This window comes from Sphaerodactylus townsendi, linkage group LG02 (genome assembly GCF_021028975.2).
Source record: "Sphaerodactylus townsendi isolate TG3544 linkage group LG02, MPM_Stown_v2.3, whole genome shotgun sequence".
In the NCBI taxonomy this organism is placed as follows: domain Eukaryota; kingdom Metazoa; phylum Chordata; class Lepidosauria; order Squamata; family Sphaerodactylidae; genus Sphaerodactylus; species Sphaerodactylus townsendi.
Window position 1 is genome coordinate 38,273,950 of NC_059426.1, and position 143,817 is coordinate 38,417,766.

Here is a 143,817-nt window from a genome sequence, read left to right on the forward strand (position 1 = left end):
AGTCTCCACCCCTTACTGGGTCAACCCATTCTGGGCCAACCCATTCTGGGCATGGAAATTACATAGCTCCAAGGGGGCGGGGGTGGGTTGGGTGCGCGATGCATCGGGCGCACCCCATGAGGGTTTGGTGGGGCGTTCCTGGGCGGGATGAGGGTGGAGGATGCCCCGGGCGCTTTCCGCCCTTGCTACGCCTCTGCTAACACATATTATTATTAATTACTGAACAGCAACAATTTGAATTCCACAGGTTATGCTACAGTAAGTGGTCTTCAAAGTATCCTAAAGCCCCCATTATAGTAGACTGTTAACTAGAGATTAGATGTTCAGAGGCTTTTGTCTATCTGACTCCCAAAACGAAATGTCAACCACCTTCATGCCCTATTTGTGAATGTTCAGTTCAGTCCTGAAAACTGGATCCTGAATTGCAAGGATCCTTGATCTAGTAGGACTTTTCTTATTCAAGCGGCAACTGCTGGTTTATCTTCAATTCCAGTCACAAAGGAAACTATGCTGGTGTGGAACCATGTGCACAGTTAAAGAAAAAATGGATTTACAGGTAGTGATGAAATATTATTACAATAGCAGAGGTAAAAAACAGAGCTGCACATACAACACGGAGTGAAGAAATATAAGATAAGAGGACTTAAATAACTGACTGTAAATAGTTTTTATGTGGATTCGGCATGAGATCTTTTCGGTGTGTTGTGGGGCTGTGCCAGAGTACTGTGTCTCTTCCCTTAATCCATATGAGTTCCATGAGAATAAAGACTGTCAAAATTATATTCCATAACTATTATCTGTTCTGCAAATTTAAATTTACTACTTGAAGATTACAAATGTTAAATTTAACATCTATTGACATTTATTCAAGTGAGATCCACAATATTGATTCTTTTCTTTCTAAAATTATGTGGTTCCAAAATATCCTGAAGAGAACTCCAGCCAGTATTCATATCTGAAAGATTCTTTAAATAATAGGCTATAGACCCAAAGTGTCCCCTAGTTTATGAAATGAAGCACGCAAAAAACTTGTTAGATTCAAAAACTCCCTTTTAAAAAAAGGATATATATTTTGAAATATCATTACTGAAAAGCTGAAACTAACAAAAAAGTAATTCAGTTCTGAGTCTGTTCGAATGCAGAATATTTTAGTGGCAAGACTTATCTAAAACAGACCCTCTGATCCTGTGCAGAGTGCATTCTTCTATACCTAAAACCGAGCTTCTGATCATGTGCAGAGTACATTATTCTACTAGACTGGCATAATTGCTTGAGGGGAGACCCATGTAGAGTGCTCTACGCTCTTTGCAGAAAGGTCAGGATAGCAGCGTAATAGAAATATTTCTCTTTTCAGAAACAGGGAGTAGACGTCTGTAACGGCAGAGACTAGTGCTATGATGGCTGTATATGTGATAGAGAAGATATTAACGTGTTCAGACATGGGACGTTTTTCCTGCAATTCATTCAAAAGGCGATGCAAAGCAGAGCCCGTGGCTGATTGTAAGGCGAGTTTTAGGGGGCGGGGAGCTGGTTCATGGTTTTAACTGAACGAGGTTGCTCCGATAATTGATCACTAACGGCTCTATGCATTGTAGTCTGTGCCAACTGGAAAAGCAATGTATACATAACATATCTCAAGCAAAACAAAAACCGCACGCATGAAAGACGAGGTCAGGAAAGCCAAGCTGGAGTGACAAGAGGGCGTTCGTCTGGGCAACCAGACTGCCGTTTAATAATGATGCCAGCAGCTGTGTTGCCCTAAGGGACTTGCACGCATGAGATAAGGGAGAGGGGAAAAAGAGCAATCAGGCAGGTCTGACGATACAAGCTGAGCAGCTCCCAGACAGGTGTGCGGCCCCTGCGTGTGTGTGTGTTGTGTGTGTGCAACCTGCAATGTGTACTTCACATTTGTACCTTCGCTGGGACGAGGTGCGGGTCTCCTTTCGGCCTGCAAGGGGCGCCCGTGAGTTCGCGCCGGGAGGAAATGATGTGCCCGCCGCCTGCTTAGTCGCAGCGCCAGACGCCCATTGGCAGAGCAGGGCGCAGCCATTTCCTCCTTTTGCTGCAGTCGCAGCCCCGGCTGGCTGGTCCCACCTCCCTGGGCTGCAGCCGGCCTTGCACCGCCTCGGCTCGCCCGCTTGCAACTTGGCCGGCCCCGGTGCCAACTGGACGGAGAGTTGCTCTCCTGGCTCCCAGGGGCGCCGCCGGGAGGAGGCCGAGCGCGGGGATGCTGCGGCAGGGAGCGGCGCCGTGATTCGAGCTGTCGGCTGTGGCTGCGCTTCCGCGGGCGCCTCTTTCCCCTTTCCAGCCGCTGCAGCGACTCCATGGCTGGGAAGCGCCTGGCGCTCCTCCTCTAGCTGCGCCTGGGGATCCCGCACCGCCTCCCCCCTGCCTTCTTTGTCTGCGGTGCTATGAGGAGGTGAGTGGGACTGGGCTGCAGTTTGGGAAGCTGGGGTGGGGGCGGAGGGGGTGGGTCGGGAACCGCGACGTGCCCCTGTCCTGTGGGTCCAACACGCATCCGTCCCCCCACCCCTAAAAACATTTTTAAAAATCCTTTCCCTCCCTTTCGCTTCTGGGGATCCGATGTCTGCAGGGGTGATTCCAAAGACCCGTTGGGGATCCTCGGAAGGAAAGCCACGCAATATTCCCTCGCTGCCCTTCGATTCTGGGATGCGGCTTTTGGAAACTTGGGGTGGGTGCGGGGAGGGGGCTGGCTTGGCTCTTCCAGGCAGGAAGGGAGGTGGCGGAGGCAGCAGCAGCAGGGAGGAAAGAGAATCTGAAAACTTTCCTTCGCTGGCACGCTGCCTCCCTCCCCTTTTCCTGGCTGCAGCTTTCAATAGCATCAAAGGCAAGAATGTGGGATTCATCTTCTGCAGATGCCCACGGGGGGACTGTGGTTACAGATGTTACTCATTACTTGGCCAAGTACAAGCCCTTCTCTCTGTGCTGTAATGCTGAGGGAGGGGGAGGGAAGAGTTTGGGGAAGCCAGAAATAAAAATTGGGCGGAGGGAGACGAGAAGGTGAAGGATAATTTTGGCTGGAAATGAGAGAGCCGTTTGATAGACATGTTGTGTGGCTTAAGTTTTGTCTATGTTCTTGAGACTTAGAGACTTCCAGGCAGGGTTTACTCTGGGTATGACTTGCACAGCAGTTGGGCTTCCAGTGTGCTGAGGAATGTTTGAAAGAGCTTTTTTTAAGGGGTGGGGGAAGAAATGTTAGCCTTTTGTGGATGTCCTTGAAAAAACTTGAGTTCTGGACTGATTTTGTTTTTAAAATACATTTAAAGAACAACACATGTACGACTTGTGGCACGTTGGGTCTCTGCCTTGTTCTCGTATCCATATTGCCTTGGTTTGCTTAACGAGAGGCATGAAATGGTTTACTCCAGAAGGGGGCCTGTAGTTTGGGTCTGTTCCAGTAGAGTAGTTCGCATTAGTCTGCACAACATAATGAGCCGTTGTGTGGATCTTCTGAAACTGATTTCATGCCTTTGGAGAAGTTCATTTTATGGTGGTTTGTATGCATCTGTTTTTTGTTTGTTGTTCCGCTGAGCTGATTTGCAACATCGTCCAGCCGCTGCTGAACCTCATTCACAGAAAAACATATGACTGTGTGTTATGCAGTTGAATTTACATCTTGTGTATTCCTGGACTTTATATATGCTGTTCTTCATGGGCGTTGAAACCTACGTTTGCAGCTGACCAACTGGTCTGTTGTGTTGTGAGCTTGGAGAGGCAAAACCCTGCTTCATCAGATGTGTGTCAAGCCAGCTTACTAGGCTACGAAAGCACCTCAGTACTTGCCTCTCGACTTTTGATCTTAATTACTAGTAATCTGCATCTTGTTACATGTCTCCGCACTTAAGGGACATTGTAATGAAGCATGATTTGAAGTAGCCTGCGCTGTATGTATGCCTCTTAACCGGAGTTTGAAAATACAGGGTTAACATGCGCTGCTATTGAGTAATCTCATTAACTTAGATGAGTACCGATAACACAGGCGGGAGAATCTTGTCTAGTCAAGACTGATGATAGTTTCCTCCCCCCCACTTTTTTTGTGTGTGTTATTTATTCCCTGTCCCGTGAAAGTGTAATTTTGTAATTGTCTCCAGTGCAGTGCCTATAAGTGCCATGGTACCTAGTGTGTTTTCTGGCATCTACTTCCTTCTTCCCCCAAAGCAAAGAACCAGTCCAGGCTTTGCTTCAACTTACTGAAGGGGGAGGTGCTTCAGTAGAGCCCAGGAGGCAACGTGTATTTCTGGGAGGAGGATCACATTTGTTCATTGTCATGTTTTCAGTACAATCCTGCATGGAAACTGCGTAGGCCATGAAGATGTGACCAGAAGCCTTCTAGAAGCATCTGAGTGCTTTTTGTTTTGACAATGGCTTTATTTAAAGAGGATGCAGAATGCAGCAGTAAAATGGCCCCGAATCATGATCATGACGACTGTCTTTTCTGTCTGAGTGAGCCCCACGTTTCCAGGACACTTCCATCTTGTCTCTTCACTCTGAAGGCCAGACACAACTGGGCTTTGAGGCTGAAGACCGCTCTCTGGGAGAAGTCTTTCACTTCCGTGGATACCTTCTACTAAGTCATTGAAGAGGAGAATCCTGTGGCCTCTTTGGTTCCTGTAGTGCTGTCTGTGTGGGCCACTTTCTGATTCGGTTTTACAAAATTTATGGGCTACTTAGTACCGCTACCCCCTATTTGGTACCGTTACCCCCTATGAAGAAGAACAAACAGAAGGTTAAAAGTACCTCTCAGGCCAAGCCACTTTCTCCTCAGCTTTTGGGTGCATCACTGACCCATCCTCAGTCATGTTCCCTGGTTTGTCTACCAGAGGGAGCTTCTTGCCATTGATCATGGCAATCTCCTTGACATCTGGACTCATTGCTAGCCCTTCAGTCAAATCCCCCTCAAAGTCAATCCCATCATTCTATCAGCACCAAGATACCCTTGTCCCCATTATACATCCCCTTGACATTGACAGTAGAAGTCACTTTCCTGTCAAAGTCCCAGCCTTAGTCATGGTTGTAGTCCGGGTGCTTTGTGTCAAGCTTCCCATTTTCTGCATGGTCCATTGTCATTGTCTCCAGTCATCGATTTTGGTGTCCCTCTCATTCCTTGATTCTGTCGTCTGAGGAAATCCACTCCTGTGTTCAGTGGACAATCATCTCTCCCTGCTTGGGAGAAGCTGTGTTCAAGGTCCCTCTACTGCCCTTAAATTGAGGGAAGGACTGAAGGTGAGAGCATGTCTGTCTACTCAGCTGCATGGCTTTCATTGACTTTGCCAGTCAACTTGGCCATGTCTGAGATTTCATCCGCCATTGTGTGTCCATTGGGATATGCCATCTCCATGTCATGTCTTCCTGTTGTCCGAAATCCTCTGACTATGAGTAATTGACATTAATGCATAATATTTTGCTCCCATTACCATATCCCTGTCAGGACCCTGTTCACAGTCATGCCTCTAAATCCAGTCTTGAGTCCAAGGATACTTCCATGCTTTCACCTGATTTTGGTGTTGGAGATCCATGTCCAGTTTCTCCGACAGAGGGCCTGAAGCTGAATTCTGAGCAACTGAATCTAATGGCCTCATCCATTATATACCCATATATACTCATGTATAAGTCGGATTCCGCATATAGAAGTCAATGAAGGCACCCTGAATTTGCTTTACCACAAAAAAACTGTGGGAAAACTTTCTTTTGACTTCAGCGTACTCACAGAGTCAAAGGGATGGGAAATGCAGCGAAAGCTACTAAAGTAAATTTCAAAAAATAAAAAAATAGACACCAATAGGCAAGCTATAATTAATTGTGAGGCATCAGTAGGTGGGAAATGTTTTGAATATTTATTTATTTCAAAGAAAAACAGCTAAACTAGCTCTGTAAACTACCTGATTCTCCAGCTTTAAATCCACTCAGAATGGGGAATGGGGGGTGATTTAAAGGGAGAATCTGGGGAAAATTGAGGGTGCCTGTCAGGGGAGGAATGTTTATGTTAGCAGTACCAACATTTCAGAGTATCTTTAGGAGACCCTCCTGATGATCCCACCCATATTTGGTGAAGTTTGGTTCAGGGGGTCCAAAGTTATGGACCCTCAAAAGGGTAGCCCCATCTACTATTAGCTTCCATTGGAAACAGTGGGGGATGGGGGCACCCCCTGAACCAAACTTCACCAAACCTGGCTGGTATCATCAGGAATTTTGGTGCCGCTAGCCTAAAAACTGCACCCCCTGGCGGCCAACAAAGTAAAAACCCTACAATATTTTTAAAAATACATCTCACTTGCGTATAAGTCGAGGGGGGCTTTTTCAGCACAAAAAATGTGCTGAAAAATTCGACTTATATGCGAGTATATACGGTATGTTTAATTGGATCTGAGGGCTTCCAGTCTGATTATGAGTCCTGTATGTTGCTGACATGGGACCGATAGCTAAGGGCATTCATAAAACTGCTGACAGTGTATCAGCTGAGCCTACATCTAGTTGAGCCTCCACAAAGAAGGTGTTGAATTTGTACAGAATTGTGCAACAGGGTTCTGAGGTTTTGTTTCAGCACTTTACACCTAATCCTTTTGTTATAGATGTTCTCCTTTCCCATTACAGGTCGGGTTGTCATTCCTCATCCATACATAAATAGGGGAGGAAATTAGACACTCTGATTCTGTAGGTGTATTTGTCAAGTGCATTAGGTAATTGGGTCTCTAACTTTGCTGTGGATGTGGGTCACTACCAGATGTTCTTTTGGGAATACATGTCGCAGGTCACTGGTTCCTAACCAGAGGAGAAGGTAACTCTGGGCAAGGTTTTGTTTGCCGAGAGCTCCAGATTGGGCAAGGAGGAGTTGAATACTGCATGATATGTCGCTGACAGTGCTAGCTGGGCTATAGCATCTGCAGTCATACTGAGGAGACATGCTTGGTTTTGGGGACCTTGTTTGCCTCCTGATACTAGGGTTAGAGTTGAGGACCTTCCATTTAAAGGGAAGATCCTTTTTATTGAGGAGACAGGCATTCTCATTGACAGGATCAGGAAAAGTTGTCTCACTTTCAAGTCGTTGAGTACTACTTCCCAGACAACATCAACCTTTAAACAAAGGTATTTTCTGTGTCATTCCAGTCAATTTTTGTATGGTAAACCATATCAGTACCAAGATTCTTGTTATAGATCCCTCTCCATTCCTAGACAACAAAAGAAATGTTCACAACAGAAACAGAAGGGAAGACAATTCTCCTAGAAGACTTTTGTCTAAAGGAAAAACAAGTTGTAAATCTACAAGTCTTAACATTTCCATTCCTTGTCTTCTGGTGTTTGATCCCACCCAGGATCACTGTGTCCTGTCCAAAATAAAGTCTGGTTATCTGTTGTTTCAGTGCTGTCACTCCTTGTCTCCTTCCACCATCTTCTTCAGGCCATTCGTAACCTTTACTGGCAGCTGAAATAACTGTTCTGCTCCAAAAAGGTGCAACCAGTCACCTTGCTTCTCCTTTTCCTAAGAAAGGGTTCTGTTCCAGATATTTCCTTGCTCATAAGAAAAGTGGATGAAAGAGGCCAATGGTAAACCTCAGATGTTGTAACAAATTCCTTCAAATTCCCAAGTTCATAGTGCTTTCCCTGTCTGATGTACTTCATCATTTGTCAGGTAATCAGTCTTTGATCTTAAGGATACCTATTTTCATATAGCCATCCATGCATCTTGTTGGAAGTTTTTGAGATTTCAGTGCAGTGGTTCTGTCTGTCAGTACAATGTATTGCCTTTTAGTTTAGCTACGACTCCACACACTTTCACAGAGTGCATGTCAGCTGTGGTGGCCTTTTTGACTTCCAAAAGTTCTGCTGTATATCCATAACTAGATGACTGGTTGTTTGTCACTCCTTCCTATCATTCCTTGGAGTGTGATGTAGCTCTATTCACCCAAATGTTACCTAGCCTGAGTTTGCTAATTAATACTGAAAAGTCCCATCTACAACCCACACAGAAAATTGATTGGGGCTGTGCTGGACTGTTTCTGACAAGGCTTATCTCCCACAGGTGTGTGTTAAATCCATTCAGTCCCTAGTCACTGTCTTTTCTAGAAACAGGTTTCAAAGGACCATCTGCATTCAGAATCTTCTGGGCTACATGGAGCAGCAGTGGCGTAGGAGGTTAAGAGCTCGTGTATCTAATCTGGAGGAACCGGGTTTGATTCCAGGCTCCTCCGCCTGAGCTGTGGAGGCTTATCTGGGGGATTCAGATTAGCTTGTGCACTCCCACACACACCAGCTGGGTGACCTTGGGCTAGTCACAGCTTTTCAGAGCTCTCTCAGTCCCACCCACCTCACAGGGTGTTTGTTGAGGGGGGAAGGGCAAGGAGATTGTAAGCCCCTTTGAGTCTCCTACAGGAGAGAAAGGGGGGGATATAAATCCAAACTCTTCTTCTTCTCTCCTGCCTGTTGTTCTACATGCTAGATTAAATATGAGATGCTTATAAAGTTGGATCCTAAAGTCATTTAGACTTAACATTCCTCAGAATGTCTTAGAGGATTTTTTCTTCTAGTGGAGCATGACTGTTCATGATTGGGACTGCTCTCTGTCACAACATCCCATCCTATAGCTATGTATAGCTCTTCCGTCACTGTGTGTGTGTGTGTGTAAAAAACTAAAATGGATGCCAATGTTAGGCGAGTATGGCAGTTTCATAGTTGAAATCAATACTTTTCCTATGATTATCTGTAGGGATTGCATAATAGAATAAATATGTTTTGTTAACTTCATTAAGCTGAGCGTAAGGGGCTAAAACCACGACTACCTATTTATTTATTTATTTACACAGTTTACACCCCATCTTTCTACCCTCATCAGGACAACTGAGGTGGCTAACAGATAAAATGTTAGCTATAGCATACCTACAAAAACCCACATAATATGACGGAAAGTAAGAATTGCTGAGGGGATGCCAGATGAAACAAAAAAAAGTCTGTCTGCTGGCAAAAGAGGGCGACAGAAGGGGAGCAGAGAGGGAATCCCGCCCAGGAAGAGTGCTGGAGTTTTGTGCCATGATTAAGAAGGGCCTCTCCTGGGTTTCCACCTGCCTAATCTCAAAAAGTGAAGGGCTTTAAAACAGAGCCTAGGTCCTAAAAAGATGACCTTAGCAGGTGCAGCACCTTCTTAAGGGAGTAGGCAACCCTTCATATAGCTGATTCGAAGCCATATAGTGCTTTAAAGCCTAATTAAAAACAAAAGACTGTGCACTTCAAATCAAAGCTAAAGTTGAAATTTCTATTTATGTGTCTCTTCTCATGTGGTGGAAAGGGATACTGTAATCCCTTATCTGATGTGAAACTTTCCAGTAATACAAGCGATAAGGTGCTCTGTTGAAAAAAAATGAGTGAACAGCCACATCCGCTGCATATCATGCACAGTTCTGGATGTGCTGAAATCACTGTGCATTTTTATTAAGCCACTATAGTTTTCTACACAAAAATGGATTCTTGTTGGTTATTATAGACTTAATATGTATTCTTCACAACTCAAGAGATCTGCTTTCAGTTTTAGACGATACCAGGTATTTCGAAGCAGTGATCTGTTTTGAAAACCGTTCAGGTTAGGTTTACCAGAGGTGATTGAAGCAGATATTTAGGAAGTTACTGGAAGATGAACTACCTCTTATGCAACAGATTAATCATTAAAATTTGGAGGATTTTATTGCCGTGCTGTATTAGATGGAGAACCTTCACCATCACCACAAAGACACTTAAATTCTTTCAACTAAAACATCATGCACTCTGGATTTTTTTTTTATAGCAAACATGATGCTTTAATAAAACAAGCATATTTTTAGTTTCAAGTTTTACAAATCAGGTTTGCTTTGTTAACATTGCTTAATTGAAACAGCTAAAAATTAAATCGATGTCAACTAGGTAGACATGAAAAACTCTTGCCACTTGACCATCTACCAAAAATCCCTCTGTAATGCCAATTACAATAACCTTTAAAGGTAAAGGTGAACCATTTAAGAACCTTTTGATTCCGTTGATGATGTTTTAAAATAAATTACACCAGCGAAATAGCCCTGACTTGGATAATACAGGCTACCCCAGTCTCATCAGATCTTGGAAACAGGGTTGGCCCTGGCTAGTATTTGGAAGGGAGTCCAAGGTGCTATACAGTTGCAGGCAGTGGCAGGTCACCTCTGAACCTCTTTTGCCTTGAAAACCCTGGGAGAAATCACTTTCACCTTTGGAATCAGAGAATCATACTCTTAAGGATATAGTTACATCTTAGTAGGAATAGATGCTTCTGTCTGTGTAGAAAGAATAGTTTTTACTTTTGGGCTACCTCATTCCACACTGAAACATCATTTGGGACCTGAAAAAGCAGGAGAGCTTGTTTTTCTTTTCCAGGTTGGGCAAAGTGGAAAATGAAGGCTAGGATGACTGAATAATCTGAGAGGCCGGTATATTAAGTTTGACCCCAGTAGCCAATATTGAGAATATTTGCAAGAAAGTAGTCAGTATTGAGAATATTTGCAAGAAAATGAAAGCGCTTTCCCCACTTTACAGAAGCATGGCTGTAATTTAGATCTGTCACCATGTCACCATGTCTTTCTTTATTTCGGATTTCTTGTTTCATCCCGATTTCAAGAGCACAAAACCGTTATTTGTCTGCAGTTTGTTTAAGCCTATAGAAGCAAGCTTCAAGAAACAGTAGACCTCATTATTTGTGGGAAATTCATTCTGGAGATGACCACAAATGGCAAAATCCCCCCATACTGTGCGGCAATCAAACTTCCAGCAAAGTGTAATAACATTTATAGTGATGGTGAATTGAGAGTAAAAACAGACTGGAGATCATGCCTTATGCTTGACTCACAATGAAGTGTAATCATGAATCCCTAAATGGCAAAGGTCAACTGTGTGTTGCATGTGCTCATCTTTCTTAAGCCGAACGTTGAGAGTTTTGGCTGTGATGGTGACATCTATTTTTTCACGCTGTTGTATGAACTGTCATCAGATTAGGTCCGTTGGTGATACTGTGTTCAAAGTAGTCCCCTACGAAGTTTCATCCCTCATCTTAGCTTAGCTTGTGTGTTTTTTTTCACTTGTTTTAGAGCAGTATGGTTGTTGCAGAATACCATATTTTGCTATTTCAACATTATTATTCTTTATTTCTGCAACACTTACATCACTGGCTGTGAGGTGCATTGAATGAACACTGCAGCTGTATGTTATTGGCCTGGTCTTTGTGGTTACATTTGCAGCATTGTGTGTGACTAAACTGCATAGTAGAATTTTGAATTTTTCAGTTTTTTTATTACTCTTACTGATAAACATTCTGCAGTACGTGCCTTTTCTGGTGTAAGACATTACCTTTTGTTGTCATGGAGCGACAGGATCATTATTGATATTGCTCTACCTATCAAGACTTAGATCAATAAAATTACTTTTTAAAATTTCTGCACACAGCACAGTTTTGATACTCATTATCTAGCAATTTGCCTGAAATGTTCTCTGTTGGGTGATCTTAATAACTGAACCATGTTAATGAAGTTTGGGTTCTCTATCATAGGGAAAGAAGAGTTTGTTTCACAAACAATCCAGAAGTTTTTTTCCCCATCAGTTACCCCTTTTTGGTAATTTCACTTTATAACAAACTTATTATCTGGGGTCAGCATTACAGGGGGCAGAATGCTTCTCTCCCTAAAGGGGACACTGTGGCAATTAGAAGAGGGAGTGTGTGAGTAAATGCTCCTCCTCAATAGTCTCTTTAACCATGGTAGGTTCCCTACCACTAAGTGGCACAGAGTTGCCTGCGAGCGCTCACCCTGCTGGCAGCTGTCCACTCTACACAGCACCAAAGTGATATCTGCATGGCTGCGCTGCTTCCAAGGAACATTGTTCCTTCTCTTGGTAAGTAAAACTCTCCCAAGGTCCTACTGGCAGACAAAGGGAGAACTGGAGAGCACCATGACTCTGAACTCTGACCCTGCCATGCAAGATTCAGACACTTATCTGTGCTTGTTTCTGGATGATATGTGTCTTTTTTGTTGTTGCTGCAGGTGAGATGTGTCTGAAACATTCCTTGGCAGATAACTCAGAACAGTTTTTTAAAAACTGTGATCTTGAGGGTGGATAGATCTCAGAAGCTTGTGTATATATATTCATGATGGGTTGACCCCTGACCCCCCATTCAAGGGGGGGTGGACTAAGGTTAGGATTGCGCTGAAAATCTGCGCTCCTACAACTCCCTCCCGTTTCCCGCACTTTGCCGCTCACCTGTTCAAGAGGATCCACCAGCGGTGGTCCGCCCCCGCCTCACGCCATCATCACCGGTATCAGCCAACCAGGCAGCTGGGACAGGGAAGCCAGAAGTGGCTTGGGATAGCCGTCTCGGGCTATGCCTCTCTAGGAACGGGGATTCTTTCCCATTAACCCTTAGGGCAACTCTCTAAAAAAGGCTGAGAGGACCCAAGCCACATGGAGCCGCAGTGCAAGGACGAAAGAGCTGCACACGGCTCCGGAGCCACAAGTTGCAGACCCATGATCTAGCTTATTGTTAGTCGTTGAGTGTTAGTGAATTCAATATTACCTTAAAGGTGAAAATGATAAAAAGATCTGCCTATTTCAAGCTTTTCGTTTTTTTAAATCACAACTGCACCAAAAAAAAGGGGGGAAAAGATATTTTGTTCAAAAGTGAGAATTCAAAAATAGTTCAAAAAGAAGACAGACAGCATTTAACAAGAAGTATAAAATGAAAGGGAGGTGGGAATTACCAACCTAAAGATCCTGCGTGTTCAGACATGTTCCTTTACATCATCTTCAAGGTTTAGTGCAGCTTCTTCCCAAGAAAGAACACTTCCCATGTTTTGTTTTGTTTTTCCATTCTGGCAACTGGGCTTTGTATTTCTTGGCTGAACTGTTTGCATTTTACATGCATGCCTGTCATATCCAGTGATGGAGGAGGTTGATGAAAGTATTCCCAATCTGGGTCTTTTTGATGTCCTGCTTTCATTATTTTTTCCCTTCTAATTGAAGAATGGGATGATACATCTGAAATCAGTGAAGCCCACACTCAAAAACTCCTTGACTTTTGGCATATGTGACAACTCTGCCCCTTGAGTGTCAGTCACAAGACCACGCGATTCAGTTGCAAAAAGGCAAATGGTTGAAAAATCAGTGAAAGTTTATTGCCAGAGCTCTTAACAACTAGGCCTAGTTGGGTCCAGGACGAATTTTGCAAGCGATACATTCATTTTTATAATGATACGTCAACAAGCAGCACTGAATTAATGATTGGCTAATTAGTCTTCCTGTCTATGTCTTGTCTAAATTTGGATGAGTTCCGGTATATGTGGTTGGCGACCAGTTTGTTGGCTCTAGCTATAGTTTGAGATAGATACATGTCACAGATAACCATGAAGCAAAGTTCCCTGGGGAGGGGGTCAGGAGGAGAAGAGAGCAGGTGGCTTTTCTGAGAATCACAAGAACACAACATCAAAGAGTATTTCTAAGAGAAACTCTGGTGGTTTTGACAAGTTTTTCTTGGGTACAGGATATAGCTCTTATCTTGTTTTCTACAAGGTAAGCGGTTTGCGGTTAAGGCTACATACATTTTGGCACATCTGCAAGAACAATGCTTTTCAGAAAAATAAATGTTTTCACTGTTAACTCTGTAGGTTCTGGCTTAGCAGAGAGGCCTCTAAAATCACAATTTTGGGGTTCACCTTACATATGTGGCTCAAAAATGTCACTTCTGTTCTGCTGCTTGGTCCTCCCTTCTCACAATTGTCTTCAGATGTAGTCTCCTTGTCCAGATCTGGTCTGCCAAATGTTAGTGTGTTGGTGATTGTCTGTGTCTGTTTTTTTCTTAAAGTTAAACAATGTAAGGAAAGCATGTTCTGTATTATCTTTAAATTCTTGCAAGCGTTGTAGTAAAACTAATTTCCAGATGAAGCGTTTCATTTGTTTGAATGTAGCATTTAAAATCACACTTGATTTTTCCCCCCCTAATCAGAGCATTTCAGTACTTGTGGCTATTGGGGCATAAAATTGGCATCCTTTAAAAAAATCGTTTCCTAAATATGAGTTTAAAAAATGCTCTCTCAGTTCATGTTGTCTCGGTAGTGTTCCAATTTAGAATTTTCTGGGAAGCCCGCATCAATGCCGGTCTCCGGTGGCACTCAGGTTTCCCTATTGTGCTATAATACTCGATCAGTTTTGCATGGGTGTTAAATCACTTGCAGCAGTGGCCGCCCACCTCCCCCATTTCCCTCAGACCTCCATAAATCAATCTTTCAAGTGCCTCTAAGCACTCCGGCACTATACATGAGACGTCTGCCCACTCGCCACAGATTCAGCTCATTGTAATATGAGGAATCCTCCAAAGCGCACTCTGCTTTTTCACAAGTTCTCTGGGATGTGTGTGGGCAGCACTGATGATAAATTGTGACTCTGATTCTCCACTTTCGATTACTATACAGAACCCACTATTGTCACAGCGGCTTAAAAAGACCCTTCCAGTCATGTGGAAAGACTTTCAGCTGCCATCTCTGTGTAAAAAGAAAAATTTGGTAGTCTACAACACTGATTCCCAGGGATTGTATGTTATCAGAGTGCATAAAGTTGTATTGCAATTGATTCATTTCCCCCCCAAGAAAATCTAAATTTCCCTTCCTTTTTGTGGTATACATTGATGTACTGTTGACTCTCTTCCTAAATTAGTATTTGGGAAATATGTCTTTAGTTAAACCGATAAAAAAAACACTTTAGGTGTCTTCTCTTTTACTTCCATGGCTGCAGTAGGGGCCAGTATCCATCATCACAAAACCAGCAAAATAGTCAAAGCACATATAAATTGCCAAGGGGAGGCCAAATCGAGATCACCACAACAGGAAGCAGCGTGGACTGGACTCCACATAGTCTCGATAAGGGCAGAACACATTCAAGGGTCACTAAACATCTAAGTGTATTGGGGTTTAATAGAAACCAGCCAGATCCAGCAGACTGGGCATTCAACCTAGACCTATTTCAGCAGATAGTGAATCACTTCAGTTGCCCACAAGCAGATCCTCTTACATCAAGCAATCATGCCAAGGTGGCAGAATTTTTCTCCAGAGTCATGTGCCCTCAAGCAAAGTGAGTGGACAGCCTGATAATGCCGTGGCCAACAGGTGTCCTTTATGTCTCCCCTCCAATTCCAGTCATTCCCACAATGCTATGCAAAATCAAAAACGGAAAGAGCAGAAGTCATATGTGTGGATCCCAGGAGGGGAGTCCTGTCCATTCATGCCATGGGAACTATCAGCAGTTTCAAACATGATTATGCAGTCCCTGTCCCACACCCAAATCCTTCATGGTTGCATGTGACTGTCTGGAAATGGAGCAGCAGACATCATTAACTTAAGGTTTTTCTGAGCAGGTTGCTCACACAATATCCAAATTGGCAGCATTGTCTGTCTCCAAGGGAGATCTAAGTGTGTGTGTGTCTATCTATGCATGGAAGGCATATGTGAGATAGTATAGGCAGAAGCAATTCCTAGAGTCAGCAAGTCTTCCTCAGATACTGTGAGTCTCACAAAATGCAGTGTCTCAGATTCTTTGGCTAAATACCGTAGGTAGATAGCTAGCAGCCCTTGGCTTCAGTTGTTACCAATATAGATGGTTTCCCCACTTCTAAGCATCAGTAGTTAAGTGTTTCCTTATCTAATACACTGGTGATTCCAAGGTCCCCAATGTAGTGCTGCAGACTTGGACTAAACCACCATCTGAGCCACTGTGACAGGTGTGTCTCAAGTTCTAGACACTTAAAGTACTGATTTTAGTGGCAATTGCACAAGCAAACAGAATATTCAGATTGGGAGCACTGTCTGTCTCTAAGGACTAGGTGTCTCCCTTAAAAACCCACATCGAGATCCTCCATTTGTCCTTAAAGTGAATTTAGCACAGAGCACGGGATTACCATGCTTCTGTCCTAGCTCATCACATAAAAACAACTCACAAAAACCTCCTCCATTCTTCTGTCCTAGCTCATTGCATAAAAGAAACTGCAAACAGAAACAACTGACATTCATTGGATCTGTGCTGGGACTTGTGCTTATACTTTAGAAGGACTAAACCAACCAGAAAAGTTGGAGATCTTTTTTGTAGCATATCACCTAGTAGTGAAAGACAAAAGGATTTCTGGAACTACTTTTAGCAGGTGACTGAAAGAGTGCGTATCAGCAGGCTGTTTATTGCACGGGATCATGGCTTATTCTACCAGAAATGCATTTATCCTGGCAGCTTTCCATGCAAATGCCTCACTGGAAGATATATGTAAAGCAGCAACTTGAGCATCTAAGGCAATGTTTCTTAGGCATTGCAAAATTGATACCATGGCAGCAGCAGAGGTATCGGCCAAAGGGTACTGCAGTAGGTGGTGTAGATAGCCCTGTGTTTGTGGTTGGTGGTCAGAACCCTTCCATTGGACATGTGACTTTGGAACATCCCAAGCATGTCAGGATGTTTTCCTCGTCACAGACTAAAACAGAAAATTGGACTTACCATGAAGATTCCTTTCGTTTGACAATGAGGAGGACATTTTGGACCCATCCAAGTTTTTTTGGATTTTTTTGCCTCCAGTGGTGGGGGAACCATCTGCCAACAGGGAAGTGGTTTGTGGATATATTACTGTTTTTCTTTTTTGAGCTTTTTGTTTCTTATAGCATTACTTGTTCCTGTTAGGGTTTGAGTTCTGTCCTCCTGACCAAATTGTTTCAGAAGGTAGAAGAAAACTTGAGGCATACCAAATAGTCTCTTTTTGAGCTGCCTCCAAAATGAAGCGGAGGAGGTGGAGGTGGAAAGAGCAGTCTAGCCTGCTACAATGATGGGAAGAGGAATATCCAAATATGCCAAGATGTTCTCCTCATTCTCAAACCAAAGGAACCTTCACAGCAAGGTCAGTGTTCCATTTTTTTATATTGCACCTAAGTATATTTTAGTTCCTTGTTTGTGGTGATGTTCTGGTCCTTGTAAAATCACAAGAACCACTATTTCTTGTTGTGGCCAACTACGTGTCCATAGAAGGTTTTCAAGGAGGTTTTCTACAGTTGCCTCTAACAACTGGTATTTCAAGGCCCATAAGCTTCTAAACTTAGAGGTTGCATTTATCTCATTATGACTACCTAATCTCCATGCACAACTTTGAAAGCCGTCTAAGTCCCTGGCTGTTACTCCATAATGTATTCCTAACTCAGAAGTTAGTTTGCTTTGGGCAAAGCACCACTTTCTTTTGTTCGTTCTGCTAATCAGGCTCATTGGGTAAACCAAAACTTATTATGAGAAAGGACATCTTGTACAGTGGAACCTCAATAATCATTGCCTCCGGTTTTCGCCGGTGTCAATTTTCGCCTGTTGACCTCAGCTGTTTTTTTGCCTCAGTTTTCGCCAGGTACCTCCATTTTCGGCTACGCTGTTTGCGTACATTTACACTTTTTGCGTAAATTTGCCACGCCATTTGCATAGCGCATGTGCAAACAGCGTAGCTTCGGTTTTCGCCTGTTTCGGTTTTTGCCAAGTGTTGCTGGACGGATTACCGGTGAAAACCGAGGTTCCACTGTACATAATTTCATAAACCAATTTCTTCCTCTACCTTTTAAAAAAAACTTTAAGAATAGCCATTCGGAATAGCCTTCTACTATGATAAGCATCTGTTTGCTTTCTTCATGATGGAGTTTGCACCCCTATGCTGTTTTGGGTTGAAACTTGAAGTATCTTTGTATGCCTTTGTATGCATGGGACAGAACAAGCTTTTAGCCACCTTTTTTTTCAGATACATAAAAGTGTTTCTTGTGTGTTGTGTTAACTATTGCTGACAAAACTTGTATTTTCCCTAACCATTTTGTGTATCTTTGGAATTAAGCTCCACTGAACATTGTGTGACTGCTGAGTAAACAAGCGGGCAATTATTTTTGCCAGCTGTCTTCTTCCAGGACTGATTTGTTGATTCCCAGACTTGTAAATTTGGAGCACAGTCTTGCAAGGCTAAGCTCCTAATAGGAAGAACCTATAGTCATGCTGGAGGAACTGTGGAATTAAAAATATGTTGGGGTTGTGCCCCATTTCTGGAATTCAGGATAATTAAAGGTACATGTGCATACACCAGTGAACTCTTTGCTGTTCTTGTTGTAGAGGGGCACACATTCCCTTTGCTGTTTCTTCAGTTCCTAGGCCAAAATGTACTCTGCTGCTATTGCTATTCTTGATGTAATCTTGGGCAGACCTATATTCTAGCTGCTGGCTACCTCTGATTCTGGTTTTTCCATGATAGGCACATTTTTCCATGATAGGCACACAAATGCACATTCGTGGAATTTTTGAGGCAGTAAAAATGAATGAAAGTTTTATATATCTCCCCTTCCCCCTGTGAAACCAGGTGTTGTTTCCATGGGATATGCTCACACACACACAGAGTCCAATTTCCATTGTCACAGTTCACTTCAAAAAGTCGAGCACCAAACATTCCTAAACTCACAGTGGCCAACCCCAGGGTAATCCAGAAGCGCAAGTCCAGAGATTCAGGCCAAGGTCAAGACAGAGCAGACAGTTCAAAACAGGAGCTGCAAGGTCAGCCGCAATTTGATATGTTGCTTCCTTTCCAGCTGTTTCTCCCTGTATCTATTCTACTGCCAGATGTGGACCAAAGGCAGGGCTGCCTGCTGACTCTTCATCGGAGGAGTCTTCAGTCTCTCTTGGACCTGACTTGGTTCACAACAACAGGGTCAGGGTGGCTTTCATCAGAATAGTGCAATAATTCAAAAATACAATTAGACTGTTAGTCTGAGAGAGAGTGACTGGCTCTGGGTCACCCAGCAAGCTGACATGGCAGAGTGGAGATTTGAACCTGGGTGCCCCAGAACCTAGCCCGAAACTCTAGCTGCTACACCACGCTGTCTAACGTATTTTTGGTTGCATTAGTCTATGAGCTTTGTTACAAAAAACTGCAATATCGAAAAAAGCTAGTTATTTCCCCTGAAACTGGAAATCCTAGCTTTGTGTGTGTCAACTTTTACAGAAACACATTTAATAGCTTTTTAGCATCCCTCCTATTACCCAGATGGCTGATAGTTTTTCATGTGCCAAGCATTCAAGCAAGGATGATCAGGTGATGCCAGACTTATCTGTTGCTGACTCAGTTTCTGGGAACTTACAAAAACCTATGGGAACTGTTTTTTGAGGTGTGATGTCTCCAGTGTTCCCGCAACAGTTCTCTAAATTGTTTCAGGGACTTTTGTGGGTTTGTTGCTTCAGTCTTCATCACAAAGCTGTTATGTCAGTTTCTTCCTTGATCTAGGCTAATTTCTAATTCCCAAATCCGTCTGATAGACTAAGTGATCTGGGAAGCTTGTGAAAGACGTTAAGGCCCTGAAAAGTATTGTTGAAGGGTTTCAATGTGTCGAAAAGCACTGAAAAGAAGTTTAGGTATTTGTAGACTGCTCCATGCAGGGGGGCCCTGGGAACACAGGTGTGTGGAGGAAGTAGTGTGTAACCCAACATGTCCATGAATGCAACTGTTGTATCCTGGCAGCATGTCAAGTGTTTGATGTTTTCATGCAAACATCCACTGGGAAGTAACAGCTGGATCCATGGATGTGCCAGATCAGGTTATGCTTTCCCCCACTTCCATACAATCATTCCCCGGGGCTTCTTTGTGTTAAACAGATTACAGACATCTAAATCAACCCTCAGATTTTCATAGTGACGTTTTTGTTGCATGTTGTTTTTCTTTAGATTCTCTGTATGTTTGGGATGGGAATAAAATAAGGCTTATTATTCATCTGCATTTTATCTGTAATTTATTATCCTGATATTGGCCGCCCCAAACCTGGAAGGAGAGGGATGGCCTATTAATTCCAATAAATTCAATTGAAAATATTTTGGCTTCTTGTATTCGACTTAATTTCTCATTTTTGGAAGTTCTGTCTTTCTTTGAAATCGTTATGCATATCTGTGTTATATAATTGAAATTTGAGATCCAGTGTCTTGCTCTCATTTCACTGCTGATGTCAAATTCATCGCCAGCTTGGCCGGTGTATCTCTAATTCCTATGTTTGGCATATGGCAATAGTAGCTTGCCAAGGCTAACCTTGTAGATAGTCCAGTCAGTTCATGGATGGGAATCCTGTTTATGCCACCTGGTATTTCCTAATGGATTAAATATGATAACCAGCTTCTGCATCTGTAAGCTAGTGCCACTTTATTTGTGAACGATGAGTAATTATGAGCCTATGTGGTGTAGTGGTTAGAATGTTGAACTGGGATCTGGAAAATCTGTTTGAATCCCCATTCACCCAAGGAAGTGTGGGTGACACACCCTTAGTCTAACCTACCTCACAGGGTGTATGAGGATAAAAATGGAAGAGAGGAGAACAGCCTCTTTAGGTCTCCCTTGGGGAAAATGTTGTGATATAAATGAAGTAGATAGGTTTTGTAGTGTGGCGGTTTCAGAATACTATATTAGCCCAAGAGCACATTGCTGGTGAGAAACCTGTTCATACTGGCTTTGATAATGCAATCCATCCTCCTTCGTTTTCAGAAAAAAATCAAAGAGGCTGTGTCTTCTATCTCAAGAACCAACAAAAGCCCAACAGTAAATGGGAGCCCATAAAATTGGAGCCCCTGACCAAAACTTGTAGGTTCTTCTAAGGGCAATCACTGAAAATGTGGTGCCTCTACCTTAAAAACAAAACAGCCCTTCTGAGCCCCATAGAGATTTGCTATAATGGAGCCAATCTTTTATATGCTATATGCTATAATGGAGCCATTATTATTATTATTCCTGAAAAAATCCCGTGCTGGTATGAAAATCAGAAATATATGGGAATCATGAAAAATTTCAGCTCCAATATACCTAAATCTAAATTTATCCTTTTTTTCCGCACACTTAGTTAAGAATGTTGAGCAACAGTGTTATAGTGGTTAAGAACAGGTATACTCTAATCTGGAGGAACCAGGTTTGATTCCCCGCTCTGCCGTTTGAGCTGTGGAGGCTTATCTGGGGAATTCAGATTAGCCTGTGCACTCCAACACACACCAGCTGGGTGACCTTAGGTTAGTCACAGTTCTTCGGAGTTCTCTCAGCCCCACCTACCTCACAGGGTGTTTGTTGTGAGCAGGGAAGGGAAAGGAGTCTCCTACAGGAAAGGGAGATATAAATCCAGCTCTTCTCAACCGATGTGCATGTTGTAACAGACTAAAACCAGTGTATTATATTCTTGTAAAATATGAGAAGAGCCCTGCTTGATCAGATCAGTGGTTTGACATTCCATCCCTCACAGTGGTCAACCAGTTACTCTGTAAGGCATACCCCAGGGCATAGAGGTCTAGGCCTTCCCCTGATGATGCCTCCTAGCACTGATAATCAAAGGTTTCTTACTTCTGAACATGGAAGTTTCCTTTAATCACCATAACTAGTAACCACTGATAGATCTATCATTCATGAATCTGTCTAACCCTCTTTTAAAGCTTTCTATGCCTGTGGCCATCACAATTCAGCAAATTCTGGATTTTAATCACTCGCTGTGTAAAGAAGTAGTTCCTTTTGTCTGTCCTGAATCTATTGCCTATGAGCTTTGTTAGATTCCCTCAAGTTCTAGCATTTTGAGAAAGGTAAAAAAGGTTTTCTTTGTCAACGTTCTCTCTCAAAATGTGATCACTGTCATGTTTTGTAGGGTTTTCTGTGCTCTTGCCAGATTTCAGCATATGCATCTTGGGTTATGGATGGCCACAGCACCACTGGATAAAAGGGGGGTCAAGGGGGCAGAAGGGTTGTGTTTGCAGTGAGAGGTATCATCAATAAAACCCAGAGAGCACTAGTGGTAGTGAGCCGAATTGGTATCTATGCTAAATGGAGTTAGTGGAGAGATTTGTCAACTGGAAATGGCATCTTGAGGATTAGTGGGATGTATGTAGATAAAAAGAGCCTGAAGTGGTTACTTTGGCTTGAAGTCTTTAAATGGCAGGTCTGGCCTACATGAGTGTTGATGACTGCCTGTTTTCCCATTATTTCCTGAGCTGCTGCATTTTCTCTCTTCTATCCACAATCTAATTGGTGACTAATAAATAGCTTGTTGGTATCTCCTTCAATGCTTCTCTTACTCCTGTCTTCAGTTAGGCTGAATTCAGGGCCTAGCACAGGGGTAGGGAACCTGCGGCTCTCCAGATGTTCAGGAACTACAATTCCCATCAGCCCCTGCCAGCATGGCCAATTGGCCATGCTGACAGGGGCTGATGGGAATTGTAGTTCCTGAACATCTGGAAAGCCGCAGGTTCCCTACCCCTGGCTAGCATCAAGCAATTCTCTCACACACTGCAGGGCAGTATTTGTGCTAATTTGATCAATAGCTGGGATTGCAAGGAGAGAAGAATAGTGCTTGAGGTATTCTTGACTTGTTTAAAAGATGGTGGAGGGAGTTACAGTAGGAGCTCCGAGTGGTACACTTACACCTTTGATGCTAGGTTAAGAACATAAGAACTAGCCTGCTGGATCAGACCAGAGTCCATCTAGTCCAGCACTCTGCTACTCGCCGTGGCCCTCCAGATACCTTTGGGATCTCACATGCAGGATGTGAAAGCAATGGCCTTCTGCTGCTGCTGCTCCCGAGCACCTGGTCTGCTAAGGCATTTGCAATCTCAGATGAAGGAGGATCAAGATTGGTAGCCATAGATCGATTTCTCCATAAATCTGTCCAAGCCCCTTTTACAGCTATCCAGGTTAGTGGCCATCACCACCTCCTGTGGCAGCATATTCCAAACACCAATAACGTGTTGTGTGAAGAAATATTTCCTTTTATTGGTCCTAATTCTTCTCCCCAGCATTTTCAGTGTATGCCCCCTGGTTCTAGTATTGTGAGAAAGAAAGAACAAAATTATCTGTCGACATTTTCTACCCCATGTACAATTTTATAGACTTCAATCATACCCCCCCTCAGACGTCTCCTCTCCAAACTAAAGAGTCCCAAACGCTGCAGCCTCTCATCATAGGGAAGGTGCTCCAGTCGCTCAATCCTCGTTGTCCTTCTCTGCACTTTTTCTATCTCTTCGATATCCTTTTTGAGATGTGTTGGCCAGAACTGAACACAGTTCTCCAAGTGTGGTCGCACCACTGCTTTATATAAGGGCATGACAATCTTTGCAGTTTTATTATCAACTCCTTTCCTAATTATTCCCAGCAAAGAGTTTGCCTTTTTCACAGCTGCCATGCATTGAGTTGACATTCCCATGGAACTATGAACTAAGACGCCCAAATCCCTTTCCTGGTCTGTGACTGATAGCACTGACCCTTGTAGCATGTATGTGAAGTTTGGATTTTTTGCCCCTCTGTGCATCACTTTACATTTTGCTACACTGAACTTTGTCAAAAGCCTTTTGAAAATCCAAGTAGGCAATGTCCACTGGTTCCCCCTTATCCACATGCCTTTTTACACCCTGAAAGAACTCTAGTAAGTTTGTAAGGCAGGACTTGCCTCTGCAAAAGCCATGCTGACTCTTCCTCAGCAAGTCTTGCTTTTCTACATGTTTTCTGCAGATTCCTTTCATATGTAGAGTTGGAAAGCTGAAAACTTTCCAGATAGAAATTATGAATTCCTTTCCTATGAAACTTTCTTTTTTACAATATTTTATGGCTTTTTTTCTTAGCTACTGGTCAATAAAAATTGTATTTTGCCACCGTTGAATGAGGGGCTGGCTGTGTGTAGACGTGCTAGAAGGGATTGGCAATTGTATGGAGTTTGTGGAAAAACTAATAAATGTGATATATGCTTGGGGAATTAAATGTCAAACACTCAAAAGAGTTACAGTGAGCTGGTGATCTGGGATGGAGTGATGTCCTTTTTATTAAAGTCTGCACTGTTTGTACTGTTAGCTGCTAACCAGCAGCATTAATGGATACATTTATTTTTATTGCATGTATTTTATTGTTAAAAGTCCTGTGGAGGCTCTTATTCATCCTTGAAGCAACCCTGAGGCGCAGTTGTGTGGTTCTCCTGTCTTCTCAACACCATTCTACAGATGACAGACTGGTTGAGTTAAGGTTGGGAAGAGTAACTTGTCCTAAGCCAGTTGGTGAGACTTTGGCTCAGCATACAAATAGACATACCAGCTCCCCTGGATGACTTCTACTGTTGCCTGCTATTACAAACAACTCTGCTAACATATTTTTCTGAAAGGCTATTTTGAGAAGGATCTTCTGACTAGTTCAAAACAAGCCTGCCCTTAGTATATTGATCCTTTGGGAAGGAATGCTGAATTTTTTTTTTTACAAATTATAGTCCTCCAGTTGTCGGTAGAGCGCAGTGTATAAGAAATTCAGTTTTTGGAGTTCGCTGTTTAAAACCTCCAGCCCGTATACCAGTAATTTATGAATTCATAAAATTCAAATAATACATTACGCTAATCCTAAAAAAATTGAGAGGTAGGAGGTCTTCAGAATCTCCCAGAGTGTTCATTTCACACTGGGTAATGGGGGGAAAAACCCACAGGATTGAGTTTTGGGTGTCTGTATTGCTACTAAAGAGGGTACTTCCAACCAGTATTGATCTGTGAAACCTAACTGATATGTGGGTTTCTTTTGTAAGGATGTTTTGAGTCTCATCAGTTCCAAGTTAGATTGTCAAGTTCTGTGATCCTGCCTACTTCTGTATTTTGTCAACCAAGGCACCATGTACAATAAAAGGACAACACCATAAGCAATTAAAAAATAATTACAGTTTTAAAAGAACAATGGTGTGACAATAACAGCCAGAAGTCAAGAAAGGAAACTCCTGGTGCCTGAACAGGCACGAGGAGAGACTGACACTATAACTAAGAATGTTGTATCTTGGAGAGCCACCCACTTCATTTCAGAAAAAGAGTTATGAACAGCAAGGCTTCCATTGAAGGTTTTGGGTGACTTGAGACCAGGCAGTCTTTGAGAATCCACTCTTCAGGGCTAAAACCCCGCTAAAATCAGCACTCTGAAACTTTCAAGCAAACTTTCAAGCAAAAGCTGGTTGTGGTGGGTTTTGCGGGCTGTGTGGCCGTGGTCTGGTAGATCTTGTTCCTAATGTTTCGCCTTCATCTGTGGCGGGCATCTTCAGAGGTGTATCACAGAGAGAAGTCTGTTACACACTGTGTCTAGTGAAAAGGGAATGTCACTAAACATGCAGGTGAAACATTAGGAAAAAGATCTACCAGACCTCAGCCACGCAGCCCACAAAACCCACCACAACCAGTTTAATCCGGCCATGAAAGCCTCCGACAGTAAACCGGAAGCTCTTGGAGATTTTTTTGAAAGTGCAGAGAGGTATGTTACTAGCAACTGGTTCCCATCAGCAGTTTGACTTGTTTAGTGTGTTGTGGACCTGATGAAGTTTCTGTACTGTCTGATGTTTATTGCACAAGGTTTGTGTGTCAGAATGGGTAGCACTGGATTTGCTTTGTGAGCAAAACTCGGTTGCTACTGCTGCGATGCCTAAGCCTTGGCCGTGGTTATAATATGGCAATTTTTTAAAAAACACCCTGAGAAGCCTATCCATTTTGCCGTGGAAGCATTGTTAAAAGCATTTTTGTATATGACATCTATTGGCGTGATTGTTGGCTCCTGTGGACAGTAGGACTTGCAAACAGAGTGTAGGACAATAAGGATGTGATAATTGAATCTACCTGGATATATTGAGTGTTTTGAAAGGGATTTAGGCTCTCTTGTTTTGTGGAGTTGCAAAGGCCTTTGGAGATGTAGAAGTGGAAGGGTGATCTTCACACATTTGCAAATGTGAGTGTTTGTTTTGCAAAGAAGGTTTAACAGGGGACGAATACATCAATGAAAGAGGCAGCTGCCAGGGAAATGTACTCTTTTTGTGTTTGAATCCACACAAGGAATTGGATCATACCCTGGCATGGATACAAGCACTTTATGATAAAACGTTAGCTTTGTGTTTTGGGTGGGATAACGGCTGCGTACCAGTGTTCTGAAAAAGCTCTAATGCAGACTCTGAGCATGCCAAGGCATCCTCCTTACAAACAAAAACATGTTATAACATTGGTATTCTCTAATTGTGCTTGCGTATGGCTGAGCTACTGGTGAGAACAGGCCCTTAGGCCTTGTCTGAGTTACAGCGATAACTGAGTCATGAGATCAGATTGCAACACAGCTGTCTGTCCCTGACCAGGCTTCTCTGTTGTTAAAAAGCGTAGTGCAACAGAGCCTGCAGAAAGGTATGCAAAACTTTTATTTTTTTGGCTTCAGTCGTACTTTCTCCAGTCTGATTACACGAGTCAATAGTATTGTGTCTGGAACTCTTTTTATAGTTTGTGGCATAAACAGAGATAGTGCAAACCCAACATCTAACCTGCACAACAGATAACGCTGAAGATCTATTAACATTTATGGAACTTGGCTATAATGTACTAGTGGAAGTCATTTGAAGGGAACTGATTGAACCTGATGAGAAGGACTGGGAAGGAAGAAATTTTATATAAATAGCGAGCCATTCTGAGCAGGGCTACTTAAAAATAAGTCCTGTGCTTCAAGGCTTTAGGATTAGAATTGCTAATTTACCATCTTTCACAGTTTGCTGTAAATCCCTACTTTGAATGTTGGTTGTTTTGCTGTTTTAATGTTGGTTATTTTTCTGTGTGTGTGTGTTTTCTTTCCCTTGGCAAGCAAAATTGGATAAACAAAATGGTCTAGCAGTCATACAAATGACTTTTGTATCTTAAAAAAAAAGAATATCTATCTACCTGGCTAAAAATGTTCTTGCCCTTTTTGTGCATGGTTCCTTTGTGAATTCTCAAAGTAATGTGTGAGTTTGGCAAAGTTGATACCAGAATCTAGTCATTGTTCAACTCTTAATGACTGAGCTTCAGGCCTTGAAAGCCTTTCCCTGCTGTGTGTTTGTGCCAAGATACATGTCAGCAGTTCATGTGTTAGGAGTGTGTTACTGGCTACATGTTGACATGCCAGGAAAAACTGCCATATAAGAGCAAAGTTTCCCTTTAGCGGTGGCTCCCTTTTTGCTCCTATATGTGCCTCACGACTGTTGGAAAATTGTGGCAACCCCAACTACCTTTCCAATATACGTCAACAATAATTTGATTTTCAACTGAATTTGCAACTTTAAAGAGCAGTATTTAGTTCTATACTGAGCCATATTTGGCTCTGTTCCAACACATGCTTAAATAATTCTTTTTTTCTTGTGTAGTAGAATATTTATAAAGACCTGTATCTTATCACCTTCCTTCAGTTAGGAGCTTGGCTAAGGGTCATTTCACACTGCCTTTGTAAACCATTTTGGCTGCTGGTTGCTAATGGATTTGTGTGTATGCTTGTGCATGCCATTTCAGACGCAACCATTTTGGCTGCCAGCTGCTAACAAAAAATTTTTCTTATCATTTCACACAAAGCCATTTGTGCCCCATTTGCTATGCGGGGTTGAGTCTTTTTAAAATCCCCCTTCTCTTCAAGTGTTCAGTACATTTCTGATTTCCTACAAAGTAGTGTTTGAAACGTTTGTGGAGCTTGTGAAAACACTGGCTTCTTTTTCTGCCTGTTTCCTGAATTTTCTGGAGGTTTTTTTAACGGATTTTTTGATATAGTGCTGTATTGGTCTAGCAGTGTATGGCAGAAGTTAGAACCTTTTATTAATGCTTGGTGCCAGAAACATGGTTTGGTTTGAAAGGGACACAGTGCTTCGTGTGCAGTTCATAAAGTTGTTTGAAACTGCCATCCCCATGTTGCTTTAAATAGAGTTGGATCAGCAACTTATGCAAATTGGGTTGAAGTAAAAAAAATGAAAGGGCTCTAAGAGGCCTCCATTTTTGTCACAGGAAGTTACCTGAGGGTGAAGGAAGGCTTCAAACTTTGCTGAGGGGAGTGTGTGTGTGTATACATATAATACAAGTATATATAAGCTACTGTTGTGTATTATAATATAAACTACTGTTGTGTATCAGCCAGTTCAAATTGTGAGTTTATATTTTCTTTCAAATCAAAGGCCTTTGAATAAGCGCATCTATCTTTCTGTATAATAACCTGTGTCTGAAGACAGTTTCTTTGTTAAAACACTGGTGCTGTTGTAATTTAGACATGCAGCTAATTTGATCATACATTTGTTTATTTTAATTTTATTTATATCTTCAATTTCTATTCCGCCCTTCCTCACCAAGGATCATGGTAATTATTTTGTGCATTTTATTTGTTTACTTTAATTAAGTTTATCTTTCCATCCAATCTGACATTTCAGGTACTTTCAGAATACACAGAAAGCATTATGACAAAATCACTGAATTAACTAATGATTTAAAAAGCAGAAACATTAACTGAAATGGCAACAAACCAAATTAATTAATCTGGAATAGGTAGGTTAATTATTCAGCTGTGTCTTGTTGAAGACTTTCTGTTCCTGGGCGCCATCATCAATCAAAAGAGAGATTGCAGCCAAGAAATCAGGAGATTAGGAGCCCCATCCAAAAGGAGGGCAGGGAATCTGCTTGTAGGAGTGGTGCCGGCTGCACTGGTGGATTTGCCCTCCCCAGAGCACTTGCTCTGGCGAAGGGGTGATTTCACTGGCATGCAACTGCTGCAGCCCCACACAGTGTCCCAGAGCCCCTGCCGCCACTAGCATGGCAGTGTTTGGCCGGGGACGTGGCATGGGGTTGGCTCCATTCCAGACTTTGCCGGCGTTACAGTATCTAGTTACAGTATCTAGTCACACTTCAGACTTAAGCCGTTGAAAAGGTGGCATAAGTCTATTGAGACCCATAGAAACTTCTCTGCAGTGGAGGGGCTTTTTCATTTTGCAAGCCGGCCCATGCCACTGGGGCATTTTCCCCACGGCCAATATATCCTGGCATAAGGAAGTGAACCATCCCGGTTTGGCCATGACTTCTGCATGGCTTCTGGGTCTCACTCGGGCCCGCCCCGTGAGTTTTCCCTTATCCCACAGCTTTCAAAAAACAATAAAATTGGCGGTTCTTTTGAAAAAGCCTGTGCCAATCTGCTCCCATGCAAATACCATAAGAGACGGGCTGGTTTATTTTTCCGGCTTCGCCTCCTGCTCTCCCTGCCCCTTAGCTGCAGCCAATCAGAACATCGGAAATACGGAATCTTTGTAAACATACGCAAACTGCGTAAATGACGTAAACGACGTAAACGTTCATGTGGAAAATGAAAATAAACCAGGGGCTCTTGCATAATTCACTGGAGTTCTTCCTCCTGGCCTGAATGTGCTGACGGGCAGCCGTGCGAAGGGAGAAACCGGGATAAAAACACCCTGGAATATATGATCCTTGGTCTATCCCAGGAAATTTTGTCCATGGGGAAAACGCCCGAGAGGCCTGTATGGGAGTAGTGGGGCGGCACCACAGCCTGCCACCTCCGGTTTGTATGGGACTGCTTGACTAGGAATGACAGCCATGAAGCAGCTAGAAAAAGGGTCTTAACTGTAAGGATATGTCCCTGGCAACCAAGATCAAGTTAATTCATGACATACCATTTCCCTCTTACCTTATATGGGCCTTGAAAGCTGAACAATTAAGAAAACTGACAGAAAGAAAGTGGATTCCTTTGAAATGTGGTGTTGGAAGACAATATTGCAGATACCGTGTGCTGCCAAAAAAATCAAATAAATGGGTACTAGATCAAATCAAGCCTGATAACCATTGTGAGCCCACTGCAGAGCGGAGAGGGGGGCATAAATTAAATAAACAACTGTCCCTAGAATAACTAAAATGACTAAACTGAGAAGGCAAGAGTCGCTGGAAAAGACAATGATGCCAGAAAATGAAGGCTGCAAGAAAAGACTCTATAAAGAAAGCCACGGCCTCCAATTTGCAAAACCCAAGCAAGGCTGTTAATGATAAAGGGACATTGATTCATAGAATCACCGTAGTCGTTTTGATATAGTGGATGAAATGTTAGACAAGGTGATCGGTTTGAATCCCTGCTCAGTCATGAAGATTACCTTTGGGTCTTTCAGGTTGAATCACCTCCCAAATGTGTTGAATAATGTTATATTTGCCACTCAACATTACTATTTGCAACTCTGGAATACATGTGTTTTGTTTGTCTTTGTTATGGTCATAAAGATTTGTTTGCTGTAATTGTTCTGAGGAGGGATTTGAGACTGCATTTGGCAGGGTTTCAACAACAAGGCAGCTTCCTGTGGCCTATGATTTCAAATTGTATAATTTGTCCACGGAGGCCTGGGCAGTAAAGAAATGAAAATTCCTTTTCTTGACGACATTTATTACTTAATGTGGAGCAATTTGGCTGTCAGAAACAGCTGGCACAGTAGGGTGGGACAGCAAGAGAGGGAAAAGGGAGTGTTGATTCCAAACACCTACTGAGAGAATCGGGTTACACATCCTGTCATTAACAACATGACATGATGCTTGAAAACACTATTTTATGTCTGAGCAGAGAGGAGTCTGTGGCTCAAGCCATATGTATGTATTTTACCAAGCAGTGATGGGGGAGGGGAATCTTACATTCTCCAGAGAGGTTTCTCAGCGCTCAACCTTCGACTGTTGTTTTATGTCAGTCTTGTCAGCTGTGTATAGAGATGGGTTGCTTAATACAAATGTTATCCCAAATTTCTTCTCTTTCCCCAATGCATTTGTGAAAAAGCAGCCAACAAAAATGTGTTACAATCTAGTCCGAAACACCTCTGCTTACAAAGAGAAATGTTCCCAGTGACTACCATGGGAGAATGCACTTTGCAGCGCTCCTTGGTTGGAAAGAGGCAGGCAGATTGGAATTTAATCAAGATTCCTAACTGTCTGTGGGTGCAGTATGATTCTCTTTCTGTATTGATTCTTGTGAGGTTTGAGAGTTGATTTAAGAAATGCATACTTAAATGACACTGGAGACAGCTGTCTGTTACAGTGGGACATGTATGCTGGTTACTTCGGCGCCAGACTGCTTTCTCGTTGATGTACACACTAATGTTATGATTTCAGTAAAGGGCTCTTTAATTCCTTTGCATTATTGTATAATATAATTTAGTCTTCACACGGCAGTACCTCCACTTTTGCAAAAATGTATGCAAGCGTTCGTTCTGATGACCAAGGTATTACTTTTCTTCTGTGTCCAGTTTTGCAGTTGGTTTGGGGAAAATTGTGCAACACATGTTAAAATGTTGTCAAAAGGTAGAAGACAAAAGAAATATGAACTTAAAATCACAGTTGACTCACTGGACAAATATTATCTAATCATTGTGTATGTTCAAAAGCATAAACTTTTTGTTCTCTGGGAGCTAATGTGCTTATTTCCCTCCTTCCCAAGATAGTGGCTATAATTCCAGATGTTGTTTGGCTTAAAGATAGTGAGTGGAAAAAAATAAGCTTTTCTGATGATAACAACAGAGTCGGACTGGCTGGTTCCACCCTTTCAGGGAACTGGAGAGATAAAAACTCCATTAATCGTTTGCGCACAGCCTAAGTAGCTAATAAAACAATGCTGTCTTTGCTGGGAGTAAGTACCAGATTGTCACTGCTCATTGCGCAGAGAGACAGCTGCAGAGACTACTAAAAGTAAACTGAGTTTAGGGGACTGTGTGAGAAAGGGTGTCTTAAGGGGGAAACTAATCCCTCTTTCTACACTGCAGTTGATTCTTTCACAGTTTGGTACTTTTTGATTGCTGTATGGAAATAATAGGTTGTGGCCTTTCTTGTTTTGGCCGCCAGAAAGAAAATTCCAGCCAGGGCTTCTCAGCTTTGCCTTCCTCTGTGCCTAAGGTGCTAAAAGAACTTCTGTCTCTGACCCAATTCTTGCCATGACACTATTAGTGTGGCTTATATCGTTGTATTTGTTTAGAATTACTTTTGTTGTAAGCTGCCTTGGGTCCCTCTGTAAAATAAAAAGATACTTCTGTTTTCGTACAGTAGAGCTACATGGAAGGAAGGGGATTACTTCAATTGCTGCTTTGACTTGTTTGGTGGTTGTATTCCAGAGAACAATTCTCAATCCAGTATGAGTTCAGACATGCAAGAGGCACTTTCTATCACTATAAGAAGAAAATGATGTGCAGTGTGGTAGCTCTCAGACCACAAATATGAAGAAATCTGTATTGGACCAAAAGTCTATCTAAGCCAACATCTTGTTCCACAGTGTCCAGCCAGATACTCTCAGAAGCAATCTAAGAAGTAGCCCCTTTCCCCCTCCCCAGTAACAGTCATTCAATTTGTCTCTCTCTGTTGGTGGCTTCCAATGAATTTATCTTCCATGAAGTTATGTTAGTGCTCTTTTAAAGCCACTGGTCTTATGTCTGCCATGAGTTAGGTCAGGCTTCCCTGACCTGTTTTCCAGACAGACATGATGTTGGACAACTAACATTCCCTAGCCAGGACCCAGTTCAGTAAAATGGTATGGATGGGGCTGCAAGTCCTCATCCCCCCCCCCACAATGCCACACTAATGAGCTGAATGTGTACTCAAAACCTTTAGATCCCTGACATCATGTCAGCTTAAATCTAGTTCTAAGCTATCGTGTGTCTCAGAAAAAGATGTTAGTAGGGTTGTATATTCCTCCACCACAGAACTCAACATGCTAGATCCGTGGTGGCGAACCTTTGGCACTCCAGATGTTCATGGACTACAATTCCCAATTGGCCATGCTGGCAGGGGCTGATGGGAATTGTAGTCCATAACATCTGGAGTGCCAAAGGTTCGCCACCACTGTGCTAGACCTTCTTTGTTGTAGAATGCTTCACCTGGGTCTTAGTGCCTACCTAGCCCTGGTCCCCACCATCCATTTAAAAGTAAAAATACAATGAATTATAAATGCTCTTGTATCACAGTATTATGTTCAATAATGCAGAAAATAATGGCTTTGATAAAGGTAGCGTGTAAAAATGAATGATAATTGTCATATTTGTTTGGGATTATATTCTAATGTGGAAGCATAGTCAGTTCAGGCCCTGTCACCATAAAATTGAAATTATACATTTGAACAAAAAATCCAATCACTTTATATTGGCAACCTCGAACTGTATTTTCCATGATGTTGCCACACACCTTTTAGAGCTCATTGCAGACCACTTTGTTGTTTGTCATCCAAGTATTTGGTGTTCTCCACAGATTTGGCCAGTTCATCCCTTCCACAATTTGATGTCACTTATGAACAAGTTAAATAGTAATCCCAGCATCAAACACATCACTCTCTGTACTTCAAGGCCTGTCAGTTTAACGAGAAAGCAAATGGTAGTACTAATGTCATTCGTGGCCTATCCTGCTATCACACCACTGCCAGTTTTACTCAGTAGCCTGCTAAAATAGTTCAAAAGTCCCCTTATGTAATGTCGAGGGCTCCGAGATGGCTAGCCACACCTGAGAGGATTGCGGTCCCAAACCTTATTTATTTATAGTTCTTGAGGTTGTTGACGAGACCCGAGAAACCTCTGAAGCAGTGCAAGCAGAGGGAGAAAAGGCGAGTAATCGCTGCGGTACTCCAGCGCCCCAACTACCTAGAAAGAGCCCGGAGAGGGTTTCTGATGGGGGAGACGGGAGGACGCTGGAGAAAAGCGCCATTTGCAAGGCAAGGGAACGGTGCCGAAAAGAAAGCCGAAGGGAGCCAACGCTCTTTTTTTGAGGGTGGTGATATTGCCGAAAGAGAAACGGAGAAGTAGAATACGAACAGAACTAAACGTTACCTATAGCGAGAGCTAAATACGAAAAAAAGTCCCCTTATGTAATGTCAATCCTTCTTGTCAAGATAGTTGTTGATTACCTCAGAGAATTCCCGTTTTTGTTGAAACAAGAATTGTCTTTTCAGAAACCACCTTGTACATTTTTGTTCTGTCCTTCATAATACTTTGCACCCATTTATCTTGTCTTCATAAATTGCTCCAATCAGCCCATATGGCCACCTGTTTGCCCCACACTGCATTTCATGGGGGGAAGAACATCACAACAGCAGTCACATATCTCTTGGCATCTCACACTGCAGATTTTTTTCTTATTCTAAAGCCATAACGGCATGTATCATTCCCAGAGGCCGGAGGGAAAGGTTTTCTCCACCCATTCTGTTTCACTCCCTTCTTGTTGGCTGTGGGGTGGGGGGGCTTCACCTGGACGCCTGTGCAGCTAGCTCTTCCGCCCTGCCCTTCCTCTCCTGAGAGAACTCCTGTGAGGTTGCAAAGCTCAGATGGAGCGTTCGCTTTGGGCGCAGCTGGATCCCGGGCGAGTCCTGTCTTTGAAGGCTGCTCCCCCTGTCAGGCAGCCCCTGGACCTGCGCTTGCCCCCCCTCTTCATAAATCAGCTTTATCCCACCTTCTGACAAGTGGTCCCCCTCTCCCGACTGAACTGCAGGCTGTTGCTTTTCTGCTCTGTGCAGGGAGATGGGGGGGGGGGGGGCTCTATTCATATTGCTGATATCCCAGAATTGAGTTGAAGGTGAAACGAAGCCCAGACAGGACAGGAGGAGGCGAGGATGCCTTGACTTTACTTTTCCACCTCACTCCTGGAACCTAGTTAGTGCCTTTCTCTGTGCGCACCTCCTCTTCGTTGCCCTCTTGGTTTGGGCTCATGGTCGCCGTGATTCACGAAGGGTACGGTGAGCCCTGGACTCAGGTGTTTATCGACTTCAGTTAGTTGTTTTTTGGCTAGGGGTGGTGGTAGTGCAAAGAAGTGAGTGCCACTGCAGGGTGGGCGGGCAGCATACAGCATAAACAGAGCTCTGCAGCAGGGAACTAGAGGGGTTTGGCCGTGTGGGGGCGATTCCCTCCCATGTGACTAAATGGCCTGTGCCTGGGAACATGTGATCCCACATGTCCATGTGGGCCTTATGCCACTGCATATATGTGCTTTCTTTGATATGGCTCCAGCCTTGTAGAATGGCATGCCTGAGGGGGTTAAGATAGCTCAATCTCTCTTAGTTTTCCACAAACTATGCAAGACTGAACTATTCAAGAGGGCTTTTCTGTGCAGGTCATAGAGTTGTTCTGTGCAGGTCATAGAATTGTTCTGAATGGTTTTACAAACCTATTTAGATAAATGATTAGGGAGTGTGTGGTTTATACTGCTACGCATAGCTTATTGTAGGATCCTATTATGCAATTTCTGTACCACTTAATGTGGCATTAATACTCATGCTGTGCTTCAGTTCTTCCCAGTTGTTTGATACTTCTAAAATCTAATGCATTGGCAATTGAATGTCCCATTTTGTTGATTGTACCGATTCACTGTGTGTAATCTGTCTCAAGTCCCTATGGCCCTTTCCGCATGGGCCAAAAACGACGGCCTGGGGGCGGTAAAAACGCTGCCCCCAGGCCGCCGTTCGCACAGGTGCCGACCTGACTGCGCTCCCCCTCCCCCAGGGCGTCAGGCCGCCCTAAACAACAACCCTTTAAAGGGTTGTTGTTGGGGGGAAAGCGTCTTCCCGGCAGCGCGGTGCGAACCGCACCGCCGGGAACCCGCTGTCTCCCTGCCCCGTCCCCCGTCCCACTCACCTTGTCCCCGTCGTCGCCTGCTGGATGTCGAAGCCCCGCCCACGCTGCCCTCCGACCTCCATCGACGACGGGGACAAGGTGAGTGGGACGGGGCAGGGGGAAGAGGCACCTTCTCCCCGTCTGCCCTCCGACAACGGGGACAAGGTGAGTGGGACGGGGCAGGGGGAAGAGGCGGCTCCGTGCGGAGCCGCCTGCCGTTTGCCGGCCTCTGCTGAGGCCACCCGCATGCGTGCATGCGAACGGCCTTCGCCTCAATGCCGGCGGAATTCTTGCCGGCGTGGAGGCGACAGGGAGGCCGTGCGGAAATGGCCTATGAGAAAAACAGACTGTGAGTAATGTAAATAAATAAGGACTCTTGGATCTCCTTCCAAGCTCTGTGTTGTGGGGAGGGGGTAAGGTCAGGAAGAAATGTGCTGCTTCAGAAAAGATTCTCAGCTTTGCTTCTTAGCCACATACTTTACACTAGAAGCTGTTTCTCCTAGTTTGAAGTTCCTTTTCATTGGAAGTGTATCTCCTGTGGTCTTTTTACAGTAATAGCTTTATACAGCAAAGGCAACAATAATGAAATCCTTTCATTTGGGTTCCCTGAATTATTCTATTAGGAAGTGGGATTTGTTTTCTTAAGGTGGGGGTTGTCAGCATGACTGAACAAAACCTTTCCATAGCTTGTGAAAGAATAAAGCAAGTGTAATTATGAGGAGACTTGGGTAGGTTCACATCAGAGTTGACTAAATTAACAGTTCCAATCCTGGATAGTCTAGAAACTTAAAATGTAAGAACAACACTATAATGGTTCTTGGGAAACAAACTGGTAACCAGCGGTTAAATATTGATATCCTTTGTAAATTTGTTATGAAGCTGTTGGAAGTTGTTGACATTTGTACATGCATAACTAAGAATAGAAAACAGTAATTTAGAGTTCCCTGGTCCTTTAAGTGGTAATCATTTTCAGGGGGGTTTGTAACAAACATATGATTTTCTCTTTGTCACTGTTAGTAATTAATTCTTTCATTTTTGATCATTATTAGACAGTATTTCATTGGTCAAACAACCATTTTCGTTTGATTTTTAAAAGAAAAGAGAAGGAAACATTTTGAAAGATATGTGTGGTGTCATCTCCCTTTTCCTTGTTATCTCCTTTTGTTCTCCAAGCATTTTTATTACTTCTCAATCAAAAGCTGCTGGGTTTTTGTTCAGAATGAAGCAGCTACATGGTCTTAAAAGCTTTTGATGGATTGTGAAAGGTTTCCTTACATTACCGTAAAGGTCAATACTTAAATTACCACTTTAGGTTTTCTGTAATTTTGTCATTGAAAAGGAAAGATGATTGTAATAATGGGCCTCTAAAATGTGAGGTAATATTTTTGAGGACAGTGCTTTTACAATGGACTGACTTTTATATTTATGTGGCCTTGCTCTTAAAAGTCTTTGCTGGAGCTTTTAAAAGTCATCTTTTTGGAGGAGGCATTTTATACTTCAGAATTTTGACTCTGAGCAAAAGGCTTTTAAAGGGAAGTAGTGTGTTTTCTTTTCTGTAAAGGTAACGGCCTCAATTTTTTTATGAAATACCACTGTATTTTGTATTCCTAGAGCTAAAAGTTTTATACTTTTTTGAAAAGTGAAATATGTGATATCCTCAAAAAACAAGCAGGTAAATGGAAACCAAAAATGTACTGGGCTGCAGAGGTGCTATTGAACAGGTTTTCCTTGCACTGTCTGTATGAACATGCCTTTAGTGTAGAATTCTTGGTTAACTTAGTAAACTGAAATTACTACTTGGCTGCTGCTACACTTATCTTATGTTTTCTGATAAGCAGGGGCCCATTAAAAAACTCATGGGAGAAAGCATTGCCCCCACCTTCTTCGACTCTTCTTGAAGTATTCATCGCTTTTTCTTCCCACACATACAACCAATCAGCTGAGGTTGAAGGGAGGATTGAAGTGTATTGTCGAAGACTTTCACTATTGGAATCAACTGGCTGTTGTGGATTTTTCGGGCTATGTGGCCATGGTCTTTATGCATGAAGCATGAAGGGTTTATTTACTTCATATATATCCTAAAATTTTCCCCAGAGGGAATCCAAAGTAATTTATATCATTTTCCTGCCCTCCATGATATCCTCCCAGCATCCCTGTTGATGAGGCTAAGAATGTGTGATTAGGCTAAGGTCACCCAGTGACCTTCCATGTCAGAGTGGTGATTTGAACCCAGATTTCCCAGATCCTAGTCTTGTACTCCAACTATGACATTTCCCGCTTCATACCTTTTAGGGCCATTACTCCTCTGCTGATAGGACAAGCTTTTCTTTCTGTCTTCCACCTCTCTCCAGGCTGGCACTGTGACAGCAAGAGAGAGCACGCATGATGCACACTCTGCTTTAATCCTCCTCCATCTGCGTCCACCAGCTGATTGGGGTGGTTTGCTCCAAGCATTTTTGCTTTTGCCTCTACCCCTTTCCTCCAACTCTCTTACCCTTCTTATCCTCACCTTCCTTCCATTGCTAATCTCAGTTTTAATGCTGATCATAACATTGTATGATATTAGTCAGCATTTTTTTCATTGTGAGACATAAATCTTACTTTTCTTGTTTTAGCAGTGTAAAAAAACCTCATTTTAGATTTTTCTGCAGATTTGGACTACAGGTTGGACTGCAGGCCATTATTCAGTATTAGATGAAGGAAGGACTCCTAAGCAGGTCTACCCAGAAGTCAGTATTATTTTATTCAACAGGGCTTGTTTCTAAGGAAGTGTTCCTAGAATTGCAACTGATATTTATAATCAAAACCATATAAAATTGTCCCTTTCTGCTGTATTAAACTATTGTCAAGGCAGAGTTCTGAAGAGCCTCTAGATTGGTTGTTTGGGAAAGGGTTGTTTTTCAGTAAGCAGGTGAGAAAACTTTTATAGAAGGTGGTTTCTTGCTTTCTTCAGGCATGTAACCAAGGTAGAGGTTTGTGTATGTATGTGTGTGAGAGAGGCTTCTGTGGACTAGTTTGCAAAGCTATATATGATGATTCTATAACATGGATTTCTCTCTCTGTGTGTGTGTGCGTGCATGCATGTGGGGGGACAATTAATATATGTAATAATGTTGTGTAATCCAAAAGAGCTGGGTGTAGCTAAAAATGATCTCTGTCTATTTTCAAGTTACCTTCTGGGTAGAATTAATGAATGTGTGAAGGGAGAGCAAGGTCTTTAGTATATTCTCTGAATAAAATCATTCAGTACACATTTGGGCTTTGCAGTTGTGATCAGCAACCCTGGGAAATGCAGATTCTGAACATGTGTGCATAGAACTTTTCTCCACAAGCACTAGGTAGGTTGACATCAATAGGCGTGATCCTGATTAAGGGTTGGGAAATCACCCATCCAGGCTAATGCCCTCATCGCCCGCCAGGAGAAAGCCCTTTCATGGTAAGTGATCAATGGACCGTTCCCTGGTCTCTTCCTTTACTAGATAACTTGTACTAGTACTACCTGTGTACTAATTCTAGGGAGAATTCTAATCCAGTCTTATGTGTGATAGCCACATAAGAAAATTATTATGCATCAAGGATCTGACATCGGCATTGAGAGAAATTCAGCTGGGGCTTGTACGGAGTTCTAAATCTTAAAACTACCTGCTCATGTCATGAGCTTTTTCCAACTGTTTCCCAATAGAAACTTTGTCAAATAGAATTTTGAAGAAATTCATCTGACAAATCAAATTGGGGCATTCTAAATGCAAAGTTAGTGTCTATACATAGTCGTGAACCGAAATAAATGATGTATGAATTATTATGTAATGCTTAGATCTATTTTAATGGTTAAGTGTGAAGCCTCTGGCTCTAATCTTACTTCACGCATAAAGCTTAAGTTGCTATGTGTTACTTTTTCCTTTCCTGTCATGCTTGTGGTAAAATGTCAAATTAGGACTTTCCCAGATGTGGAGGAGGTCAGCAAAAGGAGTTCAGGATTACTGTTTTAAAGAGAGTACATCGTGATAGCCCTAAACTTAACATGCCAGTACAACTTTAAGATAAAATGTCTCTTTCTTCTCTTTCTGCCGGTTCCCTATAATAAAAATAAACATTTCATTGCAATGAAGCTTTAAAAAAGCAACCTATTTTCAGGTAGGGGTGGAGGCAAGGAACACAAAACCACACTGTAATGTTTAGTTTAGATTTTCTAAATGCATTTTTTTAATTAGACAGTCATGTTTGCATATGGCCCACTCTCTGGGGACACGCTGCAACCTTTTAAAACTGCCCTTTCCCTCCCTCTTCTTGTATAATTAGCTAGCTTGTGGTCTCTGAAGACATCATACTATTCTTCCCTGCTTACGTTTATATTTTGGGTGGACGTATTTAATGAACAGCAGTGCATCTGAGTCATGCAGCGCATTAACCAATTTTTTTTCTTCTCTAGTAATACAGTAGTCAAAAACATTTTTTTTCCAGCTGAACTGTAGGATATTTCGAACCACTGCTTTGTAGAATAGTGGTAAATGATGGGACCCTTGATGTTCAAGGCATTTGGTAGTTTGTAAACTATACTTTCACTTCTCGGTTTACTGTTAGAGGAAAAATGGCAATAAGGGTGTTTACTGACTGACTGAATCCTGTAGGAACAGGTACTTGCTGGCATCAAAGCTTTTTGGGTCGAGAAAAGAATGCTACCTCAGAAGAACACTTCACATCTTGTCTGACATGAACACTTCACATCTTGTCTGACTTTTAAAATCCAACTAACTTTTGAGGGAAAGAGACTGCCTGGTTAAGGCATGTATGAGAGAACAGAACAGGAGCAGCAGTGGCGTAGGAGGTTAAGAGGTTGTGTATCTAATCTGGAGGAACCGGGTTTGATTCCCATCTCTGCCACCTGAGCTGTGGAGGCTTATCTGGGGAATTCAGATTAGTCTGTACGCTCCCACACACGCCAGCTGGGTGACCTAGGGCTAGTCACAGCTTCTCGGAGCTCTCTCAGCCTCACCTACCTCACAGGGTGTTTGTTGTGAGGGGGGAAGGGCAAGGAGATTGTAAGCCCCTTTGAGTCTCCTACAGGAGAGAAAGGGGGGATATAAATCCAAACTCCTCTTCTTCTTCTCTTCTTAACCATTAGTGAAATTTTATATAATCCATACCAACCGAGACCAAAAGGGGAGGATGTTGGATCTAATAATAAATAAAAATTAAATTAAAACCTTTTAGTCAAACGTTTTTTCAAAATGTGACAGAAAATATAGGGCAGGTATATTTTGGACAGGCTGAACTATGCTTCTACTCTGCCTGTTTTAATCGCAGGAGAAGGCCACAGCTGAAGAGGGAACTTTGTTCTGGTTTCCACCTGTGAAAGGGAGATTCATTCCTCTAGGGCAGTGATGGCGAACCTTTTTGAGACTGAATGCCCAAATTGCAACCCAAAACCCACTTATTTATCGCAAAGTGCCAACACAGCAATTTAACCTGAATAGTTAGGTTTTACTTTAGAAAAAATGGTTGGCTCAGAGGCGTGCGTTACTCGGGAGTAAACTTGGTGGTAGTCAGTGGCTTTGCTTTGAAGCAACTGTGCAACCCTTCCAAAGGGTGAATCACAACCCTAGGAGGGTTTACTCAGAAGCAAGCCCCATTGCCAGCAACCGAGCTTACTCCCAGGTAAAGGATCGTGCTTTAATTCTCCACATGGAAATCAGTGGGGTTTAACAGTGCTTAACAGGGTTACCTACACTGCTTTCCCAAAACTTGGTCTTAGGTTTAATTCTAATAATTGAGCCCAGCAGCCCAGGCTAGCCTAGATGTGGGGGGGGGGGGGCACTCTGTTTGCACATGCCCACAGAGAGGGCTCTGAGTGCCACCTCTGGCACCCGTGCCATAGGTTCGCCACCACTGCTCTAGGGTCCGGACACACAACTTAAATGCAAAATGTACCTCTCTTCCTTTAAAAAAAAATCTCTCATCTGTTCAGTGTATTTTCATAAATATTCAAAAACCAGAGATAGCAACTGGTAATGTCTTGGAAAGGGGAGGGGAAAAATTCCATCAGCTGGAAATATTCCTGCTTTCTATTTATGGCAGCAGTTCTTCTGTAAGTGTGAATGCAACACATTGTTAACACATTTTAAGTAACGTGGTGGTTAGAATAGCATGTCCTTCCTACTCCTTCTATTTGCGTTATAGTTGTGTAGCAGATGAAAAGGATGTCAGGGTTTCTGCTTTAAACTGATGACGGACCAGTAATGACAAAGCTGATTTAGAACCAGCCAGTGAATTAGCCATTGGGAGGCTCAGACCTGCTCGTTGAGCTATTGCTTGGGAACTGTTGCTGTGCTGTTATTTCTTGGCCAACACGAAAACATGTGAAGAGCATGTAGAGCAGCAGTTCTCAACCTGGGGGTCGGGACCCCTTTGGGGGTTGAACGACCCTTTCATAGGGGTTGCCTAAGACTCTCTGCATCAGTGTTCTCCATCTGTAAAATGGATAAATGTTAGGGTTGGGGGTCACCACAACATGAGGAACCGTATTAAAGGGTCGTGGCATTAGGAAGGTTGAGAACCACTGATGTAGAGTTCTCCGGGGTTAGGAGAACTTCTTGTGTGTGTCCTGCCAAAAGGGGGGGGGGGGCAGAAAGAAGAAAGGGAAGAAGAGAAGAACACTTACAACAAGCAGAATTCTGTGTGTGATTCATCCTACTTGATCAAGTTGCAGTGGGAAGATATTTGCTTGCTCTAACCTTTCCTTTAACACTGCTCATATCACACCTCTGGTTGCAAATACTAATGCCTGTTCTCCTAAGATACAAAGGTCTCTAGGAGAAACAGTTCAGGTTGTATACAGCCTATTGCACTAAGGAGTGGTGATTGTTCTTAGCAAGGAAGGAATCTGAAAATCAAAGCTGAGGAATTGTGATGTATGGTTAGGATGTAGCTTCTAAAACATTTACTGCAAGATGTGCTTGACAGATCATTTGAACAAGAAATAGTACTGAAATACTACTGAGCTACTCTCACAAGCTTTGTCTTGGATCAGTGCTTCCCTGCTCCCCTTCATTTTTTGGCTTCCCCTGCCTGTTGCAGAAGAAGACTGCTCAATTACAGATGTCCAGAGGCTTGTTTCTCTTCTCCAAACATTCAAAATTCTAATCTCTGGTGGTTTAACAATCCTCCTCCTGAGGGATTCATTTTTATCTAGAATAAATTAAAGGCGCTGATGGGACTCAGATTTTTTTGTCTGAATTCTTGGCGTCTGTTTGTGGGGCTGATGTGTGTTTAAATCAGTGGATTTTATTTCAAGGTTTATTTTTAACTAGCTTGAATTAACAGGCTAACGGGCAGGTCCTGCATTCTCTGAGCAAAATGGCAGCCAGCAAAAGATCTTGACATCCTTTCCCCAAGTTTCTTGGCTGGCTTTCAGCTGTCTAAACAGTATGTTGGCTTGTGTTGGAGAGCTTCATACAGTAACGTCTTTAGTTCTCTTGCTGGCTGAAGTCTGATTTTTAATAAGTATTCCGTTTATTTTGCTTTATCGCAGCGGAAGCAATTCAACCCTTCTTCCCTGCCCCATGAGTATATTATTCATATTTTTTTGTTTTGATTAATGGGGCAACTTCCTGATAAAATGAATAATCTTTTATTCTCTCCCTCCCTCCAATTCTTTGGAACCAAAAATGTAAACTTCAGGCAGTCTGATGTCGCAACCTTCATCAACCTCTTCTTTTCAGGTCAGCATTAACTATGGTGCTGTAACTTGGCACTGAAGGATATTTTTGGCCGCTTGCCAGATGCAGAAAGTCTACAATTAAAATTTATATATTCTGCCCTGGGTTTCTAATTATTATATTCCAGCCTCTCCTTAAAGCAAATCTGTTGATCTTTGTTTTTCCCCTTTTGATTTTTCTTCCAAATGTGTCTTGTCTTTAAAGTTAATTTATATGTTTTGTGTGTCTGGCCTGGCAATTTTAGCCATTTACTTAACTAGCTAGCTGGCCAAAACGCATAGATTGTAAATTTAAGTATTACAGATATTTCCCGGATAAAAAGTTGTCAACTATTTGCATTTAAAGTACTTTACCTACAAAAAGGTATTGTGTGCTTTCTCTGTATTGTTATTTTTAGCTTCTGGCAGAGTCGTAGCGAGGGGGAACTTGCCCAGGGCATGTGTGTGCCCTGCGCCCCTGTCATGCCCCCGCCATGCCCTGCAACACTCCTGCACCGGTGTATGCCCCAGTGCAAGATGCCCCCGCCCCCTGGGCGTTACGCTAATGGCTTCTGGGCGGGTCTACATGGCACACACATAGTCATAACAGTCTTCTGCAGCCCAGGTGGATGAGAGAATTGGCATTTGCTGAGTTCTGGTTCAAGTTTGCCAAGCTGTATGGCTGTTTTCAGATTTCAAGTTTCTATACATTCTGTAGAGTGCTTGCTGACTGTGCTCAATATTTTATGATTAATAGCAACCCTTATTTTTGCAACTTCTAAAAAATGACTCGCATGAAAGCTTTCTATATTAATGGAGTATATGCAATTAGAAAAGTTTTTGGCCGCTTGCCAGATGTATATTGTATATAGAAAAGTATACTTTTGAAATGTTGGTCCTGTGAACTTCAGCATTTCTTTTCATGACCAAGTTTGAGAGCACGAAGAATGAATGATCCGTTTCTTTTTGGAAAAATCTACTGTTTTTCAGTGGTGGGATCCAAAAATTTTAGTAACAGGTTCCCATGGTGGTGGGATTCAAACAGTGGCGTAGCGCCAATGGGGCTGGGCGGGGCACGACGGGGCCATTGCTGGGCATTCTGGGGCGGGGCATTAATAATTTCTCTGTTACTGTAAAAAACTCTTACTGGAAAAAAAGTTCATAATTTCCAGCTGGCATCTTTCTGTCCATAATTTAAACTCATTATAGCAAGCCCTATCGTCTACTGCCAACAGAAACAACTACTTCTCCTCTAATTGACTGCCTGTCAAATACTTAATACTTTCAAATACTTAATTTTGTTTCTAGAAATCAAAAGAAGGATACTTTCCTTAAACCAGGAACTTTACCATATTTCTAAAACATGTTTTTAAAACAGCCAACAGGGAGAATTATCCTGTTTTCTACCTTCGCTAACCAGTCACATAGGAAACAACAGGACTTTATGATTTTTGGACCTAATGGAATTTCTAATGGAAAAGCAGACCCAATTAGTAACCCCCTCTTGTCACACACAAATAATTAGTAACCCACTCTCGGGAACTGGTGAGAACCTGCTGGATCCCACCTCTGCTGTTTTTCATTTTTGTTCTTCAGCCCTCTCAGTTCTTAAATTCGTTTTGAAGGGTGCACATGTATACGATACAGATATTGAGTATCTGCAACAGAAGAAAAAATCCAGAACATTTGGTGTAGCACACTTTCTCGTTTTTGAGGTATAAACATTTGGCGCATTGCTAAAATTTCTGATAGGGAGCAAACGCAGACATAATTCTGCAAAGCTGCCACTTTCAAACCAGTCTCTGGAAAATCTATTCGTCTTTCCTCCATGGGCAGATTTTCTCATTTCATCTTTGTGTTTGTTACCAGGATCAACTGGGAGCAATATGAGGAACCCGGGGTGTCATTTTTTCCAATAAACATCCAAAGACTTAAGAAAAGTTAATTTGTTGTATTCATGATAGTTCATAAAGGCCGTCTGTATTGATGGGCCTAAGACCCAGAAGGCAGGATCTGCATGCAAGCAGATTCGTTTTATGCTTGTATATTTGCATAAGTCCTGCTTCTAGGTTACTCCCGGGCCAGTGCAACTTATGTCAAAGCATGTTTCCTGGTTAAGCCTAAAACATACCTACACATGTGTGATTGGTGTTTGGAATATGCAGCCACAGGAGGTGGTGATGGCCACTAACCTAGATAGCATTAAAAAGGGCTTGGACAGATTTATGGAGGAGAAGTTGATCTATGGCTACCAATCTTGATCCTCCTTGATCTCAGATTGCAAATGCCTTAGCAGACCAGGTGCTCAGGAGCAGCAGCAGCAGCAGGCCATTGCTTTCACATCCTGCACGTGAGCTCCCAAAGGCAGCTGGTGGGCCACTGCGAGTAGCAGAGTGCTGGACTAGATGGACTCTGGTCTGATCCATCAGGCTAGTTCTTATGGTCTTATGTTCTTATGTGGTGTATATTAAGAAGAGGCATCGCTAGAGAAGATAGGTGTGATTTTTACCATTTAAATGAAAGAATTCTTGAACTAACCTGATTATTAGCCTGTAAAGCAGCCAGTGGTTGCTGAATCACAGTACCTGTTATCTAGCAGAAAGGTTGGAAAAGTACTATTTTTGCTGAAGCCTATTTTGTGTTATTGTCTTCAATAAGATGGTTTTCCCCTCCTGCAAAAGGGTGTTAAGCAGTTAGTCTAGCAAACTCAGAAAGGACTGCTTGTGGTGGGTTTTCCAGGCTTTGTGGCCGTGGTCTGGTAGATTTTGTTCCTAACGTTTCGCCTGCATCTGTGGCTGCCATCTTCAGAGATGTATCACAGAGAGAAGTCTGTTACACACTGTGTCTAGTCTAGTAACAGACTTCTCTCTGTGATACACCTCTGAAGATGCCAGCCACAGATGCAGGCAAAACATTAGGAACAAGATCTACCAGACCACGGCCACACAGCCCGGAAAACCCACCACAACCAGTTGAATCTGGCCATGAAAGCCTTTGACAATAGATAGAAAGGACTATTTATTTTTCAAAAGTTTCCAGTCTTCTAATTTGTTAGCTGGCTACTGCCTTCAGAAAGACAAAGGAATCATGGCTCCACAGGTATATTAATACACTTTTCTACAGTAGGCAGATTACAAGTTTACTCACTGTTTTGTAGCAATGGCTATATCATCACTGATCTTTTCTTGTTGAGTTTGAAAGTTAACCAAGAGTTCAGGCACTTTTCAACTGTCAGTGAACTTTGTTTGCTTAAAGTTTATTTCATCTTGGACTTAATTGAAACAATTACAGAAAAGTTAGAATAATTGTGTTTTAATAGAGGTTGAGAGTTGAGATTGGCCTTCTTATCTTGCATAAGATGCAACTCATGCATATGCTGATTGGCATAGTTTCACTTGTGTTGATTATTTCATGGTTAGTTACGAATCAATCAGTTATGTAGATAATAACCACATGATTATGATAGAACAGATTTAGAGAAAGATAAGATTGACATTTTTCTACTGGTATGCACTCTTGTGATGAGCATATCAGATTTCTGTGGATAGAAGTATCGGAAGAGGATTAGGTGAGATAACTTGAGTTTTTAAATAATCCCTAAAAGCAATGAGACCAAAGCAGAAGCCTGATTTGCTTTTACAATTGTTACTTGCTAAAATGATGCTTAAGCAGGAACCTTGAAAAGTTTGGCATTTATCTTCACATTCATTGTAGGGTTGACTTTTTTCGTGCCAATATTTCTTTCTGTCCTGCTCAATAAAAAGAATGTTTTCTTACCTCAGTAAAAGATAAAAGTTTATATAGGTGTTCTATCTGGTTTGCTGGTTAGTAGTCCAAAGAAAACTCATCCCTTACTCTTTTGTATTATCAGAATTAAAGGTTGTTATTCAACTTTAATAAATAAATCCTGGAGAACTCTGCTGCTTAATCATGTTGCACAGGCAAAACCTTTGAAATTGTTTAGTGCAGGTCCTCTAATTGGAAGTGAATTTCTTGTTGCAGTTTAGCATTACATCTGGACCAGTGCTCATTACGGCTACTACTAACCAAGTTCCTTCTTAATTACCGTTTGCAAATCAACTTCAAAGCCTGGGTTCAAACTGACATTTGATTCAGACTGACTGGCTTTACCTATGGAAATTGTGGCTCTAGATATAATGTGAGCTGTGAACAGCACTGTCAGTAGAACATCGGAAAGGAAGAAGTCATGCATGTTCCCACTTTTTGGTTCTTGGTGTGCTGAAACTGATGTCTTCTCTAGACCTTAATAGGAATGGAGGTGTCCTTCAAAATATATTGCAGGAGGGAATGGACAGTGGCATAGCGCCAACGGGGCACCTGTGCGCGGGCGTGGTGTGACAGGGGGGTGCGGGGCACACACATGCCCCGGGCGCAGTTCCCCCTTGCTCTGCCCCTAGGAATGGATGAGGGATAAAATTCTGTTTTGCTAATGGTGGTGGTTACGTAAGAGTATTGTTTCATGTCACGTGCGTTTCACATTCTGGTTTTTGTTTTTATTTCAAGAATTAGCATTTTCTCTGTGTGTTCTGTATTGTCCTCCATGTGCTCCTGAGTAATTCTGTAGTGACCTGTGTAATATGAGTGGGTTTTCTCACTTTATTGTGTTACAGCTGATATTATTTGAATTCTGATGTATACTAAATTGGAGTTATTTAGAGGCTTTTGCAAGAATAATAAGGAAATATGCTGCAGACAGTTTAAATGCCTTTTAAATGTACTTTAAAACATGTGACTTATTTAATAGCTATAGAACCTAGAGCATTTAGCTGTAACATAAATAATTATTTTCACTAAGATTATAAATCCAAAACAGTATTCTTATTCATCAGTAGACATAAATAGTTTATATTTTCTGGGTAAAAATTCAAATGAAACGTGATTCATTCGAAATGGTAGGAAAAAGACAGTTTTTATTAATTAATTAATTAATTAATTACTTAGTTAGTTTTTTTTATACCGCCCTATCCCCAAGGGGCTCTGGGAGGTTTACAACATAAAATCTAATACACTATTAACAAGGAGCAAACAATAAAAACAATTTACACAGGCTCCAACAATTTAAATTACTAAAATAAGTGATAAAATCCCATTTAAAACAGCGGTAATATAGTAAAAGTAAAAGACGCCCAATAAACCTAATATCAAATCCTCTCCTCAGAACAGAAAAAGAGGAGGACGGCGGGTCCCAATGATATAGGGTAACCTGATGTAAAAACAGAGCACAGAAAAAGGGGGGGGCATCATCTCAGCGGCTGGACCCTCCAAAGGCCCGGCGGAACAACTCCGTCTTACAGGCCCTGCGGAATTCTCCAAGATCCCGCAGGGTCCGGACAGCTGGAGGAAGATGGTTGATGATTTTTTTACTAACTTAACATGACTAACAAAACATTTGAATGTCCACTGCAGTCACACAAAGATCAACAAAACAGGACATTTGTGCACACAGGACTTAAGCATGTATGTGTATGTTATCATTAAGCATCAAAATAAATGTGGAAGCCTATAATGTCCCTGGGAATTTGCACTGGGTTGTTGCAACACCCAGATGTATTGTTTCATTTCAACACAACATTCTGTTGTCATTTTCAGGGCAGATCTTGTTGACAAGAAGAGGATTTAATGTTCCCAGACATGTCATCACGTTACCTGTGTAGTGTGTACCTGAAGAATAATGAAGTTGCCACCTTGCACCAGATGTTGGGCTGTTTCTGCTTCTATGTTTTCTTAATCTTGTTGCCCACTGTGATAAAGGCATTTCCTAAATTGTCACATGTTGGCATTCTGCGTTTGTTTACAAATAACTTGTCATCACCGTCCCACGCACATACTCCCTGTCCCAATATTTTTCTCAATGGTGAACAAACTTGCCTTCGGACATAAGTTCAAGGGAAAATCGGAATGTATCATACCACTTCTCAAGCCTGGCTCCATCCTTCCTGCCTTTATCAGTCTAGTTAGGGAGAAACATCAGGAAGGGCCTCTGTGGAGAAGCTACCAGGGGTCTGCAACCTGCGGCTCTCCAGATGTTCATGGACTCCTGCCAGCATGGCCATGAACATCTGGAAAGCTGCAGGTTGCAGACCCCTGAGCTAGACCCTTTTAAATGGTTTAGGGAAAGGCAGTGGATCTAACAGAAAAGTATTGCTGATTCCATACCTCTCTAACCTACACCAAGGTTGCAGCTACTAATGCTTAGTAAATATACTAACATATAATTATATCATTATTTCTGTATCTGAAAACAAAATGTATTTAATATGACATACATAAGGAAGAAATCATGAGCTTTTGTCAGGCCCAAGAAATATTGCATGTGAACAATTTTTACGTAACACTTTAATGCTTCTGTAGTACGAACAAACTCCCAAGTTTTTTTTTCCTTTTCGTTTGTCAAGGATAAAAATACTCTTGAGACTAACATAGCAAGTTGAACCAGTTATAAATATTGTTGGCTCAAGTCAACTGATTTTGTACCTAAAAATGGGAGAATAAGAATATCAGAGTAATAAACCAACCAAGCCTTTTGCATGTTTTCTAGCAGAGGTCTGGAACTGAAGGTTAGAAAAGATTTAAAGAAATTTTTGTATGCCCCATTTCAGGTGGTTTTTGTTGGGTATAAAATGCCCAACGGAAGAATGGTTTTCAGATTATGATATTTTGGAAGAATGTTATCTTTCAACAAGGAAGCAATGTATGATTTCTGTTCTTGCTTATCATCCCTTCATCTTTTCTGGCTTTCATTGCATCTTGATCAACTTCACATGAGGGTGAAAAATTACAGTTGTAATGTTTTCACTTTTTCCTGTGGGACACCTTTATGTGTAACCGAGGTGAAGTGTGTTACACTGTCTTCTTGCTGTCCTTATTTTTGCTGCCTCCAATCTGAAGAACTGGGTTTGATTCCCCATTTCTACACATGAAGCCTGCTGGGTGACCTTGGGCTAGTCACAGATCTTCAGAACTCTCTCAGCCACACCGACCTCACAAGGTGTCTGTTTTGGGTATGGGAAGGGAAAAGAATTTGTAAGCTGCTTTGAGACTTCTTACAGGAGAGAAGGGTGGGGTGGAAATCCAAACTCTTCTTCCTCTTCTTGAGTCTAGTAATATTAAAAGCCTTGTTCTGAGGTGACGTAAGTGCCATTCTTATTTTTGCTGCCATCACAGATTCTAACTTTAGAATTCTTAGTTGGACCCAAAGAACAAGGATGGCTTAGAGCAGTGGTTCCCAACCTTTTTTTCACTTGCGCACCCCTTGGCAATCCATTTCCTTAAAATTGTGTACCCCATATTAGCAAACCTATTATGTAATTTTTTTGCATTTCCCCAAAAGCTCTGGCGCTTAACCCTGTGGGGAACCACTGTCTTAGAGTATGGTGGAATGACTCAAGGGTTAGTATGTGAGGTGGTTCCGTGGTTAATGGGAATCCTTTACAATAAACAGTTGTCTTAAACACAAATAATTTATTTATAAGCTTATAAGCTTAACAGTGTGACACTTCTATATGGCTAACCAGCTTGATGGATTCAGATAGGTACATAAGCGTAATGGTTCCTTAAAGACATCTAGTCACACATTCTTATTTTCTCACTTATTTGCCACCCAGGCTGATTTCTGCACAGAACAGATTTTCCTCATTCTCTGCAACACTTCTGTCACCTCCTTTCTGCAGGGACACACACACACACACACACACACACACACACACACACACACACACACACACACACACACACACACACTCACTCACTCACTCACACACTCACACACTCACTCACTCACTCACTCACACACTCACACACTTTTACACTTAGACAGAGCTCAGCGCGCTCTCACACAAAACTTCTCTCTGAACAAAACTGTTAACTATGCCCCCTAGGGTGCAGTTACCATTCAGTCATAACACATTTCATTCACCTATCCAATCCTCCTTTTCTTATTCTACAGCCCTTACGGTTTACATCTTAGCAACATACATTTTAAAAAACTATATTAAAACACAGAAACACACACACACACACACACACACACACACACACACACACACACACGGTATGTACATGGAAAAATACCACAATGATCTCAGTCATGAATTAGGGGGTTGGTGGAGGTGGTGGGGAGAAATGTTCAGTATGGCTATTTAGCTTGCAGCCTCTAATAGAAATCCCTTTTCAGGGTTGCTTGCCTTGCAGTTTTGTTGTGGCTGTGCAGAGCCCAACATGACTAAATGATCTCGTGAAATGAAGCACCTTCTTCTTCAAAAGAAGCAACAGTATGAATGGCAAGAAGCCAGTTTTGTGTACTGATTAAAGTGCTAGACTAGGATCTTGGAGACTCAGGCTCAGATTCTCACATGTGCCGTGGAAGCTTGCTGGGTGACCCTGGGCTAGTGTCTCTCCCTTCCTCCATAACCTACCTCAAGACATTGTGGAACTGGGGAGAAGGAAGCTGTAAGTTGCTTTCGATTCCCCATTGGGGAGAATAGTAGCACATGAATATCTCCGTGCAGGGAGTAAAAACTGCCACACTGTCACTTAAGAAGCAAAGGGCAAGCGTGTATAGTACCTAGTACATATCTTATGGAGCTGTTGCGCATTTTATTCCTGTTCTGTGTACTCATGGCAAAGTCAACATTCTTCCCTCGTTTCCAAAGTGTAGAAATGTCACATGTGAAAAGGCCCAGAGATAGACCCCTCCTATTTGCAGCCTTCCAGAATAAAACCAGGGTAGTAGTTACTAATGAATTCCCTCCCCCACTCCCCAGGAACTGTCCTCCCCACTCCTTGCAGCTGTATAATATTAACACAGAGATTGCTTGTCATTTGAATAATTTCCTGTCGGCCTAGTGATTTACTGATCTCTATTTCGGGGTGTGTGTTGCTAATATTTCTCAGTGTAATCAAACATTTATTCAATGTATAGTTTCTTTCCGGAAGCTCAGAGCAGTTCATGTGGGACTCTCAAAGTAGTCTTATCTAGGCATATATATCAGGCATGAAAACAACTGTTAATGAAAACATGACCACGTGTCCTACCAGGACATACTTAGTATCCTGCAAATATTAGCATATTATTATAGTGCACTTTTGCATTCGTTTTAATAGTAATTCTTACACATCGTGGGCCATATTTCTTACATTAGCGTTACAGGGTGGCTTGAAAAACAGCTTACCTGATTCTTGAATTATCCATTATAAAGTTGTTATAGCATGGCTGTGATTTCAACCAGCTCTGATTTATATTCTGTTTCTCTTGGGTTTTGAAAGACCTTTCTCTGGCAGAAATGCAAGAAAATCAGCCAGTGCCTTCTGAGAGCTGAGTACATGTGTGGATGAGTAGCAGTTTCCTTTTCACAACTTGCTGTTTTGAGGGGATAGGAAATACTGGAATAGGAAAGCCACGAAAATTAAAGGTGTGTGGCAGAGGGGGAATTCTGTGTGTGTTTTAATTTTGGGTTTTGCATGTGTATCCAGTACCTAGGGATTTTTAGTATCAGGCATGTTCGCTTTAAATGTGTGTGTGGGAATGGGGGCTGTAAGTTGGGATGAGGGGCAGAAGTCAGCTTACTTGCCTTTGAACCATAATCATTTTTTAAATAATTGCTGCAAGTCATTAAGCAGTGATATGGAATGATGGCACTTGTTGGTGGAATGTTTGGAACCACTCTTCTGGGAAATCCAGAAGGAAAGCATGAAATCCAGAAGGAAAGCATGAAAAAAGAATATCCTTGGGATCATGAGACATCTGTGGGCAAAAGTCATATGGGCCAGGGCTTATAAGGAGGAGGAGGAATGGGCAAGAATGAGTGAAAACATTGGGTTGTCTAAGAGAACAAATCTAATTGAAATTAATATATTTCGCCCTTTCTTAATAAACCTGATTCTCTCTCCCCCCTCCCCCCAAGTTATATGGCAATCTAGGCAGGCTAGTAGTCCAAATGCCATGATGCAGATTTAACTGACCCGTTGTCGCTCCATTCCTGTTTGTCCTCGTGGGTTATATTATAAATACATGTCTGTCAAGCTTGTATTTTTGTCTTGCCCTTCTTTGAACAAGCTTATTGTGCTTTATGTGGTTCTCTCATTTTGTCCTCCCAACTCTGTGAGGTAAATTAGGCTATTGTACCCAGCTTGCAAGAAGCCAGTTCTGCCTAACCTGGCTTGTGCCTTTATCCAAAAACAATCCCCCCTCCCGTTTTCCCAAAGAATGTGAGAAAGAGTTACATCGGAGCCTAAGCGATAGACAGAGATAAAGCCACCTGTCCTTCTACCCCCACAGAGCAACGGAAACACCCTTTTCCCATGGGGGTACAGTGTCAGGGAGAAACCTTGTTATCTACCAAGCGTGTGAAACAATAATAGCAAGATCAAGGATTACAGAGGTGGTTACATATAGCAGGCTAAGTACATACCGTGTTTCCCCGAAAATAAGACAGTGTCTTATATTAATTTTTGCTCCCAAAGATACACTGTGTCTTATTTTCAGGGGATGTCTTATTTTTCTGTGTTCTGTTTGTCGGGCATGCTTCCAAACAAAAACTGTGCTACTTCTTACTTTCGGGGGATGCCTTATATTTCGCACTTCAGCAAAACCTCTACTACGTCTTATTTTCAGGGGATGTCTTATATTCGGGGAAACAGGGTATATCTAAAAGCAGTTATCTTGACAGGAATGTATCTCAATCACTCAGATACAGTCACCATCTATATATTATGTAGCATGGAGTTAGCAGTGCATCTCAATCAACTAGGTGTCATCCCTGGCAGCTATGACAGAGTGATCGTCTAAAATGCTTCATGGTTATGTGGGAATTTGAACCAAAGTTTCCCCATTCCTAGCCTGGCACTCTTGTTTCTATGCCACACTGACTTTGGGTATTGTGGAAAGGAGAGTCAAGGGTTTTCAGGTGGAGGACTAGTAAGGAAGGAAGTAATGGAGTCATGAGTGCTTGGGCTCATGGACCAAACTTAGCATTAAGCCACAAGTGGCAATTGACAAACAAGTGGGGGGGGGGGGCTGTTTCTCGTCTAACTCTAGGTACTGTGTTGGTCGAGTAGTGCAGATTGACTTTTAAAGCAAGGATTCTTTCTTTTTCTTTCTCTAGGTCTACAATGATAAATGGACTTATTCTTCCTGTACTAATCATGGTGTTTTTTCCTTCACCCAACATGGGAGGTAAGCAATTTCATTACAGAAAACTTGCCTGTTAAATTTAGTAGTGTCCTTCAAATGGAAGACATTAAATGTTTGTCTGGTGGTGGTGGTACCTTTGCTGGCGTGGAACAGCTTAGGAAGCAGCTGAATGGTTTGGGGAGAGCATGAAGAAGAGTAGAAGGACAGTTTGGAGTTATACCCCACCTTTCTCTCCTATAAGGTGACTCAAAGTGGTTTACAAAGTCCTTTCCCTTCCTCTCTTCACAACAGACTCCTTGTGAGATAGTGGGGCTGAGAGAGTTCTGAAGAATTGTGACTAGCCCAAGGTCACCCAGCAGGAATGTAGGAGTGTGGAAACACATCTGGTTCACCAGATAAGCCTCTGCCACTCAGGTGGAGGAGTGGGGAATCAAACCTGGTTCTCCAGATTAGAATTCACCTGCTCTTAACCACTTCACCAAACAGATAGCAAAGAAAGTAGTAGAACTTGTGTCCACATTGTCTTCCTGAGGTGTAGGGAAGCAGGATAAGATGCTCCTATACATAGGAGTTTGAGAGGACCATTTTGCTCATTTCCATCACCTGGGCTCACATCGGAAGTTAATGGACAGACATTACTTCTGTTTTACTTTTTGCTAATTCAGGTGATCCTCAGCCTGTTCCTCATGCCTTTATCTGTCTTGTTTTGTATGTTTCCTCACATTACAACTTAGCTCGTTCTAATCAAATAGTCACTCTTAACCAGACACAGTTCTCTAGAATAGTTTACAATAAAATATTTTACCATATATACTCACGTATAAGTCGACCCGCGTATAAGTCGAGGCACCTAATTTTGCCTTGAAGAACTGGGAAACCTTATTGACTCGCGTATAAGTTGAGGGTGGGAAAGGTCCATGGGGAGGTGGGGCGCTGAGCAGGCAAAGGAGCCGCAGTTGGTGGAAGGGAGCGCCCCAGAAGCCTTTGGGAGGCTTTTTAAGGAGGCGAGGTGGGTCTGGGGAGAGGGAATAAGCTAGGGGCCATGGAGGATGAACAGGATGAGAGGTGATGGAGGAAAAGGCAGAGGAGAACGAGGCACAGAAGGCTGCTGAAAGGGGGCGGCAGAGAAGAAGGCAGGAGACAGCGAAGCAGAGAAAGTAGTCATTAACTCACCCTTTCTTTCCTCCCTCCCCCCAAGCTATAAGACTTAGTTTCAGAGAAGCTGCCTGTTGGGCAGCCTTTCTCTATGGTTTTCTTAAAAGGGCAATGCTCCAAAGGTTGCTTAAGCAATCTTTGGAGCTTTTTAAGAAAACCATAGAGAAAGGCTGCCCAACAGGCAGCTTCTCTGAAACCAAGCCTGAGTGTGCCGGGAAAGGAAAGGAAGGGTGAGTTAGTGAGGGGGTCTGCCAGCCGGCAGGAGAGAGCAAAGCAGAAAACTAAACACAGAAAGTGTCTGAAAGAGGGGTGGCAGAGAAGAAGGCAGGACAGAGCGAAGACAGGACAGGGGGAACACCACACAAGAATTACCGGTAAGTGGGACCCGCTTGTTATAAACAGTCAAATTTGTTGTAATGTCTGTTTCATGTTTTTTCATAAACTGAAACTGTGATGGCTGTTCTTCACATGACTCAAAGCAGAAGGAAAGGCATCACATGAATCAAAGCATCCTCTGAAGATGCCAGCCTTTGATGCAGGCGAAAGGTCAGGAGAAAATGCTACTAGAACCCGGCCATACAGCCGGGAAACCACACAACACCCCAGTGATTCTGGCCGTGAAAGCCTTCAGCAATACAGAAGTTTTCAAAACTTCACTTCCTTTTCCAATCCCAAACTCCTGTTCCATTTCAAAGCTTTCCCAGAGTTGAATTATTTGGATACAGAGTATATTATTTTATCCTCTTGCCTAACATCAACACTTGGTTTCTAAGTATTCTTTAAATCAAAATGCTTCGGTGTCTGACTTGTTTATCCTAAAGGATAAAGCTGTTTTTGAGTGGGACAAGAGTTTGTGAATATGGAATGGTATTCTACATTCTAACCTGTAAATCTTACAGTATTACCAGAAGCTCCAGCAAATAAATGTAAACCAGCAGCTGGGATTATAAATATAGCCTCTTGTGTGCTGCTGTGGTAACTTCCCTGAAAGAGAATCATTTTGGGGAGAGAGTGAAGTCATCCCTCCCAAATGTGCCTGTTGAGCTATATAAATAGATCACTGACACAAACATCACTTTTTTTGGTAGAAAACTGAGGGAAAATGTGTAGCTGAAAAATGTAAGCATGAGCTCTTTGGTTTGCAGGAAAGTATATGTCTTCTTAGGAGCCCTTGTAGTTTTTGTGAAACGACTTATTCCCCCTCCACCCCACCCCACCCCCCAAAATTAGAAGTTAATAATAAACTTTAAATGCCAGCCTGGTTTATTCAGAAGTGATCATAAGCAAAAATCTTTGATAGCCCCCCCCCCCCCCGCCCCGAGTCCTATTTCTGTTCTGGTAAGCCAGGAGAATGTAGTGGAGCCTATTATACAATCTTCTTGTTACCTATATTGATTCCTGGCACTTGCAATGTGTTACTTGACTTTAGAAAACAATGGCTCTCCTTTGATTATTTAAAAAAAAACTTGGCTCAGCTCTAAGATGGCAATAAGCGACTTTCTTGTAGAGATGGAGAACATGCGGAGGAGAGAAATCAAGAAAATCCACAGTGCATAAAACAGAAAGGCACCTGCAGATTGTGGAATTTAGAGTTTTGGATATGGAGTGCTTCTGCTAATAGAGATGCCACCTCTGTGGTATCTCAGACCCAGAATTTTATATCTTACTTTGGGTGATGAAAGCAAGAGGACCGTCTTTGCCTCTCTTTCAGTATTGTAACAGGTAAGCTTGAAGTCAAACTGTAAGACAGTGGAAGTATCATGATTGCAGTTCTAATATCTTTTTTTCTCTAAGTAACAGCTGTGTAGGGTCCCAATTCACTTGTGTACTGTGAGAAGCATGAATGCTTGATCCTTCACGTTGTTTTACCAGCCTTAAATGTCCCTGTGGAGTTGCTGTGTATTTCAATTGGATAAACACTCTTTAGGTAACCTTATTTCCCTTCCTCCGATGGGGCAAATAAACGCTCTGTAGGTGTTCGGGAAAATAACAAGAGGATGAAAGGTTTATCTGCCTCATGGGTCAGATAGGAACTGAGAACCTGCACAGCTTCTATTTAGAAATGAAAAAAAGCATCATGCGTAGCTTAACTCTCAGGTAGTTGAGAATCTTAGGGTTGGTCCTGATCTTATCCTACGAGTGTCTCACCTGACTGTTTGTGGAAATGCCCCTGTGCCAGCTGCCCTTTTCCTCCCTTACTTTTTCACTGACAGACATAGTTCAATCTGTGACTTCCTTCAGGTGTGCTCTGTGATGATGCATCCCTGTGTTCCTATTCAGCTAGGACCGTGGTGGCGAACCTTTGGCACTCCAGATGTTATGGACTACAATTCCCATCAGCCCCTGCCAATTGACCATGCTGGCAGGGGCTGATGGGAATTGTCGTCCATAACATCTGGAGTGCCAAAGGTTCGCCACCACTGAGCTAGGATGTCTCTGGCTAAACTTCCAGTTGACTTGAAACTGCTGGAGCTGAGAGTTCCATCTTGTTTCATTTTCATGCTTCCTTAAGGCCTTCATAAGGTTTGCCATGTACATACACTGAGGTGCAGCAGGTTTAGGGGTTGGGAAGGTGTAGAGAGGCATTTTCTATGACTGAATGATGCTTCTGTCTGAAACTCTTCCTGAGACGTTGCAAAACCATTCTGTTTTCAGTTGGCTTTAGATGACCAGCAATTAATTTGGTGAGGTTCTTTAAAGACCCATTTTAATTTTCATATTTGTACATGTTAAATTGCAGAGTATCTTGAAGATGGGCCCAAATAGATAATCTACAATTTTACTTGATTTAATAATTGCTGCTTTTGTCATAGAAACATATGCCAGCTTTTAGTCTTTGCTTTTTTTATATTAATTTTTATTAAGATTTTTTAAGATATAATTGACTTCTAACAGATAATACACATTATAAAATTGTAACAGTATAACGCAATAATACTTATACAACAAACTTATTGAGCAAATATAAAACACGCATTCCAGTTTAAACATCTTACATCCTCCTCACAACTCTGTACCTCTATCCATCTAATACTCTATAACTTAAAATATATTGTTTTCTTAATATACTACAGATACATCTTTTACCTTCTCCTTCAAGATAATATACCTTGTCCAAGCCTCCCAATTCTGGTTCTGGTGGGTTTTCCAGGCTGTGTGGCTGTGATCTGGTGGATCTTGTTCCTAATGTTTCACCTGCATCTGTGGTTGGCATCTTCAGAGGTGTATCACAGTGTGTAACAGACTTCCCTCTGTGATACACCTCTGAAGATGCCAGCCACAGATGCAGGCGAAACATTAGGAACAAGATCCACCAGACCACGGCCACACAGCCCGGAAAACCCACCAGAACCAGTTGAATCCGGCCGTGAAAGCCTTCAACAGTGCTCCCAATTCTGTTTGTACATTTCATAAGGCAGATTACGAATTTGATGCGCCAATCTTTTACTTTTAAGTTTCCAAAAAAGTTTCTTTGCTTTTAAGACTTTGTTTCCAGCTTCCCTTTCTTCTCCTGCTCCAAGGCAAAAATTGTTATTGTTCTTTATTTTTTGGAAATCTTTGCTGAAAGGAAGTCTGTCTTTACTCTTTGTCTCCTTATTATTTCTGTAGTAGGGAGCTTTGACTCTCAAAAGTTTATGTACCAAAAATCTTGTTGGTCTGTAAGGCACTACTGGACTCAAACCTAACTATTTCTGCAATATAACAAATAAGGATGTTGCATTTTGGGAAGTCATCAGAGTAGCTCATGGTCAGAGTAGCTCCTCCTACATGCATACATTGGCTTTATTATCTCACAAAATGTTTGCATACATTTTGCTGATAATGTGAACGTATTAGAAATTTTAATGTTCCTCATAACTGGTTGTTTAAAACTTCCATACAATTCTCTCCAACAGCATTGCGTGAGGTGACAGATTAATACAGTAGGTATAAAACAATAAAATGCTACATAATAAATAAAGGAGATTTTTTTGTTCAGTCAGTGCTTCCCCAAATTTTCCATCATAAGTTTCATGCAGGCATTTTGAGTGCAAAAAACCTTTTCCTTAAAAGGCATTTAACTCATTCTAAAAGAAAAATTAATTATAGTGGCATTTTAGTGCTCTCTTAAATTATCCCAAAAAAAATTCCGTCAGAAAAACTGAAAGAATCTGTGGGATCAACCCCCCCCCCCTTTTGCTTTTGTTCCTCCTCCCCAAACTTTACATGCCTGGTCATCACAAACTGAAGTTAGACTGAACAATTCCTAAACAAGGAAATAATGTCTTTGTGTGCAAAGTGAGGAGGGAAGAATATGTGGTATAATAAATAAGGTCCATATTAATCACAGACTAATCCTGACTTTTTTGTGCCATCTAATTGAAGTCTCAGTGAGTTTAGTAGCCAAGTTGAAGCTTAAACCAAGGGCTTCCTGGGTTATAGACAGATGACCCTTAGTCTGTTCAAGTGTTAGTAGTTGTCTTTGATCAGTTACACAAGGTTACTCATGCAAATACAACAAGCAGAACCCGGTGACTAAATGCATGAACTGTGATCCAGTTGGACTCTGGCTTAGGACAGGTATTCTGATTTTTGGCTGGATATGGTAGAAGTCATTCCAGATAGATATTGTTTTTAAATAAATGGTAATAGTGAAGTTGTTCTGCTATAAGTAACCCACTGAAAATGTAGGCTGTGTCTGTAAAAAATAAAACATTTGTCGTTGCAGCAAGCTAGGGTCCATACAGCGAATTATTTTTAGATGCTGCTTTGTACAATTAGCTTTGTTTTGCTCTGTGGCCATATGCTATTTTTTCTCAAGTTATGTCAGTATGGTTATTATTAAAGCTAGTTAAAAAAAACTTTGACATTATGTTGCATTGCTAGCAAGTGGGCTGTAAGACTGTTAGCTTTTTTTTTCTCCTAGAACTTGTTCAACAAATTGCTCTAAATAGCCATTTGTTTCCCTCAGATCTCAGTACTATACATGTAATTCTGTTTAAAATAATTTAAAATGAAAGGTTTATCTCTGTACACATATCTGGATTGGTGGGGCAGCGCTCTTCATGTGGGGTTGAGGAGAGAATATACGGACTTTTTCAAGCTGAGCTTCTTTTCAGTGTTAAATGCTATCCTAAAAACTCTAACCAAATTTCAGTCAGGTAGTTGATACCAGTTCTAATGGTTTTCTATAGAAGAATTTTTAATTTGCAGTAATGTACTTCAGGGCCTCACACACCTGGATGGCCCAGACTAGCTAGATCTTGTCAGATCTTGGAAACCAATGGTCTGGTCGATACTTGGGTGGGAAGGAAGTACAGAGTTGCGTAGAGGCAGGCAATGGCAAATAGTCTCTGTTAATCTTTGCCTTGAAAGCCCTATGGGTGTTGCTGTAACTTGGCTGCAACTAGACAGCGCATTCCACTACCACCTATTTTAGACCATGACATAGCTATTTGTAATAACTGTGACAGAAAGTGGTAGACGTTCTAAAAATCCTTGTGACGTCTGTTCGGCTGCATGAAAGTGACTGGCCCAGGGTCACCAATTGAGTTTAATGGTGATATGAATCTGGGTCTTCTAGGTCCTGACTAACATGGCACACTGGCTGTCCACCAACTGTAGAGTTCAGCAGTGATGAGTTTAAAGGATTCTCCTGTTGCTCTGTAAAGTAGGCTTCATGTGCAAGTCCTCTTAGAAATTTTGACTTTCCCTACAATCACTTGTTTAAATTATAGTAAGTAAACTCGTTTCCTTTCTTCTTGAAGAAGATGGTAAAGAGAGATTTTGGTCTTCCAGTGGAAAGATATTTCTTTTGTATAGAACCTGACAGTCAGTATCTTCATACAGAAATAGGTCCTGTTGCGAAAATTATTACCTTCTAGTCCAGTGGTTCTCAACCTTCCTAATGCCGCGACCCTTTAATACAGTTCCTCATGTTGTGGTGACCCCCAACCATAGAGGAGCGGTGTCTCTGTTCCTAAGACCATCAGAAATATGTGTTTTCCGATGGTCTTAGGCGACCCCTGAAAGGGTCTTTGACCTCCAAAGGGGTCACAACCCACAGGTTGAGAACCAATATTCTAGTCATTCCCATCAAAAGTCTCTGGATAGTATTGTGGTTCTGTTCTCCTGAAAAGAGAGGGTGATCATGTGATAGGCTCTGGAAATACCCTATTTTGAATGAACTCTGGCTTCTGGAAGATGAGTGTGTGAAAGAAGAGAGTCTGATCAGATGTGAGATGGAAGCTCAAGTTGGGCATCATGCCAAACCACAGGCAAGAAAACGTAACAGTATGAGGCCTAAATGATGAAGCATGTGAATTTATTCTAAAGATTAAACCTGATATTATTGGGTCAGCTGATACTCTGTGAAGTAGAGTTTTGGCTGGAAACTTCATCATGCATTTTCAAACATTTTGGGCTTTTAAGGAAATAAAGTAGCTGCACTTCTTTAAATCGGGTTTTCTTGTGGGTTTGTATTTACTATTATTAAACTTCATTAACATTTTAGTGGTAACAAAACACATAGTGCTCTTCCATTTAGAGTTATTCCAGTGAACTTGGACTGAGATCCAGCGCTGCAAATCTTTTTTTACAGATCAAAACTAAACCTCTTGTAGTTTGGTCTCTTTCTTTTGTTCCTCAGATTGGAAAGCCAGGGGTGCGCAGAAAATGTATGTATCAGAGATATTTGGGAAAAGAATACATTTGCGCCCTTGTAACTTGGCTGGAACAATGGTGTTACTCATTTCCTTCTTTTTGGTGCAGATGATGAGCTGAAACTGAACATGGAATATTTTGAATGTGTGTGTGAAGGCATGTCCTGCGGGAACGGCGACCGCTGCAGGGGCCATCGGTGCTTTTCCTCCTTGAGCATCAACAACGGTGCCAAAGTGTATCAGAAGGGTTGCTTCCAAGTCTATGAACAGGGGAAGATGACCTGCAACACACCTCCGTCTCTTGATCAAGCTGTTCAGTGCTGTGAGGGATACCTCTGTAACATAAATATCACAGCACAGCTGCGTGCAAAAGGTGAACGCTTCATTTTTCTTTCTTGTTGTTCTGTTACTCAGGCATTCCTTTGTAAGTACTCAGTTTTAGTGTGAAATCTAGTATTTGGGGGAGTCATACTGAATGCATGGCTTTGGAACATGATGTGGCCTTTACAAGCCTCAGCTGAGAACTCGTGGTATATACGAGTTGTTTAAGCAGGTTGAAAAGTGGTCGTGTGACCAATTGGAACTTTTACCATGCAATCCAAAGGCGGTAGGGGCTGAAATGGCTGTTGGAACTGTTGCCTGAGGCACCAGTGTTATGTAGACTGGCACAGATGGCATTTCTTAGGGACTTAAGCTTGAACCTGGAAGTTGATCCCTGTGGTGGCTGACTGCCACCGCCATTGCCTGCGCTGGTATGGAGGGGGGCGTTCCCGGGATAGATCCGACTTTAGTTGGCTCCCAAAGGACTTTCAGCCTGGGAATGACTCCCTTCAGTCGTGCAGGCTTATGGCGCCCAAGAAAGTGACAAGTCATTTTCCACTATGGGATGTCCCAGGGGTGAAAGGAGTTTCTTCTCCTCCCCCTACACCTGTGTCACCGGTTGTCGCTTTGGAGGCAGCATGGTGGTGTGGTCCCCAGCCACCACTCTACTCCCCCCCTCCCCTAGATTGGGCTGTTAATTTGCCTCGTCCATGGGTCTGCAACCTGCAGGTCTCCAGATGCTCATGGACTACAATTCCCATCAGCCCCTGTCAGCATGACCAATTAGCCATGCTGGCAGGGGCTGATGGGATTTGTAGTCCGTGAACATCTGGAGAGCCGCGGGTTGCAGACCCCTGGCTTAGTCAGTTCAGAATCCAAGTTACAGAATGAGGCCTGCTGTTGGGTTTGATCCTGAACTTGGGCTAGAGTCCGAATTTAAGGCAAAAATGAGAGCAAGAATTGTCGAAGGCTTTCACGGCCGGAATCCCTTGGGTGCTGTGTGGTTTCCGGGCTGTATGGCCGTGTTCTAGCAGCATTCTCTCCTGATGTTTCGCCTGCATCTGTGGCTGGCATCTTCAGAGGATCTGTGGCTGGCAACTTCAGATCCTCTGAAGATGCCAGCCACAGATGCAGGCAAAATGTCAGGAGAGAATGCTACTAGAACATGGCCATACAGTCCGGAAACCACACAGATCCTGAGAGCAAGAATCTCCATTCCACAAAACTGCTAGGGAAAATATGGCATATGATTCATTGTGTTCCTTGACTGGGGGTATAATACATGGTGGGTCCCCATTAAAATGTTTTAGTGTGGCATGAAGCCATTGTGCATTATTTTAGCACATTTTTTTGTATGTGCAGAAAGTCCAAGGTTAAGTTCTTAGCGTCTCAGGTTAAAGAATCTGAGGTAGCAGGTACTAGAGAAGTCTGTCAGATTCTACAGAGCTACTGCCAGTTGGAGTACTTTAGCTAGTGACCGTGGTGGTATAAGGCAGCTTCATTGTTTATCAAAGGAAGAAGAAAAAAGGCCTCAGGAAAAGTAAATGAGCTGGAAATATACAGGTATCTAAAGTTGAGGCTAGGAGAGGCTAGCAGTCTAAGCACTAAAACCATTTCAAGTTCACTATGCAAAGTTTGGGATGAAAATGAAAAGAAATAAATCTGTTCTTATTCTGTCAGATCAGCTGTTGCAAGTACCTGGTAAGGTCCTTTGTTGGCGGTATGACTGTTTGTGAATTTGACTTTGTGAACCTCAAAAACTGTTCCTGGGTTCACATTTGGAGATTGGCCAGCTTATCTTTGGCCAGCTTATCTTTGCCATGTGACAATAACTTCAACTAATTTATTCCATGAACTCATGCAAACTTCGCTGAGTTCTGCATTTAAATTGTGTAAATATATACGAGCAGATGCATTTTTACAGTTGATTGTGTCCAAATGGTCAGTATTCAATTTTGGCCTGTATGGGAAATGTCTCACTGTCTTGTTTTATTTTCTCTTGTGTAGGGCAAGCGAAAGCGATGGAGTACCCCAAGGAAATGCTCATTGTTTTTATAATGGCCCCAGTTATAGCGTTGATGCTACTTTCAGGCATAGTTTGTCAAATAATCCGAAAAGTCCGGCAGCACAACTTGGAAAGGCTCAACTCAAGAGACGCAGAGTACGGAACGATAGAGGGACTCATAGCCTCGAATGTTGGTGACAGCACACTGGCTGTAAGTAACTTGTCTCAAAATCTGTTACTCAGAGGCGTAGCAAGGGGGGGAAAGCGCCCAGTGCACCAGTGCGTCCTCCGCCCCCACCCCGGAACGTCCCCAGAACACCCTCGTGTTCTGTTCTCCTGATGCGTCATGTGCCCCCCCTTCCCCTTGGAGCTACGCCTCTGCTGTTACTACTCAGGTCACATTTTCGTCAGCTTTTGATCAGAAATGTGACTCATTAAATATTGTGTACTACGCAATGTTTCCTTTTTTACACGATCTTTTAAGATCTGAAACTATGCAGTTTGGGGATAAAGTCTTGGGCTTTGCTGACACCTGCACTAAAATCCCCCCTTGATCACAATGATCACTGAGTTGCCTTGGGCAGATCACTGTGGTGCTGTGGAATGAGGCATGCAGGCTCTGTGGTAGAGAGTCTGCTTCGCATGTTCGATCCCCAGTAACTCCAGCTTAAACAATTTCCAGTGGTATATGCTGTGAAAGACAGCTGCAAGAGACCCTAGAGAGGTGGTGCCAGTCCGAGTTTTTAAAAAATTTATTTAAAAGATTCTTATGCCATCTTTCTACCCGATCCCCAAGGCAGCGCACATAAAAGCATTTAAAATGTCTGAACAAGTAAAAACAATATTTAAATCATAAAATAATTCAATAAAAATGCATACAGAAACAACTCAGGTGCCAGAGAAGAAGGCCCAATAACCGTTACTGGGCTATGCAGATTGAAATGAAGAAGTCTTCACCCACTGACAAAAGATACCAATAGAAGCAGGCAGAGAAATCACCTTGGGGAGAGAATTGCAAAGTTTTGGTGTCATCACTGAGAAAGCCCAGCAAGAATGTTTCTGCTTGGAAAAGAGCTGCAGCTAAGGTTCCCCTGGCCACCTCTACCAGCTTTTTATCCATTTCCTGGCTCAGCCCTTCCCGCCACCAACAGCACCTCCTTTTTGCTGGGATTAAGTTTCAGATTTAATGTATTGTCGAAGGCTTTCACAGCCGGAATCACTGGGGTGCTGTGTGGTTTCTGGGCTGTATGGTCATGTTCTAGCAGCATCCTCAGATCCTCTGAAGATGCCAACCACAGATGCAGGCGAAACGTCAGGAGAGAATGCTGCTAGAACACAGCCATACAGCCCGGAAACCACACAGCACCCAAATTTCAGATTGTTAACTTTGTGGATTCAGGACTAACACATTAGGAGCAGGACATTTTTTGGTGGTCGCTGCTTCAAGTCCTTTCTGAGAGGAGGTATTTGAGCCCTCTTGCTTGGCTGTTTTTAGAAACTGGCAAAAAAGAAAAGAAAGAACACTCTTTTGCTAGGTCCCTTCTGTACATACCACCTCTGTAGTAGCATCAAGAATAACCGGAAAGAGAATAATTGCTTGCTAAGCACAGGTTGTCATGGTGGCATTTTGCTGTACAGGCAGCATGATCAAGCTAGGGCAGTTCCAGTAAGCAAAACACGTATGCTAATAAACTGTTTTCCACTTTGCAGTGAAGGTTTGGGAGTTGCTATTGGTTGAGGGAGAGAAGGTGTGCCTGTGTTTTTCTCTGCCAAGATGAAAGTCAAGTACTGTGTTGGCATCGCTAGTCCATTGTTAGCAGTCAGGTATTTTAGGTTGCCTGTAATTAAAGAGAAAATCAAATGTTGTCAAACATACCATTGCACAAATCTCAGCTTTAGGGTTTGTTAAAGAAATATTTCACTATGGTGTTAGTTAGGGGCACAGCTGGGGCCGCTTGAGCACTATTTTGCATCAGTTGGGGTGTGTGTGTGTGTGTGTGTGTGGCAAATCTAGTACCAGAGCAAAGCTTTTCCTTCTTTCTTCTGCAGGCATCCCCAAACTGAAAAAAACATAGTGGTAGTTAAGGTGCCTGGGCCACATACGTACATTCATTAAAAGTTCAGGACTGTGATAGTGCAACAGCGAAATGAAAACTTTGACTCATTTTATTAATGAGATATAATGAGATATAAGTATCATCTCTCTCTTTTGTGGTTCGAATGATCATTATTTGACAGCATTGGAGTGGGCTACAGGCAAACCCCAGGTGACTGTCAGTGTCTCCCCACACAATTTTGTTGCTCTCCAACCCAAGAAATTTTTGTACTTCCACCATACTCTCACTTACGTATTCAGTCCCTTGTTGAAAAGCAAATCAGTAATGTATCTGCCAAATGTCCGTTTCTAAACTGTCTGATTTTAGAATCATGTTAAATTAATATAATTACAGGTACACTCAGGCAAAATATACTGTGCGTGTGTGTTTGAGTTCCATTTAATCTTGTGGATATCCCAATATTTCAGGTGGAATGAAAACATGCAGTAAAATTAGGGGTGAGTGTGGGAGGAAGCCTATTGAAAGCCTGTTGGATATCAATTCCATCTGATGTAGTACAAGAACCTACGCTATAGTACGTTCTGAATGGATCCCTTACATTTTCCTTATCGAATCACTGTTCTTTTGCTACGTTCTCACATTTTTAAAAAATAGTTTTGCGATATTCAAATGCTGCCACCTTGAGGACATGGCTACAGGATTTCAGCTAGCAACTTACTGACAGGCTATATTGGGTGTATGTCTGCCAGATTGACACTGTTTGTATAACAGTGCTTATGTTCTCATCATTTCATTTTTTTTCCTGAATATGAATGTCTTCAAAAACTGGCTGTTACTCTAATCTGAAGGTGAAATAGAAAGCTTAGAAGCGTCAAGTTTCAGTCACTGCTGAGGGTTTGCAAATGTTTTCGTTAGGTTTTTAAAAGCCGAATATTGGCAGTTCATTTTTTTTTAACTACTGGAGTCTTATTAAAGGTTTGCTGTCAAAGAACAGCATGCCTTTCAGGAATTAAGTGTTTTTTTTTAAAAACACAGCATGGATTGAGGTGGTGTTCGCTGAACTTCACGCTGTTTCTCTTTGATTAACAGTCACCTCTCCAAAATGCCATGTAGTTCTGACAGTGCAGTTACAAAAAAGAGTCCAATCCTGACAGAAGAAGCTCATTGGAGGTTTATGTGGCTTAAATAAATTGTGCTTGAGTAGGAGCAGCTTTCAAACCAGGGTAATGTGTTCTGCATTGGAATGTGAACAGATAGACAGAATCATATTTCTGTCGTCTTGGCATCAGGTATTCACAAAGCTTGGCTCTGTTACTTTTAAAAAGAGGTTTTTTATTAACAGAGTTTAGGAGTTCAATTCTTGACTTCATTCATCTTTGCACATTTCTTTGAGCTGAAAATGATGGTGCTTGCCATTTTTGGAAATGAGTTTTTTTTTGGGGGGGGGGGGGTTCTCTTTTGTGGTGTTGCCAATTTAGCCCTGAATTTTCTACAAGAGCTGGTATATGGGTAAAACAGGAAAGTGCATAAAATGGGGAATGGTGATATTAAAAGTAATTGGAATTTCATTGCGTGCAACAATTGGGCTACTGTGAATTTTTTTTTAAATTATGGATTCTAATAATTGGGTTGGTTAAAAAGCTGATGGTACTGCAAGATTGCTGAAGTTAAACAAACCTCAGGGTGGCCTGAACGAGAGATTAAGGGAGACTGTGGATGGGAGGTGGGAACCCTTTGTATGCCATTCTGTGTCCCTTGATAGGAGGCAGATGAGATATAAATGTAATTGATAATAAGTACATTAGAGGTTGTAATTACACATTTGTGAACTATATCCCAGCATCTACCAGAACTTTTTGCTGATGTGGCTTTCTTTCCCCCTCACCCTCCCCCAAGCCCAGAATGTTCCAGAAAATGCTGGTGGGGGAGAAAGATGTGCTCCACAGGCGGAATTCCTTCCATCTGTGAAAATGCTGTGGTGGAGCCAGGCCAAAGGTGTGGAAGACATGCGCATCTGCTTGTACAGTTTCTCGTCTTAGTGACAGAAGTAATTCATTAGTAATAATTTCCATATGGCGAAGTTGAAAGTAAGAGTGTCATTTTCTGCTCTGTGTGAACATTGGTGCCAAAACCTTTAATCTTGTTTCTCCACAGGATTTATTGGACCATTCCTGTACATCTGGGAGTGGCTCTGGTCTTCCCTTTCTTGTGCAAAGAACAGTCGCTCGCCAAATTACACTGTTGGAGTGTGTGGGTTAGTAAATGTTCGTTTGGATTTAGTCTTTTCAGTTGCCCTTGCAGGCCGATGATTGTAAACTGCCTCCTGAATTTTGGTCTAGGGGACTGTGGAATATAGAATGGTGTGTGTGTGTGTGTGTGTGTGTGTGTGTGTGTGTGTGTGTGTGTGTGTACATATGGTATAAACACACACCTATACATACATGTGTGCGTGTGTGTATTATATGTGTGTGTGTATATATGTATATATATATATATGTATACTTTAAATCTGATTACTGACTCATTGTGCTGAGAATAGTCCTTGAGGTTCAGCATCCTGTCTGTTGCGCATTGCGTACTGTAAATAAAACCTGCAAGTCTTAACAAATTCTGAATGCAAATAGTGCAGAAATATGATGATCAACCAGTGTTAAATCTTGTTAAACACTGATATTCTATCAAGTGTCCACAATATTTAGGAGTTATCAGAAAATCTTAATAGTATCCTTACTTTTTAATGGCGATCATTCCCTAAAAATTACTCCTGTATTTGTCTGTATTTCAGTACTGTATCTTCCTGTGAGCTAGTGCATTTCTGTTTAATCAACCAAATGTTAAGTCCGTATTGGCTTGCCAGTGGAATCTTTGGACAGGAAGTCTGTTCTATATAATATCAATGCCTCATAGGTATCATGTACCCTGTTACCCCGGATTACACCTGTTCCTGATGAACGTGTGCCAGAAATGAGGTAACAAAATGATACCAGCTTCAAACCTGTATTGCTGCCAAAGACAGCAGGTGGCATTGCGTTGAAGATAAATTTATTTTTGACTGTTCAGGTCGAACCGTGGGCTTGCAGTCTGCAGATCACGTCTTACCCTCATGTTCAGTGCGGCTGCCTATTACTAGACACATTGGTATGCAAGTGTCTGTGGGGGCCTTTGTGCATCAAACAGACACCTCTGTGTTTCATGTAGATAGTTTCAGGTGGCTGAGCTGTGTTGGTCTGCAGAAAAAGAACAAGATTTGAGTCTAGTAGAACCTAAAGACTAACAAGGTTTCCAGGATGTTAGCTTTCAAGAGTAAAAACTCTGATGTATCTGATGAAAGGAGCGTTGAACGTGGAGGGCAACAGGTATATTTGGTATATATAATCCTGTCAAGCAAAGTTGCGGGCGGAAATGTGGATTGTGTGGCACATCAAATTAGAACAGTTATCTGTCAAATGACCAGCCGTTTAACCTCAGAAGTTCATTAAAACATAAGCAGAACTTTACTTGAACTGAGAGAGAAAACATACAGGATACACATTAACAAAGCATCACCAATAATAGATACATGCACAGCTAATAGTTTGTTACATTTTGGTTGCGTTACAATATCTTTTATAGTCTATAGTCAGAGCACTTTATATATCATTTGGTTTACAGCCGCATATAGAGCATCTTTCTTTTAGTTAGTCAGTCAGGCAGTCTCAGAGAGTGTGTGGTGAAGGAACAGAACACCACCAACGGATTTTAACTGTCACCTTTAGAATGTTTGTGCAGCTTCCCAGAATTCCATGCTGCTCTTGCTGCTGCTGCTGCATGCAAAGCAATTCTGTTGGAAAATTCCAACAGAATGTTTGGACTTCTTATTGACCTTTAAGGTGCTGCTGGCCTCAAATCTTGTTTCACGTGTGGATCTCTTAGAGAGACTCCATGCGGCACTCTGTATTTTGAATATAACGCCACAGCTCAGCAGCACAGCACATGTCACATCTGGTAAGGTCCTGGGTGCGGTCCCTGAAATCTATAATTAAAATAGCTCAGGTATGGGAAACTGGTTTTAGTCCGTATAGAGGATACTAGGCTAAGAGACAAATGACCTCACTTGGTATAAGGCAGCTTTTTATGTGCCTTGCATTATGACTAACATGGCAGTCTTATTGACAGCTATCACAGTCTTGGATTTAGCTTGAGGCTTAAATGAAATACAGTAGATAGTAGAATAACAGAATTACTTTCCAGTCCTAGCCTTGGGTGCTCTTTGGTGAAAGAGACGCAAGGGTAGTATCAAGGACGAAGGTAAGGGGGGGAGGTTCACGGGTTCAAACCCACCCATTACATGTGCAAAGCTCCGCCCCCTCACCCCCCCACCGGCTGGGCTCCCAGCCAGCAGTCCCTTCTTCCCTCTCCTTTGGGGAGAAGAGATTGCCATCCCCAGCCTCAGAGAGCTGCTTTAATAAGCACTGAGGCTGGGGGCCACGCCCCCGAACCCACCCCATAAAAAAATCTATAGCTACGTCACTGGGTAGAATCCTAGAGTTGGAAGAGACTACAAGAGCCATCACATTCAACCTCCTGACATTCAGAAACACACAGTCAAAGCACTCTCAATATATGTTCATTCAGTCTCTGTTTAAAAACCTCCAAAGAAGGAGACTCCACCACTCTCCGAGGCAGGGTACTTAGTATGTTTACAGCATGGGTCCCTGCTTTGCCTCCATCTGGTTTGAATGCTAAACCTTCACTATGTTCAGGCTCCAAGTAACACACCATACTATTTTGACTTTGAATAGCATGTGTTTTGATTTGATATTCGTGTGAAGTGTACTCTTTCTCGGCTAATGAAATCCACTGGTACAATCTTTTGTACGTTTTCTTTTCTTTCTAGGAAAAGGTCGATACGGAGAGGTCTGGAGAGGACAGTGGCAAGGAGAAAACGTTGCTGTAAAGATCTTTTCTTCCCGAGATGAAAAGTCCTGGTTCAGGGAAACGGAATTGTATAATACAGTGTTACTGAGGCATGAAAACATTTTAGGTAATGGGATCATTTTGTACATGAGCAGATGTGGTACAGTTGAGGATACAAGGAGTGGGGAGCCCTTTCTGTCTCTTCCTTCCTACAGCCTCGATTTTTCTTGCTTTTAACCAGGTGAAGTAAAACTTATTTTCAGAGTATCAGATAAGATGGGACCAAGCCCCCACCCAGAGGCATAGCTGGGCCAAACTGCGCCTGGTGCGCAGTGTGTTTTTTGCGTTCCCCATGCCCCCCCGCAGCCCTCCCCCCATGCGGTGCCCCCCCGCGGCAGCCCCCGCCCCCCTTCCCACACTTACCTTAGTTCCTTTTCTTTTTCTAGTACTTTTTCAGGCTGAAAAAAGCAGCCTCTTCACAGTTCAGGCTAAAAACTGCCCGAGGAACTATACTTCCCAAGAGACCTTGTGAGCCCCAAGGTCTCCTGGGAACTGTAGTTCCTCTGGCTGTACAAGCTGGCTCTCTGCCAGGTTGACCTGAATCACTTCCAGGTGGTCCAGGGGCTGCCCTTGTGAGTTCTCTGGAGCACTGGTCACCACATCTCCATGGAAAGTTTTATAGAAGTATAATGGAAGTGTATTTCTTCATTGCAAGTAAGAAAAAAGCATTTATTAGTTGTAAAAGAGATTAATTCCAGAGTGTGATAAAGAGAAGCAGACTAAACTGGAGAACCATTTGATTCCCAACTCCTCCACATGAAGCCTGCTGTGTGACCTCGGGCCAGTCGCAGTTCTCTCAGAACTATCTCAGCCCGTATGGAGGCCTACAGTGGCAAACCACCTCTGAACTCTGTCTTAAAAACGCTACAGAGACTCCAGCTGTGACATGACAGTACACACCCAGAGCTGTGTATATTGCCCCTAATGAAAATACAGTTTTGTGGCACACTATAAAGACTTACAAATTCATTGTGGTCTAAACTGTTGTAGTTTAAACTCCACCATCAAATGCATGAGAAAACATCTGATAGAGAGGACCCTGCCTCCAGATTGAATGGGGATTTTGTTCCTTTTAAAGCATTTAGGTGTGTGTTAAAGCATGTTATGACCCTGTTCTTTTCCCCACCCTTTTTGAAATGTGTTTCTTTGTCAGAGATGAGTGGATATCAATAGGTGAGTCATCAGTTGTCATATTGGACTGTTCAAAGAAGTGTTTAACATTGGGAGATATGGATCAGATTTTCCCCCCATTGACCTGTTGTTGGATCATAAACTTAAGGCAGTGAGCTCTGACTCCTGAAACCTTGTGCCCTGATCAGTCCCCTCGAGATTCCTGTTTATGTTTGCTGCATCTGATCAATGGAATCTGTTCATTTAAATGTCTAGTCAGGAATTCAGGAATGGGAACATTTGGGGAGAGGGGGCCAATTCCTCTCATGGCCACTAGTCTGAAGGGGGGCCACTAGAACTAAGGGTGGCGTACTCGATTATGTCAGGAAAGGCTAGTGAGACAAGCTGTATTTGGAGATGGCCTCCTTATGTCCCTTGCCAAGTCAACAGACCACCAGCAGCACTGGTAGACAGAGGGGATGTGTGTAATTTCAGAACTGATTTAATAGTATGTGTAATGGGGGGGGGGGAGTATCTGACTTGACTACCTGATCCCTCCCCCAACGTACATTTCCTCTTTCCTTTCAGGCTTCATTGCCTCAGATATGACTTCCAGGCATTCCAGCACTCAATTGTGGCTAATCACACACTTCCACGAGATGGGCTCTTTGTATGACTATCTCCAGCTGACTACGCTGGACACAATCAGCTGCCTCCGGATAGTCTTGTCTATTGCTAGTGGCCTTGCACATTTGCACATAGAGATTTTTGGGACCCAAGGAAAACCGGCCATTGCTCACCGAGACTTGAAGAGTAAAAACATCCTGGTTAAGAAGAACGGACAGTGTTGCATAGCAGATTTAGGTGAGTTGGTATTCTCTTTCTGTCTTGGTTTTTCTGTTGCGTTTAAAATACTGAATGGATGATATGCACACTTCTGGTAACAGGATACATACAGGTCTTGAAGACGTTTTGTTAGGGAATTACAAGTTGCTTTGAAAGATCCTCAAGCATCCACTAGAGGGCACTTAGAATTTTAAAAAATCTGACTTCAGGTTTGAAATCCTGCTTTTACCAGAGGGAAAAACTCTCTAAATAATGTGTTGTCGAAGGCTTTCACGGCCGGATTGAATTGGTTGTGGTGGGTTTTCTGGGCTGTGTGGCCGTGATCTGGTGGATCTGCCAGACCATGACCACGTAGCCCGGAAAACCCACCACCATCACTCTCTACAGAATATTTATTATGTACAGTTGTAAAGACTTGTATGGGCGGGTGCTAAATATTGGGAAGAAGGGGAGTCAGGAATTAGAGATTTAACACTACAACCCTAAACTGTTAACACTCTTCTAAGCCCATTGACTACACCGCCCTTCGAAGTGTGTAGCTCTTCTTTGGATTGGCGTGTTGATGTAGCTGACTTTGCAGTTTCAGCCAATGACTGGAGAGCATCCTGCGGCTTCTGTAATCCACCCTCTGTAATCCACCCTCAGAGGATCCAGGCCAGAGGTTTCATTGCTGCTTTGTCTTTTCTGTCATGTTGTAGCGTTGATTTTTATCATACTGTACTATGCATAGTTTAAATTAAAACTGCTTCTGGCCAACCTTTGACAAATGTGAAGCAGGCACTTATGGCCCAGGCATTGGGGGTGGGGCAGGGGTGGGGGTGGGGGTGCAGAGGATGGATACATACTCTGCGGATCTCTTTGGACAGCAGGTGATGTGGTGTGAAACATTTCAGAATATGATGGAAATGCTACTTTGATGATTTATAAGATTGCATGCATGGGATAAAAGAGTAATCAATTAATCAAGCCTTTAATGGCACAATAAACAGTAAAAAAATACTGCAAGAGAAAGACTGATAAAACCATAGATAGACAAAGCAGAGTGTACTCTAATCTGGAGGAAGCAGGTTTGATCCCCCACTCTGCCGCTTGAGCAGTGGAGACTTATCTGGGGAATTCAGATTAGCCTGTACACTCCCACACATGCCAGCTGGGTGACCTTGGGCTGGTCACAGTTCTTCTGAGCTCTCTCAGCCCCAGCTACCTCACAGGGTGTTTGTTCTGAGGGGGGAAAGGAAAGGAGCTTGTAAGCGACTTTGAGTCTCCTTACAGGAGAGAAAGGGGGGATATAAATCCGAACTCCTCCTCCTCCTCCTCCTCCTCCTCCTCCTTTTCCTCCTCCTCTTCTTCTTCTTCTTCTGCTTCTGCTTCGCCATGCTGTTCTGTAGGCCACATTTATACCCCGTCATATCTCTACAACTCAAGGTGGCTCACAATATCAATTCCAGCGTTCAGAAGGTCTTCAAGGGGCAGTCTTACATAGAAGTCACTTCAGTAATCTAATCTAGATGTAAGCAACACATTCACACCAGTGACATAATCTTTCCCACCTAGGAAGGGCCACATCTGGATCACCAGCTAAACTGACAAAAAGTACCATGGCCACCATTGCTACCTGTTCATCCAACAGGAGGCCCAGATCGAGCAGCACCCCCAAGGCCCAAACCTGCTCCTTTAGGGGGAGTGCACACCTATCCAGAACAGGAAAATCTTTCTCTGGAAAATCTTTCCTCCGAGCAGTAGCACCTCCATTTTGTTGGACTAAGTTTCAGTTTGTTAGTCCTCCTCGATCCTGAATGTGGCTCCAGGCACCTGTTTCCCCGCCACCTGCTGAAGGCATAAGATAGAGCTGAGTGTCATCTGAGTCTTGGTGGCAACGCAGTCCAAATCTCTGAATGAGCCCTTCCACATCTTTACATAGATGTTGAAAAACATGGCAGACAAAACAGAACGTTGCAGGGCCCAGTAAGCCAAGGACTAGAGCAGCAGTCCCTCAGCACTACACTCTGAAGCCTACTTTCAGACCAGGACTGAAACCACTGCAGAACAGTGCCTTCCAGTTCGAACCCCAAAAGGCCGTCCAGAACAGTACCCTGATAGATGGTTTCAAAAGCTACTGAGAGATCCCAGAGAATTAACAAGGGTTTGGCAGAGAGAAATTTTTCTCTCTTTCTCACAATACTAGAACCAGGGAGCATACATTGAAAATGCTGGGGGGAAGAATTAGGACTAATAAAAAGAAACATTTTTTCACGCAACCTATGATTGGTGTTTGGAATATGCTGCCACAGGAGGTGGTGATGGCCACTAACCCGGATAGCTTTAAAAGGGGCTTGGACAGATTTATGGAGGAGAAGTCGATCTATGGCTACCAATTTTGATCCTTCTTGATCTCAGATTGCAAATGCCTTAGCAGACCATGTGCTCGGGAGCAGCCACAGAAGGCCATTGCTTTCACATCCTGCAGGTGAGCTCCCAAAGGCACCTGGTGGGCCACTGCGAGTAGCAGAGTGCTGGACTAGATGGACTCTGGTCTGATCCAGCAGGCTTGTTCTTATGTTTGGCAGTTCACCTGAAAAAAGTATACGGAGGAGTAGACCATCGTCAAAGTCTTATCCCTCTTCTTTTCCGTTTAACAGCAGCTCAGCACGTAACTTTTTTTTTCCAGTTACAGTAATAATGTTGACGTTGGCAGCAAGCCAGCTGGGGTAGGGAGGAGTTGCCTTTGCCATCTGCTCGTTTCACATCATTTGTGGCAGTTCCAGCAGTCTCATGAGGTCAAAGGCAGGAGATGATTCTCCATTGCATTAAGCTTGCGGTGTTTTCCTTCCCTAGTGCAGCCCACCTTTCTCAAGCTGTTAACTTACTATGCATTTGTGTGATCTTTCTGTTCTGTTCCATTCCTTCCCTTTTTAATTGCCATTCGTTTGTTTTTGGAAAGTTATACCCTTCCTTGAGGGTAAATTTTCACTTATTCTGCAACTCAACAGTTTGACTTGGGCCCAGGCTTCTGAGTACTGTTCTTGGCTCAAAAACCCATTTTGCTCTCAGTTTCCATTTCAGTTAGGAATATTATAACCACCCTTTGCCATGCTGTTCTGTAGGCCACAAGTTCAAGAGCTGTGTGAGCTACTTTGCTGCCTACCATGCTAACAGCAGTCATTTTTAAAATAACAAATATAAACTTGTGGTAAATCCTGTCTTCTGATTACAGGCCTTGCAGTGATGCACTCCCAGAGCACTAATCAGCTGGACGTGGGGAACAACCCCCGTGTGGGTACCAAGCGCTACATGGCTCCAGAAGTCTTAGATGAAACCATCCAAGTGGACTGCTTTGACTCCTACAAAAGGGTCGACATTTGGGCGTTTGGGCTGGTCCTTTGGGAAGTTGCCAGGCGCATGCTTAGCAATGGTAAGTATATTTATTTTTGTGGCATGTCCTGTGGCATGTAAAAAGAATTGAATTTAAATGGGTAAGCATCTATTTCACTTTCCTGGCAGTGGTTGCTTTCTTACATTGCATATATATGTATGTTCTCTGAGTAACCCATATTGCCATATTGAACATTTTGCCATATTGAACATTTTGGTATTGTCACAGCAGTTGACATGCCAAACACACGCTTTCAGTTTTGGCTTCTGGAAAAAGGATCATGTTGCATTCAAAGGTTTATTATGATTTAAATCTTGTTGACAAACCAGACTAAAAACATGAGGACCCACGGGTTACCCACTACTAGAACCAGGGGGCATACATTGAAAATGCTGGGGGGAAGAATTAGGACTAATAAAAGGAAACACTTCTTCATGCAACGTGTGATTGGTGTTTGGAATATGCTGCCACAAGAGGTGGTGATGGCCACTAACTTGGATAACTTTAAAAGGGGCTTGGACAGATTTATGGAGGAGAAGTCGATTTATGGCTACCAATCTTGATCCTCTTTGATCTGAGATTGCAAATGCCTTAACAGTCCAGGTGCTCGGGAGCAACAGCCGCAGAAGGCCATTGCTTTCACATCCTGCAGGTGAGCTCCCAAAGGCACCTGGTGGGCCACTGCGAGTAGCAGAGAGCTGGACTAGATGGACTCTGGTCTGATCCAGCTGTCTTGTTGTTATGTTAGAACCAATACCTCATTTTATGTGTAAGAGCTACCATGCCTTTTGTCCACTGTTAAATACACTCCGGATGTCTTTGACTACTGATAACTGGCAGTTTAGGATGGGTCCAGATCCATTACAGTGCAGAAAACTTGAGCAACTGTGACTAGTCTCTGGCAAAGGATGCGAAATATTTATACAAAAGCTCAGGATAGGATTGGGCAGGTAGTCGTCTTTGCATCACCTCTCAAGGAATGGAAGTGGGCACTTGTATGATAGAGAACTGCGGTCTGTAGTAGATTTTTCACTCTTCTTACTTAATGCAAAGAAATGGCTGTGTAGGTTTTGTGAGAGTGCACATTTATTGCGGATGGAAAAGTTTACAATATGTTAGAGGCAAGACTTAAGAATGCAGAGTATGTTAAGGGCATACCCTTACGGAGAAAGAAAGAGAGACCTCATCCATATGATTTTCTTTTCACTATCATGTAGCCAAAGGCCCACTGGTCACGGAGAAGCTATTTTCAACATTATCATGACAATATAAATACTATATGTGACCTTTGTACTAATACATCCCCAGAAATGCTTCTGACACTTTATAAATTATTCAACAGCTATTTGCCTGCTCAAACCTCACTGTGCCTACCAGCAAACCTATATATGTTTTTAAGTATACGAGTGATGTGCAGTGCCCATTAGAAACAATGTAGAACGAATGTCACCATCTATTCATATTCCCTGGCAAACATTTGTTTCATGGGAGAGGAGTGTCGTAAACATCCAGTTAACCATATTTCTCAATTCTTGGAACAGTGTTTGTCACTTTGAGACCCCTGAGAATTTAATCTGTAACATTTTAGAATACATGATGAACTTCGAAATGAAACTTTTGCCTGTACCAGTATGCTACATAGCTTTCCTTCGTAAAAAAAATGCCAGAACTCAAAACCTGGAAGAAGTTTCTGCAAACAAGAGGCTCCTTGTGCTCTGTTTCATTTCACCATGTAGTGAAAATATTTCTCATGAAACATAGGAGACCATGCCAATGTTTAAGGTCAGAACAAATTGTTATACCTTCTGTCCCTTCATTTGACCAGCTGTAGTAATAGGACAATATTATAATTAAGTGGCTTCTGAAATTTTCCACCACAGTTGAAATAGTAGCAAGGTCCACTTACTGTTCAAGAATGTGGTATTATCTATACCCTCCCCTCAGTTTTCTCAAGGGAGAAAGGAGGGCAAGGAGGTACACAAGGATTCCTGAAACAATGGAGGGGTTACTGGACTAAGCTTGCTGACATAAATGGGTGAACTAATTGAAGATATATGGGAATGAGAATTGTTTTCAGCTTAGACAACTAGTGCCTCTTGCACTCAGCTGATAGTCCACACCAGAAAAGAGAGAATTTCCATATCATTAAGGATAGAATTGAAGTCACAGCTCTGAGTCTTCGGTTGAGACTCCAAAATATGGCACACACCCCACTTATCCCATCATTAAGTGTGTTGTTTGAAAAGCTTTCCTTCTTTTAGTAGGTGTTGTGTTGAATTGATGGATCTGATTATGTAGTAAATCAGGGGTCCCCAACTTTTTTGAGCCTACAGACACCTTTGCAATTTGACAGTGTGTTGAACTCATCTAAAAAATGGCTAGTGCAGGAGGTGGAGCAAACTTTTCAGTCACACAGTGAGGATCTTTTTGATACATTGCCAATGAAAAGCCCCACCTGGTCCTACCCATTTTTTTTTAAATCCATAAATACTGTAATGCCCACAGGCATCACATTTGGGACCCTTGGAGTAAGGAAATAATGCCTGCATATCAGGAAAAACATACACCTGTTACCAGCTCTAGGGGAGGAACACTAGAGCAAATGAGACTGGTGACAATGTGATGTGTGTGCCTATATATATATATCCTTTTCTCTCCTCCTGCCTTTCTTTCCCCTTTGCCCCCCATCACCAACTCCCTCCTCATTGTCCTCCTCTTCTCAGATGCCTGCATCAGCTTGCAAGAGTTATTGGTGGTCATGGCGGGAGGTGACCTGTCTGCCTTTCCTCCCCCCTTAGCCCCATGTCATTAGCTCCGTCTTCATTTTACTTCTCCTCCTGTTCCCATTCCGTTGTTTTGTTCATTTTTTTTACCCATTCTGTGTAAGCCCCATCCAAGCCATCCATGCGTGGTGATTGGCTGGAAATGAGTTGTCACCACCATGGCTGGCCTTTTATATAGTAGGATGACAGTGTAGATCAGAGGTTAGAGGGCCTTGTTAGCTCCCATAGGTAGTTCTGGAGCCAGAAATATTCCCCCAAGACCGATAATGCTTTTGCTTTGTTAAGGTCCAGGTCTTCTGTTGGACCTTAGTGGAACCCTGTACACATTTATTTTTATGTTATTTTACTTCATTTACTGTTTGCCTTTCTAACTGAACATTGAGGAGGATATGTAAGAATGGGACTGACGCATTCTCTGCAACCAGTTACAACCATATTTGGATGATCTCTGAAAGTCTTGGTCTAAATCAGATCCAGAAAATAAATCTGAACACAATCCCAGTATAAAAAGCAGCTTCTGCATTTCATACATTTGTTTTGTTAGATTTGCTAAAGTACATTAACTGACAGGGGAACTTTTGGGAACTGGATATTGGTTGTGTTTGGGTAGGTTAAAGGATAAGGTTATTTTGACTCGCATGTACACATACTATAGTAAAGCCTGCACTGTACTGGAACTGGCTATTTGAATTGCCTCACTGACCTGACAGAGACCCATCCATATTGCACAGATAGGTGAAGCTGCAGCCAGGGCTATGAAATGGCATCATTATCTCTTGCCAGACTGCTGCCCTTGGGTATTGACTGGTGTTTATTGCTCATCCTGTGAGCTCATGGCCATGCTAGAACAATTGCATGAAAAAATTAGACTATTGTCCTTAAAAGACTCCCAGTTAAAGCAACAGATATAATACGATGAGTAAAGAGAATGTGGCAGTTATCAGGAATAGGCGGCCTATAAGTTTAATAAAATAATAAATAAAAATAATATTGATAAGATTTACAGAATTATTGAAATCACCTAATTGTAAAAATGTATCTTTGTGGACATTTTGGAGATAAATGACTGTCATGTTTGTCCAGATTTTATTGGGCAATGGGGCTTTGTCCTGCCAATATTCTCCTCTCCCAGCATAACAGTTTATTGTGTCAAAACCTGTAAACATTTGAAGTTAATATTTATGTCGTTGTTAAAATGCCTGTAACTTTTATTTCTTTCTAGCTCAAGGCAGCTTAGATAACACAATTAAAAGTATTATGTTTTATAAAAGCTGTGGGAAATGAAATGGCCTTGTAGTGTAACAAAAATAGTGTAGTATGTCCCTTTTAAGGTGAGGGAATTAGCGAGAGAAGATTCTTTGGCTTAGCAGAAGGTCTGGCAAGCGCTAGATGTTTGTTGCCTATGTATACTAAGGTCAGCTGTTGCAAGAAAATCTGTAGAAGAGCAAATAAAGTATTGTCAAAGGGTTTCACGGCCGGACTCAACTGGTTGTTGTGGGCTTTCTGGGCTATGTGGACGTGGTCTGGTAGATCTTGTTCCTAACATTTCGCCTGCATCTGTGGCTGGCATCTTCAGAGGTGTATCACAGAGAGAACTGTGCTACCACCATAACAAATAAAGTTTAACTAATTTTATTAAGGGATAATAGAGGTACTCAACCACATAATATTCAAAGCAGAAAGCAGCAAAATGCATGTACAGTCTTAGGATAAAAGCAGTGTTGAGTGGATAGATTTGGAGTAGAGGAAAGGAATTCGGGAGTAAAGGTTATAACCTGATCTTGAAGCGGAATGGTCTGATGAACACAGCTGAGCAACCCACATTTAGCTCTGGTAAAAGAAAAAACAACACACTGTGGGATGATATCAACAGACAGAGGTGTCCAGAAATACTAAACACTGGCTAGTGGGAGAGGGGTCTTCTTATGGGGAAAAAGCGATTCTCAGGGTTATCCAGAGTGACCCGTAATTTCCTAGGTCAAAGGAGAGTCTTAACTTTTCCATGGAAAGACAAGAGGCTGACATCAACTTTAAGTGTTGAGTTGTTAATCTAATGGTTGAGGCATTCGCTTGATAGGTCAAGCTTGGGAATGCCTGAATGAGGGAGGGAATTGATAAACTTATAATTTCTATAACAATGGCAATGTAAATGAGGTGGTCATTGAGGAGAGATTAGTCAGAGGAAGAGGTTTGGGGGTTTATACAACACTGACAGGAAGACTTGGGGCAAATGCATTAACAAGTCCTTTGTGTTCGTGGGTTGGATAGTCCAGGGCTGGAGATGGGAAACAGCGGCTTCCAAGGCAAAAGCACTGTGTTCTCTTAATCCAGGGGTAGGGAACCTGCGGCTCTCCAGATGTTCAGGAACTACAATTCCCATCAGCCCCTACCAGCATGGCCAATTGGCCATGCTGACAGAGGCTGATGGGAATTGTAGTTCCTGAACATCTGGAGAGCCGCAGGTTCCCTACCCCTGTTTTAATCCCTTTAGGAAGGGTGTGTGACAGATATTTTGCATGGCAAATACAAGCGAGGGCATGTCGAGACAGTGCCCTTATGGTTACACTAGCCATTTCAGAGAATTGGATCCCCTTTTTGGCAAGTTCCTGCTGGGCACCCCAAGGCTTGGCAGGATGGGTGAAGACACTGTTATCTCAGAAACAGGGTTCCCCCAATCCACCATTGGTTGGTCATGTAACAGTAATGCCTCCAGGAGATTTCTGATTATGGCACCCCCTCCCCTACCTTGGGGGCTCCTTTTCACACAGAGAGAGCTACATTGGAAAAGGCAGGGGACATCTTGGTGGGTGGTTTCCCAACCCTTCCTCAGGGAGGCAGGATCTAGAATTCTGTCACTTCTTGTGGTAGGTGAGGTCAGCCATCTTAAATGTTGAAATGCTTGGAAATATTTATGTTCTAACTTCTTTCCTTCTAAAATAATTTTGTTAGTGGAATATGTTCTTGGGTCTCACTGGCTGATCAGTATTACAGTATTATTAAAAATAGATCAAAACGAGTGCGTAATTATCTGAGAAACCCTCATAGATAAGTGTGGATGGAATGCTTCTAGTTAAAACACATGGCACCAATATGTATCTCATACCCAAATACTTCACTGCATTCAGTAGCTGGTTGGTATGGAATTCCTGGGTATCTTTTAGGGTGTCAGAGGCAGCCTGTTTCTTATATATTTAGTCTATTTAATTTTCTGCCTCCTCCCTCCACTCAGCATCCTTCACAGGCTCTTGGTTGCCCATTTTGTGTTAGGAAACCTAAAATAAGAAAAAAGTGTGTGAAAACATCTGTTTCCGGCTTATTCACCAAGACTTGGTAGCCTCGATTTGCCTTCCGTGATTCTGTAGTTGTGGAGTGAAGTACTATGTTCTAACCCACAGGGAGGACCAGATGATTAATATATTGTGGTACTAGGATTTCATAATACTGGTGAGATGTCAAAATTGCTTCACATGGCCTGCTAAGTAGTAAGTGATTGAACTTTGTATTGCTAAAAAAGATCCTGGAATATGTCAATGCCATGATCTTTCCCCCCCTTTCCTCTTTTCTTCCCAGGCATTGTTGAAGACTACAAACCTCCTTTTTATGATGTTGTTCCTAATGATCCAAGTTTTGAAGACATGAGAAAAGTAGTCTGTGTGGATCAGCAAAGGCCAAACATTCCTAACAGATGGTTTTCTGATCCTGTAAGTATGGTATCCCACTCATATACTTTTTCTACTTGATCATCTGTTGTTGTTTTTTAAAATCGTGTGCACTTTCATCTGTGTTAGATGAGAGTAGATGTGTTGTTATTTTTATTTAATAGTTGGTCTTCCCTATTTGTGTATCAGGTAGGGTACTTGTTTTAGTATGGGCACATGGGCTGAACCATCCACTATCCTACCTGTGATCCATCATCCAACTAGTGTTCCTCAAGTCCGAATCATTTTGAGTTCAGTTGTCCCTTTCATATCTATGGGGTAAGGGTTAGGGTTGGGGACCTTTATGTTAAGACATAGTTAGCCAAATCCAAGATTTATCAACATGGTTCTGATCCTGCTAGCTCAGAGGTGTCCAACTCTGGCACTTCAGACATTTGTGGACTCCTATTCCCATCAGCCATTGTAGTCCATGAACATCTGAAGTGCCAGAGTTGGTCACCCCTGTGCTAGCTGATAATTTGTTAATTCAGACATTCAGCAGACCATGTAAAATGAAGTTATCTTAACTGTGGTTTGGTTATGATGGCTGGCTGGGTAGTCTTTGTCCACAAAATTAGCTGTCTGCCATTACTCTGCAAAAAAAATTTGGTCTAAATGTGTTTTTTTTTCCTTTTCAGACATTAACTTCCCTTGCCAAGTTGATGAAAGAATGCTGGTATCACAATCCATCGGCAAGATTAACAGCTTTGCGTATAAAAAAGACCTTGACCAAAATTGATAATTCCTTAGATAAAATCAAAGCTGACTGTTGATAATCAACACATTTGATACTGGAAAGAAATTAGGTTTGCTGTCCAGCCTAAAGAAACTGCTGGGCAAATCCTAAGACTCAGTCCCAAGTGGCTTCATAGATAGGCAGAAGTCATTTTACCTGACCCAGCTGTTTGAGAGGAAATGGAACCATTTGAGCCTTAACTGGTGACATTCATATTATTATACAAATGGCCAATCTTAAAGACTTACGCTGGATCTGTGATGGCCTATGGAAGGAAGACACAGAAATCCTTAGAAGACTGGGGCATTAAAAACCATGGCTTTTAATAGCTATTTTTTATTTTGGAATAACGAAACAAACAAGTCAATTGTCTTCTTGCGGCTCCCAAGCAAAACAAACGGACTCTGTCAATTCTAATCGGCAATATTGCCTGTGCGTCTCTTCTTTATTGCACTAGGGATTCTTTACATTCTTTACTTGCACTGTTAACTGTTAATTTTTAAAGACATGACTTGCCAAAAAAAGAAAAGATTGGCTTACGTCCTCATCAGTCTGTGTTTATGAATTAGGAGGCAAATCGATTTGGGAAATTGATTCTGTAACTGACATCTTTTTTTTTTAAACTTGCATTTTTACATATGTGTACTGTTTACAATAATGCTGGACAATAGGAATTGTTTATAAGGAAACTTTTTAAAATTTTATTTATTACTAGTGCACTTAACAGTTTTAAGAAAACTGAACAAAGTGCATACAGTTAAAAGCTTATTTTTATGTGGCTTCTATCATTATTTCTTACAGACGGCCTAACCCAAAAACAGTTCACCCCTGTATTATCAGTTACACTTTTTAATCACTTTCTTTTAAGTGCTTCACATTTTATATGTGTGTGGTCTGTAATGTATATTTTCAATTCATAATATACAGGACATTTATATCTATATATCAAAATATAAAGCCATTACCCACATGATGCCACATCTAGTACCTTATTGATCTAGAGGAGGGAAGGGAAGCAATGAAGGGAAAAGAGGTGGAGCTTATAGGAAAGTGCATTTTTCTTCGCAGCTTATACATAATATGCATTTAAACTTGTATCAGGAAAAAGCTGTATTTTTTTAATTTACTTTTTGTATTTAGCAGTTATTTGTATAAATGAAATAGAATATTTTCAAATCGATTGGAAGGAAATGTTCCCCCAGTTGGTGCCTTCCATGGCATAAGGTAAATATAATGTGTGGTCTGCCGCGCTAGATAATATCCTAAGATTCCCACCCCTGGCTCTGTTTGTAAGCAAGAACTAAAGCCGACAGGCCTGTGCATTGGCTGACAAGTGACTGAGGAACCTCAGAGTAATCATTCATGAAGGTGTTGCTGATGCTGGGGGGAGGGATGGAGGTGGTCCTTGCCAAAGCCGTAACTTCACAGTGATGGGAATTGATGTGTAACAGTACTTAACAGGTTGGATCATGGACTTTCTCACCATGGCTTTTTATCTTGAGTTTCCTGAGTAAAAACTTTGATCCCAGTGCCTTGTTTTGCCTTGCCTTGTGACTACATGGTGTTTTTCCCCTCTGGAACCCTCTTAAATAATAGCTAAGGGGGCTGAATGTAATGGTGGTTGCTCTATAACCATTAAACCAGCATAATACTAAGAAGGAAATGAGCTTTATTTATAAGGGGTGGTGTGAAGAAGACAGGCTGCTGCAACTTCTATTTTGTCCCGTTTGCTTACCTGTGGTCTTCATCAGCATCCTTTTGGGGCTCAGCGTGCAAGAATTTTTCAGTTGGTTTTTGGCCTATTACGACTCATTGATTTGAACCAGGTGTCTAATTATTTCCAGAAAAAAAATGTTTAAAATGCAAAGTTTTCAAATCTCTTTAATGATTATGCTGTTGGGAAAGAGATTCCTGCTGATGTTATCATAGAAGGTCACTTTTCAGTGAGTGAGCTGAGAACACAAGCCACCTCGGGGGAACTAGACATGCTGAGTAAGCCTTGCCAACCTCCAGGCGATGTCTGGAGATCTCCCAAAATTATCGCTGATCTCATGAAGAAAATGGCTGTTTTGGAGAGTGGACTCTATGACATTATGCCCTCTCTATGCTCTACCCCCAAATTCCTGATCTTGTGTCTGTTTACATCGATGTAAATCAACAGGAATTCCCCCCAAGAAGCTACATCTTTTGGATCACTTTCAGCACACCTATATCATCAGTTTTGTACCCTTTCCTCTCGAGACATCCAAATCCTTTCATGTGCTGCCGTCTAGGCTGCCTCAGTAAACCTGCCTGCAACTTTGACAGTGGCGTTAACTCTTTGATGCCAAGAGCCAAGTTCTCGAAATCAATAGTTTGCAAACACAGCTGGCAAACGCAGTCTGTCACTACAGATTAGTATTCAATATCTGCTACAAATTTATTTTCGTTGGTCACATTTCAGTGCGCGAGTGTATGTGTGGAATCCTTTTGTAACTGGCATGGCTGCAGACACAGTAGAAATATTCTGGAGTTTTAAAATAGGAACAGACATAAACGGTGGGTTAATGGGACCCACCGAGGGGGCCAACCCCTCCTACCTTTCCTCACCCTTTGGCCCCACATCATCAGCTCCTTCCTCACCGACCTCCTCTTTTCCACTACTCTCAGCATGATACAGCACTGGCTTTCAGTAATGACCTGCTTCCCAGTAATGACCTGCTGACTTCCATTTTACTGCTGTGGCAGGGAAAAGATTGAGTGGGCCTGAGTCTGAATCTCCACTCTGCCACAGAAGCTCACTCTTTCCTCTGTCTAACCTGTTGGTTAGACCTCCTCCTCTTCCTGGAGGCCAGCATCAGCAGCAAGGGTTAAAATTACACTGAAAATGCTGGGGGGAAGAATTAGGACTAATGAAACATTTCTTCACGCAACACGTGATTGGTGTTTGGAATATGCTGCCCCTGGAGGTGGTGGTGGCAATGAACCTGGATAGCTTTAAAAGGGGCTTGGACAGATTTATGGAGTATGGCTACCAATGTTGATCCTCCTTGATCTGAGATTGCAAATGCCTTAGCACATAGGTGTCAAACTCACGGCCCTCCAGATGTTATGGACTACAGTTCCCATCATCCCCTGCCAGCATCATGGTGGCAGGGGATGGTGGGAACTGTAGTCCATAACATCTGGAGGGCCGCAAGTTTGACACCTGTTCCTTAGCAGACCAGGTGCTTGGGAGCAGCATTGCTTTCACCTCCTGCATGTGAGCTCCCAAAGGGTATCTGGTGGGCCACTGTGAGTAGCAGAGTGCTGAACTAGATGGACTCTGGGCTGATGTTCTTAATGGTGCCCACCAAAGCTATTTCTTAGGAAGAGGGCAAATGAGTCTCTTAAATCCAAACATCTTTGTGAACAGGAATCCGGTATTAAACCAAGAAGCCCAAAATGTACTTGATATTAAGCAATCAATAATTGATCCTTGTTTGTAATTTGGCTGCACAAAGCAGTTGCGTATGGTTAGCTGTTACCATTTATCTCATTAGAAACACCCCGACCCATTTCTAGTTAGGAAAAAAAGAGAAAGCCACAATTCAGGAACTTGCCAAGTTTTCCCCTCTATCTGTTACACAGATAGAAACCTGCTTAGAAAATGGCAACTGAAGGTTGTAAATGTGTTTTATCACAAATGGATAAACTGCTAGCAAGCAAAGCTCTCCAGAGTACAATGTTCAAAAGTTGCAAAATGAACAGGAACCGGGGACGTTGCCTTTTGACTGTCAGAGCTGACCCATTTCTCCTTCTCATGCTATTTAAATATTGCAATCTTGAATATAGCAGAATTTTTTTTTTATGAAGCCTCCTCCCTGGATGAGAAAATTTGTGGTAGGATTCTGGATTATAACACTGACTTCTGGTGGCAGTTTATTTTAAAGAAACCAACCTAGCTAACTTTTAAAAAATCTATTGTTTATATTTCTCACTTTCATGTATTTGAAGGTTGCATCTGTAAATACAAAAAAATCAACAGCTTAATACTGAATGTTTGAATATATATGTGTATGTATTATATAGAAACATTCAACGTTCATCAAAACATTCACGCACTGCTGATAATGGTGAGTAAAGGAAAATTCAGGTGGTGCAAGAAAGGAGATTGGTGTAAAATTGATATCAGGATTACAAATAATGGTAGCAAAATTTGCAGCCAGAGCAAATCGCGTTATAAAGGTTGTAAAAATCAATTGTAAAGATACCAACTGATCAGGTTTTTGCATTCCTACTGAACTCTAATTATCCAACAGTCCATATAACAGAGCCAAAGCTAACCTGATCTCATCAGATCTCAGAAGTTTGATAGGGTCAGCTCTGGTTAGTATTTGGGTGTAAGTGCAAAGTTTGCTATACAGGCAGAGGGCGGCCAATGGCAAACCACCTCTGCTTTTGCCTTGCCTTAAAAACTCAGCAGAGTTGCCATACGTTGACTGTGACTTGATGGTACGGCTATCGCGGTTAACGCAGTGATGCTACTTGTGCGGTTCCTGTACGCAAATCGCCTAAAGGTATGAAGCATCTGCTCAGCCAATTACTGTTAACAAGGTATCCTTGGTTCAGTGTCGTGATCAGGTTCAGATTGTTTGGAGAATTCCCTCCTCCCCCTCTCCCTGGCATTCAATTCATCCTTCCAGATTTCAGTTCCTGTCTCCAAGGTATTTTGTCTTGCTCCCATTTATATGAACTGTGGCATAAATTTTGACCCAAACATTCTGCTCAAAAATTCAGGTGAAATTATTATGCTTGTGGAGCTGTTGAGGAGTTGCAAGGCATTTCAAGTTTTTAGGCTAGGGTTGGGTCCATTCTAAACATTTGGCTAACAGAAGTAACACAGTATTTTTCTACCTTCCTGCTTCCCGCAGTCATCCAGGGAACCCTTAAGAATGACATGGGGACAGATTGGATGTCTGCAAAAGAGAGGATAAATTGGTGGAAATTACACCTTCCCTTACATTAGAATAAAATTTTGTTTTGTTTTGTAAAGAAATAGCATGTTTAAATGGGATCACTTGTAGTAATGGAGAGAGCCCTTTGCAGTGCCTGCTAATCATGTCGTGACTGAGTTGGTGGACATTTATGCATAGTAGTTCAATCTCATTTTCTGTAGAGTCTGTAGGCCTTGGTCTTCTGACTTCACAGCTAGAGTAGGTACTCCTGGCATTCCTTTTGAGATACTAGGTCAAACTTGCCTTTGAAGAAGAGTTGGCTTTTATGCCCTGCTTTTCTCTACTGTAAGGAGTCTCTAACTGCACAATCCGGGGTGGGGGGGGAGCACTGTAGCAGCTGGAGGTGGTGCAATGAACATGGTGCTGTGCCACCTCTAAAGGGACTTCAGGCTGGGCAGAAGGGAAGGCAACTCGAATTGCCCCATTTCCTCCTACTGCTCGAATTTCCCCTTTGCTGATAATGACTTATTCTGCGTGGCATACGCTTGAAGGTCTTGGGGACTGGCATTCCCAGGCTGGAATTCTGGTGGAAGCCAACTAATTTCAGGTCCATCCCTGAGATCACCCTGGCTTGCCTCCCCATGTGCAAGCATTACTCCATGGTAACCCCAGCTTCTGGGTTCTGCCACCGTGGAGTTGAGGGGCAGCCAGCCACCAGCGCCTCATCCCCCTCCACCAGTGGGGGTGCCCATTGCGCCAGTGGAGTAGCCAAATGCGTCAATTCAGTCCTCCATTGCTCTTGATGGCCATTCACCCCCACCCCCAATCAGGATTGGGCTGCCCATGGTTTATAACAGTGATGGCGAACCTTTTTGAGACCAAGTGCCCAAATTGCAACCCAAACCCCACTTATTTATCGCAAAGTGCCAACCCGGCAATTTAACCTGAATACTGAGGTTTTAGTTTAGAAAAATCCTGTTGGCTCCCTCTTCCTCCGCCCCCCCGCTCAAGCAGGGGCCAGCCTGCTCTAGCCTCCAGCAAGTCCTGCGCACACCGTTCTGTGCCTCTCTAGCATCTCTGCCTCCTCTGCGCCCGCCCTTCTGGCAGCAGCCACCCAGGCACCAGGCCTGCCAGCCGAGTCCTCCCTGCTCACTGCAGTGCACGCATGTCATGCTCAGTGGCCCAAGCCAGCCTAGATGTGTGTATGTGTGTGGGTGGGGTGATTTTCTGCCCCCCACATGACCAACTCTGTGCGCGTGCCCACAGAGAGGGCTCTGAGTGCCACCTCTGGCACCTGTGCCATAGGTTCGCCATCACTGGTTTATAATCACCTTCTCCCTCACATTTTGTGAGGTAGGTTGGGCTAAGAAAGTTCTGAGAGACCCAGCAGGCTTCATGTGGAGGAGGGAGCAATTGAATCTGGTTCTCCAGATAGAGTCCACAGCTCTTCACCACTACACCCCACTGGTATTGTCTTCCCTTCTACACTCTGCCTTATTCAGTACTGGCAGTTGTAAGATAGCCATTTATGCTTGCAAAAAACAAACTGACTACTAGAAACTTTCCAAAACAAATCACACTGCTAAGAAATGTGTCTCACAGGGGAAATCAATATGTCATTGTTTTCAGGACGGCAGGCAAACGTCAGTTTTAGGTTCCAGAGTCTATGCTGAAAGATATGAGGAGTTGTAAATCTTGAAGTAAGACACAAGAAAGTTTTTATACCAATAAAGAGACAGCATTTCACACCTCCACAGTTCCTCAGCAGTGCCTCAGTGTTTCCTGGGATTAAAGATGGTTGCCAAAAATTGATTGTGGTCATAGATCCTTCTGGGCCATATGAAGTATATTTTAATACAGAAGCAAACTGGGGGTTTTCACTGCCAAGCAGTTATACAAACTAGAGCATTATCAGAAGGATATGGACCATTTTTTCGCATGTCAATCCAAGATGTTTTTAAGTATATGCTCAAAATGTGAATGGAATAAACATTTACGAATACAGCTAGTACATAGATGTATTCACAGATGCCACTGATCACTGTGGAGTGTGTGTGAATTTATGTATGAGAGAGAAAAACCTGGAATAAGATCAGATCAAGATATTATGACAATGCCATTTTTGTTGTGTTTGCCATCTTGAATTTCTTGGACATTCATAACATTCTAAAGATACCTCTCTTAAAAGTTCTTGTTTTACAAATATTGAAATTGTATATTGGAGTTCAACATTCTGTTTGTTTCTACTTGTTTGAAGCCTAGATTTATGAAGGTTGCATTTCTAAAAGTTGGTCAAGTAACCAGTTACAGACATCTAGCTCTTTTAGCTTTAAAGTAATTGGGCTGTTTCAGATTTACCATGTATATCCTGTTTGAGACTCAAATGCATCACTGTTTGCATTCCTAACTTGCCATCTCCCAGCCTCTTTCATGTAAAAAGTTGATTTTTATCTCTTCATTTACATTAATAATAGCTTCAAAAAAGATAAAGAAGAGTTGGTTTTTAAACCTTGCTTTTCTGTACTGTACTGTAAGGAGTCTCAAGGTGGCTTACAATCACATTCCCCTCCCCACAACATGCACCTTGTGAGGTGGGTAGGGCTGAGAGAACTGTGACTAGCCCAAGGTCTCCCAGCAGGCTTCATGTGGAGGAGTCAGGGATCAAGCCTGGTTCTCCAGGTGAGAGTCCATCGCTGTTAATCCCTACACCACATTGGCTGGAGAGAGAAAGGAATTCCTTTTTAATGTAAGTTTTCTGCAGTTATGAAAGCTTACATTATGAAATGGAGTTGCTTATGAAATGAAGGTGAATCTTTAGGGCAGTGCAGTTATCATTAGAGAGCAATCCTAACCACATCTAGTTAGAATCCTAGTCAAATCCACTCAGTGTATTCAACTCCCAGGAAAACATTCTTAAAGCTGAAGTGGTGAGCTGCAGCATGGAAGCATCCAGATTCCAACTCGGTTGTGAAGCTCACTGGTGTGACTTGCAAGTCTTTGTCTCAAAATGGTTGTGAGACTATAACTTTTCTGCATGAGAATGGTGGGAATTCAAATGCAAGAAATGAAGTAAAAATCATGTAACTATGCTTACAGAATGAACAGGTCTCTATGATCGATGACATCATGTGGTAAGGGCTTCTCTGCAACTGTTAAGGAGTATAATAAACACTGTAGAAGAACCCAAACACAGTTGACCTCCTCCATTCATGGAAGATCCATTTCCAGAATCACAGTGAATGTCAAAATCCATGAACACTAGAAGGCTGGGGGCGGGGGGGGGGAGAGTTCTGCTGCCTCCCAGGAGCAACCCCCCCCCCACACAAGTTATGATTATGATCTCTGTATGTCTTGTACAGTTGATCAAGTTCAGTTCTCAACCTTTATTTATGACCAAAAAAAAAAAGGAAATGTGTTCCTCTCAGCAGGACTTGGCTGCAAATGTAATTAGTGCGGTTGAAAACTGGCTTGTTCTTCACCCAGAATGGATAAAGAAATAGGGCATTTTGTTATCACATTGACTGAAACGTCATAATGAATTGAGACTACAAACTGCAAATTTGAATATGGATGTTTCCCTCAGATTTGGAACACTTACTCAAATGTCTTGGAATACATCAGTATTTATACTGCACATGCAGAGTGTTAGATGCTGTTGCTAATGTATGTTCACCAGGCCTGGTTTCTTCCATAATTGATTGGGTTTTGAAGCCCCAAATTTCTGTTATGGTCTGGTTGGCATCTAGCGTGTCTGGGAAAGCTTCTGTTGTCCTCGCACCATAAGGCTCTCGAGCAACATTTTGGAAGGAAGTGTAGGGGAAAGGGTGGCAAAGCATATAAATTTATTGAGGATAAATGCAAATTGGGCAGAATTATTAGGGGCAGAACATTGGCGAAGGCATTTGCTCCACCACTGCGTTTGCAATAAAGTCTATAGGAGCCACTGTCACTCTTCCTGTGTTTTGTTATCCTTTCAAATATGCGGTATTGCTTGCTTGCTCCACAAATTTAGGAAGCCGACTAGCCAGCACTTAATGTAGATCACATTAACTTCATCTTCTGCATGTCTGTTTGGAATCTTTAGCCAATTAGGGAGCTCCTGGGGAGCATGTCTACATCACAAACACCTTCCCCTAAAAGTCCCTCAACCCCTGAAATCAAAGAGAACATGTAAATTTTCAAAAATCTTCAAAAGACGTTTGCAGATGTCTCTCTTCTCCACTCCCACCCCACCCCCACCCCCCACAACCAACAATTTCCCCCATTCAAACCAATGGCCAGCTCCCCTACCAAAACTTTTGTTAACCATCTTACTTTCCCGTGATGTACAATGTAACCTTTGATAGTCCAAGATTTCACAAGCTCTATGAGATTCTAACAGCTAAGGTGATAGGGTGTTCTTATGTACCTTTTGTGGTTTTGGTTCTTACAGATGATTTAAGCTCAGTGTTTTTGTTCTGTGGAGTTGTTTGTGTTTTGACTAGTCATAAAAATTTGACTTTTGTCTGTTTAGTTTCCTTCCAGGAAATACACATTTTACCCCTGCCCCTTTTAGCATACACCAAGATCAGGTCAGTCCCCAATCTCTGGTTGTATGGTTATGAACAACTCTTACAATAATTATATTGTAAGTTATCAACAGTAGGTACCTTCAAGTAAAACAGTATTTTTTCTACTTGTGAATATTTTTAATTTTCAATACAGCTATTTTAATAGCCATCTGTTAAAACACTCCACACAGATCAAATCTGCCATGTTCACCTGAGTGTTCATGCTGGAACTACATTTCTTTTTTTTCCTCTTATGTGCCAGCTGGACTTTTCAGGCCTCCTGTTTCTCCCAACTGTCCATGTAACAAAGATGAAGCTGCAGACTTTTTCCTCTCATGGGATCCGTCCTTTGCAACGGTTTACCAGACCAAGCGCAGACAGCACCTTACTCTTCTGATTCAAGACCAAAAGAAGTCAAACATGACTTCTCCAACAGCACACAATAACCAAAAGAAGAAAGAATATAAACAACCAACAAAAGGAACAATATGTCTTGGCTGTTTCCTCCAAGGATATGAGCTTTTGGCTCCTGCCCTTCACCTCATACCTCATACCGGTGATGGCAAACCTTTTCGAGACTGAGTGCCCAAACTGCAACCCAAAACCCACTTATTTATTGCAAGGTGCCAACATGGCAATTTAACCTGAATACAGAGGTTTTAGTTTAGAAAAAAAACGGTTGGCTCTGAGGCATATGTTACTCAGGCGCAGGGGTGTAGCTAGGAAAAATGGAGCCCGGGACAAAATCTGAGTTTTGCGCCCATGTAGACGACCACCCTCCCCAACCACAACCAAACAACAATTTTTTGCACCAGGTCATTTCAGTCACCATCACATTGTAGAACATGCCCCAACTCACAAATCTGAAACCAGCAATGGTTCATGCCACACAGTGCAAATATTTTTTGACATTTTTCAAATAAGTTTTATTACTGTTGAGAAAAATATATAAAAAATAAAACAAAAATTCCAAAAAAGCAACTTCTAAATGGCTTTCATTTGTTTTCCTGTATGACACTAACCCTAACCCTGTGATCCATGGGCAGGGAGGTGTGTTGGGGATGGGGTGGGGGGGAGGCTGGCAGAGCTTGCAATTTGTGGGATGTGTTTGTATTGCAAGCTGTTCTGGAGGACTCAGATGGTCAAAAAGATGGCAGTACAATATTTTAACAGTACAAATCAATGTATAAATATTATATGTACTTAATCAGAAGCAGATAAACACACCGGCTACTATCACTCAGGATCAGACAAAATCTTGATTTCAATACTAATGTCTTAACACAGTCCTCACTCTTTTCTTGATGACATTTCTGAACACTGGTTAACCCTCAAAGGCCAAAATATGGGGTATAAATACTTCCACAAAACAACACTGGCAAATACAGCACCTTCACCAACAAGGTAGCAAGGTGCTGTCTTTCCCAGTGTGTCCACCCCCCTTCACATCCCTCTTTAAGATTAGCATATGTTAAAAGTTAATTGTAGACTCTTCCTTCTTTTATCACTCTTTCTAGAGCAGCAGGTCCAATAAATGATGCTTACTGAACTGATGCAAAATCACCTTCTAAAGGTGTTTTGGAAGTGAGGCTAAGGGCACTATCATTATGAGAATAATGCATTTTCGCCACTTTCAATGCACTTTGCAGCTGGATTTTTTACTGTACGAAGAGCAAAAAATCCACCTTTGCAAACAATTGTGAAAGTGGATTGAAAATGCATTATTCTGGAAATACCAAAGTGCCCCAAGAACAGTCTACATAGACTTCACTTAAACCAACAGGGATAGGCATTTGGCTAGCCAAAACACAACACATGTAATGCACACAATGGATTGACCAAATTGCCAATTTATCAGCACATCACAAAGAAAGACTGGAAAACCAACTTTTAAAAAAAATACAGATAAAAAACTCTCCTGGAGGCACAGCACTATGAAAACCATTATTGGACTCCACACAGGAAGCAGCCCTATACCAAGCCAGACATTTTGGTCTGTTGGGTCAGCACTGTCTAATTCTCACTGGACACAGCTCTGTTGGTCTCAGTTGAAAGTCTTCCACATAACCTCCTACTTGATTTTTTTTTAAACTGGAGATGCCAAAGCAATTGAACTGGGGACTTCTTGAATGCCACTTGGAAGATGCTGTTCCACTGAGTCATGCCCCAAACTTCTCCTCCCAAACTTCCATAAAGGCAGAGGACCTTACTAACGAGAGATCCCTTGACTTCTGCACACTTCTGATTGAGGGCGAAGGGGTGGGTGTGCTTTTCTGAATATTGCAAAACACTTACCTTCCTGAGAGGGAAAGGGAAATATTCTTATATTACAACCAATTGGAACAGTGCTTGTTTTTACTTCACATTTCTTTTTAAGAGAAACACGCCTTCATATATTTGAACCCCTTATTTATGTTGCTTACAAAGTGTAGCCTTGTGTGGAATGGGGAGAATTGAGCGGAGAAAGCTGACCTCCCCTTAACAGCCCAGCTCAATCTTAAACACACTTTAATTTGAGAGTAACTGCTACTGAATTCAATGGGATTTTACTTCAGGAGAGCACGCTTCCAGAGCATAATGCCCAGAGTATAGAGCGACCCCTCTTAACAGCCCAGCTCAATCTTAAAACACACTTACTCTTTGAGTAACTGCTACTCGAATCTCAATGGGATTTACTTCAGAGTATACGCTTGAGGTTTGCACTTCAAAGAGGTTCTTTTAGTTGACTAGAAGAGGGATTTCTGGGAGGGCAACTTTGTTTAATTGCAGTGGTTGAGCTTACCTTTGATGGGGATGGGTGAGGTTCTGGAGGATAAAACTGAAATCCCAATTCCAGAAAATGTGAAGTCCTGCTGCCCCCCAAACAGTCCAGAGTCCCTTTACTCAATGAAGTTGGTCTGCTAAGGAGCTCAGTCGAGCATTTCCTCTCAGTCGACAAGTCCCTCTTGTCTGAGCAGCCCATGCACTCTCAGGAAAGCAAGTCAGGGAGGTGAGGAGGGATCGTTCCCAAAAAAAAGTTTAAACAAAAAAAAAGGCCAAAACAAAGTTAGCAGAGGGCAGCTCCTGGAAAGGACAGGAAAGGGGAGTTTCTTCCCCCCCCACCCCCCAAGATCTACCGTGAGCGCTTAGCGCGAGCAGGAAGGGAAGCCCGCAAAAGCCCCGGTTTCCAGTAACGCCCTCCACAACAGCCAAGACACAAACAAGGCACCAACTTCTGCAAGAATGGCAGCACCGCGCCGGAGGGAGGCTCTCAGGTCTCCGCAACGGAGGGAAGCCTGGACCGCGCATTCTTCACGCATCAATACCCACACTCACACACCCTCCTCCGGCTGAATCTCGCCTCCCCAACCAGGCATTCTGGCGAAAACTCGAAAGGGCCTCTTCCCCACTGGTGGTCAGCTTCCTCCCCGCCCAGCACAAAGCCCAGGAGACTCTCTCCAGCCAGCACCCCCCCTTCTCCCCATTGATCCCGCTCTGATCTCGAATCGTGCTGGGCTGCCCTCTCAGCCCTTGATGGGGGCGGCAGCTGCAGGGCTGGCAAACAAGTCGGTGCTGTGGGCCTGGAGGGTCTGAGCCATTAAAAGTCACTGGGAGGCGGGCGAGGCGGCAGACACAGGAGGGAGAAGGCGGGAGGCGGGAGCGAGGGGAGCGGCGGAGAAGGGTCGCCATGGTTGGAAGGCGAGCTTCGCTGGCTCCCCATAGGGAGAAGTGGAGCCCAGGCGCAGAAAATGTCACGGGGCCGGGGACGACCAGGACAGCTCCGCTGGTGAGAGAAGCAGGGAAGTGGTCACTGCTGCTGCTCGCTGGCTGTCTTCCTCTTTCTCCGCCCACCCCAGCCGCTGCCTGAGTGGGGAGGCAGCGGGAAGCACTCCCTCGGCTGGAAGCCAAAAGACACAGGCCTCCTCTCCGGCATCGTGCAGTCAAACCGAGCCACGCCCCTCCTCCTTCCCGGAAGTGTGCAGGGAATTTTTCCGCTTCCGTGACCTGTACAGAAGCTCGCTCTCGGACAACAAGCTTCAGCTCGATAAACCGTTCGCTAAGCATGCCGCCACTGCTCAGAGCGCAGCTTGAGGTGGTAGTTGGTGAGCTTTGCTGGCGTGCTTGCTTTGAAGCAACCGTGCATCTCTTCCAACGGGTGAATCACGACCCTAGGAGGGTTTACTCAGAAGCAAGCCCCATTGCCAGCAACCGAATTTACTCCCAGGTAAAGGAGTGTGCTTTTGTTCTTCACATGAAAATCAGTGGGGTTTAACAGCGTTTAACAGGGTTACCTACACTGCTTCCCCAAAATTTGGTCTTAGGTTTAATGCTAATAATCAAGCCCAGTGGCCCAGGCCAGCCTAGATGTGGGGGAGGGCACTCTGTTTGTGCGTGCCCACAGAGAGGGCTCTGAGTGCCACCTCTGGCACCCATGCCATAGGTTCGCCACCTCTGCCTCATACCATGCCCAAGCCAAAAGTACCTTAGAGGGAAAAGACAAACCTAGCCCCAATGGAAATCAGCTATTGCTAGCTAATTGCCAGTAAGATCTTCCCCACTTTCTCTCTTTCCAGGACTTTCAGGTCCTTCCCTGAAAATTGGAGAACAATCATACTTCACAGGACATTTAGGGGCAACTTTTGAACTCATAGCTTTGACTAGAAGAATGTGCATATTGCACTTTTGAGGGGAAAAACTGACAGATATCAGAGATGGACTACCGAGTGTCTTCTCCATGTCAACCTCTAGTATCCAAGTTTAATTGTCCAGTTGACTGACTTACATCTTTCATTACTGCACGTAAGAAATCGTAGAGGACACTCTTGGAAAGGGGCAAATGCATACGAGGGTGGGTGGGTAAGAGATTTGAACAGTGACACACATTTCAACTTTGTTGTTCTGGCAATTTCTTGTTCTTGTTTGCAGTACACGTAGTGGAAATAAACACATGGGAAATGTATGAAACTAACGGCAAAGGTCAAACATGACTTCTCCAACAGCACACGATAAACCACAAAATATGTGTGTGTGTAGTTTCAGTAGTACAAGCAGATTTAACTTCTCAGTTAACAAAAGTGTAAGCAGAAAATCTTTAATTTTGCAATTTTATTTAAATAGTTACAAGTGGAAGACCTGTGAGGACTTCTGGGGTTAATTTTCTTCTTCCCCACTACTTCCTTGTTCTCTTCCCGGAAACCCCCCATAGTCTTTTCCTACTTCCTCCTTTTCTTCTCACAAACTGGCCAACCATCGAGACAAGTTGGGGCTGTTGCTAGGAGTGTTTTCTTTCAAAAACATTTTATTTGTAAATTGTCCTCTTTCATTGATGATCTCTTACCCTGAGCTCTGACCTCATACTTTAATCCATAGCTTCTAAACTTCTTTTGTCATGTCTTTTTTTTTACACCTGATAGTTGAGCATGGGCCATTACTATCTCTGTGTATTGTGTATTAACCAATGTGCCTATTATAATTTTTGACGTTTCTGCTCTTCTCCCTCCATTCTGGTCTGTTGTGCCTGAGACCTTTCCCAGGTTTTGACCTTTGCCCTTGTTGTTCAAACTCCTGGAATCCACGAGGCACTAACTTTGGGTCTTCTCTGGCATTCTTATCTGGAATTGTTGGTTTTCCTGAACTGGCTTTGACCCATGTGTTCCAATGAATGCCAAAGTGAGACCCAAGTACCTGCCGCCATTTATACTTTCAAAGGGACTGAAGCCATGCTTCTTTGCCTTATGATATCTTCTTGCATCAAATACAGCCCAACAACCCCACACAACTCCCTCTCCTCATCCGTCCATTTTCTGACTAGTGCAGCTGGGGCTTTTCCACCACAGCCAGCAACAAGGTACATCACGATAATGCCCTGCTAACCTATGTACCAGGAATCCAACAAGGTAATGAATGAGAAGTGTTTGAAGTGCTTGCTTTTAAACATTTATTCCCCTCCCCCCAATTGCTCATGGGAATTCAAAGCACCTTACAGCATCATTTCTGCCCCTCCTTCTATTGTCAAAACAACCGCCCTGTAAGGTAGGCCAAGCAGAGACTGGGACTGACCCAAGCTCTGCTGAAGCGTTGTGGGATGAATTGGAAAGTTTTGCTCACCTCTTCATGACAAGTCACGAAGGGATGTTGTTACCTCTCCTTTAAGCTAAGTGTCAAAACAGCTGAGGGGTGGTTTTACCTCCCAGTTACTTGTTTGGCGGGTTTTTATTTTCGGTTTTTATTTCCTCTCGGAGCGACTTGAGGGCAAGGGACCCAGCCCTCCTCAGACCCCCGGGAAACCCTGTGCCCTGGAAACAGTCGCCCCTGGGCCCGGGCTGGCGGGCTGGCTGGCTGTGTGGGTGTGCGCGCCACAAGGCGGAGCGGGAGGAGAAGCTCCCTGCGCCGCCTCCTCCCGGCGTAGCGAGTCCGCGGCTGCCGCCAGGAGGGCCGGCCGCTGAGCTGCAGGGGGAGCGATCCCCGGGAAAGGCGGCGATCTCTCCGCCCGAGGTCGGGCGCCTTCTGGGCTGCAGCCGCCGGTGGCGTCCTTGGAGAGCCTCTCCCATGTCCTGCCATGCGCCGGGCTTCGCTGCGCTCTGGGCTTTGCGCGGCGGCGGCGCTGATCCTGGCCGCTTGCGCGTCGCTCTGCACAGGTAAAGGAGGGCGCAGAGGCAGCTTGGCTTGCAGGGGAGAGGGAGGCACCGCCGGGCAGCGCCAGCCTGGCGTCGGGCTCTTCGGAAACTTTGCCCTCTCCTAACATTTACTGCTCAGGACGTGCAAAGGGCTCTTGGGTTATTTACGACCGGTGTGCTGAAGGGCTCTCTGTGCATGCTCGGAGGGCAGTGCGCTTTGCCCTTGGCTTGTCAATCTTTTTTTTTAAAAAAATGTGTTACTGCCAAGTCCTGTAGCAAACGAAAGAATTGAACCTTTAAAAGTCTCGACACTCTTAGTTTTGTGTGAGAGGCGGGTAAGTTCAGGCATCCAGTCTTTCAGCGTCCTTCTGAACTTGGCTCCAGGTGAACCTCGCAGCGTTTGCGAGGGCAAAGGACGACGAGCGTTGACACCAGGAACACGTGTGTGTGTGTGTGTATGTGTGTGTGTTTAAGGGCATGCGCTTTATTCTTTCCAAACTCTTTCAGCTCATTGATTCGAGCACCCGGTGTTTGGTTTTTTAGTTGAGCAGAAATGAAACAGGGGCTGGGACCGGCCTCCCAGAAGTTGCAGTGTTCTGGCCTTAGTCGCAAGCAAATGCCTGTTTGTGATCACTACAGCCATGGCACCTTGCAAATGTTCAAGGGTGCGCGAATTGTTATATGTCTCAGCTAGGACTTTGGCTCTGTCCTGTGCGCAACTGTGAGATCAGACTTTTAAGAAAACCCTCTGTCGAACTCAAGTCTTATAAAAACAGTTGGTCTTGTGGGTGGGAAAGAGGGGATTCTAAGAAACTTTTGCATCAAGTTAACTGAGGAAAACAGGTGGGGATGTCATAACAGTAAATAACTACTTGAATTCTCAAAGGTCTGGTTAGCAACTGTCTATTAGCAAACCAGCATCTTTGATCCTGCAGTCTACACTCTTTGTTTTGAACTCCTAAACTTCAAGCAAGTTTGTTCCTGGATTTGCCTTGATCCACTGTTTTGGGTGTTTTTGGGGGGTGGGGGGTGCTGTCAAGTCACAGAGAACTTATGGCAACCTCAGGGTTTTCAAGGCAAGAGATGTTCTGAGGTAGTTTGCCTTTTTGCATCCTGCCCCTGTTATTCCTTAGATCAATGATGGTGAACCTTTTCGAGGCCGAGTGCCCAGATTGCAACCAAATTGCAAAGTGCCAACATGGTAATTTAACCTGAATACTGAGGTTTTCATTTAGAAAAAACAGTTGGCTCCGAGGCGTGTGTTACTCTGGAGTAAGCTTGGTGGTAGTCCATGGCTTTGCTTTGAAGCAACCGTGCAACTCTTCCAACTGGTGAATCACGACCCTAGGAGGGTTTACTCAGAAGCAAGCCCCATTGCCAGCAACCGAGCTTACTCCCAGGTAAAGGATCGCGCTTTAGTTCTTCGCATGAAAATCAGTGGGGTTTAACAGCGCTTAACAGGGTTACCTACACTACTTCCCCAAAACTAGGTCTTAGGTTTAATGCTAATAATCGAGCCCAGCAGCCCAGGCCAGCCTAGATGTGGGCGGGGGGCACTCTGTTTGTGCGTGCCCACAGAGAGGGCTCTTAGTGCCACCTCTGGCACCCATGCCAAAGGTTCGCCATCACTGCCTTAGATATTTCCCATCCAGATACTTGCCAGGGTCAAAGATAGAGTGTGTGGTTGGCCCATGGTCGCCCAACTATTTTCCATGGCAGAGTGGGGATTCGAACCTGGGTTTTCCAGATTCCAGTCTGACAACTTAACAACTACACCATGCCGGCGCTCAGGTCTACCTTAAGCACTCCCTTTCTTGTCCTGGTACATAAGCTAAATCTGTGATTCAAACTGAGGCATTTTCCTCCAGACTGAGGTTAGCTGTCGTAAATGTGCACTCTGGGATTGTTGCTTAGCATCTGGTTCCCAGAATCAGGTGAAGAACCTTCAGTTAAAAGTTGTGAGTGCCGCTTTATAGGTAATGAGGGTTCTGTCTCAATTGGCAAACAGCCTCTACGGTGAGAAGCAAATTCAAGGCAGCCTCACAGCTTGTGTACACACTTGGCGCGTACGATCTTAAGTGTGGGAAGTCAGGAGAAAATATATGTTTGAGTGTGCCGCAAGGGTGGGTTCTTAATTCCTCTTAATGGGGATGGTAAAGTGTGTGTAGCAATTTGGGGTGTGCTGCTTACATAGAACTTGGGTGAAGCGTGGTGAATAGCTGGTTAGATTATAGGACATTCTTATTTTTAAAAATGAACACAAAAAGGATTGAGGCTGGCTGTTTTTTTGAGTAATATAGAGACAATGTATGTTTGAGCAAGGATTGCGTCTATTGGAACTGGAGAGTAAGCAGAACAAACAAGGCTCTGAGAACAGAGATTTTGACATATGTATACATATAGGAGTGGTGGCTTAAACTATCTTGCTGTCTTAATCAGATTAGTTTGGTGGGGTAAAAAGGCAGGACACACACACACACAACACCTTAACCACGTTTCTTTGTTCCACTGATTTTTAATCATTAATATATTTATATCCTGCTTTTCCTCATAACTCAAGGCAGCTTACAAATCCCAATGTAAAACATGCAGAATAAAATAAAACCTTAAATAACCCCCTCACCTACTCATTAAAATATCATAAACAAATATATAGGCTTAAAAAAAATTCTATGCAGGTAGCAGAGCAAAGGAACATGTCCAGTATATGGAAATAGAGCACATTTCTCCCGCGTTTCAGATCATGTTTTCGAAGAAGCCTGAGAAGTCTTGTAATTTTATCCTGGAAGATATGCTCAGTTAACTTGAACTCCCTGGAATTCTTTTGCATCAGGAAGTCCTGGTTGGGTTCAGCCAGCTCTGTATGCATGGCTACTTTTAATGATAACATAGCTGCAGCACTATAGAGAAGCATATATTCTTAAACAAGAAAAACTTCCATTGTGCCAAGGTTTTCTGTGCCAAAAAAGGTTGAATTCTATTATCTAAATTATGTTAAATCAGAAATATGGTAATTTCTTACTTATTTTGCATCATTCTGTTGTTAGTCACAAAGAATGGCAAGCAATGCCCAGATATCCTGAGAATATATACTTCCTTTTGGTTTGCTGTTTGCTTAGGGAGATTATATGCCATCTCTCTAGAAACTTTCTCCAACAGAAACGTACTAAAACAGCGTATGCTGAGAGAATCAGGATTCTGATTTTTACCCCCACTGTGAGAACCCCGTACTCGCATGTAGTAAGCCTGACCGACATGTTACATGGCAGGAATTTTTATTTGATCAAAGGTACTTTCATAATAGTGTTGGTAGCAAAAATACGGCACAAAATACACTGCTTATTACTCTTGATATCATAATTATAGTAACTCTTGTGAAGGAACTGGTGGGTGTGGTTCATTCTTGGAAGGTTGCCTGTTGGTACATTACAGGTGTAGGTGAGGGTTGGTGCTGTATGTGGTGTGTATGTGAAAAAAGCAATACTCTTAGCAGTGGCAGCAAACTATCTGCTCCTGGTCTTAGTTAATGTTGTTCAGAGTGTTCAGGCTCTAATCTTCTTAAACAAGAGCTGCTATATAAAGCCCAGGAAACAAGCTCAGGTAAATCTATGTGACAGTCCTGTGTTCCACAAATAGGTGATCCATAATTCAACTCAGGTACCAAGCGTATGTCTCTTCTCTTGCTATAGAAGTTCACCTTTGCTCTTGAACGAGATTTTCCATTCTGTTGCATCTGTGCTTTTTTTCGTTCCCCTCCTTCCCCCGCACAAAAATATAAGTCATAGTTAGTTTCTTTTACCATTATTTCCTTCGTCAATTTGACAGCAGACAGTGGATGCTGTATCTTCAGTATTGTTTTCTCAGGGACGTTAAGGAGTTTAATGCATTTCATTATAGTCAACGTGTATGTATGCAAGACCCAGGTCAATTAGGCACTGCCAGAAATAAATCAACCAAAAACTGTCAAGTGGTGCAGTTCTAAATTGTTATGATCCTGATGTGTTGTACAGAAAGTACTGGTCTGCTTAACTATATTGTGCATGTGTTGAGTTCAGACTGCTGGTTCTGATTCTGAAGCCTTGGAGTGGTCTCTGTAGGCAAAACGTTCCCTGGGAGTGCTGCCGCATGATGTTCAATTTACCTGCAGTGTTTTTACACATTTTCTTTTTGTGGTTCTAACCCCCCCCCCCTCCTCCTCCAAGGGAACATACTCTTGGAAGCTTAATTGGAATCTTACTTTTTATAAAATGTATAATATGCATTTCAAATTATCTTTCGAATTGAACATCACCACTTGAGCGATTATTTGCCACTATTATTATCATTTATCTGTAAGACTTTTGACTTCTGTAAATTATCTTTGTTACATTTTTAGGTATACACCTGAGACATTTTGAAAATACAAAGCAGGAACGTAACTGAGATGTTTGGAAGCACATGCATGTATATAGTGTTCTGGATGATGTACCACAGTATAGAAAAAAAAGGAAAAATCCCCCAGGATAATTGGTTGTATAGTTAGTTGAGACATAATTCAAATTAAGAAATAGCCATGCTCTTGGTTACTAAACAATTTATTTGTTTGTTTATTTATATTAAATTTATATCCTATCCTATCCTTGTAGAGCTCAGGGCAGGTTATAAATTTAATGAATGTAACAGAATGAAATTTAGATAATGTAACAGACTTTTTAAAAAGTTGTTCAGTGTAGCTTTGTATACTTTTAGGCTTATTAGGAGGGGTTCTTTCAAGTTGTGAAAAGTAGAATTGCAGAACACCCAGACAAAATGGATGTTTACAACTGCATCTCTCAAGCTGCCAGATAACTGTACTGAAGGGTTTAGTTGTACATCAGGCCTTCCCTAGGGAGCTAAGATTTTTAGATTCCATTTTACTGAAACCTTGAACATATCTGGTGTTTAAAAAAAGAATGTTAGATAGCTGCAAGGAATCTGCAAAACAGATAGCAACAATATCTCCATTCATGTAGTTCTCAGATTTGGGTAGATAAAAACAGTACCAGTGCTCGAATGTAACAGCAATACCATAATCTATGGAAGAAGTTACAGTTTTATTTTACTTGTAAATATACTTTGGCTCATTCCGCACATGCAGAATAATGCACTTTCAAACTGCTTCCAGTGCTCTTTGAAGCTGTGCAGAATAGCAAAATCCACTTGCAAACAGTTGTGAAAGTGGTTTGAAAACACATTATTTTGCGTGTGCGGAAGGGGCCTTAGACCCCTACTATTTCCTCTTTCCTTTTCCTGAAAGCCTCCATAGCCTCTCCCCTTTTCCAGATTCTTTCTCTCCTTATAGGGTTTTTAAACACCAGGTGGTGCCTGAAGATCGTCTGGAATCAGAAAACAGCCTCCCAACTAAACAGATCAGTTCCCTCTTAGTGTTGCTAGCTCCACGTTGAGAAATTCCTAGAGATTTGGGAATGGAACCTTGCGGGGGAGATTTGGGGAAAGAAGCGACCTCAGCAGGGTACAATACCATAGAGTCTACCCTTCAAAGTAGTCACTTTCTCTGGGGAACTGACTCGTGTCATCTGGAGAAACTTTGTAAGTCCAGGTGATCTCCACTCCCATCTGGTGGTTGGCTACCCTAGTTCCCCTGGAGGAGCCTGCTTTAGAGAGTAGAGTCTAAGGTAATATAACCATATTTTTAATGATTTTTTGCAGCATTCATGCAAGATTATAAGCCTCTAAATTAAAAAGTCTTCACTACAGCCTTTCATTTTGGTATGATCAGCACAACTACAAAAAAACCTCTGGGCAGTTTGGGTTAAGGTAGATTATCTTTGCTCCGGTCCAGATGTGACTAGAAGAGCAAAAGTATTTTTCTTTTCTGTGTCTACTGTGTATTTATGAATTATCAGAACCACAAATGTATAACTGGAATAAGAACAGGTAATTAGGATAGTTTTTAATCCACTTATGGGTTAACCTCTTCCTTAAACAATAGCTAGGTTGATTTATTCCATACTCTTTTAGCACCTTGCCAAGCTCACAATCTAAAGGAGACTATTACCCATATACTCACTTATAAGGGTAATAGTGATCTTTAAAAGCTTCTTTGGGGAAATATTGGTGGGCTGCTCAGGTACATAAAGTTTGAAACGCACCTGTTTATTTCATTCTAAAAAAAGTTCTTGTGACTTCAATAGAATGTCACACTTTTAAAAACAAACTCCTGTAGTGGGGAACATCAGTGCTCCAGGTGACCAGTTACCTCATTCAAAGCTATCTTGGCTTACAGCTCTATTGAATGGTCTCTTATCAAGGCATCTCAAAAGCCTCAAAGCCCAGCCCAACTGGTCTGTTATTTACAGAAGATTAAATCATATGAAAATGGTATTCAGTTTCGGTCTTCTGGTGCATCCCCACATTTAGGACTGTGTGCAGGCCTGCCAATCGGTAGATTTTCTAGCTTCTATCTTGGCTGAAAACACGGGAGTTTTTCCTGCCCTAACGTCACATGTACCTGATGGGGGTGCCCCTCTCAGTTCTTTCTTTGCCACTGATGTGAGTAGATGTCTCCTTGCTAGCTCCATCATCGACTTTGCTGGGACTTCTCATGAGTGAGTTTTGCTTTTCGCAAACAGGAAGACCTACTGTTTTGGGCTTAGTCCCCATCATTTGCCTGGTGAGATGGCCTCAAAGGCTTTGTTTTAAACATGTACCACATGCAGTACTAAAGGGCTCACTCTGATGAGCACGAGACCTGCTTACTGTGCCTGGGGAAAACCCATAACTCACAGGCCTGTAAGGTTTGCCAGAACCTCACAGCAAAAGTGGGGACAGACAGGGCTTTCTTCTTCAAGGCAGCCCTTTAGGAAAAGACATTAGCAACCACTTCACCCCATTTCAGGTCCCAACGACTCAAGCTATCTCGATGAGATTGGCACTGGCTGTAATTACTACCATAATATCTAAGACTTGATTGGTATGTGCTGTTCTCAATCAGAACTGCAACCAATTCTGATGAAGATTTCATCGATTCTGGGTGCCTCCCCAACCCCGATAACCACATTGGATCAGAAGACTCCACTGATTCCAAAAGCTCCATTTGTTCATCAGTTTCATTTGTTTTGATTCCAAGGGCTCCGTTGGTTCTGACAGTCCTCAGTTCCAAGTCAGTTACTGGTTCTGCGACAACCAGCTTCAAAGAGGAAACAAACTCAGAGTATTGAGGAACCTCTGATAAAGAAACATCACTCCAAAAATAAACATAAGGAAACCAAATATGCTAAAAGGACAACGGCATTGCCTATTGTGTCTGCTGCTCAGGCAATTGAGGACAGCCTCGAGGACCCCCTCAACTCACTCAGAGCCCACATCACACTCCTTTTCAGATGTGGAAGCTGAACCAATCCTTGCTAACCAGGGATGGTTTACACAAGGTTGGCACAGTCCACAGCTTGAAGGTTGGGAGTCCACAGCTTGGAGCCAAACCCAGCAGATAGACCCAGGATTCCAGGACTCCCAATATGTGACTGAACTGGAGGAATCAGAACCTGAAGAGAGCAATGTGATTGTTACCATCAGTGCTTTGGGGGGGGGGGATGGTGCCCAGGGCAAAATGGCGCCTGCCCCCCCCCCATGTCCCCTCACTTTAGTACCTTAGACGTCCTAGCAATTCATGAGTTTGCTGCTAAGAGTTTGCTGCTACCTTAGAAAAAGCAGCCTGGTGAGAACTACACTTCCCAGGAGACCTTGAGAGCCCAAACTCCTGTGGGGCTTGCAAGATCTCCTGGGAAGTGTAGTTCCCAGCAGGGTCCTTGTTGTAAGGTAGCAGCAAACTATTAGCAGCAAACTCAAACTAAGGTAAGTGGAAGGGCGGGGGAGAGGGGCGAGGGGCATCGGGGCAATTTTCCTCCTCCATGTGACCCAGGGCACGGCACCGCTCCCCTCATTGCAGCTCCACCTATGGTTACCATTAGCCCTGAGGAACAATCAGAAACCTCGCCGGATGAGAAGGTTGAGGACCCTAACCCAGGCTTGCCCAACAAGGATTTAAAACTCCATTCAGAACAGATGCTTCAAATTGCCATCACACTGGTCTTGGACATCTCTGTGACAGTTAATAGGCCCCAAGATAAGATTCTAAGCTTCCTTCATCCAGACTCCACTAGGATAGTCATTCTCTCAGTCTTAGAAGGCCTACCTGACTTAACTGCCCTGATATGGCAGAAACCAGCCTCTGTTCCTCCTTCCTCCCAGAAGATTGAGAATTATTACTGTGTTACCATAAATGGGGAGTTCCTTATCACTCACCTACCTGTGTCATCAGTGGTCATGGAGGCACTGCAGAGTAAAACTTGTTTGGGTTACCATTCTACCCCATCAGACAAAAAGAGCAGACATTTGGGCACCTTGGGTCAAAAATCCTACATGTCAGGAATCCTGAACTTTACAGTGGCCAACTACCAGACTATACTTGGTGGATTCCAATTATTCTTATGGGAGAAACTGTCCCTCCACCTTGATGCAATCCACAAAAAGGATAAGTTAGGGCATTACAAAACGATGTCTCAAAATAACAAATAGCAGTGAGTAAAGATGCTGCAGATACTTCTGCAAGGGCCATTGACATGACAGTGATGCTCAGGAGACACTCATGGTTTAGAAATACTGCCTTACCCCAAGAAGCCAAAGTGAAGGTCGAGGATCTCCCCCCTCAGGGCAGTGTGCTTTTCATCGAGTCCACCAATGAGATTTATCTGGCCTGAAAAGGAACAGGCAAACGCCAAGTCCTTTGGGGTACTGCTTTCAAACATAGCCAAACAGAGGTTCCAGCCATGCCAGCAGAGATACTCTAGTCCCTTCTACATGGGATAACACCGTCAACCTCAACTTTATCACACAAATCATCCTAAGCAGTACTAGTACTAATTCCAAGGGTGTAAGGGCCTGGCTTGGCCTACAGTGGGCACTGCCCTGCCACCCCACAAAAATTGCCAACAGGGGCAAAATTTTTGACTAGTCCCCTCCCCTTCAGGACTCACTGCCCTACTTTTTGAACAGGTTGTCCTCATTTCTGCAAGCCTAGAAAGCTATAAAGAGTGGTTTTGCACCCCTGTTTGGGATTCTTACCCAGGATTATCTCTAAATTCCACATGGTTCAGGAAGCAATTCTCCCAACTTTTTCCCAAGCACCTCATCTGAAGCTGAAAGGATGTGGAGAGAGCCTTGTTGTATTGTTTATAGAGGACCGACTCATTTAGACAGTCTAAAAACCTGTTTATTTGTTATTGGGGATCAGCCCACTCCATTGCAAGGTGTTGGTGTTGGCCATTAACACTTAAATCAGGTTCACAGGAAAGACCCACCCACTAGATATGAGAATGCATTCAACCAGAGTTCAAGGTTCATCAACCATGTTCTTTGAGTGAGATCTGCAAAATGGCAACATGGACATGTTTGTAAAGCACTATGATTTGGAAAGACAGTTGAAGAAGGATACTGAAATGTGCAGAATGGCCTTAACAAGCGCTGTTCCAGTGATAAAATCACCCCGCCTCAAAGTAAGTCAGCTTGCTAAAATCCCGATGTGGGGCTGCACCAGAAGACCAACATTGAAAACAGAATTTTATTTACCTGTAACTGCGGTACACTGAAGTCTTCGGTATGGACACACATACCTTCCCTCCTGTCCCACTGTGAGCTTTCATGCTTGTTTGAATTGCTGAGGGCTGATGGCGGCAAATCAGGAACTGAGGATTTGAGGGAGAGCCCCCATCTGGTGCCTGTGATGCTGGGGCAGGAAAAACTCTCATATTTAGGGTTGGATTGGAGGGGCACTAAAGACCTCAATGAAAAACAGCTTTAGGTAAGTGCAGCTCTGTTTTTTTGGAAGACTTGCATGTAACATTGCACTCAAATTGTAATACGTCAAGAACACCCAAAATAAATTAATTCAATGGGGGAGTATAAGTAATTTTTGTTGAAAAGGCATTGTAATTTAGCTGAATTTTAGGTGCTAGCATAAAAGGGGGGAAATTGTATTATGTTGGCATGTTGGATGGGGAATAGGTTGAAAAACGGCATGAGTCATTTTGGCATCTGTCTTATTTTCTGCTACAGCCACTTATTAATAAGTGCTTTTCCTAACCGATAAAACATAGTATATGAAAATGCAGTAAACAAGTTCCTGATTCTCGCTGAGTTAAGATGTCATTTCAAAGTCCATTAAGCTTATGAACAGACCTCCTGGGTAAAAGAACTCCAGTAAATACTTTCTCATTTAGACTACTTTTTAGCTTAAATGCCACATAGCTGACTGGAACAAGGGATACGTATTCATTTTCTGCAGAGAAAGCCACAGCTTACCTGCTCTGTGGTAGTTTTTGGGTATGAGTGTATGGTTGTTCGAGTTTATTCTACTAAAGAACGTCAAGCGTGGAAGAAACTGTGTAGGTTGATGTGCATGCGCATGCATCCGTGCTCTTACTTGGAAGGCAAAACCTCTTATGCAAAGGAGATCAACCACTGGGCCTTTTGACTACGTTCAAGCAAAAAAAAAAAAGGCAATCCTGCATTCTTGGTTTAAACCAGGCTTAATCTGTCAAACTCATTTGGTATGAGGGACGGATATGACATAAATGTGCCTTGTGTTATCCTGGCTCAGGGGAGGAGGGGGGTTGGCTGCCTTGCCTGGCCCCAGAATGGCACTGGGGGTGCCTGAGCTGGTGAGCCCACAGAGGGGTGGGGCGTCTGCCTTAAGAGGGCTTATCAGGCCCATGAGCCAGCTGAGATGACTGTTGCCTCCCCATTCCCAATAAGAAGCAATGTGAGTGTGGGGAGGGGGGTTGCCCATGACCCAGCTGAGACTACACCTCCTCTCCCCGTTCCCGATAAGAAGCAATGAGGCAGGCATTTTTGGGGGGCCTCAACTGGCTCATGGGCCTGATAAGCCCGCTCAAAGGGCTGGATCCCTTACTTACTTGCATCTCTAATGATCAGAACTGTTTAACTTTATGGACACAGGCATCGTGAAGTCAGGTATTGTTTGATAAATTGAGAAGGTTGGGGGAATTGAAATCAGAAGTGATTGCATGCCTTTATCAGAGCATACTGTTACCCTGTGTTTACCAGATAGATGTATCTTCCGTGTGATGGGAACCTGACACCAAGAGGTTTTGTGCGGGGCCATTAAAAGGGGAGAGATGGAGAGACAGAGGAACGTTGGGTGCATTTTAAAAGGCAGCTAGCTTTCCTCCAAGGCTCCTTCCAAGCAGCAGTGTGGCTGGCAGCACACTGGAGTGGGGACAAGGCCAGGGATGGTGTGCTCCTTCCCTGGCCTTATCCTGGACCCCAGTGGGTTGCTGGCCTCAGCACTGCCTAGGCAGAGCCTTGGAGGAAAGGTTTGTTGAATTTGCCGGGGGACAGGGGTGGTGGGAATTTGGCCAGGGGCTGGGAGCTTTGGGTGGGGCGTGGCACCTGGGGCACCCCCTCCCCTCCCTTGCATGGCACCCCTCCCTCCCTCCCCTCGGTCCACTAGGGTGGGTGGGCCATGTCCAGATGCCGGGGCCCCTCCAAGAAGAAGAAGAAGAGGAGGAGGAGGAGGAGTTTGGATTTTTATCCCCCCTTTCTCTCCTGCAGGAGACTCAAAGGGGTTTACAATCTCCTTGCCCTTCCCCCCTCACAACAGACACCCTGTGAGGTAGGTGGGGCTGAGAGAGCTCCGAGAAGCTGTGACTAGCCCAAGGTCACCCAGCTGGCGTGTGTGGGAGTGTACAGGCTAATCCGAATTCCCCAGATAAGCCTCCACAGCTCAGGTGGCAGAGCTGGGAATCAAACCCGGTTCCTCCAGATTAGATACACGAGCTCTTAACCTCCTACGCCACTGCTGCTCCACTAGTAAGGGTGGTAGATCTGTGAAGTGAATGGGTCCCAAGGGTGACCGTAGTGGGCCCTAGCAAAAGCTCTGGGCCCTAGCAGCTGCCCCACCTCAGTGAGGGGTATGCTGGCCCTAACCCTCTGTTGTTGTTGAGTTCAGTTGGAGGAGTACAGAGTGAGGAAAGGAGTGGATAGGATGAAGGAGAAATTACCACAGGGTTAATTGCGGTACCAGTCTGAAAAGTTTTTTCTGTGCAGCGAATTTTGGTAGTGTATAATTGTCACAGATTTCACTTGAAGATATTTAAGGTAAAGGCAACTCTTGATCTCATGCCCTCTGAACAGAACAGAATATATGATTAAAGTGCTGTGAGCCATCCAAAAATCCCCAATAGCTTATTTATTATTATTTATTTATTATTATTTTTTCAAACTTAGTTTTTTTTTCAAACTTATATATTTCAACCCCCGAAGGGCTCTGGGTGGTGAACAACATAAAATTCAAATACAAATAAACATAAAAATCAAATACAAATTAATCTCTAGATAATATAAATTAAAATGCAGCAATTAATACATAATAATGCCTGCAAAGTCCCTCTTAAACCCTCCCGAGAGGAGAAAAGAAAGGGTGGGTCCTACAGATGATAATGGATCCTAATTCCATGAAAATGGAAGGGGGGGGGGCACCAATTCTGAAGTTTTGAATAATTTTCCCCCCCCCCCCCCCCCACCTGCTTCATCCAGTCATCACAGACCAGGTTGGCCACATTCTTTTGCTTTTAGACTCAGCAAATGCTCTGTTGTCTTTTCAGGTCTAACGTGCATCTGCCATTGGTGTGAGAGAACAAATTTCACCTGTGAAACAGAAGGAGCATGCTGGGCTTCTGTCATGCTAACAAACGGCAAACAAGAGGTGGTGAAGACTTGCCTTTCCATCTTAGAACTGAATGCAGAAGTCTATTGCCATGACTCCAAGCCCATCACCAGGAGGAAATGCTGCTACACAGACTTCTGCAATAACGTCACTATCCACCTGCCCCCAGGTAAGCAATGCTGCGAGAGGATCCTCTATGAGTGGACCTCAACAGGAGCATGCTTTTTATGCTGCAAGACAGCATTACAGAAATCAGATCCATTTTTTAAAAATACTGGATTACAAATCACAGATTTGTACCTTTGCTTTCCCCCCCTAGGAATTTCAAGAGTTACCACACCCCATTCTGGTTGGCTGGAATTGCCAGCCTCTGGGTACTGGCTGGAGATCTCCAGGCAACAGGGATCACTTCACCTGGAAAAAATGGCCAAGGCTCCATCCCCAAAAATCTTGAGGTGTTTCCCATCCCAAAACTGTCAACCCTATTTTATGCTAAGTTTGTTTTCCTCTTGAAAATTGACTAGGTAGACTCCTTTGCCTTCGTTCCAACTATTTCACATGGTGCTTGAAAGTTTGTGAACTTTTTTTTACAAGTTGATTGAGGACTCACATAATGAGAAACCTTTCTCCTCCACCACAACCTTCTAAAGTTCTAGCAATAGCTTCCATGGATACCTGGGGAAGTATAAGGTCTACACAAACATATTTGGCAAAATTAATTTATATACTGGCCACCCCCGAAAGGCTCAGGACGGTGTACAACAACATAATAATAACATAAATAAACATAACATCAAAGAACAACCATCAACAAATGCATCAATAACATAGGGTCAATAAACATTAACATCATAAATCATAACATAGCATGATAAATCATAATATCATACAACAACCATCAATAAGCATAGGGTCAATAAATATAGGATCATTACATCAAAACATAATATCATAAGTATATAGCAACATTGACAAAGCATTATAATACCAATAAAAATCTATACAATACAGTAATAACAGAACATATAAACATCTTAAATACAATTAAACCAATTAACAATAATTCAATAGATGGTGTCACCATACAAAGGAATACAAATATAGGGTTGAATGCATGAAGGAGATGTCCACCCCCGCCCCCTAAAGATAATGTGAGCCAGGTAGATTTTTGCCAGTAAAGTTACACTGATTTGTTTATTTATTTTAGCAACAGTCTGAAATTGACTGAGATGATTTTTCCCCCTTTGAGATCCATCCAATTGATAGATGTATCCTATCAAGTTAGCTCTTTCAATGATGGTTCAAGACTCCAAAATTAATAATCTCTGTTGGATCCAGAACTTTGTTTTTTATATCTTCCGCCCTCTCTTAATTCATATGTCTTCTGTAAACAGCATGTAACAGGATAGTTTAGAATCTTTTGGGAAAAAGGAAATTAAATGTTGAGTGCTCCAAATTATGTGGTACAGAGTATTTCTCTTCTACTTAAAAGTCTTTCAGGAATCCTTTAGTCAAAATTTAAAAAAATGTAAAAAGAGTATCTGAAGATAGCAACAACTAATGATATACTTGTGAGAGTGTTTTTAATGCCACAATTGGTATACAAAGTGTAGACCTTATTGATGTTAGTTTATAACAGTGATGACGAACCTTTTTGAGACCGAGTGCCCAAACTGCAACCCAAACCCCACTTATTTATCGCAAAGTGCCAACACAGCAATTTAACCTGAGGTTTTAGTTTAGAAAAAACTGATTGGCTCCCTCTTCCTCCGCCCCAGCCGCTCGAGCAGGGGCCAGCCTGCTCTAGCCTCCAGCAAGTCCCACGCGCACCGCTCTGTACTTCTCTAGCATCTCTGCCTCCTCTACACACCCCCCCCCCAGCAGCAGTCACCCAGAGCACAGGCACCAGGCCCGCCAGCCGAGTCCGTCCCTGCTCACCGTGGTGTGCGCATGTTGTGCTCAGTGGCCCAGGTCAGTCTAGATGTGTTTGTGTGTGGGGGTGATTTTCTGCCCCCCACATGACGAACTCTGTGTGTGCGTGCCCACAGAGAGGCTCCGAGTGCCACCTCTGGCACCCGTGCCATAGGTTCGCCATCACTGGTTTGTAACACACTGTTGAAAGTGTGCAAAGGGAAGAAGAAGAGTTGGTTTTTATACCCCATTTTTCTCTGCCTTTAAGGAGTCTCAAAGTGGCTTACAATTGCCTTCACTTCCCCTTCCCACAACAGACGCTGTGTGAGGTAGGTAGGGCTGAGAGAGTTCTGAGAAAACTGTGACTAGCCCAAGATCATCCATCAGGCTTCGAGTGGAGGAGTAGAGAATCAAACCCACTTAACCAGATTTGAGTTCGCTGCTCTTAACCACTACACCAAGGGGTGATGTTTGGGACAACTGTAACAGTGTAACTGCAGTCTTTGATGAAACAGACAAATGATTTGCATATTGTTGAGCAAATGGTGCTTACAGCTCTTGTTACAAAACTGAGAGTAAATAACCAGCAATACTATCATGGGGCATTTCCCCACTCTCCTTGATCTGCGTGGGGTCATCAAAAGGCGCCCTTTGCAAGAGCGCCAGGGATGCCGCACGCTTAGGGGGTGCAACAGCGGCAGCGTCGGGGCAGCTGCGCTGTCGCTGCCCCTGTCGTGGGGAGTGCCTGGGGACCCCGCGCTACTTGAGGAGAGTAGCACGGGGCTTAAGGTAAGTGGGGAAAGGCCCACCCCTGAGCTCTTGCCCCTACAAATTGTAGCCAAGACTGCACGAGGAAGCCCTTTAACACCTTGCTTGGTGTCCAGGCTGTTGGGCAGTTGGTCTTCACATTGTGCATTTGTGTATGATACGCATGGATCAAAATCTTTTGAAAAGGATGAAGTACGAGAGATCCAGTGGGGAAGCCTTTGGTGAACCCTTTCATATGAGTGAAGCCTAAAAGCTAGTGTCTGTCCCAAGAACAGGTATAAACTTCAGAGAAAAAACAATTCTTTTAGCCACTTTCTAGAATAAATGCTAACGGAGACCTTATTCTGTGCTGTCTTTTGGTTTTTCTGCAAAAAAGGGGTATGGTTGAAAATTTGTCCTTGACTGCCCTGCGAGTCCAGTGAAGCTGTAAGCCTTCTTAAAACCTGGTTTCAACAGGGTGTTCTGTCACAGTAAATGCTTGAAATGGCATATTTCTTTACCATTCTTTCTTCAGAACAAATTTGTTAAATTTATTTTTATGTATTTTATTGGATTTGTATGCCACCCTTCCCCTTGCGGGCTCAGGGCAGCTTCCAGAGTGCTGTCAGAGTGCTGGTGTTCTAAACTATGTTGTCTAAATTATAAGCTCACTTTCATGTTTTTCCTCCGCAAGTCTTTCTCTCATTGCACAGTCACACTGTATGCAAATATCTGCATGGCAAAGCTAATAAAAATCAGTAAGAACACTGCCGTGGACAGTTTAAAATATAGGTTCCAAAGAACTCTTTTCTAAAGAAAGCTTTACAAGTCAACTTGATTGTACCGAACCCGGTCCAGTGGGAACATTCCCCCTTTGTCTGTTTTAGGTTGCTCAAAAATCTCTGAGTGTTTATTTTCATACTGTGTTTATTTTGGTGTCAATGATTAATTTTTGTTGACTTTCGTCAGTTTTAACTGTTCCTTGACAACAATGCAGGGATGGAAAGTGTCAGTTTTTATTAGCCCAAGAAGGCCTGACTAAAATTCTGTTTGGAATACTGTGATACTTCACAAGGAAATTGTCCTAGTCAGAGGTTAGTTCTGTCTCTCGATGACTTTGTCCTTAAAGTCCAAAGTTTTGTCCTTAAAGGTTTTGTCCTTAAAGGTTTTGTGCTTAAAGTCCAAGACTGGTCTTGTGCATTTCCTACAGGATGTGTGTAGATGTTCATTGTTCTTGGGTGTTGCTGTTATTGTTATTGGGCCGGCATGTGTTCAGAAATTGCTCAGAAAATGGTGGTGTACCTTTGTAAATTGAAAGAATGGGAGCATTGGTGGCAGAAGTGTACCAATCACATTGCTTATTATAGTTATGACTATGTGTGGCTAATGGTCAACCAAAGGCAAACTCCTATAAAATGTTGTTAGATGGTATATTATTAAAGCTAACAACTAGCTATTATTAAAGCTAACAACTAGCTATTATTAAAGCTAACAATGATTATAAGGGAAAATGTTGGACATGTCAAAATCATTTGTCATATGTGGTAGACATGTAAAAAAGAAAGGAAATATTAGATGATGATTCATGAGAAGATGCAAAAGATAATGAAGGTTATGTTTGTATAAGATCCTATAATCATGTTGTTAAATATTTTGCCAATGAATGGTGGGCCACTGCGAGTAGCAGAGTGCTGGACTAGATGGACTCTGGTCTGATCCAGCAGGCTCATTCTTATGTTCTTATGTTCTTACCAAAAGTATAAAATGAGTGTTTTTAAGTGTATAGTGACTGTGGCTAGAATCATATTTGCAGCAAAATGGAAAGTGGAGCAGCCTCCAGATCTCACAGAACGGATGAACAAATTAACAGAATACTCAACAATGGCAAAATTAACATTCTTGATACATAAAGACTGCCTACAGAATTTAGAAAAATTGAATGTCCTTTGGACTATATACATCAAGGTCTGGGACAATTATAGCAGTAGTTGTATGGATAGGAAAACATGTCATATTTAGACCTTTTTAGGTTTTAAATTAATAAATAGAATATTTTATGATGCAAGCTTTAGAGGTTGACGTGTAAGTAAGCTTCACATACGACTTCACATACAATTTTTCCTTTAATAATCTTGTATTTATTCTTGATATTCTTTACAAAAAAAGACAAATTCGAGCCCTTTGGGGGTGAGGCGGCTTATAAATCCCATAATAAATAAAAATAAATAAATAAATAGTAGGAATTATAAAGAAAGGGATTGAAGAGATAATAGCAAATATTGTAATGCCCTTGAGTAAAGCTATGATGCTGCATTATTTGGAGTCCTGTGTGCGGTTCTGGTTGTTGTATCTCAAATAGGATATTGCAGAGCCAGAAAAAGTACAGAGGGGGTGGGGTGGGGGGCTGCCAGCATGATTAGGGGGCTGGAACACCTCTCCTCCGGTGAGAATCTGGAGACTTTCAGTCTAGAAAGAGTCAAGACATGGTATAAATGTGGATGGCATAAAGTGGATATCTCTCCCATAATTCTAGAACTTATGAGCATGTAAATAAATAAATAATAATGAAATTGTGGGAAATAAGTTTAAAACAGACAAAAGAAATACTTCTTTACTCAGGTAATTAAACTGTGTAATTTACTGCCCGGGAAGATTGTGATAGTCATGAGCATAGATACTCTTAAAGGGGGTAGGAACAAACACATGGAGGAGAGGTTGATCAGTAGCTATCTGAATGGCTAACTGAATGGAGTGTTCATATCCTCTATATCCATATCCATCTAAATACCAGTGTTGGGAGGCTGCATCAGAGGATAGCTGTTGATGACCTCTATGATTTGTTTGTTTGCCCCTCTAGGGCAACTGGTTGGCCACTGTGTGAAGCAGTATGCTGGTCTCAGTGGTCCATGGGTCTAATCTAGGAGGCTATTCTGGTGTTTTTATGTTCTTAGTATGTACATAGCCTGATGATGTGTAGAAGGAGCCCCTCTCCACACGTGGAGAATAGTATCCGCACAGAGTTTTCTTTGATGCAGTTGTATTTTATTTAGCAGAGGACTGCATGGCAGCTAGTCATTCCTGTGTGGACAAGCCAGGCCCTTATCAAATGATTGCTGTAGTACCTCAGTAGTGCAATATCCAGTGGTGTGTGGATGCAACTTTAGATTCATTCTGATGCTTCAAATTCCTACCAGCAGAGGGAGTCTGCTAAAACACTGTTAGTAGAAAAGTTCAATACGGAACACTGCTGAATGTTGTGAAGTGCCGGTGTTAGAAGATCAAAAACCTAAAATGTAGGGCATCTGTTACAGGATAAAGATCTTCTGGAATGTAAGAGCCCTGTAAAATAAGGATGTTTTAATTGCCTCAGCGAGAGTGAAAATGGAAGGAAGTACCCTGCTTCCAAAGTTTGACTGGCCGGGGTCATACGTATTTGATTGGCCAGAAATTATGAGTGGGAAATTACTTACAAGACCAGGTAATTGAGGTATAACCTCAGTGTGTGTGTGACTGGATTAGATCCTGGCCATTCCTCACCATTTTCTGAATATTATCTGTCCATTGAGAAGACGTTCCAATCGGGTTCTACTGCTGTTTTGCCAGATTCTGCTTTATAATGTAGCAGCAGAATGTTCCTAAGTCTAGTTGACCCTGGCCAATTTTGCACATCGAAATTGCTCCGAGCCTTATCCGGAGAGCGTACCTGCTGCGGGGCTTCTCACCCTGCTTGTAGTTCCCCACTGCTGCCCAGCTCTTTCCTTCGCTCGAGTCAGGGCTGGTGAGGGAAGCCCCAAATGGTTCCCCACAAGCCAGGGGCTTTCCCATAAGCACCACTTAAGCACCGTGAGCTCTTTCGCAGTCTCTTTCATGCATGTGCGGGCAGCCTCCCATTTCCTGCATTCAGATTGGCTGAATCTTGCCCCATCCCCCCCCACTCACTTTCACTATTTTAGTTTTAAATGACTCTGAACACAAAACAGGTGCTGAGAATCGGCACCCTCGCCCCCTGTCTAAAATCCTTGCATGCGCAACAGAATCGCCATCCTCCACCCCCCATTTAAAATCTAAAATCCTTGCGTGTGCGAGAGAATCGCAGCACCTGCACACGCTGCTTTGCTGCCCAAGGTTTCTCCCTCCTTTATTAAAACCAAGGTTTCTCCCCCCATTTTTTTCACTGCAAGGGGGGGGGGGGGAGAGGTCACCGATTCTCAGAGCCTGTCCATTGGTGGGGCGGGCCAGCATGGCAAGGCAGGAAAACTGGCCCCGGTTCTGCTATGGAGAAGTTTTGCATGGCGGTGGAAGCCTCCAGAGCAACAAAGGGGCATTTCAAAAGAACCATAACCTTTGCAGTTCAGGAAATTCGTGGAGCAAAGCCAATGCCGTGGGGCGGCTCTGGGGCAGAAATGTGGCAGCCATGCTGCAGCACCGGGGGCAGTGCAAAACTCCAGTTTACATCGGGGCATTCCCCGTGCCAACAGAGGAGCAATTTCAGCATGAAAAATCGACCCCTGAGAACCATTTCTGGTGTCACACATAAAATACAAATTTTGCTATGTTCCTCTTTAAAGGAGCTACACAGCTATTTAATCTGTTTTAAAGTATGCACTGTGTTAACCATTTTGAAATATTTTGCAAATGTACATTTTGGCAATGTAAGAAAAAGCCCCGCAGTTATTAAGCAACACTTTCTCCCATTGCAAGATTCAGGTCTTAAAATGTCTATTATGAAAAAGAAGCAATGCCAGAGGAAACTATTATTTTGTACTGAGGAAATGCATGGAAGTAAGCATTTTGTACTGCAAAATTACTGCATAATCCTGTGCACAAAACCGATTTGCATGTTGACTGAATGGGCAGAGGAGAGTGGGCACAAGTGGGCAGAGGAGAGTGGGCCCACCCCCAATTCCACACGATCATTGGCCCATGATCATAGTACCTATGTTGAAAAAGCAGCATCCATGTGCATACCCCCTCCCAGTGGTGGGATTCAGCAGGTTCGCACCACTTCGGCAGAACTGGTTGTTAAAATGCTTGTAAACAACCAGTTGTTAAATTATTTGAATCCCACCTCTGCCACCTCCACATGATTGGCAATAGTAAGAAAGCGGTATCTCCAATCACGGAATCAGTGTGTAGGCGCTATGCTCACAGGCCACCAATCATATGGAGGCGGGGTGGGGCCAACACACTTATATTTTTATTCTCACTCTCCATGCACATAGTCAGACCACTACGGTCAAGATTGTTTGCTCTGACTGGCAGCAAGTCTCCAGGGTCTTAGACAAATCCAACCTTTTAGCTGGAAATGCCAAAGATTGAACCTGGGACCTTCTGTGTGCAAAGCAAATACTCGCTACGACCCTCTCAACAGTCCCAGGCAATAAATTTGAAAAAGCATACACACGAATCAAAACTGAAGGGTCAGAAATATGCTAAGAAGAGGCAGAGAAAGAACGCTTGCGTACTACATTGCAATGATTTATGGCCAACACTGTGACTGAAAAGATATGATACAGAATGCATAAGCAATATGTGGCACCCTCAGAGTTGTTTATTCTCTTGTTTTCTCTGGCAGGTCCTGTAAGCAGCCACAGTAGTTCACTACCTTTGCTGTGATATCTGTTGCTTCAGCATACGTCTCAAGCTATTTTGAGAAGGTATTAATGAGATATAGGACTCCTCCCTCCTCCTTTTCTCCTCTCATAGGCCTAATTCCAGGCATGCTTATTCAGAATTAAATCCCACTGTGTTCGATGGGGCTTTCAGGCATTCTAGGTTTGAGTGTAATCTTACACTGGTTAATTCCAAATCCTGCTCAGAATCGTTCAGTGAGGCTTACTCACAGGAGAGTGTTTCTTAGGGGTTGGGCTGTGAGTCATTTACCTAGATAGTTGAAATCCCTATGTTACCAGGCTCTGGAAAACAGCATTTGATGCGAAGTAACGTTGCAACTAAAAACTGCGGAGAAAGCATTTTATCAGATCAGTGGCATCGCTGATGCTTGTAGGAGCTTTGCAGGTTGCTGCACTGATCCAGAGCAAAATCCGAAAACAGAAGGGACATATGTTATTAAAGCTTATCAAAATGACACAAAACGCCATGCAAGCTTTCAAGTTCTTCTGAACATCTCAGGCAGCTACAGAGTCGTCATGCCCTAAGGTGGGGTGGCTGCATAGGTATGGAGTTTCTGGCAGAGCCCCCCACCAATCCACTGCCAGGGAAGGACATGCAGGCGCTGCACAATGCCAGCACTCCTGGCAGGCACAATCGCAATCTTATCTGTTATGCATCGTCCAGCTTCTGTGGGGAAAATACAATATGGTCAATGGGAAAACTGATGAACAGACAGGGAAAGACACGGGCAGGTGGGTCTTGAGTGAGCGTGGATGAAGGCACATGAGGAGGTCCCATTGGTGGGCAGAGGAGGAGAGGGAGTATCTGCGCAATGGCTGCCAGTGGTGAGGGGTGAGTGGGTTGGGGGGCTGGGGACCAAAACCCTGGTCTTAGGAGAAAGGCGGGCCTACAATTATTTTAAATACATGACGTAAAACAAAAGCCACACCTTTTAAAAAGGGTGTGGAGGGGATATGTTTCAGGCCGTGCTCCCAAGACTTGTGGGCTACATCCTGTCTAGAATGCTAGATCTAAATAGGTTGCTTCGTTGATTAAAGCTGTTACATGCCTTGTGTTTTTCTGGCCCAGATTTTCCATTTCTGAGTGCTTTTTAAAAATACGTTTCTAGTTTCCCTGCCTGCACGCTTTTATTGTTCATTTGGATCTAAAATATTCTGCCCAGTCACTTAGTGAGAAGTAAGCCCTTACCCTTTCTCATTCTTTAGTCAGTGAGGGAAAATCAAGGTTATGATTGGCATTTTAAGAAGTCACACTGTCCTACTCTGTTTTTGTTGCACATGCGAACTAGTTGCACATTTTGTTGCACATGCGAACAAGGGGCTTGGACAGATTTATGGAGGAGAAGTCGATTTATGGCTACCAATCTTGATCCTCCTTGATCTGAGATTGCAAATGCCTTAACAGACCAGGTGATTGGGAGCAACAGCCGCAGAAGGCCATTGCGTTCACATCCTACATGTGAGCTCCCAAAGGCACCTGGTGGGCCACTGCGAGTAGCAGAGAGCTGGACTAGATGGACTTTGGTCTGATCCAGCTGGCTTGTTCTTATGTTCTTATGTTCTTAGTAAGAAGTGGTGTGTTCAAATGGTAAGTTATAAAAGTGCAGCCTCCAATCTTTCCCCAGTATTTCTAGTAATTTCCAGGGAAAGACTCAAAGTAATATAGCACCTTATGTTTGATAGACGTAAATAGCTGCCAGTTTACATAAGTTATGCAAATTAAAGAACCAATTCAGAGTGCGGGAAGCCCAGAAAAGTAAAAAAGGAAAAGGAAACTGGGCCCCAAATCCCCCAAAGTGAGGAATAGAGATATGCAACAAAAATCATGGTGTATCTCTGTGGGCACCTATGGTGATTCACGAGTCCTGGCCAGGCAGTGGAGGCCAACCAAAGTCAACCCCGTCCCCCAGCCACGCTGGCACAGTATATTGCACTGGCGGGCCTAAGCATTGAAGGCTGCTTCTAGGTCAGCTGCTACAGAGCTGTGTAGCCCTCTTCAAGCCCACTGCACAGAGAAGAATTCTGAGGTAAGCGTTCTTTGTGTAATGGGCCAATGTCTCTCTTCTAAAGCTGGCTTTGCAAGAATGCTGATGATTATTCCTATACACAATCACACCCTTCTTTTGGCTTAGAAGTGTGTAATTTTGCAGTGTATGGCACTGCATGGAACCCATGGTCTTGTGCAGATGCACTGTATTAAGCAGCTATACTGTGTTAAGTGCCATCAAGTTGCTCCTGATGTATGGTGACCTATGATTTAATGATGTCCAAAATGTCCTGTCATGAATCTTGCTCAGAACTTGGAGACTGAGGGACTTGGTTTCCTTTAGAGAGTCAATCTCTCTCATGCGCTGTCTTTCCCTTCATCTTTTCCTGTGGCCTTCAACTTCTCCTAGCATTATTGTTCTCTAAAGTGACTCTTGTCTTCTCATAATGTAACCAAAGTAGTCTCAGTTTAGTCATTTTAGATTTTAGGGAGATTTGTTCTAGAACCCACTTATTTTTCTTTTTGTGGTCCACAGTATCTGTAAAACTGTCCTCCAATACCACATTTCAGATGAATCAACTTTCTTCCTGTCAGCTTTCTTCATTGTCCAGTTTTCACACCCATATACAATAATGGTCCAACTTTCACACCCATACACAGTAATTGATATTGATATCTGGAGACAGATCCTTACACTTAAGAATCTCTTCCAGCTCCTTCATGGCTGCCAGTCTCAATCTCTTCCTGAATTCTCTGTTGTGAATTGTTGTGTCTCTCTGTTGGTTGTTCATGGAGCCAAGGAATAGGTTGATGGAGCCAAGGTTGTTGATGGAGTCAAGGAATAGAAAGTCATCAACAATTTAAATTTCTTCACTGTCTTCTTGGTGTTCAGCTGTAATCCTGCTTCGGCACTTTCCATTTTAATCTTCATCAGGAGTCACTTCAAGTATTCACTGTTTTCTTCCACATATCTCAGATTGTCAATGATCCTTCCACCAATTTTCACTCTACCTTCATCTAAATCAGCTTTCCTTATAATATGTATGTGTATGGTTTGAAGAGATAGGGAAATAAAATATACTGTTGTCTGACACTTCTTGCCAATTGGAAACCATTCCTGTTTCTTCATATTCTGTCCTAACAGTAGCCTCTTGTCCAGAGTATAGGTTCTGCATCAAAACAATCAGATGTGGCACACCCATTCCTTTAAAACCAACCATAACTTCATGATTCACACAGTCAAACTTGCACAAGAGTCAGAGACTCACCAAACTAAATGCAGCCATGGATTATTCCGTGCTTGGGGGGTGGTGGCGGTAGTCAATAAACCACCAGATTCAGGGGGAACGTGATTTTGAAGTTCTTCTGGCTCACATTATTTAGCTGGTGGGATGTATTCAGCTTAGCTAGGCCACCAATTATGGAAGCCTGAATAGTACTTACTGTGCAGAGCTATGTCCCAACATTCAGTGATGTCAGTGTAATTTAGATGGGTGCTGAAGGTCTCCTATTGTCTGGAAAGGAGACGGTTTGGATTTTAAACCCTTTGGATAGCTGAACAACTGCTTAATTGCTGTTGTTTGCCAAAGATCACTTCTAAAATCACTTCAGAGCCATGCAGTTTGCTGGGTCAACCATTCTGCAACAGCAGGGATTTGCATCTCTGCTGTACTAAAGGTGATCTTTATCTAGAATTAAGCAAGGAGTCTTCTTCTGATAAACTTTGTGGAGATATGCCATGGCCTTTGTTCAATCATTGCTGACCACTCTGGGGATGTTCTCGTGACTAACATGATAAACAGGCAGTCTCCTTACCCATGAAAATATAAGACACTATTTTATATTGAGTCAGACCAATGATCCGTCTTGTCCAGATTTCCACACTGACTGGCAATATCTCACTATGTTATGTAAGACTTTGTTCACCATGAATTGCAGTAGTTTGATTTATTTATACTAAACATCCTGCTCTCATAATCAAGGTTCTTGAGGCTATTTTATGCCACAGGCATAGATAGACCAGCATTCCTACAAGTTTGTCTTGATTTCAATCACACCAATTCCTAACCCTCTTTCTAGGGGATATTCACAGGGTTGGTTGTAAAGGTTGACAAGTATATTTCTATATAATCCTGTTTGCAGAATAACGAGCAGAATGTAGCTTTGTGTGCTACTTTATGATATGAATAGTTATCTTGCTAAAGACCAGCCTTTTTACCTCAGAAAGTATAAACATAAAAGAGCTTTGCTTAACTGAGAGAGCAATAGACTATATAGATATAAAGTATCACTTATATACATCGATAGGGTCACAGTTCATTGTTTCGTTACAATTTCAAGCATAGTCTGCAATGTTAAACACTAGCGGGCCCAGCCACGCGTTGCTGTGGCAATTGTCCTCATCACAGTCTGCAACCCACACAGATGTCCATGCAGGTCCAATGATCCCCAGCACAGCCTTTTGGGGTGGTCAAATGGAATCCCTCTTTCCCTTTTCAATGCACCTCGTTATATGGTGCTGTCTTGTTTTTTTAGTATAAGGTAACCCTTCCCATTCCACAACCTAACTGTCCAGAGTGTGAATCCCGCTGTCCATGAGGCTGGTTGACACGCACAGTCCTGGCTTGGGTAAGGCAGAACTGGGGCAAGCAGGCTATCCCAGTCAGGCAGCAGCTTAGAGAGCAGGGTGGTGGCTGGCTCAGATCGAGGAGCCAGCTCACCTGGGTTCTTTAAAGGGACCAAGTGCAAAGAAGCGAGGAGCCAGTAGTGTTGGTTCGGCCCCCACCCCGTGGATTGTCTTAGGAAAGAAAAAAGGCAAACTCCAACTCGCTTTTTTTTTAGTAAAAGAGAGAGCTGTGGTGAATATGGGTGAGGAAGTGGGTAAGTGGTGGTTGGATGTGAGGGAGTGCAGAGTGAGGTGTGTGAGGATGAGCTGGATGTGTATTGTGTGGTAGCAGTGGGTGAGGAACAGAGAGTGAAAGTTACCTGCGTGTGAGGGGGGGAACCCCACCTGACGTCTCACACGGCAAAGTGTGTATGTGTTTCACTTCCACTCGTATTACCTAACAGTATGACCTATTTACTGTTTCCACTGCTCATCTGTGGCCATCTGCACGAACATTCTAAGCCCTCAGGCCACAGTCAGACAGGCTGCACGAACATTCTAAGGGAGACAGTTAAACAGAGGCAGCTTCATGGCCTGGTGCGCCAGGAAAAAGACGTTTTACCTGGCTCAGGTATGGACTTTCAGCGGTTTGAAGGTCCGAGTACCTGCCAGCAACAGGGAGGGACGTCATGTGAAAATTTTGGGGCGATCTGTCCAGCAGCTTCTGCGGGAGACCATCAGGGACAAACACACTGTTAGATTTTTATATATATAGAAGATTTCAGTCGGAGGCTTTTGGTTACCAGAACACAAAACATCTTTCCTCAGCAAGAGTCAGGGAGCAACTGTTTCCAACTGTCACCTTTAGAATGTTCGCAGAGATCTCCCAGAATTCCATGCTGCTACTGCATGCAAGGCTGTAAAATGCAACAGACTGAACTTAGCATAACCATGTCGAGTTATTTATTTTGCACAAACGGCTTGGAATGCATACTTGCCACCTACATGATAAATTATGTGTTTGGGATTTGATAGTGAGAATTAAATTGCTTTCAAAGGCCAGACTACTTCTATTCAGATGCCTCACCTATTGACCTTGCTATCTCCATTGTTACTCACATTCTACACTTCATTGTTACTCACTTGCCAGGCCACTCCTATTCAGATTCCCTCACCTATTGACCTTTACTCATAGGTGTATATACTCCACTTGCTTTCCTTTCCAATTATCAGATCCTCTGAAGATGCCAGCCACAGATGCAGGCAAAACGTCAGGAGAGAATAGAACATGGCCATACAGCCCGGAAACCACACAGCACCCCAATGATTCCGGACGTGAAAGCCTTCGACAATACTTGTGGTTCTCTTTCCTCTTCCCTTCAGTGAGAGCCTATTCAATTCACTCAGATGTTCAAATCAGTGCTTTGGGCTTGGGGCCTATTTCTATTAAGCGTTATTTTAAAAACACTGTTGAGTTACAAAACATGTTTTGCAGCTAATAATTGAAATTGGATTAGTATTACTACATATTGTTTGCTTTTAATGTGCAGGGCGTTCTGGAGGGCTATTTTCAGCTGCTTGGTAACATCCTCTTCCATTGCTTCAAAATAACCTTCATTAAGTTATCATGGTCATAGCTTCGTGTAGTACTTTAAACCCATCAGGTTGTTGCTAGAGTACTCTGTTGACTGCATGTTAATTTATGAACAACTACTGGTTTTGGACAGTAAATAGCTAAGTAAGTTCTTAAAATAGGGACTGCAAAATCCATTTCATTACTGTTGTCCATTTAGTAGTATCGATTAATCAACCACAGCATAATTTTTATGTTCCTTAAGTGATAAACACAGTGATGACACAATGCTAAAGCTCGCTTCCTCCAACAGAGTTCATGCCATTTTTTTTATTTTGCTTGTGCTAATGACTTTACAATGGTATTTCTGCCACATTTTATGAGTTTGTCCTTACCATAGTTTTGCTCCCTCTGATGACCTGGTGCATCTCTGTTGTAAAGTCAAAAAATAGAATCAGGTCATTCTGTCTATTGTAACACTCTTTTCCAGACATTTCCTCTTTTTTTTTCCATCCAGAGGAAAGCATTCAGTTCTAATCAAACTCTCAGGGGACTGTTGTCTGAAATCCTGAACATTCTTACTTGAAAGTTTTCAGTTAAAATCAGTGTCCAGACTTCCACAGAATAGTACTGGGCTGTAATGGAACAGTACTCTTCCCCCCTCCCGCCCATGTTTTGAATACTGTGAAAAATATAATCTTGACTGAGTTCTAACACTGCAGTAATAAAGTAGCCTGCAAAGGATTTCCAGTCTTTCAGAAAAGTGTCCGTATTCTTGTCTCTTATAACTGCCGTCAGCCGTGCCATCTCTGCATACTCTTTGACTTTCAAGATCCCGTCTTGTTTTGTTGGAATTTTGTCGTCCCTCCATTTGTATGCATATAAAATCCTTGCTGCAGTTGTCATATACATAAAAAGTGTTCTATATTGATCAGGAATGCTTCCCCCCCCTCAACCCCAACAGAAATGCCACAGGGTTTTTTTCAGTTATTATTTTCAAAATCTTTTGCATTTCTTTTAAAATTATATCCCAAAACAATTTTGCCTGTTTACATGTCCACCAAATATGAAAAAGAAAAGAAAAGATGGTTCTTCCTTTCTTCTATTTTTCAGCTCCTTCCCACCACTCATGGCCCTGAGGCAATTTTTCCATTATACCCCAAAGGGGCAACACCAGTTTTCCACTAGTGTTCTTGCATCACTGCAGGCATTAAAGAGGACAGAAACTAAAAATAAAGAAGTAAAGGACTTAGGTAGAAAAGGTGATGGGACAAAACAGGTGAGAATAATTTGACTTGGATCTAGCACACTGGTTCTCAACCTGGGGGTCGTGACCCCTTTGGGGGTCAAACGACCCTTTCACAGGGGTCACCTAAGACTCGCTGCATCAGTGTTCTCCATCTGTAAAATGGATAAATGTTAGGGTTGGGGGTCACCACAACATGAGGAACTGTATTAAAGGGTCATGGCATTAGGAAGGTTGAGAACCACTGATCTAGCATCTCGCAACTGCCGTAGGAAATAAGAATACATGTTCCTCATTCCCCACATGTTCCTCATTCCCCACATGTTCCTCATTTCTGCAACAAAGAGGGCTAGAGGCTTTTTGAAAAATGGGAGCTGGGAATTCAGAATTCACAACATATTTAAGGAGGGTGATGCCGTCAATTATCCATACATGATTATAGTCTGGCTATGTATCTGTTTTATACCACTACAGCGGCTATGTCTTCTTCAGCGTATTGAAGACTGCACAGTAAGCAGAGCTGTCCACTAGAAACCCTGCTAGGACAGCACTACCTAGATATCCCCAGGAAGAGACATAGCTGTTTAGTATGACTTAGTGCTGTGGTCATGATCCTATGGGTGACTAGTTTGGTGGAGGGAAAAATGAGGAGCTGGGGCAAATAGTGGCAACAAGCCAGGAAGTTCTGGAATGAACAGACAAAACTACAGACTAACCAATCACCAGGACCAGAGGGTATCCATTCAAATTCAAATGGGATATTGCTGAACCTCTAACAATATGCAACATATCCCTAAGATCAGCCTCTGTTCCAGAAAGCTGGAGAATGGCTAATATAATGCCCATTGATACAAAGGAGTCCAGGAGGGATCCAGCAAATTACAGACCAATTCGCTTAACATCTGTTCCAGATACATTGATAGAAAGCTTTATTAAAGATAGAATTGTCAAGCATATAGAAAGGCCAGCCCTTCTGAGCAAAAACCAACATGGATCCTGCAACGGTTGGGTTTTAGAGTTTTTTGAAAGCGTGTGAACAGAAATGAGCCTGTGGTCATTGTGTATTTCTCAAAAGCCTTTTGGAAATCCAAAGTCCCCCACCAAAGACTGCTAAGCAAATTTCATAGTTGTGGGCTAAGAGGACAAATCCTCTTACGGATTTGGAGCTGGCTAAAAAACAGGAAGCAGAGAGTAGGAACAAATGGTCAAATTTTCACAACGGAGAGATGTGAGCAGTGGGTGTTCCTCAGGGATCTGTGTTGGGACCGGAACTTTTCAGCCTGTTCATTAGTGATTTGGAGCAAGATGGCCAAATCTCCTTATCTATGGAGATTGGTAGATTAGGCCAGATTATTTATCTTCTTTCCTGTAACGAGGCATACCTCTTCTCTCCAGTATCAGAGGAGCATGCATATTACATTAGGTCCTGTGGAACACGGGCAGGATAATGTTGCTGCAGTTCTTTTGCTTGTGGGCTTCCTAAAAGCACCTGGTTGGACACTGTGTGGACAGTGTTGGACTTTATGGGTCTTGGTCTGATCCAACATGGCTTTTCTTATGTTCTTAGTTTAGGTTTGTGAACTGAAACAGCTGGCAAACATGTTGACGGGCTATACATCCATGACAGACAAAAGGAAGTACTTCACTTAATGAATACGAGTATAGATAGCTTTACCCTGGCCTGGGTCAGCTTGATCTCATCAGATCTTGAAAGCTAAGCAGGGTCAGCCCTGACTTGTATTTGGACAAGAGACCTCCAAAGAATACCAGGGTCATGACCCAGAGGCAGGCAATGGCAGACCACTTCTGAATGCCTTGCTATGAAAACCCTGTGGGGTTGCCATAAATCAGCTGTGACTTGGCAGCACTTTTGATACAGTGAATGAACTGGAGGCCTGTTCGCCATCTTCAGGTTCTTTATTGGACCACTTCAGTCTGCTCTCTGAGGCTGAGCAGCAGTGGTGTAGTGGCTAAGAGCAGTGGCAAAGAGCAGGTGCACTCTGATCTGGAGGAACCGGGTTTGATTCCCAGCTCTGCCACTTAAGTTGTGAAGGCTTATCTGAGGAATTCAGATTAGCCTGTACGCTCCCACACACGCCAGCTGGGTGACCTTGGGCTAGTCACAGCTTCTCAGAGCTCTCTCAGCCCCACCTACCTCACAGGGTGTTTGTTGTGAGGGGGGAAGGGCAAGGAGATTGTAAGCCCCTTTGAGCCTCCTACAGGAGAGAAAGGGGGGGATATAAATTCAAACTCTTCTTCTGATGTAGACAAGATGCTAGCGGCTGTGAAACCCACCACCTGCCCCCTTGATCCATGCCCAACATCCCTGCCTATAGTATGTAAAAATCATGATTTGGCTGTTAGCTGTGAGGCATGTATGAGCTTCGTTGTGGATAGTCTTGTTGCTCTGCCTTGACCTTTTACCAACTGTTGATACAGTAAGGGAAGTAGAGGCCCCTTGGCCGTCTTCTGGTCCATATTTGGACCATTTCAGTCTGCTCTCCAAAGCTGATGTGGACAGAGTGTTAGCAGCAGTGACCTACCATCTGTCCTTTTGACCCGTGCCCTTCTAGGCTAGTAAAGGCCTGTGGCGAGGTGGTATGGCATCCCCTGTTGGATATCATCAATCTCTCCCTTGAACAAGGAGTGTTCCCAGGCGGTGGTCTACCCTCTCTCGAAAAAGCCACCTTTAGCTCTTGCGGATCTGGTCAGCTACTGCCCAGTTTTGAATCTATCACTCCTGGGTAAGGTAGTTGAGAGAATGGTGGTGGAACAGCTGCAGAAACTCTTGCTTGCTTAGATTCCAGCCTGGCCATAGGATGGAGATTGTGCTGGTTGCCATCACAGATGAGTTCCATTAACAGCTGGATTGAGGCGTGTCAGTGCTGATGGTGTTATTAGATCTCCCCGCAGCATTTGACTTGGTTGATCATGATCTTTTGGCCCATAGCCTTGTTTTTGCTGGGGGATAGCCCTGAAGTGGCTGACTTCATTTCTCCAGGAACAGGGACAGCAGGTGAGAATCCGGGGTGTGGGTGGGGGGTGCCCCTTTGAGGCCGTGGCTAGGTGGATGAAACAGAGAAGACTGAAAATCAATCCATTGAAGATAGAAGTCATGTGGCTGGGCTGAGAGGGACTATTGGAGAGTTTCCAACTGCATATTTAGATGGGATGGTTTTAATACTTGTGTCCATCAAGAGCCTGGGTGTGACCTTAGAGTCCTCCTTATCTATGGTGGCCCAGGTTGCACAGAAGGTGAAAGTTACTTTTTCCCATCTCTACCAGGCCAGGCAGTGGGCCCCCATCTGTCCCAAGTGGATCTGACCACAGTGATCCATGTGACGGTTCCCTGGATTACTGTAACTTTTACTACGCAGGCCCACCTTTGAGGTTGACCCTAACTGCTTCTCTGGAGTCAGTTGTTATTTTCCTGAATAACAACTGGCAAATTGTTATTTGCCAGTTAACAAAAAAAGCTGTGAAGAATTGTATATGCCCCTGTAAAATTCCTAAATTGGTGCTATCAGAGAGACAGTGTAGACGTTGCACTTGTCATATTTTGGATATGAATGTGCTGGGAGCAGTTTCTAGAATTTGGGTCCATGCATGTTCCATTGCGTTGGAATCGTACTGGGCCATTTGTGAGCTTGCTGGCAGTTTGTCCACTTAGCTCACAAGATTTGCAAATGGCCTGGGACTAAGGTAAGTGCAATGAGTTGTGACAAGATGCAAGTGGAATGTTTAGGTGGGTAAGCTCTTTATCTCTCACCAGTAATTGGGCCTTGACGATAAGCTTATCTACAGAATTAAATTCTAGATGCTCAGAGATTTGTTTACAGAAGCTGAGCGCTTGGCTGCAAAGTTATAGTTATTTGTTAGATTTATAGCATTTGGTGTCACTCTATGGTGTATTCCGCCATTGAAGTTGACCTCTGGGCCTTTGCTCTCTGTATTTATTCTAATGTCATCTTGTGGGGTGTTGTTTTTTGCAAGCTTGCTGGCTCTTTAAGAAGACATCCCTTGTACCATTGCTGTGCATGTATTTGGTTATATCAAGTTTTCACCGCAGAAAATGCTTGTTTTTGGTTGCATAAATTTAATCTGGTTAAAGCAGAGTATATTTCATCTATATGATGGTGGTGGTAGAAAGTGCCATGAAACCACAGGTGATTTATGGCAACCCCATAGGTTTTCAAGGCAAGAGACGCTCAGAGGTGGTTTGCCATTGTCTGCCTCCATGTGGACTGCAAGAGTTCTGAGAGAACATGTGACTGGCCCAAAGTCATCTATGTACCCTGTCCAAAAAGCATTGAAAAACTTGGATAAGCTTAATTGCACAGGGTCCCACTGGCCTTTCAATGTCCTTTTTTAAAAAAAAAATGGGGATGACCCTAAAGCAGAGGTGGGATCCAACCAGTTCTCACCACTCTCTAGAAGTGGTTACTAATTTTTTCTGAGTGCCGAGAAGGGGTTACTAAAGCAACCTCCCTGCCCAATAGGGACTGGAGGTGTGTGTGTGCGGCGGCGCCACTGTTTGAATCCCACCACCTGTTATTAAAAATTTTGGATCCCACCACTGCCCTAAATTCTTGTTTATTGGCTACTTCCCTCTGCTGAATCTTCCTTATTACACTCTTCAGGCATGGCAGCTGGGTTGTTGACCAAGCACAAGAAGCCCTAGGCCACATGAGAGTTGCCCACAGTACAGCAGCATCACCCAAGCATGGCATGGGTATAGGAAGAGTCGAAACCCAGGATCTTCCTATGTCGGTTGCATTATCCATGCAATGCATGCATGAAGCCTTTATGAGTTTATTAGGCCAAACCACTATCTATTTAATTAAGGTGTAGTGGTTAGTGACCTGACTTGATGGCCCAGCCCAGCCCGATCTCATTAGTATCTGGATGGCAGACCACCAAGGAAGTCTCAAGAGAGATCACAGAGATAGGCGATGGCAAACCGCTTCTGTTCCTCTCTTGCCTTGAAAACCCTACAGGGCAGTCACAGAGTTACAAGGGGGCAGGAGGGATGCGCCATGCACCAGGCGCACGCCTGGGGGGCATGGAAAATCGCCCTAGGCCCCTCCCCCTTTCCCCGCCCCCCACGGTGCCCCCCCCTGCAGCACCCCCCACCCACCCTCTTTCCTCACTTACCTTAGTTCCTTTCCTTTTTCAGAACTTTTTCAGGCTTCAAAAGGCCTGTTTGCAGTAAAAACGGCCTGAGGAACTACAGTTCCCAGGAGACCTTGGGGCTCACAGTATAGTTCCCATCAGGCCGTTTTTACTGAGAACAGGCCTTTTGCAGCCTGAAAAAGTTCTGAAAAAGGAAAGAAATTAAAGTAAGTGTGGGAAGGGGGGAAAGGGGGGCACCGCAGGGGGGCGGGGCGCTGTAAGGGGGGCATGGGGCGGAAAATTAGAATGCGCACTGGGTGCAGTTTGGCCCAGCTACGCCTCTGCTACAGGGTCACCCTAGGTCAGCCTCAACTGGACAGCACTTTCTACCACTATAGAAGTTAGTATAGAATAAGCAGTAAACACTTCCCCTTTCTTCCACTTCTACTCTAATGTTTGTATTTGTCTCTTATAGCAGGCTTCTTCATGTCCAGAAAACAGACTTTCACTCGTAGCACATTAAAGCTTGTGCTTTCCTCCTCTCCCATGAGAGGCTGACTCTGTTAACCACCAAACACATGTTCTCTCACACTCATGCAATATTCCTTCTCCTTCCTCAGCAAGCATGCAAGACCTTGACGTTACCATTTTTACGTGCAGGAGAGTAAGACACAACAAATAATGTTTATATCCTACCTTCATGAAACCATACTTAAATTCTTGGCAGAGGGATCCTAAACAGAGTCACACCTTTCTAAACCCCTTCAGTGGATTTAGAATGGTGCCGTTCTGTTTTGTTTGGCATCCTCGGTCTCCCATCAGTCTCACTGACTGAATACAGATCTGCTTAGCTTTAGCATGAACCCTTTTAAAGAAATATTCTGAACAGTGGTACAGGATTTTTCATTAAAAAGATGTGATAGTTAGCTAAATGTTTTTAACTATGTATAGAAAAAAATTGAGTATGCCCTTTGATCACCAAAAGTCTGTGCAGGGAGATCTTGGGAGCTGTCTAGACAAAAGCCATGACGGACGGGGGTTGTAATAAGAAGAGAAGCTGGACTAAATGGAGAGAGAAAAACTGGCAGGCTCCAACCCACTTGAACTTTTCTACAGACTATATAGATCACATACTAATTTTGTTCTGCTTGTTTTCAAGGGGAAGACTCTTCAAGCAAACCAAAGCTGAGACCAGTAGAAGTGACCGTCATTATAACCATACCAGTATGTGTGTTGTCGGTAGCTATTCTGTTGACTGTGTATACATATCAAGGCCCCCACTGCAGATTCAGAAAGAAGAAAAGGCCAAACGTTGAAGAGCCGCTATCCGAATGCAGTCTGGTGAATCCTGGGAAAACACTTAAAGATCTGATTTTTGATATGACAACATCAGGGTCTGGATCTGGTATGTATAAGCATGCTGCAAAATCAGTTGGGCCTTCCATTACTATGTAGACTTTTTGCTAATGTGTGTAGAACAGGAGAGGATTGCCAAGTTTTACTAGTGTATTTATTTTACTTTATCTATGTAGTTCTCTCTCTCTCACGCACACACAGGGCGTTTCCCCACTTACCTTTGCTGCCCTTTGCTGCGCGCTACTCTCAGCGCGCGGCATCTCTGGTGTGCGCCCGGGTGTCCCCACGACCCCACAATTTGGTGGTTAACAAACCGAGCAGGCTGGAGAAGAGGCCTGCCTGTTCCCTTCCAAAAGGCGCCGTTTCGAGGAGCGCCAGGGATGCCACGCGCTGAGGGGGCGCGAGAGTGGCAGCGTTGGGGCGGCTGCGTTGTCGCTGCCCCTGTAGTGGGGAGTGCCCCGGGACCCCACGCTACTTGAGGAGAGTAGCGCGGGGCTTAAGGTAAGTGGGGAAAGGCCCCCCCACACACACCAATACCCATACCCACCACACTAGCAACTCAAAGCAGCTTAAATCAGTGTTCTTCCTCTCACTATTTAAAAAAAAACAGCCTTGTGAGAGAGGTTCAGCGATTGACGGAGTCAAAGTCACCCAACAAGCTTCCATGGCAGAGTAGGGATATGAACGAGGGTCTCCCAGGTCCTACTCTGGCATTCTAATCACTACACTACGTTGGAAAGTGGAAATGTGGTAGGAAGCACACAGCTGGGTTTAATCACGATTATTAGGATTTGTGTCGTTGGAACTAGCCATAGTTAGTTGCACAAACCACATTTTAATTTTTAAAAAATGTACCCTGAGTGTCTTGCATTAGGGTGAATCCCAAAGGTCCCCTTCCTGTCATGGAAGGGGCACCTGTTGATCCAACTCAAAGAAAGCACTCCAAATCCAGGTAATAGGCTGCACCTGTTTAGCATTGTTATATGGTGGAAAGTGCTTTCAAGTCATAGCTGGCATAGGATGACCCCAAGGGGTTTTCAAGGCAAGAGATGTCCAGAGATGGTTTGTTCATGTGGAGTGCAGAATCGAACCTGGTTCTCTAGATTAGAGTTCTCCACTCATTACACTGCACCATGCTGAGTCTTGCCATTACTATACTGTGTGGAAAAATGATTCATCTTTGATGAAAGTTCTGAAAATGCCGTGGATTTTAGCCATTTAGTTTCAAATCTGTAAAAGTCAATAATTATTTTCCTTCCTAGAGCCGGGGTCACTGGCAGAGTGGAGGAGGTAGCTGTGAATTCCTACATTGTACATGGGGTTGGACTAGATGACCCTTGGGGGTACCTTCCACCTCTTTGTTTCTTTGTTTGATTTTAGAAACTTGAATCTTCCCACATATACTGCCTATATTACCAGGAGAATGTAAACTTTCTGGTATTTTAATATTTGACCAAAAGCCAAATGTGGGAAAGAATCATAACCATCAAGCTGTAAAGATGCAACAAAAATGGCAATTGTACTGTCTTCAGTAGACTATTCTTATATATCCGTGACAGACAAAATGTTTTTTTTGCTTCAAAGGTCAGACTCATGTTGACAATTTTTTGGCACTTCCTGAGCCAGAAACTTTAAAACTGATTTTGAAACGAGTGTAGATTAATATAAATCTTCTTGCCTAACACATTGCTTTCACATTTAAGTGAATATGGGACTTTACTTCCAAGCTGACTGCCTTTAAGCTCTGAATGTTCTTAGGTGGGATCAATCTGTAAACCGTTGCCCTTAAATCAGAAGGCAGCGCTGAGGCATTAATGTCACTATTGATCAAGATCTGTGGGCAGCGTTAGCCAGTTCCTACAATTACCAGGGCTACTTTCAGACAGCAGTCTAAGGATTCTTTGACTATAACATTCTCCCCTCCCTTCTAATGAAGTATTAAAATATTATTATGATATCTGTATAACACTTTGGAAGGCTCTATTAAATTGCTTTTGAGGCCGTATCTGGACTGCAGACTGCCAATTGATTGCTAGCAAACAGTTCCTGCTTTTTTTGTATTCAGATTTTATTAGCGCTTAAAACACTTACAAAAAGCAAAGAAATGAAAATGATCTCAAACTATAAAAAGTACATTTAACTAAGGACTCCCAATTTCATCTACATCAAGTGTGAACAGTGAAAATTAAAACCACTTGGTCTTTAACCACATACTTAAAATTCCAACTTAATAACCACTACTGATAATTAAAATGATTAAAATGAGCCCCTCAGGAGAGGGCGGTTTATAAATACAATAATAAAAATAAATAAAAATACTTTTCTGTTAAGTCTTATAATAACCTTCAAAACCACTTGTCATCATTTTACTTTTTTCTGTTTTACCCTTGGTTTCCAGTTATCTAAAAAACTGACTAAACTCCTTTCTTTAAGTAACAAAGTGAGTTGGCCATTTTCTTGCGCTGCTTCTTCTTAAGTATCCACAGATTCGGCTATACCGAGAATTAGGTTACATTGATTAGGATACATTGATTAAAAGCAGTGTTTGTCACTTTTTTCAATGTAGATTGTGCCATCCTGTTATATGTTGCTGGAGAGATAGTGTGCGTTGTTTAGCATATCAGACTATGATCTTGGAGACCCGTATTCAAGACCTGTTCTGCCATGGAAATTTAATGATTGGCCTGGTCACACACTGTCAGCTAAATCGCCTCACAGGGTGGCTTTTATAAGGTTGGGGTGGGGTGGGGGGGACAATGTTGCAAACTACTTAATACAATCATTGTTGGGATTATTTTTTCAAGAGAATTTTAAAATCTGCAAAGATTGAATTTTATGAATACCTGTGGTTCTTTCCACTAGGTTTACCTCTTCTCGTCCAAAGAACTATCGCAAGGACTATTGTTCTTCAGGAAATAGTAGGAAAAGGTCGATTTGGGGAAGTCTGGCGTGGAAAATGGTGTGGAGAAGATGTAGCTGTCAAAATCTTTTCTTCAAGAGACGAAAGGTCTTGGTTTCGTGAAGCAGAAATCTATCAGACAGTTATGCTGAGGCATGAAAATATCCTTGGTTTTATTGCTGCTGATAACAAGGGTAAAGCACTTCCAAACAGTTTCACAATGTTTGTCCTGTATTGGGATTAGCCCAGTGGGATTATTATTATCATTTTTTTAGGGAATAGGTTAATGCAAAAAGGCAAAGAAATATAACTATGTGGAAAAGATTAATAAAGCCATAACTGCTATTAAGTGAAGAAAAAGCAGTTGCCCTCTGGGTATGGCTATGTGCTCCTACCAAGACTTGGGTTTTGCCGCTATGCTTTTAAGAATTTTGAATGTTTGGCAGCTGTGTGAACACAGCCATATAATTAGAAATCAGGTGCATCAACAGGGATCCCATTTTAGATTTTCAGTTATTAAAGTGAGGCAGAAATTCAGCAAGCTCTAGAGATCAGTGAGTGTTGCAGAAGCCTAAAGTTTAAGACTTGTTGTGGATTTGTTTGTTTTTTCAACCACATTAAGAAAATGTAAGGGCGCTTAAGAGGAGCAGCAATTCCTATCAGTTTTCTTCCTTTCCCTCAGCAGATCTCCACAGTTTTGTCCTTGAAGGTCTGCTGACATCCAAAAATGAAATTTCAGAAAGCTCAGTGGGCTACAGGAAAAGTGGGTTATGGAAGCAGCAAAAATTGTCATCCCCTTTTCAGAAAATTGAAGGCCCGGTCCGTACGTTTTGGTAACTGCATGTGTTAGATCAGTGGTGAGGCTACCAGGGGACGGAGGGGGGGGTGCACCACGCACCGGACGCATGGCTTTGGGTCACGTGGGGGGGGCAGAAAATTCCCCCTCCCCCCATTGGTTGCTATATGGAGAGTAAGGAATCATTTTATTTTTGTGAGCAGCTTTTACCCCTCATTTTCTGCCACTTCAGGATTCTCCGTGCTGCCCGCCATTTGCAGAAGGTTCTCATGAAGGTTTTCATGGGCCCACCTCTGTTCATCTCTTTGAAAAACCCTCGGGGTCGCTATAAGTCACTTACAACTTGATGGCACCTACCACTCTGTCACTCTCTCATTCTGTCTCTCTCTGTGTGTGTGTGTGTGTGTGTGTGTGTGTGAGAGAGAGAGAGAGAGAGAGAGAGAGAGAGATGGTTAGTTAATTATGGGGGTCAGTACAGACCCCAGTATTTTCTGATTTGCTCCTGTAATCTTCTGTGGAATTGCAGCCAGACTGATATTAGATATATTGATAAGTAAAGAAGAGACTTTTAACAATATCATATCAAAGATAATGGCATGAAAAAAGATAACTAATTTCCAATTTTTAGTAAAAAAAAATTAAAGTTACTTATTTGCATACACCCCAGTAACCTAAAGAAGTAAGACCAAAACTTTTATACATACGACATACATTAATGTCGACAGTGTTTAAATAGTGTTAATAATAGCAAAGCTGTTATGAGATGATTTATGCAACCCATTTTAAATTCTGGATTGGCAAATATTCCTATAAGGAAAGAAAGGGGGAAACTGAGTTTTGAAATCATCGAGCCTTCTTGTGGTCTGGAATTACATGATATTAACTATGTTTTTCCCTCTATAGATAATGGAACCTGGACTCAGCTGTGGCTTGTATCTGAATACTATGAGCAAGGCTCTTTGTTTGACTATTTAAATAGCAACACTGTGACTGTTGATGGGATGATTAAACAGACCTTTTCCATTGCAAGTGGCCTAGCACACCTTCATATGGAAATCGTGGGTACACAAGGTATGTGACACTCCACAGATGTCCTTTCTTCCATGTGAAGTAGGCAAGCATTTGGATGAGAACTAGAACAATTATCTTCCGCTTTTAGTTTGAAACATTATTCATTTTGACATTTCTGTCTTGGCCGTTTAAGTAACTTAGGTGGCATGGCTCCCCCATTTTACAAAATTCCAATTCTGTGTTAGGGGGGTGGGTGTTTCCCCTGACTCACCCCAAAATCTTTTTGACATTTGTGAGCTTTCCTAAATAATTTTTTTAATTTTTAATTTTTCAACTGTTCATACATGGAAGTAAACAAACAATTAATAGACAAAGCAGGATAATTATCTGCAAGCCAAAATTTATTATTTGTTACTAGGGATTCGGAAACATTCGGAATGACCAGATAATGCCATATTTGCGTTACTTTGAATATATCTGAATGTGAATTTGATCGTTCCGAATATCTGTAATAATCAATAATATTCGGAATCCTAGTTACTCCTAAAGAAAGCAAAAGGGTAGGTTGCTGCTTGCTGTGTGCAGGGTGTGGGAGAAGAAGTAGGCACTTGGGGCTGGCTGCAGGAACTCTACCTGCACCCACTGCACCAGTTTCTACTGAGAAAAATGGAAGAGGGGGAGGAAAAAGACATCCCCCCCCCAAATTCTGTCACCCACCTGCCTTGTTCAGCGCCAGCACTATGAAAGAGCAACAGGCAGAAGTACATGGTGTGTGTGTCTCTGCCAAGAAGGAGGTCTAGCACTAGAACTAATTACGCTTTTATCAGGTTCACCGCACCAAAAGCTGTCTCACATAAAGTCACCTAGAAGGCACACAAGGTGTCTCACTACATACATCAAAAAATGCAGAGTCAGTATTTCCAAAGTAGACTCACTAGTCTTATATTGTTTCCCAAATCACTTCTTTAATATTGTTTCCCAAATCACTTCTTGTGTGTACATGAGCAACTTGTGCACACGAATAAATGCTCAATATACAACTGCAAAAACATAAATAAACCACTGAGCTAGTCAGCATCCGGATAAATGCCTGGCCTCATCAATGCTTCGGAAGCTTGTGGTATACACTTGGCTCCCCTGAGTCTCATGAGGTACAGAGAATCCACTTCATGTTGGGTGTTTGCCTCGAGACTCAAATAAGGATAAAGTCCCACTCTGTCATCCCAGCCTGCGGCCTGCTAACACTTCTCTAAGCTGCCACAAACTGCATTGAGACACTTTATGTGCTTTCTAGGCAACTTTATGCGAGACAGCTTTTTTGTGCTGTGAGCCTGATACAGTGTAATTTGTTCTAGTGCTGTGCTATCATTGAGTACACAGACCCCTGAATTGTTGACAGATCAGAGGTGGCAGAGATGCCTCTGATTCAAGATGGGACAAATATAAGTGAATCTCAGATGTGTTCCAGTTACACCTTTGTGCAATCCAGCCATGGCTGTCGGGGCAAGGGGCCAAAAAAAGATGGTGAAAAAGGCACTTTTCCTGCAGAGAGCTGATGTGCCAGAGAAGGACAAGAATGTCATCAGCACTCTGATGGACACTGTCAGTTCGGACAGCAATAGTTCTGCTGCTTTTGTGATTGGGAGGGAGATTTATGAAGAGAACCAGACATTGGCTTCCATACCATGCAGCTCCATCATTTCAGAAGAATTCAACAAAGGGTTTACCCCCAGCTCCCATTCCCAGCAAATTTCTCCTCTGCAAAACAACATTGTGGTTAGGTTCTGCTTCTTATGCACATTACTTCAACTATGCCAATAAAGGTTTGATGACAGTGGTTAGGAGGAACTCCCTTTCAAGTGCATACACATCTGATGTAGGAGAGGAGGGTCTGAAGGGGAGAGGAGGGTCTCCCCTGCCCCTCCAGCTGCATTTGCCCTACCAGTTGCCAGAACTAATAGTAATGAGAAGTTGGCAATCCCTCTTAGGTGCCTGCAGTCAAAAAGTGGAGCTCCTAAGAAGTCAGTAATCTGGAGGCATTTTCACCAGTGTGGAACAGATTCTCACATGTCTGAGCATTGCAAGAAGGTGCTCAAGTGAGGCTTGGCCCACCCCTTCAATAGTAGCATGCTCAGCCACCTGAAGAACCAGCACAGGGCACTGCTGCTGGCAAATGAAGTGGGTACTGTGCAGGCAATTGGCGTCCTTATTGTGAAGGGCAAGAGTCACCAGAGGGCAGGGGTTGAACCACTAGCCCAGGGAAGCAGGGAGGTAGATGGGCAAATAGCAAGAGATTGGAAGCAGCAAGTGCCAGACCCACATCTCAGGAATAAATTACGTGTAGCTTGGAGAGGTGCAGGAAAAGGCCTTCTGCAAATGTAAAAATTCCAGGATTCCCCATTGCCTAAGGGATGATGGTCGTTTGTGGAAGAACTGATCCCCCATTACCAATTGCCGTCCCAAACAACCCTTAGCTGCAAGATCACGTTGGATTTATATTGGGATTTCAGGCAATTGGTACAGCAGCATTTGGCCAATGCTCAGGGGGTATGTTTTATAAGTGGAGGGAGAGGGGTGGAAGAGGGAGGGTGCAAAACATGTTTGTCTCTCCCTGATAGGGCACTGATGGGAGGCATTAGGCGTAGGGCAGTCCACAAGGGCAGGATACAAGTGGGCCCTGTTGAATGTGGCTGTGTTGGAAGGGCTGCCACACAGCTCCCAAAATGCAAGAGACTTTGAGGCAGCAGTGTGTGTGGCAGCTGGAAGGCATTGTCACAGACAATGAAGCCAATATGGTGGCAGCACTGCAAGGCTGGGGAGATGAAAGGGGTGCAGTGTATAGCCCACATTCTTACCCTGAGAGACAGTGTGGTGTAGTGGTTAAGAGCAGCAGCCTCTAATCTTCCCACTCCTCCACATGAGTAGAGAACTCTGATCTGGTGAACTAGCATGGTTTCCCCACTCATGATGCTGGGCCAGTCAAAGTTCTTCAGACCTCTCTCAGCCCCACGTACTTCACAAGGTTTGTGTTGTGCACATCATCTTTGTTTTGCAGTCAATACACTACAAAGATCTTTATTAGGTATATTTGTGCTACATAAAATTACAACAAAAAAAGGTATAACATATGCCAGTAATTCCCTTTTAGCGACATGACCTGCAATAAGTAGCTGAGCTGTTTTCCCTAAAAATCAGAGGATCATTACTATTAAATAGTTTTACCATGCAAACTTTGGGAGATTCTTTACCCATGATTGACGATAATAGAGCTTCCCTCTGCATTATTTTTTGGACAGTATCATACAATATGCTCCAGTGGTTTTGCAGTTCTGTGAGCCTTACAAGAGCATAATAATCCTTAATCTGACCTAGACAAGACCTTCTGGTTGAAATTTGCTTCTGTTTCTAAATTTTAACCAATCTCAGCCTAGCATCCATAACAACATATAGCGCAACCAGTCTTTATTTCTTAGGAACAGAAACTATATAGCTTTTGTAGAGAATTCTCATGGATACACACAAAAGCCCAGATATTTTCAATCTTTTTTTGAAGAAAGTTTAGAAAAACAAGGCCAGGAAAAGTATTCCTCTCTTCCCCACCAATAGATTTCTCTCTTCCTTATCAGTTGCCTTCCCAAGCAAAAAGAGCTGCCCTTGAAAAGGGGAAGGAAATAACTCGTGGTGGGGAATGGGATCACATGAAAGAATTAATACCAGGGACCTCCAGCATCCCCAGCAGCATCATTTCCAGTTAGGGATATCTTTGAAAACTGCTTCAGTCTCTTGTAAATCTTGCACATTGATTACCTCCTTTCTCTTTCTCAAGAGGTAAATTCTTTTTCCTTTTGTGCTTGTGAAGGGGGACTCTCTGAGAAGGACAGTGTCTTGCAAGCTAGGCCTGATTTTGGCCCAGATTATAATGGGAAGGGATTTTCAGACTTCATATTACAAACTTCTCTAATTCTGACTTTACTATCTGCTGCTTTACTCTGGCGTATTTTATAAGCATAACAACATGTTTATTTTATAAGTAATCACAAAGCCGTTTGGGAAATGAAATTGTTTTCCACGTAAGGCATCTCAGCATTAGTTGAGGAATGTTCACCCATTGTTGTATGTGACTAGCAACACATTTAGCCATTATGAGATAGTGATATTGCTTTGTAACACTGTGGGAAAATTAAGCTATTCATATAAATGGGAGAG

At 42.9% G+C, this 143,817-nt stretch overlaps 2 protein-coding genes across 2 annotated transcripts in view; both read left to right on the forward strand.

Annotated features, from left to right (window-relative positions):
* The first annotated feature begins 2,011 nt into the window (after window positions 1-2,011).
* Window positions 2,012-85,604, forward strand: ACVR1 (activin A receptor type 1). The gene is made up of 10 exons (XM_048485144.1): window positions 2,012-2,419; window positions 54,240-54,310; window positions 62,174-62,437; window positions 64,393-64,601; window positions 68,602-68,701; window positions 71,324-71,470; window positions 73,102-73,377; window positions 76,574-76,771; window positions 83,086-83,216; window positions 83,852-85,604. The coding sequence occupies exons 1-10, from the start codon at window positions 2,412-2,414 to the stop codon at window positions 83,984-83,986; spliced, it is 1,539 nt and encodes a 512-aa protein (XP_048341101.1). The 5' UTR covers window positions 2,012-2,411; the 3' UTR covers window positions 83,987-85,604.
* A 14,349-nt stretch (window positions 85,605-99,953) lies between these two features.
* Window positions 99,954-143,817, forward strand: part of ACVR1C (activin A receptor type 1C) — a 53,794-nt gene continuing 9,930 nt past the window's right edge. Inside the window, exons 1-5 of the mRNA XM_048486764.1 lie at window positions 99,954-100,032; window positions 112,674-112,904; window positions 134,715-134,954; window positions 137,768-137,998; window positions 139,504-139,671. Of these exons, the coding sequence (XP_048342721.1) occupies window positions 99,954-100,032; window positions 112,674-112,904; window positions 134,715-134,954; window positions 137,768-137,998; window positions 139,504-139,671 (949 nt within the window). The remainder of the gene's footprint in view (window positions 100,033-112,673; window positions 112,905-134,714; window positions 134,955-137,767; window positions 137,999-139,503; window positions 139,672-143,817) is intronic.

Excerpts from the sequence above, each read along its gene's own strand:
- ACVR1 (XM_048485144.1), top strand. Across the intron at positions 64,602-68,601 it reads TTGGTGACAGCACACTGGCT|GATTTATTGGACCATTCCTG; the intron begins GTAAGTAACTTG and ends GTTTCTCCACAG. Across the intron at positions 83,217-83,851 it reads ACAGATGGTTTTCTGATCCT|ACATTAACTTCCCTTGCCAA; the intron begins GTAAGTATGGTA and ends TTTCCTTTTCAG.